The sequence below is a fragment of the Nyctereutes procyonoides genome, unplaced genomic scaffold (assembly GCF_905146905.1).
Source record: "Nyctereutes procyonoides isolate TBG_1078 unplaced genomic scaffold, NYPRO_anot_genome, whole genome shotgun sequence".
Taxonomy (NCBI): Eukaryota; Metazoa; Chordata; class Mammalia; order Carnivora; family Canidae; genus Nyctereutes; species Nyctereutes procyonoides.
This window is the reverse complement of record NW_026575134.1, coordinates 19585419-19729597: the sequence shown is the minus strand read 5'-3', so window position 1 is coordinate 19729597 and position 144179 is coordinate 19585419. Positions and strand designations below refer to the sequence as shown.

Genomic DNA, 144179 nt, shown 5'->3' with positions numbered 1-144179 from the left:
AAATACCAATGCCTAATGCAATTAAGAGAAAATCTATGTTCTGGCAAAGGAGTTCAAGCAAATATTAAAGTTTAGATCTATCAAAGTAAAGGCAATTAGCTTGTTGGTATGGCAACATTAATGGCACATCTCAGGTATCCCTCTAACCTCTCTTCTTCCCATGTGGAAGTTGCCCAAAATAACACTGACAGATTATTCTTCATAAATATCACTATTTGTGGATGATGTCTCTGTACAAGGACTTAAACTTTGTTCCCAAGTATTTTCAGCATCAAATCCATACTCTTATTCCTGGATTTTTGATCTACTTTTTAGTCTAATCTTATCTTGACAATAATCTAAACTTACTTCCCAAATTTACTGCTACCCTCAACAGTATCTACTTTTGTCAGAGTCTGAGCTTTGCCCTTTAATCTCTTTATGGCCTCTGGTTCAGGATAAGGCTGCTTTATCTCTCCAGAATGTTTTTCCTTCCTACCACTTAAATTTGTTACCATTATAAAAATTTCCCTTCTTAGTGTCTGCAGCCCCTTGGGGATAGTAGGGTAAATAAAAAGAAGGCAAAGATAGGCCCCACTTCCAGAATTTCAATAATTTAATTGATTCCATGATGACTGTCCCTATCAAGATATGGTATAATGCAGCTGGTGCTACAGCCCAACTGCAGCTTAAATGCACTCCTATAAAATATGTAAGATTAATTTTTTTTCCATGGCTATCACAGGTGAGCCCTCTTGAATTGCCTCTATAATGTCTCATCTATGATAAGCAGAGTCAGCCTTAGTCATTCAACACAGTTGAATAGACATGGACAGGTTCTATATGCCAAGTGATCTTCAAAATACTGGATATTTATTGGTGATCGAGATATACCCAACCCTAGTTCTTTTGGAGCTTGTATGTTAATGGAGAGAGAATTAACACATAAATAATTTCAAGGTGATGAATAGTATCAAACAGGATGATATGACAAATTGGACAAAGTGAGGCAACTGCAAACTAAGTCATCAGAGCAGGTTTTCTGATGTTGTACAATGTGAACCAGGGCTTGATAAAGAGACACAGCCTTTCCAAGGGCCAGGAAAGAGTATTCGAGGTAGTAGAATCAACAAGAACAGTCCTATGGTTGAAAGGACATTGGTATATCTCAGTAACTAGAGAGGATGCGGTGTGGTTGCAGCACAGTGAGAAAGGGAGAAAATGACACAAGATAATGTCGGAAAGAAGGCAGGGACAAATCATCCAGGACCTTGTGGACCAAAGTATGGAATTCGGATTTTATCATAAGTAAACTGGAGGGCCACTGGAGGGTTTTTGCAGGAGGTTGACATCAGTTTTTCCGTTAAGATTGCTCTTTTTCCTCCATGGAGATGGGGGAAGAAAGAAGATAGCATATCAGTTCCACTTCTGCTCCTTCTTCAGAGATAGGTTCTGGAAAAAGATGAGTTTTGGAATAAGGTAGCTTTTAGTGTCTACTTATGATCCCTAAAACTTTCCCAGGTAGACCCTGTTCTCTTGCCATCTTAGCCCTAAAGGTATTGCTTGCAGAGTATTCCACAGCCAACATCAGCAGAACGAATGACCACAAAACATTTCAAAGTTCTATATGCAAGCAGCTAGAGCTTTAGGATATATATTCTAAGATAACAGGAAGTTCCAGTTACTCCAGGCTAGCCTGGCTTATTAGATAAGGAAGGGATGAGGCTGAAACAATGCTTAATAACAAAGCCATTAAGCAAGGCAATTTTGTCGTCAAGTGGAGGACACAGAATAGATTGTCCAATTCTGATTTGGTCCCTTTCCACTATATAGATCCTCCTTGTTCTTCCAGGTTAAAGTTAAGTCTTACCTCCTATAGGAAGGTATTTACAAATACCATCATACAGTATATTCTTTTTTTTAATTGAGGTATTATTGATGTCCAACATTATATTAGTTTCAGGTATACAAGGTAATGATTAGATACATCTACACTGAAAAATTATCACCACATTAAGCCTAGCCACCATCCACCATCATAAAAGATCCATTCTTCTAGCAACTTTCAAGTATGGAGTGCAATGCTATTGACTAGCGTCACCATTTTTCACACCATGTCCCTATAACCTATTCGTTTCACAACTGGAAGTCTGTACCTTTTGACAACCTTCACCCATTTTGCCCACACCGCAAGCCCTGAGCTGCCCTCACTGGCAGCCACCAGTCTGTTCTCCATACTCATGGCTTTTGATTGTTTTAGATTCCAACTATGAGTGAGACCAAATGGTATATGTCTTTCTCTGTCTGACTTATTTCTCTTACCACCCCACCCTCAGTTCCGAAGTTCCATCCACAAGTGAAACTGCTGGATCTTGTGGTAGTTCTGTTAATTCTTTAAGGAATCTCCATACTGTTTTCAGTAGTGTCTGCACCAATTTACATTCTCACCCACAGTGCACAAGGATTTCCATATCTCCATTTTGCCAACAGTTGCTTTTTCTTGTCTTTTTAATAATAGCCATTCTGATGCATGTAAGAGGTAGCTCACTGAGATTTTGATTTGCATGTCCCTGATGTCTTCTTTGGAATAATATCTAGTCTGATCCTTTCCTGGTTTTTTAACCAGATTGTGTGTTGCTGTTGAGTTATATGAGTTTTTTGTGTATTTTAGATGTTAACCCCTTATTGGATATATGATTTGCAAATATATCCTTCCAGTTAGTAGGCTGCCTTTTTCATTTTGTTGATGGTTTCTCTGTTGTGCAGAAGCTTTTCAGTTTCATGTAGTCCAACTTGTTCGTTTTGGCTTTTGTTGCCTTTGCTTTTGGAATGAGATGCAAAAATATATCCCCAGGACCAATGTTGAGAATCTGACTGCCTATGCTTTCTTCCTGGAATTTTGTGGGTTTAGGTCATAATTTAAAGTTTTTAATCCATTTTGAGTTAATTTTCATATATGATATACAATAGGGGTTCAGTTTCTTTCTTACACATGTGGCTCTCCAGTTTTCCCAATAGCATTTGTTGAAGAGACTGTCCTTTTCCTATTGCATACTTTTGCTTCGTTTTTCATGAATTAATTGGCCACATATGCATTGATTTATTTCTGGGCTCTCTATTCTGTTTCATTAATCTATGTGTCTGTTTATATGTCAATACCATACTATTTTGATTACTATAGCTTTGTACAATAGTTTGAAAGTAAGAAGCATGATGTCTCCAGTTTTGTTCTTCTTCAAGATTTCTTTGGCTTGTTGGGGTCTTTTGTAGTTCCATATAAATTTTACAATTATTCTATGTGGAAAAAAATGCCATTGGAGTTTTGATAGGGATTGTACTGAAACTATAGTTTGTGTTGGGTAATATGAACATTTTAACAATATTAATTATTCTAATCTATGAGCATAGAATAACTTCCCATTTATTCATGTCTTCTTTAATGTCTTTTAGCTATACCTTATAGTTTTCAGGGTACAGATTTTTCACTTCCTTAGTTAAATTTATTCTGAGGTATTTTAATCATTTTGATGAAATTATAAATGGAACTGTTTTCTTAATATCTCTTTCTAATAGTTTATTGTCAATGTGTAGAAATGGAAGAGATTTTTATATGTTGATTTTATACCTTACAACTTTACTTAGTTCATTTATGAGGTCTACAGTTTTTTGGTGGAGTCTATAGGATATTCTATATATAAAAATATGTCATCCAGAAATGATGACAGTTTTACTTCTTCCGTTCCAGTTTTCTTTATTTCTTTGTCTTGTCTGGTTGCTCTGGCTAGGACTTCCAAAACTATGTTGAATAAAACTGGTGAGAGTGGGCATCCTTGTCTTGTTTGTTCCCTTAAAGGAAAGCTTTCAGTTTTTTGCCATTGAGTGTGATGTTAGCTGTGGTTTTGTTGTATATGGGGATATTATTATGTTGAGGTATGTTCCCTCTCTACCTGCTTTGCTGAGATTTTTTATTGTAAATGGGTGTTGAATTTTGTCAAATGTTTTCTCTGAATCTATTGACTTTATTTTGCTAATGTGGGGTGTCATGCTGATTGATTTGTGGATGCGGAAGCATCCTTGCGTCCCTCACATAAATCCCCCTTGATCAGGGTGTATGATTCTCTAAATGTTTTGCTGAATTCAGTTTGCTAATATTTTGTTGAGGATTTTTATACCTATGTTCATCAAGGATATTGGCCTTTATATTTATTTTTTCTGATGTTCTTGTTCGGTTTTCTTATCTGGGAAAAGCTGGCCTCATAAAATGAGTTTGGAAGTGTTTCTTCCCCTTTAATTTTTTAAGAATTCGAAAAGAATATGCATTAAATTTTCAAATATTTGGTGGTATTTACCAGTGACTCCATCTTGTCTTGGAAAGTTTTTTATTACTGATTCAATCTCCTTACTAGACATCAATATATTCAGTTCTTCTATGGCTTTGTGATTCAGCCTTAGAGAACTGTATATTCCTGGGAGTTTATCCATTTCTTTGAGGTTGTCCACTTTGTAGGCATATAATTGTTCACGGTAGTCTCTTATGAACCTTTGTATTACTGTGATGTCAGTTGTAACTTTTCTTTCATTTCTGATTTTATTTATTTGAGTGTCCTCTCTTTTTTTTTTTTCTCAGTGAGTCTAGCTAAAGGCTTATCACTTTTGTTTCTTTTCAAAGAACAAGCTTAGTTTCATTGAAATGTTCTACTGTCTTTTTAGTCTCTATTTCATGTATTTTGGCTCTGATCTTTGTTATTTCCTTTATCCTACTAACATGGCAGCTTAGTTCTTTTTCTACTTTTTATAAGTTTAAAGACAGATTGTTTGTTGGTGATTCCATCTTCATTTGTCTCAGGTATTTTTTTACTTCTCCTTTTATTTCTTCTTTAACCCAGAAGTTGTTCAGTAGCATGTTGTTTAATCTACAGGTATGTGTGATTTTTCCAATTTTCTTCTTGTAATTGATTTCTAGTTTCATACTGTTGTGGTGGGAAAAGATGCTTGATGTGTTTTCAATCTTCTCCAATTTCCTAAGACTTATTTTGGGGCCTAACATGTAATCTATCCTGGACAAGGTTCCATGTGCACTTGAAAGGAATGTGTATTCTGCTGCTTTTAGTTGGAACGTCCTTTAAATATCTAAGTTCATTTGGTATAATGTGTGGTTTAAGGCCAATGTTTCCATATTGATTATATGTCTCTATGATCTTCCGACTGATGTAAGTGGGGAATTAAAGTTCTCTACTACTATTGTATTACTGTCCGTTTCTCCTTTTATGTCTGTTGTAGTTGTTTTATATAGTTAGGTGCTCCTATGTTAGCTGCATAAATAATTATAAAAGTTATATTCTTTTGTTGAATTGACCCCTTCATCATGATTTAATGCCCTTCATTATCTTTTGTTAGTCTTTGTTGCAAAGTCTATTTTGACTGGTAGAAGTATGGCTACCGATTTTCTTTTCATCACCATTTGCATGGCCTATCTTCTTCCATCTCTTCGTTTTCAGTCTTTGTAACTCCTCACATCTGAATTGAGTTTCTTACGGGCAGCATATAGATGAGTCTCCTTTGTTTAATCCTTTCAGCTACTGTATGTCTTTTCATTGGAGCATTTAGTCCATTTATATTTAAAGTAATTATTACTGGGAAAGCGCTTTTTGCCCTTTTGTTAATTGCTTCTGGCTGTTTTGTATTTCTTTTCTGTTTTCTTTTTCTCTTGTTTCTTCCTTTGTGGTTTGATGATTTTCTTTTCTGTTGTGTTTAGGTTCCTTTGTTATTACATTCTGTGTATCTATTACACATTTTTCTTTGCTGTTACCATGAGCCTCACATAAACAGCGTGAGGCTATTTTAAGTTGATAGCAACTTAAGTTTGAACACATTCTAAAACTTCATTTTTACTCCCCTCCTCAAGTTTTGTTTTTGACATCTCATTTTACATCTTTTATTTTTTAAATTCAACTTGCCAACATAGAGTATAACACCCAGTGCTTAATCCCAGCAAGTGCCCTCCTTAGTGCCTGTCACCCAGTCACCCCATCTGCTACCCTCCTTCCCTTCTGTGACTCTTTGTTTACATCTTTTCATTTTGTCCATTTCTTATTATAATTATAGTTATTTTTATTATTTTTATCTTTTAACCTTCATATCGGCTTCATACATGATTAATCCACTATTTACCCTTATCACTGTGATTTATATGTTAACACGTTTTCATTAATGTCCTTTCTTCTTAGCTTAAAAAAGTCCCTTTAACATTTCTTGCAAGGTTGGTTTAGTGGTGATGAACTTTAGCTTCTCCTTGTCTGGGAAATTCTTTATCTCCCCTTCAATTATGAAACATAACTTTGTCAGGTAGAGTATTCTTGGCTGGAAGTTTTTCCCTTTCAGCACTTTGATTATATCATGCTACTCTTTTCTGGGTTGGAAATTTTCTGCTGAAAATCTGCTCATAGTCTTATGGGGGTTCCGTTATTTAGAGCACATTTTTCTCTTGCTGCTTCTAAGATACTCTGTCTTTAACTTTGATATTTTAATCAAAATGTGTCTTGGTGTGGATATATCTTTGTGTTCATCTTAGATGGAATTTTCTGAGATTCTTGGATCTGGATATGTTTCCTTTCCAAGATTAGGGAAGTTCTCAACCATTATTTTTGCAAATAAGTTTTCTGCTCTCTTCTACTTCTGGGGTTCTACAGCTGTAATGCAAATGTTAGTACACTGGATGTTGTGCCAAAAGTCCCTTAAGCTATCTTTACTTTTTAAAATTCTTTTTCTTTTTTCCCTTTTGCTGCTCTGTCTAGGTGAGTTCCACTGTCCTGTATTCTAGATAACTGATCATTTTCTGCTTCATCCAGTCAGCTTTTGGTATATTTTTGTGTATTTTTCAGTTCAGTTATTGTATTCTTGTGCTCTGTGCCTTCTGTTTGTCACTTTCTTATATTTTCTGTCTCCTTGTTGAAGTTCCCACTGCGTTCATTCTTCTCCCAAGGTCAGTGAGTATATTTGTGATTATTACCTTGAATTCTTTATCAGATAAATTACTATCTCTGTTTCATTAAAGTTGTTTTTGTTTTTGGTTTTTGAGGTTTTCTCTTTTTCTTTTGTTTGGAAAATATCCCCCTTTCTTCATTTATCTTGGCTCTTGGTGTTTTCTATATATTAGGGAAAACAGCTACCTCTTCCAGTTTTGAAGGAGTGGCCTTGTATAGGAGATAAACCGTATTTTTCAACCTTGTCCTAACTCCTGTTTTTCTCTTGAAACTTTGATTGTCTAAGCAGCCAGATTATTCTCAATAAGTCCCAGTTAATGAGGGTTTGCAAGACTTGTCGGTGTTCCAAAGGAGAAATCTCAGTCAGCACCTAGTTTCTAGCTGATCAGAAGCCAGAAACCTAGGTAGCAGCTTTTAAAGTATCTATATGTACACAGTCCTGTGGATCTGCAATAGTGAACTTGCTGGCCTCTATTCCAGGAGACCTGGAGGGTCTCCTAGGCAACAGTTGGAAAATGAGGATTTGGGATGAGAATATTAGCTCCTTTCTGAGAGGTATCGGTGAGCTGTGGTAAGGCGGAGTTAGAGGGTGAAGTTGGGGTCTCCTGGTATCATGTGCATAGCCTCCAGATGTGAGGAAATCCTGAAGTGTGTCCCAGAGGCTGAGGCTCCAGGCCTTGTGCAGATTGCATGGCCCCACCAGCTTTAGTGAGGCAGTAGGAGACTGCAGCACCAGGGCACAGCTGTCAGTGCTAACAAGGTAGAGGAGGAGCCAAAAAAAAAAAAGGCACCCATCAGTGCCTCTGTCCCCAGAGAGCATACCAATAGGACTGCCTTAAGATTAGCAAATGAATCTCCTTTACATATAGCCTAGGGGGTTTTCAAACTGCTGCTTTTGTGCTGGTCCCTGGGATGAGTGTATCTGTGCATAAGCCCTTTGGGAGAAGTATCTCAGTTCCCTACAGCTCTGTGGGTGTCCTGGATGTGAGCCTCATTTGATTTCAAGGCCAGACATTTGAGCTCATCTCTGTTGCAGGTCTATGAGTTGAGGTGCCTGATTTCGGATGATCCACTCATTCCTCAGGGAGAAGCTCCAGATTCCTGAGATCCCTCCCTGCTGTGGGTCACCACTTCAAGGGTGGAGTTTTGGGTGAGACCAGGTCTCTGCCTCTCCTACCTATCTAAAAGTAGCCCCTTTAACATTTGTGAAGAGCCGTTCCATTAGTTTTCAGGTCTTTTTCAGATAGAATTGTTTTTTATGTAGCTGTATACTTGGTGTGCCCATTGGAGTCGATGAGTTCGGAGTCGTTTCCCCATCTTGGATTGGAGTTCCCCTCCCCTATTATTCTTAAAGTGTGTGTAATATTTTATTCTTATCTCACTAATAAATTGGAATTTCATTTAGAATAAAAACTAGAGATCTTTTGGCAACCAAGGTGGAATTTGGTAAATATTTGATTGATCCATTTGACATGAGTTCATTAGCCATTCTTAAACTAATTTGACTTGCATTTAACAAACTATAAAAGTATTTTTGTATAAGCTTTATGTTAGTTACTTATGTATTGAAGCACTACTGTTAAAACTACCACTATTGCAATAATCCAAAAAATAAAATTGAGAATTTTGCAACTTATTTTTGTGCAGTATCTGTCCTTACAATATACTGCTTCCAAAATGGATAATATTCACTAAGAAGTGATAAATGTTGTACTCCATCTGTTCAAATATGGTTAGAAAATTACATAATCCTAATAGGTAATAAGAAAGAAATACTGAATGGCTATATTTCACAAGATATTGAACACAAGGAAAGAGAAATTTCTGATTAATAAAATATATCAGAAACATACATATCCTAAAGTGAATGAACTGGAGGTAAATTAGGAAGAGCTAGGATAACTATATTTACCATCAGTGGTTTTTAAGCTCAGTTGTATGGAATATAGGTAGATCCAATAATCACCCCAATAGAGCTCATAGTAGACATTTGACACTTTTATTTTTGTTACCTACCATAGAAGTTTCCAGTTCCTATTAGCACTTTATCTCCCTGTTGTCAAGCCTCCTTTTCCTGTCGCCCTGATGGAAGGTAGTGCCTAACCCCATAAATAATAACCAAGGGAATGGTTTTTCTCACTCCATACTGGCATAGCCAGAGGTGGCACATAATTTGGGATTGGACAATTTGAATTTGGGTCTCCTGAGACTGTGAATTTTGAAGATCTCATTCGCTAGTTAGAGTTTATATTCTCTCAAGTCTGAACCAGCCTCTTCTTGCTTCATGAACCTTGTCATACTTCCATTAACTAGCCTTCTAGAGTTCCTTGGTCTTTGCCCATTTCCCAAATCAAATTCTGCAGGTTGTCATGAATTTTGTGAGCCTCCAATGTTCTTATAATAAAATTCCTTTTTTTTTGCTTAGGATAACCCGGGCTTGGTTCTAATGCCTGAAAGCAAGAAATGTTATTAATACTGACCCGGGCAATATTTCATCTTTTTGGCCTCAGTGTCCTACCATACCCTCTAGGCCAATCCTACTCAAACCTGTTTATCCCTTAGGTGGAAGTCTCCTCTATGTCTCCATCGTGCACTGCTCCCCCAACAACAGCCCCAAGGACTTTTTTTTTTTTTTTCCAACTCAGAATCTACCCTTATGATACAAAAATTATTAGGAAAAGATTAAAGCCATAGTTAGAGGAGTTCTTCTTAAGTTTAGTACCCTCAGAATCTGATACAGTATGCGTTAGAAGTAGTTTTAGAGATCACACTTACTACAAAGTAAAACATGAGAGAAGCCCAGGAATTTGCCTTTTTTTTTTATACAGTAAACAGGATCCTACTAAACAGAGTCAAAGAATCACAGTTCTGCTTGATGAATGTATCTGTGTTCATTTGGCTTTGAAGAAAAAAGTCCCATTCGGGTGGTTCTCTGTTGCATTATGTATTTCATAGCTCTTTCATATTTACCTCACCCACTGATTTCTTAAGCAATATGTGATTTCTTTGGCCTTCAATGCAGTTTGCTCTAATTTGTCTGTGCTTTCTTGTGAATTTGTTATTATCATTTAAAGCTTGCTTATTTATTTATTCATTCATCCATTCACTCATTCATTCTTTCATCTATTTATTTATTTATATTGCTGAGGTGTCTAGCTTCTTAAAGTTAACTTTAGAGCATTTTGCAAAGGTCAGTATAGTCACTGCTCTACTAAGACAACTTTAATTCTGCTCCTCATGGGAGTCCTTCCTCTAAGCTTGGAGAATGATATGCATTCGTCATTAGCAACCACTTGCTGAGGGGCTTACAATAAGCTGAAAAATCTCATAGAACACATAAATATGTGTTTTCTTTTACTCTGTCAAAAATACTGACTACTGAAAATGAAATGGTTTCACAGCAAATTGAAATTAAATTATTGTTTTTCTTTTGAAAATAATTGTACATGCACCTTTCTGAATAGAATTTCTGTGTAGGCAATGAAAAACCCAAACTTTTTTTTTTCTAAGTTTCATATAGTTTTCATTATAGCTATATAATAAAAACAAACCTGGTTGGAAGTTGAAAAGAAAGTTTTAATCCCCTGCCTAACTTTTTTTTAATTTTATAATTTACAGTTCCCATTTTTTCATCTATTGAATGAATATGATTCTACACGCCTCATTATATGACTACAAGTCAGGATTAAGCTTTGTAAACTATAAAGCACTCCACAAACAGAAAATACTTGTAAATACTGTAAAAATAATGTCGCAGAATATGTCATTCAATTTAAATAGTGTTAAAAATATTAACAACAATAATAGTGTATATAGTTTTATATGTTTGTCACTATTCTAACCAATTGCTTGTGTGTGTGTATAGTGTGTAAAGACACACTCATTTAATATGCAAAGGTTCATATAAAGCTGATATTATTATCCATATTTTTGGATGAGAAGGCTGAAGCACAGAGAAGTTAGGTAATCTGTCAAGGATTCCATAGATATTTCACAGATATTTTGCATAAATGCAGCAAGAACAAAAAATTTTTCAATGAAGGCACCAGTCTCCACAAATATTTGGGAACTGACCCTGATATCTTTACAGTACCATGACATAAATATACATTTTTGGACTTACAGAACTCAACAAAATAAATACATTTTATTTAACTAGAAGGAGTTTGTGTTATTCTCACTTCCCTTCCAAATCCTCTGACTCTAAGATGATTGCCTGCCTTTACGCAGATAGCAAAAATAGCCAACTGGAATGCCATGTAATTGCTGGAATTTTAATTGGCTGGGAAAGAAGAGCATAAAATAGTATTACAGTCATAGCCAGCCTAGATTTAAAGTTAGTGACTAAGTTTGTGATTATGAGGCTCTTCTGCAATGCGTGCTGCTTCCTCAGAATCCTTCACCAGAGAACAATAGTCTTATGTCTCCTTTTTTTTAACCTGACCTAAAATTCCCACCACTAATATCGCTTCTATGTTATGTCATTTTTTAAATCAAATTTGTTCTGGTAAAAGACATAGAAATCATTACGGTCATTGTGTTGCACCATGAATTACTGATCAATTTTAACCATGAAATTACAAGACCAGGGGTGCGTGAGTGGTTCAGATGGTTAAGTGTCTGACTCGTGATTTTTGGCTCAGGTCATGATCTCATGGGTCAAGAGATTGAGCCTTGCCTCACATCAGGCTGTGTGCTCAACGTGGAGTCTGCTCAAGATTCTTTCTCTTCCTCTGCCCTACCCCCACTCATGCTCTCTCTTTCTCTCCCTCTCTCACGTGCGTTTGTACCCTTGCTCCCACTTTCACTCTGTCTCCAAAATCAATTAATCAATCTTTTAAAAAAAATTACAACACCAATGATTCGTTGCCAAATTAGGGAGCATTGCTCACTAGATTATTACATATACTTACCAAAGTTTTAAGAGTTAATGTATAAAGTTTGATTTACCAGTTTTATTTGCTTCTTAAACTTAGAAAAAGGTTGCCATTATTGGATTAATTCCAAAGAATACTCAGGTTCAATGGGAGATCTTTTGAGTTCTGAGTATATCTGGAATGGGGTGAGAAGACAGTCCTGTTATGTCTGCAGTGATTGCTTTGCATTTTGATGAGTTTCTGCTCACAAAAGCATGGAGAATCTGGCCCCAAGATCATTAGATTCAATAGGCCAGTAGAAAAGGATAGCAGAACAAAAGATGAAGGGAGCTGGTCAGTTTCATGAGGATACAAGCAAGAGATGTTAGCCTTAGCTGAGCACCCAAATGAAGACCTCTGACCTTGATTCAGGGTAGGGAGGTCGAGGTGAAGAGTAGGATTGGATTCTGGGGGGAAAAAAGCCATACTAGAATATAATATGTTAGAAAAGCCAAATGATTGCCTCTGTTTTATAACTATAAATGAGGCATTTATTGTATGCTAGATTCTTTGTTTAGGACCCTCATTCTCCCGAGAAATTTTTCAGTGTGGAGGAATTTCATTTGGAATGGTTCTCCTCATCTCTTTCTACCCATTGGACAAGAATGACCCATATGATTAGTGAGTGTGTGAAGAGGAGATAATCATACTTAAAATATATAGAGTCTCTGTCTTTTAGATGTACCTAGTTTTGGAGAGAGCTGCTATCTTATCTCTTCTCAACCATGAGATAAGTGGTCTACCGCCAGGAAGAGGGGCTAAGGTCATTTGACTCAGTTGATGACTAAACATGTGAATTTATCTCCTGAGTGAAATTTTGGAAAACTTGTGGTGGCCACACATTGAGGTCATATCATCCAATTCAGCCATCATCGGTAACCACATTTGTATTAACTTTCCATTTGTCCTTTGTGTCACACTTCTCAGAGGTTGGTTTTATATTTGAGAAATTAAAAGGATGTGATTTATTGACTCCCCAGAATCCCAATCCATATGTCAATTCCTTAAATCTTATAATATTATTAGGGTTAGTTTTCATTGCTACTATAACAAATTACCACAAATGCAGCACCTTTAACAACACAAATTTATTTTTTCATAGTTTCTGTAGGTCAGGTGTGATAGCACTATGTGGCTGGATTCTGCTCAGTGCCAAGGTGAGCTGAAATCAAAGTATTTGCTGGGACTCCTTTGCAAAGATAACTGATCCCGCTTTCCATGTGCCCCCCTTCACCTCCAAGCTAACACATCAGACCTTTCTCTTGCACTGACTCTCTACCTCAGACTTGCTCTTCTGCCTTTTTCTTTTGCTTTTAAGGCTTCATACAAGTACATTGGACCAACCTAGGTAATTTGGGATAATCTCCTGATCTCTAACTCAACATATTAGTAAATTTAATTACACCTACAAAGTATCCTTTGCCATGTAAAATGACATTCATAGAGAGCAAAAATCATGAGAGCAAAATTTCTTCTTACCACAGTTAGATAATAACATTTCCTTTTGTGAAGTGAGAAAGTTGAGATTGAGAAAAAATAAAGAACTTGCCATAAGTCACAGATAACAAATGGTAAAACTAGAGTGAGAGGCCAAGTATGTTTGAGTTCAGGCTCAGTGCTTCCCTTGACTGTGAAATTCCTCCCTTCCTGCCCAAAGTTCACCTTGGACAAATGATGCAATTTATTTCTAATGAAACACAGCTTGGGGAGTAGGGAGACATTTTATTCCAGAAAAGAGAAAGAGATGCTCATTATACTTCAAAACCCTTCTTCCCTTTATCTTGGTTTTTCGGTTATACGTCTCTCTCACAAATGTTCCCCCCTTCCTAACAAATGAGAAATGACTGGAGAGAAAATAACTGAAGGTAAATCTTTAAAAAGGAAAAGAAAAGAAAATACAAGAGGAATCGGTACAACCAGAGAGAGAGAGAGAGAGAGGGAGAGAGAGAGAAGAGATGAGAATGTCATGAAAAAGAAAATGAAACGCTAGAAACAACACTGAAGTACTCAGAATCAAATATACTCACTGTAATCTAAAATAGTTTATCTACTGAGAGATTAATGAAAATTTTTACCCATTATTCTTTTTGCATTCTTAAAAAAAGCCAGCACATTGCTAAGCCCCCCAAAACACACCATCTAGCATTAGCTCAAAAGAGTCTTTAACTGCTACTGTGTGGGAAAATATGAGGCCAGAATTCCAGCTTTAGGTCACTTCATTCCATTTTGATCCTCATCCTCCACCTACTTAAGGACAGTCCCCAAAGCAGAGCCATCTTCCTGTCTCTCCTACTTGTATTTTTGCTGTAGCTTTGCTCTGTCTTCCTTCCTCCACTCCGAAGCCCTGACAACTTACTTCTCTTATTACATCTTTTCCATTTTGTCTCCTGAAACCCCTATTTCACTGGAAATGTACCCTCAATCTTTCTTTTTTTAAAAACAGAATGTTCTCTTTGCAAGCAGATCTCCCAAAAGGTCAGTTCCTTTGAGCACTTACTGTGTGGAAGACACTGTTCTAGGACTGGGGAAACAAAAATATAGAAGGACGTGGTCATTGTCTTTGTAAATCGTACAGCCTGGCTATTAGGTAGATAAGGAGATAATGTTAGTGTGGTAAGGTTAAAGTCAGTAAGAGATGACACCATGCATTTTCTTGCCTTCCCTATTTTCAGATCATCTACCCTCCAACAAAATCTCTTTAAGATGCGTGCTATACCAATGTATTATATCTACCCTCAGTTCTACCCAGATATGGTCTTGTGTCCCAGTCGGCTCACTCCTCTTTCCCCTTCAGGAGACTTTCCAAATTTTTACGTTCTTCATGAATACCGTCACTCCACTACCGTCCATCTCATCCTCCCAGGTACTTAAACTTCCTATTCCCCAGGTAAGAACTCAAATGTGTACCCTTTCTCCTGTTTCCCTCTTGTCATAGTGGAATGAGTGTCTCTTCACTCCTTCTTCCCTCATTCAAGGCTAATTCTTCCTCCTATTCTTTAGATCATGTTGCTTTCTGCTCCTCAGAAACTATGATTCATCATCCATTGCCAGTTTCCTCTTTGTTCCACATTCAAACACTGACAAGTCCCACCCATCTTCATCAAAAAGCTTGCCCTTGGTCCCATGTTCCTGCTTAGCTAACTCTTACCTCTTTCCTATATTTTGTCATCCACCGTCTTGAAGAAATATTATTCACTATTATCATCCTTCCCTCCATTCCAAGTTAATTTAAACCCCAAGGTGAAGTAGCTAATAATTTGCTTCACTGAAGAGCTGCAACAGATGTGAGACATCTAGCGACAAACACATGGGGGAAAATAAGTAACATTTCTTATTTTCTTTCAACCCGATTAAACGCAGTTCTAAGTGTCCATCCAGCCAGGATGTTGACGAACCCAATCTCTGCTTCCAAAGAATCCTCTGCGACCCAGGCTCAGAGTGTGCTGCCCTGGGGTACCTGGTAACCAGGGCTCTGACTTGTGTAATCATCTGCTGACTACTGGTCACCGGCCTCATCTCCCACCACTTCCCTGATCGCCCCTTGCCCATGTCTTATCAGTTACTCTTCTAATCTCCTGTACTGCATCCAGGCCCTCACAAGTCCTGTCTTCTGCCCAGAGATTGCTTGCTCTTTTCTCTCCTCCCCCCTTGGACCTCTCCTGTTTATTCTTCAGCACTGAGCTCAAGTTTTCACACCTCCCTTCCCTTAACACTCCCTGACTCCTCAGGACGGTTTGGATGTCCTGAGAGCATTGCTGCTGCACTCTGTACAGACTTCGTATAATTATTATGAGATTCTGTGATTGGAAACGAGAATATATTAGGCTCCACAGGAATTTACAATCCTGGGAAGAATGTAATGGAAAAAATAGGAGATTGCAATACTGTATGTGAAGTTTAGCAGAAGTAGTTACAGAACTTGGAGACAGTTTTTAAATCGTTCACATTTATTCAGTCTTATGTATCTCACATATTATAAATATTTTAGACATGCCATCTTGTTTCATTCTTACCACAATAGTGTGAAGAACTCCTGTACTCATTTTACAGGAGACGAAACTGAACACAAAGAGATTTGTAACTTGTCCAAGGATTCACAGCCAGTCCAGAGTGAAGCCTTTGACCTAAGGCAGGCTGATTTCAGGACATATTCTATTAACCAACATCCTACATTATATCACTCTTGTTTGTTAGCATTTCTTCAACAGTGAGTATTAACGGAGACTTCAGAGCTGAGAGATCATTGCCTAGTTAAATACTGGTGTGCATAAAAAAAAAGGAACTTGATGAGTGATGAGAAATGAGCTTACAAAAGTAAGGAGTGGTGAGATAATAAAGAGACTGGTAAACTTTATTAGAATTTTGGAGAGCCAGAGAGTAGCAGACTCATAATTTCTTGGTAAGAGTAGGAAAATTTCTAATAGATTGAATTCTCAGCTCTGAAAGTTCATTCATACCATGGTGAGCTAAGAGGAAAAGAGTAAATGCTGCTGAGAGCCTTGAACTCCCACAGTCCCCTGAAACCACTGAGCCTGAAGATGTGGCTAATTTCCTGTTACTAGAAGATAGTGGCTGCCCCTTTGCTTGAAGATCACACAGAGGACACAAACAAGGCAGGTGCTCACGATGCAGTATTTTCCCTCTTCAGCTGCCACTCTGACTTCCCTGTAGGCCACCATGCAAAGGGCCAAATTCAAGCACAGCTCAATGATATACACTTGGCTGCCTAAGGGAAGAGAAGAACTAGGCACCGATGGAGCTGCAGGATGGGAACAATATGTCCTGGCAAAAAGGCCCATCTTCTCCAAAATAAACTTACTGCATCTTACATCTCCCACAACATATTAAAAAAAAATCACATCATTTGATAGATCCTCTAGAACTCTATAATAGCGAATATTGCTTAAATCCTTATCGGGTGACATGGAATATTACCATCTTTGAGTGGAGACAAGAACAAGAAAAGAGCTTTGCAAGAAAGAACAAGGCCAAGATATGATGCAAGCAGCACTGTCCCTTGGGCCATACAATCTGGGACACTCTAGCTCGTGTCATCTGTAGTGAATATGGACGCTGTGTGGATCTTACAAGTGCAGTAGGAGAGAGAGTCTGATCCTGGAGCATTAAGTGACTATGTGGCCAGTTTCCTTCATGGACTGTAATCATCAAGGCATAAGTAGGGGAAGTAAGATAGAAGTAGGACATGGGGAATTGAGCACAAACAGAGCCAGCAAGCACTAGTAAACAGGAGGAACATGAGGCTCAGATCCCTAGTCATTGGTCAACATTGTCTGGCACTTCTTGCTCATATCACTCCAGCTCCCTCAGGGAAAGTCTTTCCTGGCCTCCACAGAGCAGAAAAAGAGAGCAGGATTAATGGATGGTTCAGCTGGCCTGGTAGGTACAAGCTGAAAATGTTTATTTCTCTACTGCAAGTAACACAGTTGGCCCAACAAGAAATCAATGAGAAGAAATCCTCCCGAAGGGCAGACCTCCCATTGGTAGATCGGGTCCATCCTGTTGTAGGAAAGAGACGAGGCCAAGGCAAGTGCCCCTGCCCTGACCTTGAGCAGCTCCCTTAGATGCTGGACCCGAAGTTCCTCACTTGCCCCAGCTGGTCCCGGGCCCACACAAGGTCAAGGTGTTTGCTGGCCTTCGAGAAGGGTGGGATGTGCAGGGCGCAGGACTTGTGCATCCTCATCCTCAGCTGTTGGTGGAAGGGCCAGGAAGGGTTGAGCGTGCAGAGGAGGGCAAGGAGGAAGGCGAGGGCCTCACTCCGGGGCGCGGGGCCCACATCTGGGCCCTGCACCTGGCCCCACGCTCTGTAAATGGGCGGTGCTCATTCCAACGCTCTTCTTTTCCCATTTATATAAATTGCTACCTTTATCTCAAACTAAATTTCCATGTATTCATGAGCCTGTCTTTATACTCTTCTATTGCATGACCTCTTGATCCGCCATCCAATATTAAATTAATAAAATCACTCTAGTTTTATGAATCATTCTGATGACTGGTAGGAAAAAATCCTTCCTCCTCACTGCTCTTTATTTTTTTTAATTTCAACATTTACTTCATAAACACCATGGGCTTTCCTTTACTTTTTGGGTTGATTTCCAAGATGTTTGATCTTTTTTGTTGCTATTGTGAAATTTTTCATTATATATTTGTTTGTTGGGATGGGGAGGGCTGTAGATACTATTCTACTGATTTTGTATTGATCCCTTCATGGAATTTTTATGAGTTTTTGCATTTTTAAATTTTCTTTAGGGTTCTTCTGAAAGCAATGCTTCTCTTTTCAGTAATTTAGGTTTCATTTATTCTTTTTGACCTTATTAGCTAGAACATACTATACTGCTCTCCGAGGTGGAGATTTGAGTGTGGGAAGATTTGGAGGGGGGTGCTCGTGGATGAACACCTGTGGGAAACAAAAGAAGAAAACAGTTTGGGTGCATCAGGAGGGTGGGTTGTTATACAATCACAGTAAAGTCGAGGGGGCCCTGGGGAGCCCCTCATAGCATTCCCCGCACTCCTTACTGTGAACGGCGAGGTCATCTTTGCCTGTATGCGATCTCCCATTTCTAGTCTCCATTTCAAGAGAACACAGCAGAATTTTTGCTTTGGTCTTTTAGAAAAAAATTATTATCATGCAGCTTTTACTTCAAGAATTACAACTTTTGCATTCTTTTGTGTAATCATAGTCTACATTATTTTAGTATTAATATTGTGTTCCAATAGATTACATATTCATAACTGAACTTTTACACAGTGACTTCTGATTAATGAATTTATGTAAGTACTGAGGAGTACAGGAATTATATATTTCTCGGGTACTTGCTTATTGGAGAGCATCTTTCTGATGCCTTAAATTCATATCACATTTTTGTGAAATAAATTATCTTCCTTAGAACTCAGCAAATCTCACTCCATTGGTTTCTCATTTAAAATGCTGAGGAGCCACCTAAAGCAGGGGAGTCGTGAAATGCACAAGTAATCAACTTTGCTAAATCCAGTATTTTTATATTTAAATGATAAATCTTTTTTATGTTTATAAAGCAGAAGGCTCATATTACTTGAATGCAACTAAAGTCTGTAATCTAAACTGCAAGTACCTCCTTTCTGCTTGTCCTGTCTCACTTCATATACTAGTTTAATGTCTATCAGATATGCCCACTTATCTGTTTAATGTATTTATTTTTTAATTTTATTAGATGCAGCTATAGGAACACATATAGTGCTACATTTTCCTTTGTTCATTCAATAATCTATCATAGACACTCTTTCCTTCCAATGTACATTTTTACCCATAAAGAAGTCTTAAGTTTTAATATAAGTTAAATCACGTTTAACTTAATCTGTGTTGTGATCTCTTCCCTTGTGTACATGGAACCTAAAGTGTGTTTAGATATTGCAGTAATGTGGGGCATTTCACTTTCTGTGAGCAAAGAATATTACTTTTTCATCTTTGCAAAATATAACGTAATAAATATAAAAATAAGGATTCAAGAGAAAACTGAAGGGAACGTAGTGTTTGAAACTTCGGCTCTGTACTAATGTACTAATTACCTGATGATCTTGGGCTCCCCTAATCAATGACAGCTTCAGTGTCCCTGTCTAGGGTCCCCTCATCTCGCCCCTGTCCTCCCCATCCCCCCCGCGGCTGCACCCGCCCGCGGCTGTAACAGCTAGAAGCCTGGGAACTTAATTATCTACCTACCTAGGAAGCCTACCAGGAACTTCCACTTCATGTTCCACGAATCAGAAACACCTGCTTGAGGTTTGGAGGCAAGAAAAACAGCAGAGGCCGTATTATTTGCCCCTCAGTGGGCAGATGTCCAGGTTTCAGCAGAGACAGTAGCCTCTGGGCGTGTTCCTGTCTCACCTTGCACAGTTTTGATCCAGTCTGGTGGTTTTCACAGCATCATCAGCATCATTTGGGAACTGAATGCAACGGAAATTCTTGAACCACCCTCCAGTCCCACACACTCAGAAGCTGTGGAGGTAAGTGTTTTAGAAAGCCGTCTACTTGACTTCATTTACCTGTTGACTGATAAAAGAGGTTGGACTGAAATAAAACAAAAGCATATATTTGGCATCTTAGAACTATAATTCAGAGAGTACAGATTGGGTAGCAATGCAAATTATGTCCCACCAGGGGAGCAAAAGTCGTTTTTTTTTGTTTTTTTTTTTTTTTTGAAAAGGTTTTATTTATTTAAGAGAGAAAACATACATGAGTGGGATGGGGAGCAGCAGAGGGAGAGGGAGAAGCAGACTCCCCCACTGCACAGGGAGCCCAACTTGGGACTGGGATCATGACCTGAGCCAAAAGCAAACATTTAACCAACTGAGCCACCCAAGTGCCCCTAAAAGTCAATGGTTTTTAAAGACAAAAAAGGAATGCTAATGTGAATGGTTTACAGAGCATTTTGATTGGTGCTGGAGGCAGAAAATTGATCTCACCTTAACATAGCTGGCCATTAAGGGCACCACTACTAGAGCAAGCTGCAGGTCATCATGCAGAGTCCTTGGAATATTCGCAGCTTGGCCCAGTTCAAAAGTTCATGGTTTCACCCAGTGATACAAGCAGAAGGCTTGTACCTCCTTTATAGCCCTCTGGTTCATTTTTAAAAATCCTTACCATGCACAACTCCATTTATTTCACCTTCCACATGCCAAAGTTGAGAAGTGTTGAAGTCTATTTTAATTCAACAGATCCTTCCTGGGGCACCTGGGTGACTCAGTCGGTTGGGCATCTGCTTTCCCCTCAGGTTGTGATCCCTGGCTCTTGGGGTAAAGCCCATGTTGGGTTCCCTGCTCGGCAGGAAGTCTGCTCTCTCCCTCTCCCCTTGCTTATGTTCTCTCACATGCTTTCTCTCTCTCTCTCTCTCTCTCTCTCTCTCGTAAATAAATTAAAAATTAAAAAATAAAAAAATTAAAATTAAAATTAAAATTAAATAAAAATTAAAAATAAAATAAAAAATAAACAAAATTAAAAATAAACAATTAAAAATTAAAAATAAATAAAAATTAAAAATAAATAATTAAAAATTAAAAATAAAAATTTAAAAATAAGTAAAATAAATAAAAAAATAATAAATAAAAATAAAAAATTAAAATTAAAATAAATTAAAATAAATTAAAATGAATTAAAATAAATTTAAAAATAAATTAAAATAAATTAAAAAATAAAGAGATTGATTATCAGAATTTTCAGGAGTGATCATGAAAACTATAGATTCCTGGGTACCACCACATAGCTCTCCATAAATGAGATTCTCCAGAAAAAGGGCCTATGGATCTGTATGTTTCCAGCTATCTCCAGGTGAGTCGAATTGTCAGGTGTGAGAAGTTGATCACTATTGCTCCGTGGTCTTCACGGTGTCTTGTTTAAACAACATTTCCTTTTTCCTTGTTGTTTCAAAGGAAGGGAAAAGCCATTAAGTTTTGATGAGAAAGCTGTCACTTGCTTGGAAAAGTGTGTTCATTCAGCATAAATCCCCTTGTGGAAACTTTCCTTTCTATGCCTCTGCATTTCTCAGTGCCGAGGAAGGCTGGACGGCTTCGCAATCAGCAGTGATCTCCTCACCATCCCTGGTGAAACTGCAGCCACCTGGGCTCCGGTCCATAGTGAACTGCATCCCTGGGCCTGGGGCATGTTTAACAACAAACACAGCAGCCACCAAAAGCTTGAGAGCCACCGGGCAATTTTCCATCCACTATGCCAGAACGTACCACCAGAGGTGCCGTCTGTGCTACAAGGGCAAAGGTGACAGAGGGACAGCTACAAAGAGACCTAGTAGTGGCTCTGGGCTTTGGTTTCTTCATGGGTCGGTGAGGGTGTGGAAACAGACCACCTCTAATTTCTCATAAAGTGATAGGACTAGACTGTGTATCCTCAACCTATACACACAGCCACTTCGAAGAACCATAAATAACGTGATACGGTTTTCCATGGGCATCCTGCTTGACCACGTCATTTATTGCATTAGCTAGAGGAAAATATTTTAGTTTTATTGCCCTTACTTGCACCAAAGGGGGAAAAGAGGAATGGTCTCAATATTTGTTTATACTTTGATTCATCTCTTACAAATTTTTCTTTTTTCTCAAAATATTTAAAATAATCACATTCTTGGACAATCTTAAAAAAATGAATTAGATTATACTTCCAAATGAAAATATTACATACTTAAACACCAAAAAATTAATATCCAAAACATTCCATTTTATTTCTTATATAATATTAGTAGCTTCTTATTATAAAAATATAATCTATACTAGGGCAACTGGGTTGCTCAGTCAGTTAAGCATCCAACTCTTGATTTCAGCTCAGATCATGATCTCAAGATCCTGAGATGAAGTCCTGAGTTGGAATCTGTGATCAGCAGAGAGTCTGCTTGAGATTAGCTCTCCTTCTCTTTTGGCCTCTCCACCTGCTCACACACACACTCTAAATTAATTAATTAAAATAATAAATAATAATAATAATAAAATATTTTAAAATTATCAGGTTTGGTGACTTACTCTGAAATGATAAAAGTGTTGGTTTGAAATAAACATAAGGGAATAGAAAAACAAAAGAAAAGGACGTAAGGCTATTAATTAGAGAACAAACTGAGGGTTGCTGGTGGGGAGATGGGGAGTGGGATGTGCTGAATGTACAATGGGTAATAAGGAGGGCGCTTGTGATGAGCACCGGGTGTTGTATGCAAGTTGAGGAATCACTAAATTCTACCCCTGAAACCAATATTACACTGTATGTTACCTAACTAGAATTTAAATTAAAATTTGAAGGGGGGGAAAAAAAGGTGTTGCTTTGTTGGCTCTTCTTGTCAGTTGTTAAGATGTTCCCCAAAACTAACTTAATAGTCATTTTATTTCTGGAATAGTCCAGTCGTAGTAGTGGTAATGTGTTAAGCTGCAATGATAAGGAAAGGGCAAAGCCATGGCTAATGGTCATGGTCCTACAAAGCTAAGTCTATTCTCCTTCGGGGCTCAGTTAAGGATCCATCTGTTTAGTCAGATTTTTTCCTAATTGAGGAGAAGTCAGTCAGTCCCTTAATTTCAAAATTGCATCCTATTTCACTTTATTTTGATGGCTTTACTTTTATATACATAGTTCCTGTGATTTTTAATATAAGTACATTTTTAGAAATAAAAGTCTATAATGATGATTATGTTTTGGCCTTTGAGTAGATTTCATTTTGTTACCACTAAAAATATTGACGCAATAAGATATATAGTTTGTATAAAACATGCCAAATTTAATTTTAAAGTTTGTATTTTGTATAAATTACTCTGTGAAAATTCCTTGCCATGTGTAAGACTTTATTCTGAAACAAGATTCCACATACATAAATTAATAATAGAACAAAATAATAATACTTTTCCTCCAGGGGAAAAAAAATCATTTAAAAAAATCACATTTCCAAAATAATGGCCTAACACTAGTGGTCCTCAAAGTCTGGTGTCTGGACCAACACAGCATCCCCTTCATACTTGTTATAAATGCAGGTTCTCAGGTCCCACCCACACCTACTGAATCAGAAACTCAGAGTCGAGCCCATCTGTCTGAGTTTCAACAAGCTCCCCCATGAAATTCTGATGCCTAAGACAGTTTGAGAACAACTATCTTGGACTATGGAGTGTAAGTTAACAAAACTACAATAGATGCATCTGCGATTCTCAGTTCTCAATGAATCTCATTCCTGCCCCCTGACCCCAGTCAAAAATGTTTTCAAGATGCCATCCCAGATCACTTGAATCAGAATCTCTGGCTTAGTCTCAGCATTTAAAAAAATTTCTCTAATGAGCAGCAGGATTGAGAGACCCTGTTAGGAGTAATGGCTACTTGCTCTCTAGGTCAAACAAGGGCTGCATCTACTGCACAGACTACCATGTGGTTCTTCCGGTTGCCCTCTTCTGTTGACCCTCCTTCCTTGCTTTCCCTCATGACCTCATTAGCTGAAGCAACAGAGAGCCAAAGAGAGCATGGCTCAGCCGCCAGAGTAGCTTCTGTGAGTTGTTTAGTGGGGGAAGTTTTATGTTTAGCTTAAAAAGTAGTCATACATATATACGGACCACCTCTTCTCCATCCTTTCACCTATCAGTGGACACTTCAGCTGCTTCCACGATTTGGCTATTGTAAATGATGCTGCAATAAACATAAAGGTGCATATATCCCTTCGAATTAATGTTTTTGTATTTTGGGGGTGAATACCCAGTAGTGCAATTCCTGGATTTTAGAGTAGTTCTTTTTTGAGGGGGAAGCAAGTAGTTCTATTTTTAAGTTTCTGAGGAGACCCTTTCCATTTTCCAAAGTGGTAGTACCAGTTTTCATTCCCACCAATGGTGCAAGAGGGTTCCTTTTATCTCCACACCGTCAGCAATGCTTGGTCTTGTGTTTTTTATTTTAGCCGCTCTGACAGGTATGAAGTGATATCTCCTTGTAGTTTTGATTTCCATTTCCCTGATGATGAGTGATGTTAAACATGTTTTCACGTGCCTGTTGGCCCTCTGGATGTCGTCTTTGGAGAAATGTCTATTCATGTCTTCTGCCCATTTTTAATTGGAATATTTGTTTTTTGGGTGTTGAGTTATATAAATTCTTTATATATTTTGGATACTAGCTCTTTATCAGATATGTCCTCTGAAAATATTTTATCCCATCCTATAGGTTTCCTTTTAGTTTTATTGGTTATTTACTTCACTGTGCAGAAGCTTTTTATTTTGATGTAGTCCCAAAACTATTTTTTTGCTTTTATTTCTCTTGCCTCAGGAGACCTATAGAGAAAAAATGTTGCTAGGGCTGATGTCAGAGAAATTTCTGCCCATGCTCTCTGTAAGGATGTTTGTGGTTTCAGGTTTCACATTTAGTCATTTAATCCATTTTGAATTTATTTTTGTGTATGGTATGAGAAAGTGGTCCAGTTTTATTCATCTGCATGTTGCTATCCAATTTTCCCAGCAACACTTGTTGAAGGGACCATCTTTTCCCTATCACCTATTCTTTCCTGCTTTGCCTAAGATTAAATAACCATATAATTGTGGGATTATTTCTGGGTTTTCTATTCTGTTCTATTGACCTACGTGTTTATTTATGCCAGTGCCATATTGTTTTGATGACTACAGCTTTATAATATAACTTGATGTCAGAATTGTGATACCTCCAGTTTTGTCTTTTTCAAGATTGCTTTGGCTATTCTGGGTCTTTCGTGATTATCTGCTAATTTTAGGATTGTTTGTTCTAGTTCTGTGAAAAATGCTATTGGTATTTTGATAGGGATTGCATTAAATGTGTGGACTGCTTTGGGTAGTATATATGTTTTAACAATATTTGTTCTTCCATTCCATGAGTAGATCATGTCAGCTCTTAAAAATGGCTTGCTAGGCTGTGCCTAAATTCCTGCTTCCTCTATTTGCTTCTCTCCTCCCCATATTCCTCCTATGCTACAGCCATACTGTTTGGTCTGCTAGTTTGAACCCAGCACATTTTCTCCCTCCTCCTACCACCAGATCACACACTAGTCTCCCTACTTGGAATGCTTCTCCCTGATGGGTGGTAACCTCACCATCACCTGTTCATACAAGTCTTTGATATGATGTCTTCCAAGAAATCTTAACTGATCATTGAAGCTTGTGATAACACTGAGGTTCCTTAGAATCTGCTTTATGGTATTTTCTTACATAGCTCGCTTATCTCAAATCCCCAGTGGACTGGAAAATTTTTTTAAAAAGCATTGTTCATTTATTTATGATTAAATTTTTATTCCTACATCTAGCACAGAGCCTATACATGTTTTCAATAAACTTTCATTTAGTAAATGAAAAAATGAATTTAAAACAACCTAAAGGCAGGCAACACAACCAAATAGAATTAAAAATAAACAAGAAATGCACTAAAGGAAAAACAAAAAGGCAATATAGAGTCGAGAGTGAAAGTTGTGCATTAACTGTGCTGTGATAGATCTAGGGTCCAGATGGCTGAGCTCCCGGGTAAATGGCCTTGTTCCTACACCAGCCTGATACTTCCATTCTTTTCTCTCCATCTTGCATGAAAATAGTGTCTTTTGGCCAAACATTTCAAAGATGCCATTGCCCTCGAAAGGAAGTCCACATCTTTTTTTTTTTTTTTTAAGATTTTATTTATTCATGATAGAGGCAGACACAGGTGGAGGGAGAAACAGGCAAAGGGCGAAATAGGCTCCACGCGGGACACTGGACGCAGGACTCTATCCCAGGACTCCGGGATCACACCCTGGGCCAAAGGCAGGTGCCAAACTGCTGAGCCACCCAGGGATCCCCCAGTCCACATCTTTTTATTGGTCAGTATTTCCCATACTTTGTTCCTCAAGCTACTAGATTTACAAGATTTTAGTAACTCTTCATATAGAACTGTTCTCTGGCCAAAGAAGTTTGGGAGGCACTAAGTTAAACAGTTTTCTTTAGTGCTGGCACATTCAGAATCTTTATTATGCTAGCCTACTTTGTAAATCTCAAAATATTTTTTTGAGAGGCATCCTACAGAACGAATTGTCAATATATTGAAATAATTTGAGAAACATTGGCTTAAAAGAATCCGTAAACTTGTCATGCTAAGAAAGTCAAGAGAGAAAAGAGAGGGGGGTGTTGCAGAGAGATTCACTCCATTCCTCAAGAAACTAATTTTCAGTTATTTTCTGAACTATGTGAATATTGTGAGCTCAAAACAAAAATCTATATATAAAAATAACCCCAAAAATACAAAAACATTAATTCGAAGGGATATATGCACCTTTATGTTTATTGCAGCATCATTTACAATAGCCAAATCGTGGAAGTAGCTGAAGTGTCCCCTGATAGGTGAAAGGTTGGAGAAGAGGTGGTCCGTATATATGTATGACTACTTTTTAAGCTAAACATAAAAGTTCCCCCACTAAACAGCTCACAGAAGCTACTCTGGCGGCTGAGCCATGCTCTCTTTGGCTCTCTGTTGCTTCAGCTAATGAGGTCATGAGGGAAAGCAAGGAAGGAGGATCAACAGAAGAGGGCAACAGGAAGAACCACATGGTAGTCTGTGCAGTAGATGCAGCCCGTGGTTGACCTAGAGAGCAAGTAACCATTACATGTTTTGCCTGCATAAGACTATAAATATATAACAGTTCAGAGAAAAAACATAGCAAAATATAGCAAAACAAAGATTTAAGAGAGACCTTAACTGGCCCTGAGGGAAAATAGTAAGAGACCTTTTTGGAGTCTTGGAACATGGGGTTCAGTTTATACCGAACACAGTGGAGTGAGGCACCATTCAATTCCAAAGTTAGGCTTCGGGTGTCATTGGGTAGCTTTAGTGGGCACCTCTACTCTGTGTGCACATTTATCCACAGGAGCCTCCTAGGAGAAATCAGTATGACACTTTGGCGACTGGGATTTGAAGGCATGAAACCCTAACTGACTGACCAGAGTGGGACCGAGTGAATCTTGCTTTTCTCAGGCCTGAGTTCCTCAGAAAGAAATTCCTCTCAGTAAGGGAAGTTGGGCCAGGGAGCAACATTTGAGTGTGCCAAGGTCTAAGTTAACAGGTAAAAGTGTCTTTTCAGGCACATTGTATTCTTAATTCTATTACATTTCTAAGCAGCCATTCTGGTACTGAGGGGAAAATTAAAGTCATAATTTGTTGGGTTCATGCCAGAAGAACCATTTCAGGTTTCTGTTATACATGGAGACATGGAAGTCTCTAGCGTAGGATCCCTAACTGGGCTTATTTTAGAAAGGCCTACTGGACCATGTGTATATATATGTGTGTGTACATGCATACATGCACACACATGTTCACACTTCATCACTATGTCCACTGAGGAAATGTTCCTCTTCCTTTCATAGTGGCTCTGAGGGGGCCTGTCAATCACATAACCCCACCCTCTCCTAGCACAGGGTTTGGCCTGGCTCATCAGGATAACCCATCTAGTCAATGAGTATGGTAGTCTAATGGGTAGACATGTGCATCTGAGTCCTTCATGAGATTAGAAATCGGGAAAGAGAGAGGCTCTCTTTCTTTTAATACATAAACTATGGAGATAAGGAGCTGAGGGTGACAGCAGTCTTCTTTCCCATCATGGAGAAAAGCTTCCATAAGAATGAAGTCATTGTTCAGGCTTCCAGCAAAGCTAGCAGTGCTGTTCTATGTCCAGTTGCACCAGAAAGAACAAGTTCTTCCAGAAAGAACAGCCATCGGTCACTGTCAGTGTCACAGGGCCATGCTCAGCTAATGGCAGGAAGGGATTTGGAAATGGAGTTTGACCTCTGGGAGCCTTACTTGAGGTTTTGCTCCCTTGGAGTCTGAAGGGTAAGTCCAATGACAACATATTTCATAATCTACCACAAGCAAATGTTAGAAATCTCTAGAAAAATAGAAGTCTCTACAGATATTTTGATTTCTGTAAGCAAGAATGGTGGAGGCTCGTACCAATGGTGGTTTTAAGGTACAGTTTGAAGCATAATCTCAGATGACTTCTACAGAGAACAGAATGAGGATAGGTCATTCTAAAGAGAAGAAAAAACAATGAAGTCTTGACGTATCCCCACTACTCTGAGAATGTCAGACTGACAAGACAAGGTGACAGTTTTGGAGGGGGTTGAGAGAAATAAGGCTGGCTAACGGTAAGAAGGATGGGTTATGGTGCAGCTTGTCAGAAAAGTTTAAATCAGACAGTATAAAATAGGGGAGAAGGCAAGGGTTTTTTTTATATCCCCAAATGGTATAAATTTAGCCTCACCTGTTTCACTTGCTTGCAACATAAATACCATCCGACTCCTTATGTTCTAGTTAGTTGTTTGAGTTTTCAAGGCTCCTTCTATACATTTGTTCCTCTATTTCCCTTTTTAAGATGTCTTGCTACACTCTGACCCCAACCCCGCACTGAATTGTTGAAGAACCAAAGGGCTCACTCAATACAAAGGAAGTAGTTCTGCTTCCATGTACCACACAGGGAGAGAGGTCTGTAAGGAAGACTGACCCACAGCGACCACTGGTTTGGTCATGGGCATCTTACACTATCAGGTGACGCTCGTCTCCTCCTTCACAAGTACTCTTGCTGGTCCTGATACCTGCCCAGGATGGATTGCTGACCAGTTTCAGCTTCAAGGATATAGATCCTAGGTTAATAGTTATTTTCACAGACATTGTTTCCAAAAACAGGCCACCATACACCACAGTGGCTGGGTCTGAACTCCTGCTGCCTCCCAAGGAAGCTAGAGCACAGGGTTGTTCTTTGAGGGTAAACTCAAAATTCCACAAGCTCTGCCTCCCAGCAGCTGATCTGGGAGTACATTTACTACCCTGCTGCAAATTGGCTGCAAGTTGAACAATACCAAGTGTTCTTGGGGATGTGAATAAACTGCAAGTTTTATAAATGCTGGTAGGAGGACAAATTGCTACACCCACCTTGAAAAACAATTTCACATTTAGCAGAGTTCAAGATGTGGCTATGCTTATACTAGATAATTCTTCAAGCTGTGACTCTACTTGTATTCTATAATTCTACCTCCCAAGTATAAGCTCAAGATGAGCATTTTCATGGCAGTATTGATGAGAGAAGAGGAAATGATCAAACTGTTTAGCAATGAAGAATGACTACATAAATTATTATATGGTCATAGAATTAAAATTCTGTGAAGATGAACAAGGGTTGTATACACATGTCAACATGCATGAACCTCACAAACCACATTGAGCAACAACAACAAAAAGGAAGCCCTAAAGGAACACATGCAATTTGAGGCCCTATAACATATATTATTTCAAAAATATGAAAAACTGAGCAATGTATAAAGACTATGTACATGTGCGGTAAGTCAATAAAGTAACCCAACAATTGACAACTATAAACTTTAGGATCCAGGATAGCTCTGGAGAGGATGAGCTGTGATCAGGATTAGGTATATGGAGGCTCCAAAGACACTAACTTTAGATAATACAGACAACACAAGAATCCACTTTAGTCTTCTTAAGATGTTTTTTTTTTTAATTTTTATTTATTTATGATAGTCACAGAGAGAGAGAGAGAGGCAGAGACACAGGCAGAGGGAGAAGCAGGCTCCATGTACCAGGAGCCCAACGTGGGATTCGATCCCGGGTCTCCAGGATCGCGCCCTGGGCCAAAGGCAGGCGCCAAACCGCTGTGCCACCCAGGGATCCCCACTTTAGTCTTCTTTAAACCATACACATATATAATACATAGACTATATATTTTGCACGCACCTATTTACATGCAGACACATATAGAATCTCATAATAAAAACTCTTGAAGGATCATTTAAGTGGGCCCTGTAGTTCAATAAGTGCAAGTTTAATCAGGAAATCTTGGCCTCCTGTTGACTCCCTGGTTTGCAAAACTCTGTGGGCGTGAAGAGTCATTTGCTAAGAATCTCGGGGGCTTTCTGAGAGTGGAAAGCCCAAAATACCAACTAGCTGTTCTCTGCAAACAACCACATATACTTGTGACCAGATCACGAGACATTGTCTCCTTCCACAAAAGTCTCCCCGTGAACGATGACCACTCACATCTTCTTCCAGAAGTTATTACCTCCAGGTCTCTCCTGACCAAGCAACCATGGCTCAAGAGTGTAGCATCTTGTCTACCTATTTACTCTATATTTGTTCAACATTTGTCCTCTTCCTGTTTTTCTCCTCTTTCTTCGCCTCTTTTCCTGGTTTTTTTTTTTACCTTCTTTCTCTACTTAACCAAATTCTTAAAACACATAGTAAAAGAGAAATGAGGTGAGAAAAAGACAAAAAGAAAAAGAAATACTTCCCAAAATAATGTTCTTAATATACTTATTGTGTAGCAGTAGGTGTTTGAGAGGGACAGAGCCTCTCTTACTCAGTGAGTATAGCAAATGTTAAAAAAAAAAAAAAAAGCTTTGTTTTGCATCAGGACTTATAGGTATCTTTAAAATTCTAAGGGGAGGATCTAGTATGCCATTCATTTCCAAATTTGACCCCCCCAAAATTCCTTCTTTTCTACCTTTCTTTCATGAATATTACTTTCTTCTATGGAGAAATTATGGGAAATACTGAATTTGAATTATGGCCAGTACTGTTTTCATAGTAAAAGGAAAAGAAGTTAGATATTATACTTTTTCTATTGAAATAGTAGTAATAGGGATCCCTGGGTGGCGCAGCGGTTTAGCGCCTGCCTTTGGCCCAGGGCGCGATCCTGGAGACCCGGGATCGAATCCCACGTTGGGCTCCCGGTGCATGGAGCCTGCTTCTCCCTCTGCCTATGTCTCTGCCTCTCTCTCTCTCTGTGTGTGACTATCATAAATAAATAAATAAATAAATAAATAAATAAATAAATACTAGTAATAAAATATTTTAATTCTACTTCCTCAAGGGATTTTTGTTGATATCTGGTTAGCAAATTCTCTATGGTAAATATTGCAGTTTAGTTAATGTTTTCTCAACGGAATCACCCTTTAAAAAAACTCACACTGTAAAAACAAAAAAAACCTCACATCGTGCTTCCCCCCCACCCCCACCCCAGTACTGAATGAGTGCTCTTTATTAGGTACCATCTTAGTGCTGGGGACAAATCATGAAAAATCTAGACCTAATTACTGTCCTTAAGGAGCTTGTATAAATTCTAATAAAGTAAATTAATTCTAATAAAGTAAATTATTAGAAATGAATCCCTTCTCTTCTATATGCACTTAACAATAAAATAAGGAATACAATTTTAAGTCAAATTTAATGTGATTTTGAGATCCCAATATGTTTTTCAAATTATTACAACTCTATTAAAGTAAAAGCCTGGATTTTTTTTACCTTGGTTTTATTATTTGAAAAATATCGAAAGTATTGCATAGGGAAGAAAAAGTCATCCTGACACAGAAAATTTACTCAGAACTTTTTATTTAGTTAGTCCCTGCTCAAACATCCCTCTTCTGTTAATAGGAGCACATTGCATCACAGGACAGCAATACCTTCATCCATCCAGGCTTTTAATTATTGTCTTTGCCTTTTATTATCTGAAGTTCTACACAAATGTACTCAAATTAACTGTGAAGTCAAATTACCAATGTTATTGAGAATGAGAATTAACGCAATTGATGAAAATAATGAAGGAAAAATACTGTACTCAAACCTGATATAGAAATGATGTGTTCTGGTCGAATAAGAACTGTTAACAAATAAAGAAAAATAATTATAAGAATAATAACAAAATGAATTATTCAGGGATGAATTATTGAGAGAGATGCTTGGGAAATTTGGTAAGCTAATATATTTTCAAAATACCTCTTTAAGATCATTCTGTAAAAGCCTAACATGATGGCAATCAGACTCTATCACATTTACTTGTTTATTTGGAAAAATGCTCTACCCGAAGCATATATTGCTTTACTCTTTGTTCATCAAATTAAAGCACAATTGAAATGTAATCTAAATTTCGTTAAAGATAAGCTGTGCATTGTTTTTCAGAATCTTAAATTTCATCTATCATGAACGCATCTAGTTAACTTTATCATTATCTGTTATGCATTTTTCTCCCTATTTTAAAAGGACTCATTTTAAAAGCCTTTTCCAGGGGCAGCCTGGGTGGCTCAGCGGTTTAGCACCACCTTCAGTCCAGGGCGTGATCCCGGGGTCCCAGGATGGAGTCCTCCCTGCATGGAGCCTGCTTCTTTCTCTGCCTCTCTCTGTGTCTCAGATAATGACCATTTCCTACACTGGTATTCTCCTAGTTTAGAGATAAATCTAAAAGTCACACTGAAGTCCAGAGCCTTTTTATTCCTCAGTAAATGAGTTCCTAATTCTCGTTTTGGACATTGTAGTTAGCTGACTGAGCCATGTGCCTGAGGTTGCTAAAATACTGAACCTTTCATTTTTAATAGGCTGGTCCAAGTACTGTACTCTTGACACCAAAGCAATGAAAACAGTAAGTCTCTGTGGTAAGCAGAGTAACGGCTTCCCAAAGAGGTCTATGATCTAATCCCCGGGACCAGTGGATACATTGCACAGAATAGAAAACCTTGCAGATGTGATTGTAAGGATCTTAGCATGGGGGACAGCAGCCTAGCCTATCTGGCTGGGCCCAATGTAATCACAAAGGTCCTGAGGGAATCAGGAGGGCCAAAATATGTATAGAAACTGTAAAGATGAAAGTTGATGTCATAGAGGAGAGGTCAGGCTGCAGAGAGCAAAGGCCTGTGAGACAAGAAACGTAGGCAACCTCCAGAAACTTGAAAAGCAAGGAAATAGATTCTCCCCTAGAGCCTCCAGGTGACATGCAGTCCCAGGGACCCATCTTCTGACCCCAAAATTGTAGGAGAATAGTTGGTATTGCTTTGGGCCACTAATTTGGTGGCAATTTGCTGTAGCAAGAGGAAACCAATACAGTCTTGTTTCAATTTTCTTTTTTTCCATTTTCTGCTCTGCTGAAAATACAAGGAAAACTTAAATTTCCTCCATCCAGGTCCCTTTTAGGAGGAGCTTGGCAAGGAACAGAGAAATGGTTGCTGTTTTCTAACTGCTCCTTTTATTGAATCAGCTCAAATGTCTTCCCTTCACGAGGCCTTAAGTCCATCCCCTGGCCTCTCATACCAGGAGGCTTTTATCTACAGTGACCGTAGGTCAGTTCTGAAGGTGCAGTGGATAAAATTAATAAACTACTCTGGGAACACAGGGAAAAACTGGAACTGTCCTGGGATGGGTGGCCATCCTACTTATACCTCCACTGCAGTGCTCATTGCAGTTTGCTTTGGGATTACAATTAGACACTTACTGGTCTGTCTGCCCGCACCCCCACTCCCACCCCACCCCATCTCCTTTCTCCTGACAGAGATCAGGAAATTTTTCCTCCTTTTCTGTTCTCCATGACATGTTTATCTTCATCACTGCCATCAGTCTCATCATCATTATATTATTAAAACTCCCATCGTTTCCACTATGTGTTAGGCATAGTGTACACATCACATGTAATAACTCAGTCCTTGTGACAACTCTGCAGGATGGCCCTAATGTTCTCCTCAGTTTATCGAGGTAGGGACAGGCTGAGGGTAGGGACCATGCTCAAGGTCACACAGTGGGAGGTGGCAAAACCGGGATTCAGTTTGACGCTGGCTTCGTTATCACTGTCGCCAACCCAGGTAGGACTCTAACACTGACACCGTGTATGTAGTCATTTGAAAAGTAAAGGACACAGAATTTTGCACATTTACACCCCTAATTCTAAATGTTAATGGAAAAGGGGGTTTAGGAAACATAATTTTAGTATAATCATTTGTGTTCTATCTAGACATCTATGGCAAATTAAAACTATCCACACAAAATGTTGTCCCTGATGTTTTAAGAAGTGAATTGCAATTATTAGAATTAATTGAGGAAATAAGAGTTACTAGAAGGAAGATATGCATTTTTATTTTATTTTCCAGTTTATTAAGATATGTAAATGGCATACGGCCCTGTGAAAGTGGACAGCATGATTCAATTTACACGTACCGTGAAACGATGAACAGGAAGTTTAGTGGATATCCATCATTTCATATTTTTTAATTAAAATTCTTTTTCTTTGCGATAAGAAATCTTAGGATCTACTCTCTTAACAACAATCAAATACACCATATAGCAATATTGACTATAGTTATTAGGTTGCACGTTATATCCCCAGTATTTATTTATAACTGGACGTTTATACATTTTGACCACCTAAATCCAACCCCCCTTTCCTTCCCCACTCATCTCTAGTAGCCATAAGTCTGATGTCTTTTTCAAAGAGTTTGGTTGTTTTGTTTTGTTTTGTTTTTTCATTTTTTAAGGTTTTATATCTAAGCAAGATCACATAGTGTTTGTCTTTCTCTAACTTTTTTTTTTTTTTTTTTTGGCCTCTGACTTATTTCAGTAATCATAACCTCAAGACTATGTCACAAATGGCAGGATTTCTTTCTTTTTTGGGGCTGAAAAATATGCCATTGTGTGTGCGCATGTGCATGCATGCTTGCTTGCCCACCACTTCATCTATTCATCCATCAGTGAACATGTAGGTTGCTTCCATGTCTTGGGTATTATAAATAATACTACTATGAAAATGGGGATCCAGGTATTTCTTTTAGGTAGTGTTTTCATTTCCTTCAATATATTTCCAGCAGTGGAATTGCTAGATCATATATGGTAGTTCAATATTTAATTACTGAGAAAACTCCATATTGTTTTTTACGGTGTTTTTAAAATTTACAGTCCCACCAACAATGCACGAAGATTACCTTTTTGCCACATCCTTGTCAGAATTTATGTCTTCTTCACGAGGATAGCCATTCTGACTGGTATAAGAAGATATCTCAAAAAAAAAAAAAGATATCTCATTGTGGCTTTAATTTGTCTTTCTCTTATGATTAGTAATGTTAGCACCTTTTCATGTACTTGTTGATCATTTATGTATTTTTGAAAAAAAATGTTGATTCAGGTCCTTTGCCCATTTATTGGATTATTTGGAGGGGCATTGTTAATGAGTTTATGAGTTCTTGATATATTTTGGTTATTACCCCTTTATTAGTTATATGGTTTGCCAAATATGTTTTCCCATTATGTAGGTTGTATTTTCATTTTGTTGATGGATATTTTTGCTTTGCAGAAACTTTTTAGTTTGTTAACAAGCCTCACTTGTTAATTTTTTGTTGTTGTTGCTTGTGTATCAGGTGTCATATTTTAAAAAAATCATTGCTAATATTGATGTCAAGGAGCTTACTGCCTATGTTTTCTTCTAAAAGTTTTATGGTTTTAGATATTATAGTTAAGTCTTCAATCCATTTTGAGTTATTTTTTGTGACTAGTGTAGGGCAGTCTAGTCTCTTTTACGTAGGAATATTTATTTTTTTTACGACTATGTTTTTAATGGAGTATTCTTAGCTCCCTTGTCAAATACTAGTTGTCTTTATATACATGGCTTATTTCTGGGCTCCTGATTCTGTTCCTCAGATCTTTGTGTCTGTTTTTATGCCAGTACATATCATTTTGATTACTATAGCCTTATAATATACTTGAAATCAGGAAGTGTGATGCCTCCTGCTTTGTTCTTTATCAGGATTGCTGTGGCTCTTCAGGGTCTTTCAGATTCTAGAAAAATTTTAGGGTTGTTTTTTTTCTACTTTTGAAAAGAAAATGCCACTGTTTCCTTGAAAGGGACTGCATTAAATCTATAGATATCTTTGGGCACTATGAACATTTAACAATATTATTTATTCTGATCTATGAACATAGGATTCCTTTACATTTATTTGTGTCATCTTTGATTTTTTTTTCATCAATGTCATATAGTTTTCAGTGTAGCAATCTTTTTTCTCTGGTTAAATTTCTAAGTATTTTATTGCTTTTGATGGTAGTATAAATAGGACTATTTACTTTCTTTTCAAATTATTTGTTAGTATATAAAAATGCTACTACTTTTTGCATGTTAATTTTGTACCCTGCAACTTTATGAAATTTGTTGACTAAATCTAACAATTTTTTTGGTGCAGTTTTTCCAGAATTTTCTATATATAAAATCATGTCACCTGCAAATAGAGACAGTCTCACTTCCTCTTTTCCAATTCCAGTGCCTCTTATTTCTGTTTCTTGCCTAGTTGGTTTGGCTAGGATTTCTAGTACTATGTTGGATGGTAGCGGAGAAGGGGTATTCTTCTCTTGTTCCTAATCTTAGAGAAAAGCTTTTGGCCTTTCGCCATTAAGTATGATGTTAGCTGTGGGCTTGTCATATATGGCTTTTATTATGTTGAGACACATTTATTTTATACCTAATTTGTAAAAAGTTTTTGTCAGAAATGGATGTTGAATTTTATCAAATGCCTTTTCTGCATCTGAAATGATCCTCTGATTCTTTTACTCTGTTAATGGGATGTATTATGTTGATTTATGTGTATGTTGAACAATCTTTGCATCCCAGGGATAAATCCCATCTGATCATTATGAATAATCCTTTAATTGTGCTACTGAATTAGGTTTGCTAGTATTTTATTGATAATTTTACATCTATATTCATCAGGGATAGTAGACCATAGTTTGTTTTGTCTTCCTAATGATGTCATTTTATGGCTTTAGTATCAGGATCCCTCACTCTAAGTTTGTGGCCTTTCAGGCTTAAGTGGTCTCTTGCAGCATATAATTGGATCTTGCTTTTTATTCATTTAAACATTCTGTGTCTTGATTAGAGAATTTTATCCACTCATGTCTAAAATAAACATTGATGGTTAGGGACTTCCTATTGCCATTTTGCTAATAGTTTTCTGGCTTTTCTAGATTTGTTGTAGATATGTTGTTTCTTATTTCTTGTCCTGCTCTCTTTTTCTGTGCTTTCATGTCCCTTGGGTATCAATATGCTTTAACTACTGTGTCATGTTCTTTTGTGTAATTGCTATAGGTTTCTGCCTTGTGGTTATCATGATTGGTTATATGACATATATTTAAATTAGAACACTCTGTTTTGAACTGGTAATTTAATTTTGATAGCATTTATAAACTTTACATATTTACTCTTCCTCCCCCTTACATTTGAAGTTACTGACATTACTGTATTCATATTTTTATATTGTGAGTCCAATATCAGATTATTTTAGCTGTGACTATTTTTACATTTCTTTTTCAACTTTTAGAGGTTAAGTGTAAGTTTAGAGTTTAATTGTAAGTTTAGAGTTTAATTGTAAGTGAATTATGCACTACCATTACCATAATGCAGAATTTAATTCTGACTATATACTTAACTAATACCAGTGAGTTTATACTACCTTCTTATATTTTTATGAGGTTAAATAGTACTTCGCCTCAAAGAATTCCCTTTAGGATGTCTTGTAAGGCAGATTTAGTGGTGATGAACTCCCTTAGCTTTTGCTTATTCAATAGAGTCTTTCTCTCTCCTTCATTTCTAAAGAACATCTTTGCTAGTATAGAATGCTTGGTTGATAGGCTTTTTTTCCTTCAAAATTTTAAATATATAATCTCATTCTCTCCTGATCTAATAGTTTCTGTCGAGAAATCCATCAGTAGTCTTATGGGGGTTCCCTTATATGTAACTTGTCTCTTTCTCACAGCTTTCAAAATTCTTTCTTTGTCTTTTGACAATTCAGTTATATTGTGTCTTGGTGTAGCCCTATTAAGGTTCAACCTATTGGTAGTTCTTTGGGCCTCATGAATCTGGATGTCCATTTCTTTTCCCAGGTACAAGAGGTTTTCAGCCATTATTGCTTTAAGCATACTTTCTATCTCTTTCTCATGCTTTTTCCTTCCAGAATTCCCATAATGCAGATATAATTTCTTTGGATTTTGTCCTATAAATCCTCTAGGCTTTTTTTGCTCTGTTTCATTGTTTTCTTTTTTTTTTTATTTATGATAGTCACACACACACACACACACACAGAGAGAGAGAGAGAGAGAGAGAGAGAGAGGGGCAGAGACATAGGCAGAGGGGAAGCAGGCTCCATGCACCAGGAGCCCGACATGGGATTCGATCCCGGGTCTCCAGGATCACGCCCTGGGCCAAAGGCAGGCGCTAAACTGCTGCGTCACCCAGGGATCCCTGTTTCATTGTTTTCTTATTGACCTTCTAACTGGAGAATTTCAAATATTCTGTCTTTGAGGTCATCAGTTCTTTCTTCATGGTCAAGTCTCTTTTTGAAATTCTCTAATCGTTTCCTCAGTTAAGTCATTGTACTTTTTAGTTCTAGGATTTATGTTTGGCTTTTTTCTTCTTTGATAGCTCCTATTTTGTTAAACTTATTGTTTTGTTCATCCATTGTTTCCCTAATTTCATTTAGTTGTCTGTGTTCTTATAGTTTGTGAAACTTCTTTTTGAAGATTATTTTGAATTCCTTGTCAGATAGTTCATAGATTTCCATTTTTTAGGGTTAGTTACTAAAGATTTATTAAGTTCTTTGGTATTTTCATGTTTATGTGATTTTTCATGATCCTTGATTCCTTGTGTTGGTATCAGTACACTTGAGTAAGCCATATCTTCATTCAGACTTTACAGATTCACTATGGCAGAGACAGTTCTTCACCAGTCAGTTCAGTTTAGGCATCTGGATATGTCCACTTAAATTGTCCTTGGGACGTTGGAGCTTGCTGTCAGGGTTTATTTATGAGTGAGGCCCCTTCCCAAGCTCTAAGGTGGGGGAGGGGAGGCAACTGCTGGCTGAGAACAGTTGGATAAAACTCCTGGCTTTGTTTCCTGCCCAAGCAAGGCTGTAGGATGCTCTCCACAATTGCCTGGGTTCTCTAGTCAGGCTTACTAGCTGTTCAGGATTAGGAACTATACTGAATAATAGATGGGGATATAAATTAGCTTCCATGACCTAGTGGGGCAGAACAGCCCCACCGAGGGCCTGCACAGCTCATTGTTTGAGAATCTGAATTAGGCAAGACTATGTAACAAATTCCCTGATACTTGGGGCCACTGGTTTTGCTCTGCATATCAGAGAAAGCCCTGGTCTGTGCTTTCTGTTCAGGTTATCAGAGTACACATGGATGCTGGGGGGACTATGCAGCTTCTGTGTACAATATGGACATTCAATGGTTGAGTGGACTGAAGGCTATGCATTTGGATGTGAGTAGGGCCATGAATTACTTTACTTTTCTTGCCTGATCAGAGTGGGAAATATGGTTCCAAGGCCAGAAAGTTTCTTTGGTCTTAACTCATGTTGACCCATGCCCCAAGTTCTCTAGCTGAACAGGGTCCCTGGATTTGCTCTGTTGATAATCAGGTCTACCTGCTGGATTTTGCTGAAGTGTTGCTGAGCTAAATAACCTTCTAGATGTTTTTGGCCAGGCTTTCTGGTAAAACAGTTCCAGGAGCTACACTTAGCAGTGGGCTGGAACTATGACTCAGCTCTAGAGCCACAAGGTCTTTATTTGAAGACCTAAATCAGGCAGACCTACATCCTGTCAGGCTCTCTGTGAGATTGCACCACTGTCTTGGCACTGCAAATTAGCAAAGCTGCTGGTTGGGACTACAATTCAGGCCCTGCATGTATGAACTTAGTCTCTCAAGATCCAAATGCTGGTTATTGCAAGCCTCTCCCTCCCTTCTCCACCCCAATCAGATTTCCAGTGGTCAAGCCCTGAAGATTCCACCGCAGTTTCTATGGGATGAGACTGGAGTGGGAACTCCCAAAAACTGATCCCCAAGGCTGGGGATCTAGATGTCTAGCTGGGCTCTCTTTTCCCACTGGAAGGACGTAGGCACTGTGGAGACTCTCTGCATGCTTTTTAACCAGCATGGGAGAGGGGAAATTGATCACTGTGTAGCCATTCCTCTTACCCTTCTAATGTGGTCTCTGTTATAGAGTAGGGTGCTTCAGATTCAGCCCTGTGTTCTAGGATTCTCTCAGTTGTCTTGCACATGAATAGATATTAGTTGTTCTTGTGAGAAGGAGCAAAGTCAGGAACATATATGGCTTATTAGATAAACTCTTTGGCCAAATTTGAGAAAAATCATGTTGAGATACAACTCTGGGTTTGGGATTGCCAGACAGGTATGTGAAGTCTTCTGCTACTTAGTAAACAGAGTATCATGATTTTGCTTTTTCACACATTTAGGCAAAAACAAACAAAAACCTCCAAACAGTAACAACAACAAAAAAGAGGCCTAAAATATGAAGCTGGACTCTGAAAAACTAGGTCTCAGGATTTGATACTGCTGTTTCTCTATGGAAAAGTACTGCTTCCAATGTGAACCATAATGTATTTAAGTAAAGATTAGTTCATTCTACTGATTTAGTGATATGAGGGATGGAAACACATGGAATTACTAGAATGCAGATAAAACCTGCATTAGTGTAAACACGATGATTTGATTAAAAAATTCTCTCAAACATTATATTGTTTGATATAAAAAGTAGAAATATAAATTTGCTTGAATCTTAATGACTATTGGATATATAATTATTTAATCTATTATAATTAAGTTGATATGAAGCCAGTATTTTTTCTTCATAACTATTAGAGCAACTTAAATAGCTTTGATCATTTGGAATCTTCCAAACTTAAAAAATACACTGAGACATAGTTCTAAAATGCCTAGTGCTTTGATGATTTCAATTAAGTACAAATAACATTATTCACATATTCCAATATAGTTGACTTTTATTTGGTGAACATTGTGCCAAGTAGAAAATTGTGACATTTCTCAAGGAGTGACTTACACATGTATGTATATTCTAAAAAGGAGTATAGCTAAAGTATGCACATATATATAATAACCTTTCTCAGATTGATACTATTGAACTAATGAGCTCAAGTCCTGAGGGAAGTTTGAGAATCTAGAAAGCTTCAATTATATAGATAAACAGATGTGATTGTATTGAAACTTTGAGAACATATGTGATTTTATTGCTATCTTCTGTCTTTATCAAAACCCAAAATATTCATCGAAGGCACTGGAATATTTGATATACTATCATGATTTAAGTCCTGCAGAATATGAAATTCCTGTCCTCCTCCACAGCTCCAGGGAGCTACTCCTTCCGAAAAAAGTTCAGAAGCTTTTTTAATGCATGACTATGCTCAGCCCAGTCCTGTGGGAGGTGTGGAGGAAGAAAGGAATTTGGCTAAGGGAATTGAAACATATTAAAAAACACAACACAACACAATAACAACATTAAAAAAAAACAACTAATCTTGTGATTTGGCTAAAGAACACTAGAGAGATGGGTTTGTAAACCAGGGCTTAGTAATTTTCCAGTACCCTGATGGGTCTACTCCTACTCCATGTATCGGGACTAAAAATAATGACACAGCTAATCTAAAAATTCAGTTTTAGAGTATGGATTTTAAAATGTGTATTGCTCTCTTTTATTACAGCTGACATATTTGAAGTGAGAATGAGCCAGTCCCCTCTCCGCCCACAGCAAAAGGCCATATTACATCAAACAGTAGCATTTCAGAACTGGAATAGTCTTCACATCTAAGCTTTTTATCTATGGTATATGCTTCTCTAAAAACTTGGGAACTTTTCCATGGAATGCAAGTCAAGTTGTGGAAGAAAAAAAATGTTTTACTTTTCAAGTAGGAATATAATTCTAGATGCTTGTATGTTTTAGATATTCCAGTAACCACATTAACAATGTAAGAGGAGGTGGAATTTTAAAGATACATTTAATTTAACCCAATATATCCAAAATTTTAGTTTAACATGTGCACTCTTTTTTGTATAAGTGTTTGAACGCCCGTGTGCATGTTACTCTATAGTCACATCTGGGTCATAGCTGCCGCGTTAGTACAGCTCCAGTGTTTGTAACACAGCAGATTAACACAGACTTCTTTTCTGCAGGATTTTCCATAGCTATTGGCATGCTAGTGTGCACCATGCACACTTAGTAACACCTGCTTAGACAACATTTGGGATATGCTGCTCTATACTTGTGGCCCTCAGGAAAAATGGACTTAAGCCACTGGATTTTGAAAACATGGTTAACAAATGACCTGTAGCCCTGGATTTTATCCTGCCTCTGCAACCTTACTAGGTAGTCAACATTATACCAGATGCTTGAACTTTCTTAATTTATCAACTTATCTGAGAAATAAAACTTTTATCAGTGACTTTGCAGGACTATTTTAATGACCAAATGAGAGCATTACTAAAGCACTGTAAGTCTCTGGTACTATAGGTGCTGAGTAGATATGTATGCATTTTTTAAATATGTATTTATGATGTTAGAGGAGACAGATTATTTGTAATATATTTGAAACTATATACAGGATTATGGTCTTGAATGAGTTACTACAATAGTAAAATTTTTCAAGGGACTCAGGTTGGAGCTATGTTGTTATAAATCTGTACTGTAGAAGCCTTACTTAGGTGCAGGAGATTAAAGGTGGTGTCTTGGAGAGAAAAAAGGGCACTTTATACTGGCTCCAAGGTTTCCTCTCCACCTTCAGTCACTATATTTAGACTTTAGATTAGCTTCCTTTTGAAGAAAAGAGCCACAGTTAAAATTACATTATTCCACTATAATAGAGAATTTAAGAATAGAATAAAATGTATGCCCAAGGCTGCACAAATGTTCTGTTCACTAGATGTTAACTCTCTTGTGAAGTAATTGCTTGAGAAATGCTCACTTTATATTGAAAGATACTTAATTTTGTTTAAAAAAAAAAGGAAAGGAAATATATGTTATCCTCTAGTAGAGTGCTGAAAATGAGTCCAGTAGAAATTAGATGAATGAATTTGCTGCCAGGATGGTTCACATTCCACAGGCTACAGAATTGACCATTCACATTTTCTTTATCCATTTATCCTTGGTTGCTTTCATCCCATCAACACTTGTTATTTCTTTTTTTTTTTTTATATATAATAGCCATTGTTGTTTTGATTTCATCTCCCTGATGAGCACCTTTTCATTGGAAAAATGTCTATTCAGATCCTGTGAGCTTTGTTTGGATTGTGTGGCATTTTTTGCTATTGAGCTCGAGAAGCTCTTTACATATTTTGCATATTAATTCGTATCAGATAAATGGTTTGCAGATTTTTTTCTCCGATTCTGTAGATTGCCTTTTCACTTCGTTGATGGTTTCCTTTGCTCCGCAGTGCTTTTTAGTTTGATGTAGACCCACTTGTCCACTTCTACTTTTGTTGCTTTTGCTTTTGGTGTCAAGTCTAAAAAAGTCATTAAGGCCAAAGTCAAGTTGTTTGCTGCCTATGTTTTCTTCTAGGAGTCTCACAGTTTCAGTCTTAAATTCAGATCTTTAATTCATTTTCCGTTAATTTTTGTGTACAGTGTGAGATGTTTTATTCTTTTTGCAGGCAGCTATCCAGTTTTCTCAACATTATCTATTAAAGAGTCTGTCTTTTCTCCATTGTACATTCTTGCCTCCTTTATTGTATGTTAATCAACCTTATTTGTGTGGGTTTCTTTCTGGGCTCCCTATTCTGTTCCTCAGATCTATATGTCTATTTTCATGTTAATACCATACTGTAGCTTTGTCATATAGTTGGAAATTAGGGACTGTGATGCCTTCAGCTTTATTCTTCTTTATTAAGATTTCTTTGGCTATTTAGACTCTTTTTTGGTTCCCTGCAAATTTTAGGATGGTTCATTATATTTCTGTGAAAAATGCTACTGGTATTTTGATAGGGATTGCGTTGAATCTGTAGATTACTTTGGGTAGTATTTCTATTTATTTGTGTCTGCTTCAATTCTTTTCATCAGTGTCATGGTGACAGTGTCCTCTTTGATTAAATTTATTCCTAGGTATTTTATCCTTTTTGATTTTACATCCTGCAGCTTTACTAAGTTTATTAGTTCTCACAGGTGGCAGCTTTTAAAGTATGAAAATATGTACAGTTCTGTGGGACTGCAAGTCTAAAGTCTCACTGGTACCACAGCCAAGTGTCCTAGAGGTGTCCTCTATGTGGCAGCAGCAAAAGTTAGGATGTCAAATGTGGGTGTATAAGCTCCTCTCCAGGCAATGATGACCTGGAGTGATGCAGAAGGAGAACGCGAAGATGGCCCACTGGCCTCTCCCCCTAGAGAGCACTTTAGTAGACTCCTAGATCTGTGTCACATTAGAATCCTGCCCCAGGAAAAGCAAATAGGCCAGTTTCAAAGAAAGACTTGATGTATGTTGCAATCTGTTGTTGGTGCTGTGCCCTGCAGGTGCAATAGCCAAGAACTATTTCTCCATTTGTTACAGTCCCATGAAATCCATGAAAGCAAGCTCTCCTGGCCTACCAGAGACAAGCAATCAAGAGGCATCCCTGGGTGACAGTCACAGAAACTGGGACAGCAGACATACATACATGCGTGCGCCCTTCTGAAGACTGTCACTCAAGAGCACAGCAGACGGAGAGCACAAAGACTGAGCCAGCCCTCCAAGGTCTCTGGAGAGGATTACAGTTGGCCCTTAGATGTGTAGGTAATTAGCCTGACCCTCAGGCTACAGGAATGAAGAACTAGTAGGCTTCTTCCACAGAAATACTGGGTGCCTCAGTCTGTTGCCTCCTGCTGCGCTATGGCCAGTAGCCAGTTAAGAACACTCTTTCTGTTATAGTCCTGTGTGAACCCTGAGCAGAAGCCCTGTGGGCCACCAGAGCCAAGTATCCTGGAGGTCTTCCCTGGAAGCAGCCATACAAGTCAGGGTACCAGATGAGGGCACAGACTCCTTTGCAGGCATCAACAGCAAGCTGGTGTGAGGCAGAGGGAGAGCACAAAGATGGCGCCTGCTGGCCTCCATTCCCAGAGAGTATTACGGCAGGACTCTAGATGTGTGTTCAATTAGATGCCTGTCCTGAGGCTAATGCTTTAAGATAAGAAAATAAGCCTCTTTCATAAAAGTCTGGGCACTTTACAGTCAGCTGCCTCTGCACTGGATGTGGGGGTGGATGAGTCTGCACTTGAGCCCTTTAAGAAGTGTTTTCTCAGTTCACTGTAGTCTTGTAGGTTTCATGGACGCAAGCCCCTGTGGCTTTCAGAGCTAGATGCTTTGGGGGCTCATCTCAGGTGCAGGTGTTAGAAGCTGTGGTGTTCAATGCCAGGTTTAAACCCTTTGCTTTTCATAAAGAAGTGTGGGGTCCTGGGGTGCCTGGGTGGCTCAGTGTTGAGCCTCTGCCTTTGGCTCAGGTTGTGATCCTGGGGTCCTGGAATCAAGTCCTGCATTGGGCTCCCACAGGGATCCTGCTTCTCCTTCTGCCTATGTCTCTGCCTCTCTCTGTGTCTCTCATGAATAAATAAATAAAAATCTTAAGAAAAAAAAAAAAACAACAAACTTGATGTCTTGAGATTTTTTTTTTCCCATGCTGGAAATGAGTCTTATGGTGAGATTGTGACTTCATCTCTCCTGCCCACTTTAATACGGGCTTTTCTCCCCTCCCTCATTCATGCAATGTTTAGGAGTTTCTCAGCTAGTTTTTGAGGTTTTGGTTGTTTTGTTCTGTTTTTGTGGGATTTTTTGGAAGGAATTTTTCCATATGTAGGTGTAAATTCAGTGGGTCTGTGAAAGGAGATGAGCTCAAGGTTGTCTTATGCTGCCATCCTGAACTGGAACCCAGGACTATTTAATGTAATAAAAATTAAGGAGAGAGTTGTCTGGAAATGGCTTTGACTTCCCTCCTTTTTGATTTAAAACATAAGGAAAGGATTGAAGCTGTACTGTGAAGTTGCACACAAAATAATTAAAAATCAAGAATGCCAAACATAAAATTCCAGGTAATAGCTAATCTTCTAAATGGCTTACTTTTAAGACTAGCTTTATGATGAAATTATGCAAACATCTCTCAATTTAGTAAAAATGAACTCCCAAATCACAGATCTAAGTTAATTAAAAAAAAAAAAAGAAAATCCTGGTAAGATAGAGAAAACATACATAGCATGTGCAGGGATAAGATTAATTTTAAGAATTCCTTCATAGACACTGCAGTTGGAAAAGTAATTTCCTTGGCCTTCTCGGGTTATCAGCAGTCCTACTCTATGCCCTAGTCTCAGGAGGAAACAGCACCTCCTTTTATTAAAAGTGGCACTGTTTATTAAAAACAGCACATCACCTGCTAAAATAGTTGTTAACATCGGCACTGATCTTTTATACACACTTGGCTTCGATACTATTGTCTCCATTTTAATCCATAAAACAATGCATTCTTAATTTGAAGAACTGTCTCTTGGCAATGGCAGTGTTTCCACTCACTCTGTTGGTATGGAGCTCAGGAAAATGGCCAGTAAATCAAGGAAGCTGGAAATACCTGACCTTCTATATGGCGCTTAAGATTGACTGTCCCAGGGCAGGCTTCTTCAGCCCTGGTCTGCATGATGGCACATTTGGGTGTTTCTGCACTTGAAATGTGTTTCACAATTTTCTTTTTCTTTAAAGATTCATTTATTTATTCATGAAAGACACAGAGAGACAGAGACACAGGCAGAGGGAGAAGCAGGCTCCATGCAGGGAGCCTGATGTGGGACTCAATCCCAGATTCTGGATCCCTGGATCATGCCCTGAGCTGAAGGCAGACGCTCAACTGCTGAGCCACCCTGGTGTCCCTGTTTCACAACTTTTAATGTAACTAAAAATCCAAGTAAATAATAGCACAACAGACACCAAAGCAAGTTATTGGTTAAGGGAAAAATGCCTGGGAAACAGGCCAATGGAGTTGTGAAATCTAAAACTCGTGGTAGAAGGGCATTTTAAGTATTAAGATAGGGTTTTGAGAAGCAACTAACAGGAACAAAACTTCCCAATCAAATTTAAAATGACATAAATCTCTCATATTTTTGGTTATGTGAAACCAAGAGACATATCCTGAAGTTGAATTAAAAACAAAAAGATGCATTTTGGTCCTCCACATTTTCCATTTATCAATATCAGTGTGAGACACTCAGAATTTTTAACTATAAAGGTGAATCACAGTGGTTATTTTGTTCTGAGGCATTTCATCCAAGGCTCATAGCAACAACCCCTGGTCAAACACTGATGACGATTTTACAGTCGCCCCCAAATTAAACAGTCTTTATGATCAAGTAACAGTGACATTTATTGTTTGCCACACACCAGGCTCACTTCTCAGTGCTTAATATGCATTATCAACTTAGTAAATACTGATAACCTTTAAGATTAGTGTTCTGATTAGTTAATCCCCATTTTTTCAGATGATGAGGCAGAGGAAAGATTAAATTTCCCAAGGTTGCCCGATTAAAAAGACATAGAGTCAGGATTTGAACCCGGACCGATGCTAGGGTCTAGGCCACCACCACCACTCTCTACCTGCCTCTAAAATAGCACACTGAGCAGTGACAAGAGTAGCAATTTAACGCTGATGACGGCATTAAATTCATTTATAAGAGGCACCATGGTTGGTTCAGCAGACAATACACGATGTAAAACATCTAAAGCTTCATATAAAACATCTAATTTGTTCAAATTATATTAGCTTCAAATCTAATGGATGTTAAGAGAATATAGCTTGTGTATAAGACTTAATAAGTACATTTAAGTTTTCTTATTTTTATAGAGATATATTTGATGTAGGACATTAGTTTCAGGTATGCAACATGATAATTAGACATTTGTATATATTGTGAAATAATTGCCACACAGTTATCACCTCACATAGTCACAAATTTTTTTGTGGTGAAAACTTTCAAGATTCTCAGACTTTCAAATATGCAATATAGTATCAACGATCCTTGCCATGCTTTACGTTCTATCTCCGTGATGTATTTTATAGCTGTTAGTACCTATTAACTTCTTTCACTATTTTGCTGACCACCCTGCTTCTGGCAATCAGCAATCTGTTCTCTGTATCTATGAACTACTTTCTTTTTTTTTCTTTATTCACATGTGAGATCATAAAGTATTTGTCTTTCTCTCATTTTACTCACATAGTGCCCTGAAGATCCATCCATGTGGTTGCGAATGACAACGTTTTATTTTTATGGCTGAAAAATATTCTATATTTATGTACCACATTTTCTTGACCCATTCATCTATTACTTGGTGCTTAGATTGTCTCCATATCTTGGCTACTGTAAATGCTGCAATGAACATGAGGATGTATCCGTCTTTTTGAATAAATTTTTATTTTCTTCAGAAGTGAAATTGCTGGATATTACAGCTCTACTGCTTAATTTTTCAAGGAACTTCCATACTGTTTTCAGTAGTGGCTGCACCAATTTACATTCTCGCCAGGAGTGCACAAGCATTCCCTTTCTCCACGCTCTCACCAACTTATTTCATGTCTTTTGGATAATGGCCATTCTAACAGGTATGAGCATTTTTGTGATTTTTATTTGCATTTTTTTCTGATGATTAGTGATGCTGAAAACATTCATGGACTTGTCGGCCAATTGTATGTCTTCTTTGGAAAAATGTCTAGATCATCTTTTAAAAATCAGATTGTGGGGATCCCTGGGTGGTGCAGCAGTTTGGCGCCTGCCTTTGACCCAGGGCGCGATCCTGCAGACCCGGGATCGAATCCCACATCAGGCTCCCGGTGCATGGAGCCTGCTTCTCCCTCTGCCTGTGTCTCTGCCTCTCTCTCTCTCTGTGACTATCATTTAAAAAAAAATTAAAAATCAGATTGTGTGATTTTCACTATTGAGTTGTAAAAGTTCTTCACAGCTTTTCAATATTAACCCCTTATCAGATAGGATTTGTGAGTGTATTTTCCCATTCCATACGCTGCCTTTTCATTATTTCCTTTGCAATGCAGTAAGTAGCTTTTCAGTTTGTAGTCCTACTTCTGTTTTTTTGTTTTTGTTGCCTTAATTTTGGTATCAGATTAAAAAATTCATTGCCTAGACTGATGTTAAGGAGGTAGCTACATTTCTTCTAGGAGTTTTAGGGTTTCATATCTTATATTCAAGTCTTCAATCTGTTTATTTTTTGCATGTTTTAAAATAGTGGTCATTTCATTCTTTTGCATATGGCTGTCCAATTTTCCCAACACCATTTGAGGAATATCCTTTCCTCACTGTATATTATTGGTTTTGTAAACTAATTGACCATAAATGCATGAGTTTCTGAGTTCTGTAAGCTGTTCCTCAGATCCGTGTGTCTATTTTTATGGCAATATTATATTATTTTGATTACGCTTTGTAATATATTTTGGAATCGGGCAGTATGCCTCCAGCTTTGCTCTATCTTATGTATTTTTAATCTAAAAAACGTGTTGTGGTTCAGATAAACTCAGGTTAAGGATAAGCTACTTACAGGTTTTCTAGAAATAAGGTAGCATTAAGAGTTCTATAACAGACATGAAGTCAGAAATCCTAGGTTTGAAACGTTGATTTGATCTTGCTCGAGTTAATTAACCTCTCTGAGCCTTTTCTGATCTTACAGTTACTTTAACATTCAGTAAGAACATATGCATGTTATTCAGGACTTTTTCAGTGACTGAATTTGAATGAATTAGATCAAGCATCTAAGGAGTCTTTTAGAAGAGTACTGAAATGAAGGGAATGCTAGAAACCAGAACAGTTTTTAGAAACTTGGTGATAAGTGGGACTACAACTGGTTCATTCTGGGTCACTTGCCTAGTGATGGGAGACCAGGTCTGGTCAGGCTTGAGCCTATGCCAGGGAGGATTGGCAGCTTTACCAGAACCACGCAGTTCCCAAAAGGGCAGACTAAAGAAGATACCAGTTAAACCTAAAAATGGTATCAGAAAATCCTAATTAGTAAAAATAACTAGCAGATATCAATGAACACTTCCCATGTTCCAGGCATTGTTTTGAGCATGTTTCACATGGCACGTAGATAAACACTGAAGGAAAACCCCGGCTATGCACAAAGTACAATTACTATTAAGATGTAGTTTGGGAGTGGAGTGGAAATGTAATGACATGGGCTCAGATGATGGAAGAGCCCTGAATAGGAAGCTAAGTTAAATTTGATTTTATTGACCCATCAGAGTCACTGCAGGTCAACGCACAGAAGATAACACAACTGCAGTTCTATATTAGGATAACTGGCCTGGATTAGAGAAAGGGGGAATGGGAGGTGAATTTAATTAATGCGCCATTTCCTGTGGAAATTAAGCAAAAACCTGCATTCAGTAGGTGGTAGTAGGAATGGGAAGAAAAAAAAAAAATAAGGCACCAAAAAAGAATTGGGAGCAAAACGATGGCTTATCAGAAATGGAGACGAGGGTTAAAAAGAGTTCTAAGTGGCTCAAAAGCTTCCCACTGAGAGACTGAATAAATGACGGTACTAACTAGCTATACAAGGAGGGGAGAACTAGTTTAATGAGAGAACAATGATGAATATGGTTTGGGGCATATGGACTTGGAGCAGGCTGTACATTCTCAACAGGGGACATCAAGCAGGCAGTCCTAAATGTGGCACCACAGCTCATGAGGAAAACTTGAGGCAGAAAAATCTACTCAAGCTTCTGGAGTAGATGAAATTGCAAAAAGATAGCAAAGACAGAGAACAAATGGACATTCTAGATAGATAATTAAATCCTAATGCAAAACATGTATTTACTCAACAGGTTTGTAAAATTTTAAAAATTTAAATTTATTAGGATTTTTTAGTAACACAATTACACAGAATAAAGTTCAGGAATTCACCAACGATGGTCACCAAGATGTGCTTCTTTGTGGCTTTTTGAACAGTATTTCTCATGATTCAAATTTATTCATAGTATAGGTGAATTTCATACATAGCTTCACAATATGGATGTTACAGGTCTCCCATCGGTGAAATTAATGAAAACATATCTTTCATGGAAGGCACATAAAGAATCTAAACTAACACATTTAAGAAACTGTGATAACTGGGAGTTTCTTTACAAAGAAGAAAAACGAATCCCCAAAATAGAACAGGTGAAAATGTAGTCTGTGGTTACCCACACACACATACACATTACTTCAAGAAGTATACTGCAACAAAATGACAGCACATTAACTCAACTTAGAAATTACTTATCCACCAAGCTTACTGAAGGACTTCTCAAGATGAGGAGAAAAAACAGGAGGGTAGGGAATGCTGTTCATGTGGTTGAAACGAGGTCACAGAGACACATTGTGAATAATGAAAAGAAACGACTATCAAAATTCAATATCGAGCTAACACGTAAGACTTATTTCAGGACACATACAATCACTGACTTTACTTAACACTACTACTCAGTTTCTAAGTGTAATTGCCCATTTCATTCTCAGAAATAACAGCACAATTTAAAAAGATACTAACTCAAGCAAGTGGAGGAAATTTGAATAGTCTAAGGGAAAAAGAATTTTACTATAGTGTGATAATTAAATTTGAGACTAGTTACATATATGAATTTAAAGCTTGCATTTTATCAGCAGCAGAATATTCAAAGATCTTTCTTGTTATCTTCCAAATAAGGAACTATCATGTATGCTAGGTACAAGGGATTTCCCAAAGGAAATACACAAATGAATGTCTCAAAATTCATTATGCTGACATATTTTTTACCCACAAAATGCTCTCAATAATCCACCTAAGCTTAGTTATAAATAAAAATGTAGTTATTTAAAGTGTATAAAAATTAATCTGGCATCGCCTTTAAGGAAATGCATGAATACCATTCAAATATTAAAATTCAAAGTGAAAACAAACCAACTGAATAAAAATTAAGTGTTTATATTAAGTCAAAGAGTATATCCTCAAAAATCTGAAATTTTAGTTTTTCAAACCCAATTCAATGTAGAATCAAATCAGCATGCACTCTTTGAAGAAAAATTAAAATGCATACAGTGTTTACATAACTGATCCAAAGGCAGGTACAGTCATCCTCTTAAGAACATTTCAATAAAACACGTTAAATTTAAAGAACAAATCATGTTATTAAAATAGTCTGTGCAAGGTTTGTACAAATATTTTTAGGATAAGTATACATAGAATCAAGATAAAGACTGCAATGTTTCCTAATATTAATTACTGTACTTAAAAATTTACAGAACATGAACATAAATAAAGCTATTTAAAACTGGCAAACACAGTAATAGTCTGTCATTCAGTACAAAGTACTTAATATTTCTGTTATTACCAAAGCCATCACGCTTAGAATCTTAAGTTGCCACTCTTAAAGCCTAAAAGTAATGTGGAAAACTAAAGTCATAAATACATGTATACATACATTTGCATATTTACACTTACGCAGAAATCATCAATACACTAGAGCCGAGCGTTAACACTGCCCTTAGGTTCACACCGTAGGACCACCTTTCACGTTTAAGAAAGGTCCTTCTCTTGCTTTCCATTAAAAAAACACAACTTTCCTCAGGTCCCAGATGCATTTGCCGTATACTACATTCTGTGTTGCTGCAAGACTCTAGTTTAGAGAGATCCACATATAAGCACTCATTTGGTTTGAAAATACATTTTCCCATTAACTGCAAAACTTAGAAGAGACCACAATCTTTTAGATTATTTTTTATGATGACATCTGTTACAGCATCAAAAACAAACTGCACATTCTTAGTATCTGTAGCACATGTGAAGTGGGTGTATATTTCCTTTGTGTCCTTTCTCTTATTGAGGTCTTCGAACTGACACTGAATATATGCAGCTGCCTCTTCATATGTGTTTGAGCCTGGGATGGGAAAAGGCAAGACAGAAGGCGAAAAGTTAAAATGAGTACATGGCTAATAAGCAAAATGGACCTGGAAATACTGAAGTCCATTTCATACATACAAAATATGTGGGGTTTTTTCTGTTGTTGTTATTTTCTGTTCTGGAATGAGAAAAATGATTTCTTCTAAATGAAAAACACCCGACGTTAATCACCTTTTCATGACTCTAAGCCTTAAAAAAACAAACACACATGCTCCCCAGGGTATTTTTCCCTGCCCGATCTAAATGTCAGATCTCCTCATTTTCTTCTCCTTTATATTCTCCATCCCAACACTGAGCCAACTCCCTTCTCTGATGGTGGCACGCCATTTCATTTCTAGCCTAGTGGCTGACCAAGAAATGCTGGCTGACTGAATGCCCATCTGTACTTTTTATTCCCTTTTCTCTATACACATTAATTAGCATTTCTTTTTTTTTTTCATTTTTCTTTATTCAGAAACTGTACACAGGCCTACAATGTGGTTTATGGCCATGAGGTTGAAGACTTCTGAGTACAGACACTCCAGAAGTGGTCGGTATCTAAAGATAATCACAATGCATGCTCTGTGGGGCAGCAATACAGTGCCTCAGCTTGCCCTTGACAGAACTATACACACGTATGCACTGTGTGTTCATAGCGGAGGTAACCTCCATGTTAGGAAACCACCCCAAAGTTCATTAATTGCAGACTGGCAAATAAAGTTTGGTGTGTCCGTACGATGAGCTGCCATACAGTACTGAGAAATGAGAACGAAGTACTGTTCGATGTACAACCACATGAATGAGTTCCAGAAACATACTGTGGAACCAATGAAGCCAGACACAAAAAGAGCACAGAACTGTATGATTCAACTGATGTCTGGGAAGAGAAGGTGGAAAACAAAATCTATGAAGACAAAAGTCATTACTCTGTGTGTAGGGGGATGGTGGTGGTGGTGACTGCTTAAGACTGGGAGAGGTAGGGTGGGGTTTCAGGGGACCTGGAAATACTCAGTGCCTTGATCTGAGTGGCAAATATATCTGTATTTTCACTTCTTAAAATTCAATGTAGGCTAAGTGCACACATGTATTTTATAGATGTACATACATAACACCTCAAAAACTGTTCCATTTGGAAAAATATCATTAAATCTTTTGCGGGGACACTAAAAAATTATTTGCTTGGCTTTCAAGGTCCTCTGTTACCTAGCCTGATTAGTAAAGCTATTCTCTATTCCCACTGGTGGCTCACCCCATGTCAGACAGGATGTTATGCACCAACTCCCACCTGTGATACTCCAGTGCATTTCACCAGTTGTTTCCGTATCTTGGCTATAGTAAATAACGCAAAAAATATGGGGGTGTACATATCTTTTTAAGTATTTTCATTCTTTTTGGAAAAATTCCCCAAAGTGGAATTGCTGGATATTTCTACTTTTATTTTTTGGTTGGACTCTCTATACTGTTTACCATAGTGGCTGCACTAATTTGCATTCTCACCAGCAGTGCAAGAGGGTTTCCTTTTCTCTACATCCTCACCACACTTTTTGTTTTGATAATACCTATTCTAACAGATAAGGGTGCTAGCTCACTGTGGTTTTGATTTGCATTTCCCTGATGATTAGTGGTTTTGAGTACCTCTTCGTAGTCCTGGTGGCCACTTCTATGTCTTCTCTGGGCAACTATCAATTCAGATCTTCTGCCCAATTTTTTAGTGGACTGTGTTTTTTTTGCTATTGAGTTGGTGTTCTTCATATAATTTTCAATATTAATCCCTTATCAGATACATAATTTCCAAATATCTTCTCCCATTCCATATGTTCCCTTTTCATTTTGTTGGTTTCCTTTGCTGTGCAAAAACTTTACAGCTTGATGTGGTCCTACTTGTGTATTTTTGCTTTTGTTGTCTTTAATTTTGATGTCAGATCCAAAAAATCACCACCAAGACCAATGTCAAGGAGCTACTGCTTGTTTTCTTCTAGGAGTTTTATGGTTTGGAGTCTTGAATTTTTTTTTTTTTTAAGATTTATTTATTAGAGAGAGAAAGAGAAAGTAAGCATGAGCAGAGGGGAGGAGGAGGAGAAGCAGTGGAGTCTTAAGTTCATGTTGTGTATGGTAAAATATAGTGGTCCAGTTTACCCAGCATGATTTATTGAAGAGACTGTCTTTTCTGCATTGTATGTTCTTGGCTCATATGTTGTAAATTTTATCATATATGTCTGGGTTTTTTTTTTTTTCTGGGCTGTTTCCCAGATACATGAATCTATTTTTATGCCAATCCCATACTGTTTTGATTACTATAGCTTTGTAATACAGTTGAAAATCAGGGTACGTGCTGTCTTCAGCTCTGTTCTTTCTCAGGACTGCTTTGGTTATCTGGGTTCTTTTGTGGTTCCACACAAATTTTAGGGTTATTTATACTATTTCTGTGAAAAAATGCCATTGGAATTTCGATAGGGATTGCACTGTATCTGTAGATTGTGCTCTAGGTAGTATGGGCATTTTAACAATATTTTTCTAATCCATGAACATGGAACATCTTACCATTTATTTACATCTTCTTCTATTTGTTTCACCAATGTCTTGTAGTTTTCAGTGTAAAGGTCTTTCTCTCTTTAAATTTATTCCTAGCTATTTTTTCTTTCTAATGCAATTGTAAATGGTATTTTCTTAATTTCTTTCTGATACTTCATTACTAGTGTATGGAAATGCACACTATTTCTGCATATATACTGTGTATCCTGTTACATGACTGAACTGATTAGTTTAATAGTAGTTTGAAAGAGTGTGTGTATATGCACACATAACATGTACACATATATGTGTTATCTGCGAAGAGAGACAGTATTGCTTCTTCCTTTTCAATCTGGATGCATTTTATTTCTTTAATGGCTTAAGTGCTCTGGCTAGGATTTGTAATAATATGTTGAATAAAAGTGGCAAGGCAGGGATTCCTTGTTTTGTTTCTGATCTTAGTGGAAAAGCTTGCAGCTTTTCACTGTTGAAGTATGATGTTAAAGTATGAGCTTATAATGTATGGTCTTTGTTTTTTGTTTTTTTTTTTAATGTATGGTCTTTGTATGTTGAGGTATATTCCCTCTGTACCCACTTCGCTGAGTTTTTATCAGTCATTACTTAAGGTTGAATTATGTCAAGGATTTTTCTGTGTTTGAGAAAATCAAGATTTTTATCTTTAGTTTTGTTAAGGTCATAGAGCATGTTGATTTGCAAATGTTAAGCTACTCTTACGTCCCTGCAACAAACCCCACTACATCATGGTGTACGATCCTTCTAACAGACTGCTGGATTCTGTTTGCTAGGATTTTGTTGAGGATTTCTGCATTTACATTTATCAGGGAGTACTGCCTACAATTTTCTTAAGTCATCTTTGTCTGATTTTGGTATCAGGGTAATGCTGTCCTCATAAAATGAGTTTGGAAGTGTTCCCTTCTATATACATATAATTTTTACAAGAGTTTTAGAAGGACTGGTATTAATTCTTCTGTAGACGTTGGTAGAATTCATCAGTAGAGCCATCTGGTCATGGACTTATTTATTGGGAGGTTTTGATTACAAAGTAATTGGTTTGCTCAGATTTTCTATTTCTTCATGTTCCAGTCTTGTTAGGTTGTATGTTTCTAAGAATTTTTCTACTTTTTCTAGGTTGTCTAAATAACCTAGTTTGCTAGCAGATCACCACATACTTAATAAATCAAAATTTAGTATTATCAAATCATAAAAGAGTGGTGCTCTGAAATTCTTAAGCAATAAACTGTGTCCTATTTACAGAAATTAATGCAACTTGTCAATTAAAAATATGTTTTGGGGAAACAGCTTGCACTTAGTGGATAGCTCAACCTGCTGTATATATTATGCGTAGCTAGACTGCTAAGTGCCAAGAGCTACAAGATACACGAATAGATTCATGAGCACATTTCTTAATCTGATTTTAATTCTTAAGAATGGCAAAGATGTGGTGGGAGGGTGATAGATTTTTTTCTACATACACTAGAACTGTCAAGTTATCAAGGCAGGTATAGGGGATGACCTAGTTCACGAATGGAGACCTGAAAGCGGGGGTGGTGATATAATTGAAAGGAAGATAGAGGAGAGTTGAGAAAACAAACAACACGAGTTCAGTTTGAGTTTCAGGTGCTAAAAAAACAGACATGTTCAACAAGCAGTTGGAAATGCGAGCCTAAAGCTCTATAGAGAAATGAGTCGACCATGGAATTCAACATGGTGAGAATAAACAGGACTATGAAAGGAGAGTGCGCGAAAAGATCACAGGTTGCAGATGGAATGTGCTGAAATGCCAACATATGGATATTTAAGTGAAAGAGGAGGAAAGAGGAGGAAATAGGAGCAGGCAGTGGTAGAGAGAAACCGAGTGACTAGTTTAGAGGCTATAGAGGCTGCTTCTATACAGAGTCAACAGTCAGGAATTAAAAGGGAAGGTTGCAGCAAGAAGCAAGGGAATCAAAACGTAGGACACGCAATGAGGACTTGACATTATAATCCTAACACTGGGCATGTGAAAAAATTATGTAATACTCTCTGTGTTCAAAGACTGTGAGATCACGGATTCTTATTAACTTGACAACGGAAGAAATACTCGTTGCTGCTCTGAAATCTCTATAGGCATATGATATTTATGGATTCATTTGGGAACTCTGATAATATTAGCACAAATTGGTTACTTCATAATAGAAAATGACAAAAATAAACTGAAAGATGAAAGTAAAGGCAAAACTGAGGCACCTTGATTCTGGCTAGCTTCAAACTTGGACACAGGACTACAAATAATTTTATACCTAAAAAGCACTAAAATGTTTCTGGACAAGGTGACAGGAAACTATGACTTTCAGAGAGAAAACAAAGGTTAACAAGCAACTATGTCAAATTATTTTGAAATGAAGTATAACCCTGGAGGCCACAAAAAGACCTGGAAGACTGAACAATGTAATTAATTTATCAAAGAACTTTCCCCTTTAGTTCTAATGAGAATTTAATTCTGGTGGTCTGGTTGTTAATGGTCCAGGTGCAGAAGTGCCCCAGACGTGGGTCTGGACCTGGACTGTCACTAAAGCCCGAGCACTCCCACCTGCCTGAGCAGGATGAAAGAGGACTGGCCTCCCAGGGGGGTTTTATCAGTGCCTTTGGAAAAAGGCGGTAAATACATAATACAAGACTCAAATTTTGTTCATAATGAAATGAGTTCTTGAGAATTTTTTTTTTAAAGGATGGAGTGAGGGTAACTTGTATCATTAGCTAAATGAACCAAACTCTTCAGAATATTTAGGTTTAGAGATCCTATAGACCAGTGGTAGTTAAATTCTTTGAGGCACAGAGTTCTCCTCATTAAAATAAAATCTTACTCAGAAACCCAATATACAAAACAGATTAAAAACGAAGTCACTCTGCTTTAATAAGAGAGATGCTGTCTGTGTGCATGTCTGGTGGAGGAGAGAGGTGTCTCCCTTCCCGAAACCCACTTTTCAACAGCAGCCCAGGAGGTTCCAAGGAACTCAACTAGGACCAAGTTTTAGCTCACCTTCTGATTTTACAAATGGGGTACTGAAACCCAGGTAAATTAACTGCCTTGAAGATCAAAGAGCTAATCATGGAGAGGCCAGAACTGTACCTCAGGTCTCCTTTTGAAGTGTGAACCATTTCCCAGAGCTGGGAAATTACAGTACCATTAACAGTCTCATTACCAGTGCTGGGATTTCTTGTGAACCTTTGCCTGACTCCCCTGAAAATGACTCATGGATTCCTTCTTCATTTATCCCTCTATAATCACCATTCACACTCCTTTGTAGTAACATGTTGCACTACTTTATGAGTACATTTGTCTTTTTGAGATTAGACTGTGAGCACAGACATGTCTTACTGTGTATCACACCTACCTGACATGAGATCTGGTCACTGGATGAACAAATCAGTGTTTTAAATTTACGAAGACCTAAGATTCATCACAGAAAATTATCTAACACCTTTTCCATAGGCCTATGTTGATTTTCAATAATCTTAGCTATATCTCAAGGAAATATTTGTCCTTCAGTGTGTTTAATAATTTCCCATAAAAGTAAGAGTCATTAAAGCAAAAGATTCAAAAATCTGTTACTGAAATCTTGTGTTAGGGAGACTTTCACTATAACTACATAACCTGACCAGTTATCCACAGAGAGTAAAATACCTGCATATTCAGGATAGCAAATAGTGAGAGGGCTCTTTTTGATTTTTTCCTCGAAGAGATCCTTCTTGTTTAGAAAAAGTATAATAGACGTATCTGTAAACCATTTGTTGTTACAAATGCTGTCAAACAACTTCATGCTTTCATGCATTCGATTCTGTAACAGAAAATAACATAATCTGTTTGTCTCAATGGCAAGGATTTTGAGGACTATTACTTTTAAAAAAACAGTGTTAGAATAGAATAGAGCTTAGTCCGCTGAAAAGTAACATACCAGAGAAACACATTCCTGCCATTTAGGAACAAGTACACTTGATTACAGGTGAGGTGAATGTATACACCAATCATCACTTTTTGCATTCAACCAGTACTTGTGGAGCGCCCACTGTGTGTCACTGTGCCCGGGAACACCCTGCTGCAGGACCCTGCAACCTACAGATGCCAAGTGCGAACATCTGAAGAGAGACCTCACTGTTACAGAGTGAATCGAAGTTTCCATTAAAAGACAAAGAGGGTTTTTAAAGATTAATGTATTAAACTGAACAAGCTGAAACACGATTAGCCCAACGTTCTAAATATAATGATGTATCAGGGAAGGAAACCTCCAATGCCGTTTCCTGCCCTTCTAGTATCTGTGGTTTCTAAAAGGACACCGATGAATTTTATAGCATCGAAATGAGAAAAATGAACGAATGATGGTATAGAGTACCTGCTGCACTGTAACTGTATGTACTTGACTTTAAAAATACAAAAAGTGACATTTCGAACCCCCCCCCCCCAAAATCTGAACTAAAGTTAACTTAAAATGACAGAGTTCTGGGGCATGTGGGTGGCTCAGTGGTTGAGCGTCTGCCTTTGGCTCAGGTCATGATCCTGGGGTCCTAGGATCGAGTTCCATATCGGGCTCCCTGCAGGGAGCCTGCTTCTCCCTCTATGTCTCTGTCTCTCTCTCATCAATCAATAAATAAAATCTTCAAAAGAAAGAAAAAATGAACCTTAGATTATTATGAGAACTAACTTTACTTTCAGTTACTATGTAGATACTAGATATAGGAAGTGCACAGGTAAGTACATAGGGTTGAAGTGCGATTAACTCTGTCTTTTTCTTATTTTAGGGGTTCATCTGTGCTTCTTGAGTGAGTATACTTCTCTTATTATATAAACAGAAGAGCTAGAGAAAAAAAGCCAGCTGAACTTTCAAATAATTCACGCATTAGCAAGAATTACTCAATTTTTCTCAGAAAAATTCTTGGCAACATCTCCAGCCCTTTATATTTCATGCTTATTCTTTAACAGTGGTTCTACTTGCCATTTCTTCATCTTCAGCTAGAACCAGGTCATAGTCACTCAGGGCCACACAGAAGATGATGGCAGTCACCCCTTCGAAGCAATGAATCCATTTCTTCCGCTCTGATCTCTGTCCTCCCACATCAAACATTCTGTCAGAGAAACAGTGAGTTTGACATCACATTAAATGTTCAAAAGCTCTGAGGGGTTCTATAATATCATCCCCCCCCCCCAAAAAAAAAACAAAACTCCAAATTGCAGGGGATGTCGGATGAAAAGGGGAACATTATGGGAGGAAAATGATGTCACAAATTGGTGTTCGCAAAGGGGAAAAAAGTCTGGTTTTCAAATTTTTGATTGAAAACAAAGCCCAAAATACCCTCAAAAAAACAACACATTCATTAACATATGAGAACACTTAGATCAGAACATTAAAGCAGATACAAATGAGTGGACTGGACTATGAGTAAACATTGAGAAGTCACAGGAAGCAGCCAGGCAATGCAGAGATAATAGATTTTTTCAATTTGCCAAAGTCACAGAACATTACAGTCAGAGTACATGGTCCCCTTTGCCCACTTTAAAATGTTGCCCTTTCTCCCAGAGGCCGCAGGTAGGACTTTTACGTAGAGAAGAAACCTTATTCTAGGTAAGAAAAAGCTGAGCAAGCAAGTGATATTTACATGGGGCAAACAGATGACCTAAATTAAAACAGTAAAACCATATTAAAGGAACAAAAGAGATGAAACAGAACATAAAGGTGTTGCCCTACTGAACAGGTTCAATATTTAGAGTGAAAATACTCAATTTTTCTACACTATATGACAGCAGACCACTGTAGCTTAGTGCAGGGTAGGAAGACCAACCATATGAAAACAATGGCCTTTCCTCATCTCTTCCTTAGAAGACTTTTTTATTACGTTAAGCAAAAGTTGAAATTCACATGGATGTTATGCAACCTAGAAATAGCCAATTATATAATGGAAACACTATGCAAACTGGTACATTTTAAGAGGCTCCATTTATCTAGATGTCGCACTAATTAAAACAGTCCCTATTTAATTCTCAGGCAAAAAGAATTTCCCTGCAGAGTAGTATTGGCCTATAAACCAAATCTGAGTACCTCAACTGATATTGTTACTTTTATCATCATTCAAGTGCCCTTCATTCTTTTGGGTTAGAGAACTGTTTATTAAGTGTGCTATATCACAAAATGATTCTACCACACAATAAATTAAAATGGGTAAGACCCCCCCCCAAAAAAAGAGAGAGCTGATGGTAAAGATCAAATAAGGAAAATAGAAATTAAATGGTTACCATCTGTTAAACTGTCAAGGAAAACAGTTTGAAGATAACCTTCTCCAAAACACTTTAGTTTGGGTAACTTCTTTGATCCAATGGCACGTATATCCTGACCACTCAATATAAAGTAACAACCAAACCCATCTCACCCCCTCCCACAATTTCCTCCTGTGACGGTGGGTTTTAGGTGTCAATTTGGCTAAGCAGTTATTTAGTCCAACACTGACGTAGGTGCCGCTGTGAAGGGATATCACTGCTGTGGTTGACAACTATAATCAGTCGTCTTTCAGTAAAGAAGATTATCCCTGATAATGTGGGGAGACTTCCTCCAGTCAGCTGGAAGCCTTAAGAACAAAAACAGGTCTTCCTAGAGGGAAAAGAAATTCTACCTTAGGATGGCAACATCGGTTCCTGTCTGTGCCCTAGGAGCTTGCGCTGGCCAGCCCTCTGGTCACGTGAGTCAATTCCCTGAAATGGACCAGCCTGACTGATATAAATTTTAGGACCCACAGTGGGGAGCTGCTGTGACAAGTGGCTGTAGAGCGAACTGGGTAAGAAGCAGAGGCTGGAAGGATCCTGAATCACTCAAAAGAGAAGTCCAGACTACTCTGAAAATATGGTTGGTTAGAAATACAACATAGAAGGTAGCAATTTTGGAGATCTCGGGAGTGCAAAGGACGGTGGGGTCTTCTCCTACCTTAGAGGATACGTGAATGTTAAAGATGTTTTTGATGAGTTCTCAGAAGGAAATGAGTAACACGTTCTTGGACACTGGAGAAAAGGTAATCCTTGGTGTAGAGTCACAAAACCTCTGCTAGAAGGCTCTAGTACTGGATGTTAGGAGATGAACTTGAATAGTAGTTGAGGAAATTTCCTAGCAAAGTGTGCAGAGTATGGTTTTGTTTCTCCTTTTTTTTTTTGGTTTTGTTTCTCCTTGTTGCTATCGTAAAAAATATGAGGAAAGAGAGAGAAGCGGAGGAAAACCAGGGAAGAAGGCCATGTGACCAAGGCCAAGGAATGCAGAGCATTTCCAACCAGTACCAGAAGCAAGAGAAGATTCTTCTGTAAAACTTCTAGAAGGAACACAGTCCTGCTGACATGTGGATTTCAAACTTGGAGGCTCCAGAACTATCAAAGAATAAATTTCTGTTGCTTTATACCACTTCACTTGTGGAAACTTGCTACAGCTACCCTAGGAATGAATATATCCCTCTTGCTTTTATTTCTCACTCTAGCAATTTATTACCTCCTGATAATTATAATATTTACTTCATCTTGCCTCCTCCTGTCCCAACAATGTAAAGACAAGACTTTGTCATACTTCATAAATATTTGTTGAGTGAATGAACTACGTCTACAGAATATTTTAAAACGCCTTCAAATGATAATAGACAAATCTTACTTCCTTGTTCAAGATCTAGGTCTTCCAGTTATGCTGTGGGATGTTACGTGTAAGAGAGCTTTACCTTGATAATCCAGTAGTTTAACTACAGAAGAAATCTCAGCTTATTTTAGCAATGAACGAGGGTCATTCATAGATTTGTCATAAACAAAGAACCTTCCATCTAAACAAGCACTCCTCAAACATTAGTGTAGATCAGAATCACCAGGTGGGCAAAATTGATGCTGCTGATCTGGGGACCATACTTTGGGAATCAGTGGTCTTAACTCATTAAGCCAAGGAGCAAAAATGACTAAAATCTGATGTTACAAATAACTCTGCATAAGGCATTATTCCTTTTTCACACATTAGAATTATCTTAAAATTCTGAACTATTTTTTTTAAATTAACCAAAAACAGAACAAAATAATATGTTCTCCTTCAGATGAACAGATGAGAGTTTTTTTCTAGCATCAAATAGGGAATGAATTTGAGTCTTCTTAGGTTTCTTTTTTTTTTTTTTTTTTCCGGGGAGGGGACGGAAAAGGTACACAAGGATATTGAAGATTCTGAGATGTTCTGATATTCTCAGACTGTCCTATGAGACCAAGACTGGTACGAAGCCAGATGACCCTACAGGCATATCAACCCTATACATATAACGTACTCCAAAACCCATTTCACATTTATACGACTATAGAAAAGGAAGAGAAATCTATCTTACAATTTTATAAGAGAAGGGATGCTGTAATTCTCTATTTGGCAAAAAGTAAAGTGGTTGATTCCTTAAAGCAAAATGATCCATGCACTTTCCACAAACGCCTAGTCAGAGAGGTGAGAATATGTATTCTTAAATTACAATGCCTTATTGCCTCCTCTTGAATTTAATTCTGATCATAAAAAACTAAGTGAAACCGAAATTTTACATCAGCTGTTAAAATGAAAGAACGAATTACAATACAAAACACACGGAAACGAGAAACCCAGGAGGTCCTGCAGAATCATTCTAAATCTCCTTCTGCCCTTGTTCTCCCCAGCTCCGTGCGTTTTCTCCTCAGACTGTATTTGTTAAAACCATTAGCTGAACATAACAATTTAAGCTTGCTTTTAAAATAGGGTGTTTAAAAAAAAGAGTAAACAAAAAGCAAAAAAAAAAAAAAATCAGAATCTAAGTAAAAACAAACAAAAAAAACCCCAAAAACTTTGAAGCCTCATTCTGACAGCGAGTTTCCTTAAAATTATAACTTTAAGATAAATGTAATAATAATAGTTCCCAGATCAGACCTATCAGACTATTTAAATATTAATGTTTTACTATTCCTGACTTTGGTCATTTAATATCCTAGAAGTACTGAACAGATTAAAAGAAAGTAAATGATTTTGGTAAGAGCTACTGCCAGCAGCCAGAGACTGTCCACTGCCAGCTTACAAACTGGCGAAAACAGAAAGGAATTAAAAGGAGATGAAAAAGTTGGTCATGTTTGTAAGTACAAAGTTACATGGTCAGATAAACTATCAATCGTAACTCTTTTTTTTTTTTTTTAAAGCAGGCAATGTTTTTGGTGGGGTTTGGAGGGAAGCTGCCATGGAAAATTAAAATTCAATTTTGGTTTTCTGGAAAATCAATTACAGGAACCACTGATAAATTAGTGGGATAAATTAGTGACTAATGATAATAAACGTATTTAAAATACTTATAGAAGCGGGGCATCTGGGGGGCTCAGTCAGGTCAGCCTCTGACTTGATTTCAGCTTGGGTCATGATCTCAGGGTCGGGAGATCAAGACTGATGCCAGGCTCCATCCTGGGCATTGAGCCTACTTAAGACTCTCTCTCCCCCTCTCCTCCCTCCTCTCCCACGCCCTCAGGTGCACGCATGCTCTTGCTCTGTCTCTCTCTCTCCCAAAAAATAAGATACTTATAGAAGGAATCAGAAGTACATTTGCATCAGTACAGTTGCATATATGTAACTGTACTTCCCACGACTTGTAACAGTGACCTTCAAGAATATTTTTCATCTTTGACTAGGAATCTTTAGGTGCTTTCAGAAATCCTGCTTCATTAAAACTGTTTCAGAGCATTAGGGCTATCTGAAGCACAGTCCAATAACTTTTTTCATACTTTAAAAAAGAGGAACATAGGTCTGAAAATTAATGTTTCACTAAACTTCCTTGAGTCTCATTCATTATGAAATGAGTGTATTGGACAAAACAAGCTCTGAGATCCCTTGCATTTCTACAGGCTACAATTCAGTACTTCTCTGCTCAAACTTCATTAAGTTAGTATTTAGCATATTCTAAATGACATTTTTCATCATGAAAAAGTGCAAACATTTGAATGAATAAAAATTTTTAAAACGTACCCTTCATTTTTACCATTTCCATAAATAAGCATATGTACAATCAGTAAAATTCTAAGAATACATGTTAACACTTTCTCCAAATATGCAATATCAGAGCAATATTTTCTATTTAGAAATAAAAGCTAAAAATTATTTAAATCACTTTGAAAAATATAAACAAAAGAGATTTGCATGTCCATTTTTTCTTAAATAAAAATTAAATATTCATAAGAATGTTTCCTGTCCTTCTTCATCCAAAATATTGTCTGTCCAATTTTCTTTACTGAACAAGGTGTTTTATACCTAAATTTGTAAATGGTATGCTTTAAAGCTACTTACAATAAATAAATAAATAAATAAATAAATAAATAAATAAATAAATAAAGCTACTTACTTAAAATGGAGATCTTTGAAAGTAAAATGGGTTTCGACAATTCCTGTCGTTTTCACTCTGGTTCTGAGAACATCCTGCTGAGTTGGGATATAATTTGGTTGTGCTATTCTGTCCAAGTCATTCAAATAGCTGAAGAAATAAATAAAATAATATAATAGTTAATATAGCCCTTAAAGATCATCTGCATCAAGAAGTAAAACATTTTGATGCATGCAATATCATAAATCAATGGAAATTTTTATATTTCTGTGTAATGATGTAAAAATACAACCAATTTAAGTTTATATGTTATACAATTCCCACTGAAATGAAAATGTATACTTCTCCAGCCACAAAGCCCTTTTAACATTTTCTAAGTACTGTGTACTTTGTTTCCCAAGGACACGAATTAGTAATTCTCCTTGTTAGAAACAAAACAGAATAATTTCTTAAAAACCACACACAACCAATTGTACACTAGGAGTCAGCTTCTTAAAAGTCTTTATTACACTTTTTTTATGTAGCATATGTTTCTTTTCTGGACATTACTCTTGTTGAGGAGTAACAAAGTCTGAAGTTTTTGAGAAAGTAATGAGTAGATCTCCAGCCAAAGGCTGAATTCAATACTATTCTTTTTCAGCCAGCTCTAAGTTACAAATAGGAAAACACTATGCACGCTCTTTTACTCTGCATTTTACTGGTTCTCTAAATAAATATTCATATTTGGGGATCCCTGGGTGGCTCAGTGGTTTAGTGCCTGCCTTTGGCCCAGGGCGCGATCCTGGAGTCCCGGGATCGAGTCCCGCGTCAGGCTCCTGGCATAGAGCCTGCTTCTCCCTCCTCCTGTGTCTCTGCCTCTCTCTCTATCATAAATAAATAAATAAATATTCAAAAAAATAAATATTCATATTTTACTTCTCACTAATTTTAGCCACCCACCCTTTAGTAGTTCAATACTCTTTGCCAACAATGTCAAATATGTTGTGCTACTAAAATGCACTGGTGTCATACCATGCGATTATTTTGTGTAAATTATTCTGTGTCATTTTATATAGTAAATAATGTTATAGAAAGTCCAGGTATGAAGAGAGTAATGTGAACCTGAGTGGTGAAAGCCTTCATGGGTGGGGAGGGTTGTAAACAGAAATCTGAATGATGAGGGATGTGAACAGAAAAAAAGAATGCAATCCACGTCAGGAGAGTAGTCAAACAGTATGGGGAGGCAGGAATTGTCAGATCTTGCTTCTCACAAAGTAAGGCCCCTAGGAGGTTGTGCATAAACTCAAATGAGAAGTCTGGAATTGATCCTAAGTGGGAAGCATCCCAACAGTGTTTTCTGATACTAGAGTGGAGCGGTCAAAGATAATTTAGAAGATTCACATCTGTGTTTATTACAGAGGCACCAACTACTACAACTTTAATGGACGTTATCTTCTGAAAATGTTCCTTAGCCATTTAGAACAGATCTTACAAACAAAAGGAGCTCAATAAATATTTGATTTGTAGAGATGGAGTTGAAAAGCTATCGAAACACTGAATTAGTAATCAACAGTGTTTTAGACAGTTAAGTATATGTATGTGATATTGATACCAGAATTCATAGAGCATACCTGGAGTTATCTGCATTGTGTTTATTGAACTTAAAATGATCTTATTATCACATTGCTGATAATCCCCTAGTACTTTAATTTGTGTTTTTAATTCCACATATATAATGGTATACAGTATTGTAAAAAAAAAATCTAATAAACACATGGCAATATTTTACTAATTGTCCCTCTGAAATAGTGTGTTAATCTTATTTAAAATGCACTTTCATTACTCCCATACATTTGCTTAAAAATGCTACTCAATAGTCTCTAAAAATAATGCACATTCATATTTCAAATTAATCCAGCATTGTGAAAAACTCCAATTATTTTAAATGATCATGAATTTCAAGTAAATTGGTAGTTAGATAGTCCCAGTGGGCAACTTGGCAACATCTCCCATCTCCAGCCCAAAACTCAGAAATCAAGAGGCTCTGTGACCACTATGGAGAAAAAGATTTCTAGGACTTCCTTCATTCTTGAAAAGTGACTCCCTTATTGCCATCGTGAAGTCAGAACTACTAGTAATGAAATACTGGGGAACCAAAATGACTTATTTTTCCAGTGCATACCCCAATACTTTAGCACACGGGACAAGTCTTGGTCATTAGACTGCAGTGGTCCAGGAAGTCCCATCATACAGGGAAAGTGACTTCAACCGATCATCTCTGAGAAGGACCCCTTAATTACTGCAAAAGCTCCCCTAGCTGGGCTCTACTCAGAGCAATCTTCTCAACATGAGTGATCCCCATTTAGCTCTTTCTGCAGGAGCTGGTGGTGCCAAAGCAAATAATATGGTCTAAGAGTCGTGTTCTTCCTGTAAATCATTTTCTTTTAATTTCTCTTCGAGCTTCTGTAAAGTTTGGTTTATTCATTCAACTCATTATTAAACAAGAACATAGCAAATGACAACTGTGTGTCATGGAGAAAGCACACAGGGTGAAAACAGACCGCACTGAATTTACAGTGTAGTGGCAGAGACAGATAATCATTTCAACACAAATAAAAATTACCTCAAATGTAAATCTGTGAGTGCTCTGAAAGAAATATTTTGTATTTTAAGTATGTAAAACAGGGAGGCAAAGACCTAATCTGTGAGTCAAGGCATATATCCTAAGAAAAGATGACACCAGTTGGAGAGGGGAGCTACATATTCAGTAACATGTTACATATACATATAGAAAATACATACAAAATAATATGTATATATTATATAGCTTACATAGCCATAAAGCATTAGAAATACAGATTAGGGGTCGCCTGGGTGGCTCAGTGGTTGAGCGTCTGCCTTCGGCTCAGGGCGTGATCCCAGGGTCCTAGGATCAAGTTCCACATCGGGCTCCCCACAGGGAGCCTGCTTCTAACCTCTGCCTCTGCCTCTGTCTCTCCAATGAATAAATAAACGAAATCTTAAAAAAAATACAGAATAGGAAATACTGCTAATAAAAATTGGTATGGGTTACACAGTAAGGTGTATTCACTCCCTCACACTAAATCACAGACCAGAAACTGAGTATTCTTATGTGTAGCCAATGACCTGCTGCGTGATAATTGGGGAGAGCCGTAACCTATTTGTCACTGTGGTGAAATGGGTGTATTTACCTAGTCCTCTCTAGTAACCATCATCTTCTCTCTCACCCTCATTTGTGTCCCTGAACACCAGTAGCTGTCAAAAAAATGGAATAAAGTAAAAGGAGCACAGAGCACATGTATTAAGACCAGTTAATGCTACTCATATCTGACATTTTTGACTGCGTCTGCTAGATTATAGAAACACTTGATTTTTTAATTTTTATTTATTTTTTTTACTGTAGCTAGATCACCAAGCAGAAAGCTCCCTGACCAGGTTTTGCTTTACGAACTTTCAGTGGCTACCGCTTAGAAAATCAGGGCAGGTTTTTCTTACAAAATACTGTACTTAGCTATCTGCAAACGATATCTAATGCAACAGGGCACATACAATTGACAATTTTCAAGCATAGAGCTATTTTACTCAATGAGGAAACATCTTGGGATCACCATACACCCCTCTAAAAGAGGTACATCTCATGCAGGGTGCCTGTCACTGGACAAATAACTCTTCTCAGGCACTTTTAAGTTTAGTGAAAAGAACCAAATCAGTTCCCCTCCCCTTGGGCTGGCCCCACGCAAACTTGAGATACGCTCAAATTCAGGGTGAACTTTGCAAAGTTCCAGTTTACTTTCTTGGAAATATGCTGCCAACAGTCTATTCTGAATGTTTCAATTAGAGTTACATAAGGGTGAGTCTCTTGAGACACCTCTGAACACAAAGGAAATAACAGCAATGCTATCTACAAACACACCAAAAAATCCAGAAAAGTTTTCAAATACTGTCATCCTGAATATCCTGAGTTTTACAAGAAATGTGTCAGCCACTTCTGCAATAGCACTGACTTGGAGGTATATTTGACTTGCAAGAAATTATTCATGATAGTTTAGTTCTGAAGTCATGATTACTTACTATGCTGCAGAGTCATTAAGCTGGTACTCTCGGGATCTGTTGAAACAGGCTTGCACGCCACTATCTTTCCACAATCTCTTTATAACTCCAGCAAGTTCCGCAGTCATAAAACCTTCTTCAGCAGCTCCAGCAAGCACAAAGAGTTGGCGGGCATCATCCTGAACATTCAAAGACCATTTTTTTTTTTTAAGTAAAAAAGGGAGACATTACAGATTAAAAGTACAGAGGGAGGCATTCTAGATTACAAAAAGTGCAATCGTGCATTTCCTTTGTTTTTCATTGGGGTCATGGCTTATAGTTTTCTGAAGCACCGCTTAAAAAAAAAAATGGCTTAACCAAAAGAGCATAACCTTAAATCGCAGGTCTATGTTTTGGAATATTAGTAATAAGCGGTCAAGGCTCCAGGAAACAAGAAGAATGACTTACACCTACAGGTCATGAGGGGACACATTAACCAGCTATTTGCTATCACTGACGGTTTATTGTGCACTCATCAGTTTTACAAACAGAGAACTAATGTATGCCTTACCCCTCCCACCCAAAATGTTTCTAAGAAACACACTAACACTGCTAGAGATTATTTTAAGGGAGAATCTCATTAAATGTTGGCTTTCTGATATTCTCTATGGAAGCAAAAGAAATTCAGACAGGGAGAAATCAATGTGGAATAAACAATAATAGCTTTACAGAATGATCTGAAATTTTCAGGAGACCTTAAGATGTGTATACATTAAAGCCAAGGGGCAGGGGGTGGGAGCAGGTGTTTGTTAATGCAGGCATAGGAAACAAACACAGCTATGAAGTAGAAATGCGATGCATACTGAAGACAGCATGCAAAATATTTTAAATGAAGGAATGATGTCTATAAAGTTATTAAATTTTCCTTAAGTTTTGAGACTACAAATACTTATTCTGATCCATAGGTAACCAACCACAGTAGGTGAGTGCTTCCAAAGGAGTTGTGACAAGGACGCAATTCTAAATTTTCTACTAGCCATGTTTTTTTAAAAAGATGAAATTAATATAAAAAGACTTTATTTAACCTGTACCTAAGATAGCCTTTTAATATGAAATCAAGATAAAATTATTGAAACATTTCATATTTCTATTCATATTCAGTCTTCAAAATCTGGCATTTATTTTATATAGATAACACACCTCAATTCAGATTAGACACATTTCCAATACTCAATAACTGTATGTGGGGAGTAGTTATAGTGCTGCATAACACAATTCCAGTTTTCAGGTAAAAATACAGTTAATCAAAAAATAGGGGAGATGTGAAGTTGCTAACTTCACAGAGATTCTCTATAGCCAGAGACTTGTAGCTTTATGTTAACTGGGCAGACAATCCCTAATTTCTCTCAAGGGCATTTCCCCAAAGTATTAGAGTACATTTTTATAAAGTGATGGCAAACACAAGGATAAGGTACACAGTAGAGAAGCACTTGGTGACACAGGATAGCAGAGTACTTGCTGACAGTATAAATTCATTCTGCTGCCAATTTGTGAATTTTTTTTTCCTCCCATAGAACCCACGGTGAAAAATAATTAAGTAACTCAGCATGGGAACATTTTATTCAAGCATGTTTCCCTTTTTAGTAAATTACAAGATAAATGCAATGTATGCAAGCAAGCAACGCATGTACAACAAGCCTTAATAAAAGCTAACATAATAGAGTTTTAAGTCATTCTTAGCATCATTTACCTAATTGCAGTAAACAACTATTCACTTTTCCAAATAACTACCTATATATGAGAAATTTCTAAATTTGGTCATTTTTATTAATTGAACATCAAACATAATTTTCTCCATCCATTTCAGATAAATATTTTTCAGAACACCTGGGTGGCTCAGTGGTTGAGCATTTGCCTTCAGCTCAGGTCACGGTCCGGGGGGGGGGGGGGTCCTGGAATCGAGTCCTGCATCAGGCTCCCTGCATGGAGCCTGCTTCTCCCTCTATGTCTCTGCCTCTCTCTCTGTCATGAATAAATAAATAAAATCTTAAAAAAAGAAAAAAAAAGTCTACTAAGTGAAAAATACTTTTCTAAGATTTTCTAGGATTTATTTGAGAGAGAAAGAGAAAGATACAGCATGAGTGGGATAGGCAGGAGAGGGGAGAGAGAGAATCTCAAGCAGACTCCATGCTGAGCGCAGAGCCCCATGTGTGGCTTGGTCCCAGGACCCTGAGATCATGACCATCATCTGAAACCGATAGTCAACTGCAATCTGACTGTGCTACCCAGGCATCCCTTACTTAGGAGGTTTAATGAGCTTTCCTCATATTTATTCAATTTCAATAAAATTTCTTGGTAGAAAACACTAATGCCCTGTGGTATGGGTCATAAGATCACATTCTCTTCAAACTTTCTACAAAGAAGCCTGAAGAAAAAACACGAGAGACTTTGGAAAGTATATTTATAAACTATATTCTGTTGCATTCAAAAATGTCTTCCTCACAAAATGTAGTCTCTTTTTCTTTCTTTTTTTTTTTTTTTGTCTCTTTTTCTTAAGAGGCTAATTAAAATATTCACTTCCATGTCATTAGGAGGACATTCAGATGTCTGTAGATGAACTTTAAGGTAATAAATCTAAGCAGGAGTGTACTTTAGAAATTATTCTACCTATATTATTGTTTTGTATAAAAAGACCCTGGGGCACAGAGAGATGAGGCAACTCATTTAAAGTTTCACAGCTAACTGCTCACCCAATCACACAAATCAGCAAGGAGTCAGTAAACAGCCATTGCCCAAGACAAGACAAATGTTAAAACTGCGGAATGATAACAATGATCCTACCTGACCATGGAACGAGATCTTTTCAAAGTTTATGTAAAATAATGTTTCTTAAAACATTTAGAAAGCTAAACATAAGTGCATCAAAACAGTGTGACATGGGGTAGAAAAAAGATTGGCATCACCAAAGACAATACTGAAGTTTAATCAGAAGGGACACAGCTTAGTAAAGCAGAACAGGTCGTCATTTACGATGCTGAAAGAAGGGTTTGCCAGGCAATTTGTGAGTAGCAAGGAAAAATCCAGGAGTGGCCAAGTTAGTATGTTTTCAAACTACTACAAAAAAAAATCAGATGATGGAGAAAATGTAAGCTCCAGTTCACATAACTATGTGCTCTGGGAACTCAGAAAGGAATTATGAAATGCTTCGGTGTCAAGAGACATGTAATAGGGCCCCTTTTCCCACTGATGGTCAGGGAACACTTGGCATGCTTTATTTAGTGATTGCGCATTTTATTCAAAGTTGTCACCCACTCTATGAGAATTAGGAAGAGTCCTTCTGGGCTGGGGAAGGGAAGACAAAGGAACTGTGACAGCTGTCCTGACATAATAAGTAAGGATCATTAAAGGTAAGATAGGTATTTAGATGTAAGGCTTTTATGAATTTTTAGGGCAAAAAATACCAGATTTCAATTCCATATGAACAACACTTTTTAAGAATTAAAGCCATCAAAAAAAGGGGGGGGGGGAGCGAATCAAAGATTGAAGTGTTTAAGCAAAGGCCAGATGATTATTTATGGTAATACAGCAAACAGAATTCATGAATGAGATTAGAGATTTAAACAGAAAATATCAGAAAGTCCTCTATAATAGAAACTAAACAATATGATATAGGAGTCTTAAAAATAGGGACAACTCTAAATTTATGGCCGCAAGGATAATGTATTGATGTCATGATTGATACTTGTATGGAAATCTTTTGTTCCAGTGACTTAGCTCAATTTTTCCAGCAATAACATTAGTCAACAATACTGAATACCACATATGAGAAGTACTCATATACTTAATGTACCACATTTCTATAGGATACAATCACCCCTATAAATTTAAGATAGCTATATTGCTTTTATCAAAGTTAGTATATCTTTGGGATGCAGGGTAGCTCAGCAGTTAATCATCTGCCTTCGGCCCAGGGCGTGATCCCAGGATCCAGGATCAAGTCCCGCATCGGGCTCCCTACGAGGAGCCTGCTTCTCCCTCTGCCTCTCTGTCTCTGCCTCTCTCTGGGTCTCTCCTGAATAAATAAGTAAATCTTAAAAAAAAAAGAAAAAGTTAGTATATCTTTAAGGAAATCCTAAGAATAGTGGAGTCACTACTCCATGGCTCATGGTGCCAATCCCAGATATTTCAAGAACTGCCTTGGGGGGCACGCTGGAGTGGCTCTCAGGTCAGGATCTCAGAGTTGTGACATCAAGCCCCATAGGGGTCTCTGTTCAGCAGGGAGTCTACTTGAGATTCTCTCTCTTCCTTTCCCTCTACTCCTCCCCACCCACCCTCCGCTCTTGCTCACACTCTCTCAAAAAATAAAGATCTTAAAAAAAAAAAAAAAAGACACTGCTTTCAGAAATACATAAATGTAAAACATTTTTCCCCCTCAAAACACAAATGTAATCAAAGTTAAAATGACTGAGGCAAGAAAAGAGGAAGTCATTTTTCTTTTTTCCCATAGCAGTGCTTAACAGGGTTGGGGGGAACCTAAAAATAAAATAATCTAAGTTAATTTTAACTAAATTGCAGACAGCAAAATTTCTGACTAAATTGCAGTGAGCATGAGCTTCTCTGTATAAAGAAAGGAGATTACAATAAATACATTAGACAAATATAAGTTTTATACATATATTTATGACTCATAAATATGTTTTTTTATTTTTAAGCTAATAGAATAAATGTTTCAGGGTTTTTTGGATAGATAATAGAACCTATGGTCAAAAGAGATATAAAAATATGTGCTACCTGATATATGAATTAAGGAAAATTAAAAAAAATACTATGCTGGAGAGGTTAATTACATTTCAAATGAAGGCTAGTACCTACCACTTTGCCACATACATCAATCAGTATTTCTCAGAATCAAAAATAACATAATCCTATAACAATCTCTTAGTTCTCAAACATAAGCCAGAATACAAAACTAATTCAAATATTCATCTGGAAAAATAACAAGTAGAAATAAACTAGGAAGATTTTGACCAAGGATACTGGGGAAGGAGAGCTAAAATTCTCTGGTATTAAAAACCTAAATATGTAGAACCCTCTGGTATTAATGCAGATCAACAGGGGAAAAATTCCAAATCTGAACTTATATGATAAAGGTGGCAAGGTAAATTAGTAGGAAAAGATATGAATATTTTAAAAAAATAACCCTACTAAATAATTAGATAGCCATCTGAAGAGGAAAAAAAATAATGTATAGCTCTACTCCATGCATAACACAGTTTTGGAGTGATTAAAGAACAAATACAAGAATAATATTAAAATTCACTCCCTTAAAAAAACATTTAAAATGAATATTTAGTAAATCTTTGAGAGATTTTCTAAATTTAAACATAATAGAAGAAAGAACAGAGGAAGATTTAAAAAACAAAAACTGTAAGAATAAAGGCAGTAGGGGATCCTTGGGTGGCTCAGTGGTTTAGTGCCTGCCTTTGGCCCGGGGCGTGATCCTGGAGCCCCAGGATCTAGTCCCACATTGGGCTCCCGGCATGGAGCCTGCCTCTCCTTCCACCTGTGTCTCTGCCCCTCTCTCTTTCTATGTCTATCATGAATAAATAAATAAATAAATAAATAAATAAATAAATAAATAAATAAATAAATAAATAAATAAATAAATAAATAAATAAATAAATCTTTAAAAAAAATAATGGCAGTATGCAAAATATGAAAGAACATTTCTATTAGTGGACAAAGGGTTAATGTATTATGTACAAACAAGCAAATAGATCATTAAAACACCAAGACTCCAAGAGGTAAATGAATCAGGCATAAAATTGGCCACAGACACAGAGTAAGAAAAATACAGTTATTAAAGATATGGAAAAGGTGCAATTATACTAAAATTGAAAATGCAAATTAAATTGAGATAAGATCTACTAATAAATTATCCAGTATTTTTTAATGTTCATCAGACTTCTAAAGTTCGCTACTCAGAGTGCTAAGAAAAGGCACTGAAGTAAACAGGACAGGAAGATAAATTGATGCAACTTTTCTCAAAGGCAATCTGGCAGTTCAGGCAGACAGACAGAAACTAACGAAATAAACTACAAAATTAGAGAAACAGAAAAGTGGCCTTTATGCAGGCTCATGCTGAGGCATGGGGAGAAAGGGAACTCGTTTCAAGACAAGGTTTTCTGCACCTTCTATCTTAAATTATTCCAAGTAAGTGCTTCCTAAAGTTACAAAGTATCAGTCCTGTTTTTTATTTTATTTACAATCTATTACAAAACTACTACTATTAGAAAAATTAAAAATTTATGTCACATTAAATATCAACCCATTTTCCTAAACTCTTAAGGTTAACATATAAATTAGTCTGCCAATTGTTATAAATCTAAATGTTTACCCTTAATTTAATCTTAGGTGCATGCTGTGCAAAGACATGGATCCATGAACCACACTTAGAGCAGCACCGTTTTAAATGATGCAGTGCCTAAGACATGCTAATGGGCCTCTACATAATGTTTCCCTAACTTTACATTATGAGAAACAATAATTTATCATCCACAGATTGAGTACACTCATTCTGAGAGGGTATTGAAAGGATATTCAGCACAAAATTTGGTTGCTTTATGCCATCCTTGAAAACAATTTTGTTTCCTGATTTTAAATAACTAATGGATAATCTGCTTTGCAAATCTGGTAACTGTCAAATATGAAGCATTCCATAGCGAATTAGTCACCATCTCTAAGACTTTTACAGCTTTTTAGTTAATTCTCATTCAATTAACCTACATACTCAGGTGTAATTCCAGTCAAGATAACAACAGACTTTTTTTTGTTTTGTTTCTACAGGGATGTGGGGCATTAAGTTGATTCTCAAATTCACCTGGAAGAGAAAATGCATAATCACCTTCACACTTTGGTAAAAGAACAATGGGATGAGTGTTCTTTCCCTACCAAATGCCAATTAACCCTATGAGGCAATAGGAACTAAAATGATTCTGACAAGAATAGTCGTATAATAATTATAAATGGCAACAATCCTAGCAACGAACTTTAATGAGCATCTATTATGACCAAAACATGTGAAAAGTGTTCAGTGTTCATTATGTCCTTATTCCTCATAACCCTCCTGGGGAAACATTATTTCCATATTATTATAATGAAAGAAACTTATAAAGGTTAAGTAATTCAATAAGTGATCTGGGAAAAAAACACATCAATGAGGGAAAAATGGAGCTCAGAAATACATTTGATTTGATGCTAAAGGCAGTGTTTCCATGTCACTGAGGTATGTAGTATTTAACAAATGTCCGTAAGGCAGGGGATGATCAGTTCATAAAATATACTTAGATCCCATCTACCAGGAGACACAAATAACATTTCCAGGGGGGTGAAGTGATAAATCTTAACAATAACCCTATAAACATTCTAGAAAATTAAAAGTAGATTTAAAAATAATTATAAGCTGAGGAAAATCTAATAGGATACAAACTGAAGTCAGAATTGATTGCAAAAAGTTTAAGAATTCTAAAACAACACAGCTATTTCAAAAAAGTAAAAAATAAAAGAAATATACTGAGTAAAAACATTTGCAAAATTTAAAGAAGGGTTAATACGCCTATTTAAAGAGAATCAATGTGAAAAGAACAAGTAAATGAACAGAACTGAGTCAAGAATACTAGGAGCAATTGACAGAGGCAAAACAGAAAGACACAGATTTCCCACCTCAGTAACAATCAGGAAAATAAAAACTAAAAAAAGAAAAGACGACAGTATCTCTCAGGCATGAGATATTAAAAATTAAAGTGTTGATAATAATATCTAAGTTGGCGAGACTCTGGTGAACACCGATGCAGTTGTTAGAAATGATTATTCATGCCTCTTTCTGAAAGCACATCTGTGGTTCCTATCAAAATTATACTTGGTTATCCTTCAACTCAGGGATAATATTTCCAAGAACTGGTACTTTAGGAATAGAAATATTTTCAGCCTTTGAATATACTGTCTCTTATTCGTGGAATGTTTTTTCCTTTTTTTTTTTTTTTTTTGGTCTAGAAAACTCTTCCATGCATTTCAGTATCAAGTTCCAATGTCCCTTCGTCAGGTCCAGGTCATGTTTAGTTCACCTTTGTATTTCTCAGGACAATTCCAAAAGCCTGCAAGTATTTTAAAGCTTAAGTGGAGGCAACGCAACCCAAGACATGGGGCAGACCAACGAAAGCCAGGGGGAGTGCACAGAGACACCTGTGTGAAGGAGTTAGCAATGATGGCCAAGGCACACGGAAGGAAGGGTCGAAGGCGGGAGGCCAACAGTTACGAGGCTACAGCTAGACAGTCTATGAAGAGGGACTCAAACAAGCACTGAGTGAAACCCAGAGGAAAAGGAGGTCCCACGTGTAGACTTCAAAGCCTCAGAACACCAGTAAAAAGCAAATAAAAATGTCTACAAAAGTTTCTGGCAACAGAGCAGTTACTGCCACTCAATCCTGTCCTTCAGTCCTTGAGAGGAAAACAGAAAATAGATCCATAAAATACTGCCTGCACTGACCTTTAGCTGCCACCAAAAATAGGAAGCCACGTATGGAACCTTTCTAATAATCACATAAAACATCTAAATGCAGGATGGCATCCATGTGTGAGAGGGTGAACGATCTAAACCACTGTAGCGGGGAATGGCCAAAAGTACAATCCGTATCAACTTCCTCTCCTCTAAGGGTGGTAGTCCACTGTGTACGATTAAGAGCTCAAAAGCATTTGTTGAATGAATCAAAGATACATGAATCAATTAAAGATGAAAAAGATTAAGGGCACAGCAGATAAGGCAGAAATGTCTGAATACGATCAAATCTCGTTCCAGAAAAGACGGTTCAGAAGGATGTAATGAATTATTGAAAATAATCTATTATTTCCCCAATATATATTTTCTAATAATGCCTTCATTCATCCATTTTTCTCCTATTAAATCTCAAAGTTAAAAAAACATTCTACTATACACCAAGAAGACAAAAACAAAAAGGTACAGTCTCAATACAGAAAATCCTCATAGTATTACCATAGAGCACACACCTGCAGGCATACGCACACATACTGAATATATAAAATACTAATAGACCACTATTAAAAAACTAGTAGTAGGGGGATCCCTGGGTGGCTCAGTGGTTTGGCGCCTGCCTTTGGCCCAGGGCATGATCCTGGAGTCCCGGGATCGAGTTCCGCCTCGGGCTCCCGGCATGGAGCCTGCTTCTCCCTCTGCCTGTGTCTCTGCCTCTCTCCCTCTCTGTGTGTGTCTATCATAAATAAATAAGTAAATCTAAAAAAAAAAAAAAAACAAAAACAAAAACAAAACCCAAAAAACTAGCAGTAGTAGTAATAGTAATAACACACCTACTCTACACAAAAAAAAATCAAAATTTAAGCTAGAGATTTAGTTAAACGTTTGTGGGAGGGTTAAACCTTATACCAGTCATTAGAGATAATTCAGTGAAGGAAAAAACCCACATATAAATAATAAAACTTTAAATAAACAGATTAAGCAAGCAAACAGGGGCAGGGCAAAATAAAGAAAAAAAGTGTTATGGGGACTAGAGCAGGGAAGCTGCCATCGAACGCAAAATGAGTTACTAGGCCAAATTAGGAAGTGCCAGCCCAGTGCCCAGTGCCCAGTTCCCACTAACCACATGGCCATCTTTTTGTCATGTCATGTCTTGGGTTCCAGTTTTCTCTACTGACAATAAAGTGGTGCAATTGACTTGTCTCCTAAGGTCCGCATCCCTGTAGCTCCAACATTTGGATACGTGTTTTCTAACAACACATTATTTTCCAATTCAAAAGACAGGCAAGATGTTATATCATTTTCATTCCAGGAGATTAAACTGCTTTTTAGGCTGGGCAGCAATACAAGTAATTAGATCACTGCAGCATTCCAAATTATAAAAACGTGATATTCTGAAGAGTCGGCATTAAACTCAGTAGTAAGTACTAGAAATAGTTATGAGATGGAGGAGTACCCAGTATCACATGTTGACATAGAAAATATTGCAATAGTTACTGAGGCATCCAAATCAGCTGATGGATAAGGAAACAGCCGTAGGTATGAAGACAGGATGACCCAGTCCTCCGTATGCTTAGGTCATCACTTCTGAAGCTTCTGACTCACCTCACTATCATCCTTTTGACTCCTTTTACAAAATGGTCTTAAGACCGCAGAGAAATCTCTGTTCTGTAGTCCGGCACTCCCGCACCAGTTATTCTACTACTCATCAGGCCTATTCTAACGCACGTAACAACTCACCGCCCGAGCTGAGTCACCGAAATCTATCTTCAATCTCCCCATGGCCCTAATGATGGCGATGATGGACTGGATGGTGTTACTGTAGACCACTGCTTTGTACTGTTTACATTCCTCCTCCGAATAACCGGCTTCGTGGATAATTCTAATGAGACAAAAAGAAAAAAAAAATAGCCAAAAAAACACCACCACGTACTTCCTTTGATGGAAAGGTCCACTTAAACATAAAAAATAAACTTAATGTTTTCAATCTACTTACTTCATTTGCTTCACAATTGTACTTTTCCCAGATTCACCAGCACCTAAAAAACAACAACAAAAAAGTAAAATAAAGGATTTCTAACTTCATCACTTAGGTATATCCAACTCCCCAAAATAGGTACACTCATTGAGTGTGCACACACACACACACACATTTTCTCTGTCTTGTCTTTTTAAATTTTTATTTATCTATTTATCTATTTATTTATTTTTAAGAGTTATTTATTTATGATAGACATAGAGAGAGAGAGAGAGAGAGAATGAGAGAGAGAGAGGCAGAGACACAGGAGGAGGGAGAAGCAGGCTCCATGCTAGGAGCCCGAAGTGCGACTTGATCCCGGGACTCCAGGATCATGCCCTGGGCCAAAGGCAGGCGCTAAACCGCCGAGCCACCCAGGGATCCCCTAAATTTTGTTTTAATCAAAACAATCTTTTTTAAAAAGGATTTATTTATTCATCTTAAGAGAGAAAGATGGAGTGTGAGTAGGGGGGCGGGGCGGGAGAGAATTCTCAAGCAGACTCTCCGCTGAGTGTGGAGCCTGACAGAAGGGCTCAATCCTAAAACCCAGGAGATCATTATCTGCACAAAAACCAAGAGCCAGATGCCCAACCGACTAAAGCACCCAGGTGTCCCTTTATGAAAACAATCTTTAATGGTTTCCAAACATATAGAAAATTGTCAAAAATAAGGCCCATCTGTTTATTCACAATACTTAAATTCAATAAACTTTACTGAAAAAAATGCTTTTATGGTTGTGTATTTTCTCTAAAGCATTAAAAAATTCAACCTTCTGTAACTTAAAGCACTATATAGAAGTTTTAGTCAAAATTTTGCTCCGCCTTGGAAGATATTCTGGTTGGTCAGTTATTCTAATTTTAATCTTTGCTTCTTCAGCTGAACAAAGTAGAGAGCAGTGGTGCCAAGCAGCCATCTAGCAATTAAAAAATAGTATACAACAGCTGGGTCTCCTGCGATGTATGCTCAATCACCATTATTAAACGTGACACACAGCCAGCATAATTTGCTAGCACTGGGGATGCAATGGTGTGCAGGACAGAAATGTCTCCCCCATGTTCTTTTAGCTTCCCTGTCACTCGAGTCATAAACCCATTTTCAAAACCGTCCTTCACTCTCTCCATATGCAAGGTCTCTTCACAATCTGGGTCCCTAGCATTATCCCACCACAGCATAAAATATTACTAATCCTATGGCCCTTTATAAAGGTAGAGCCCTCCTATTCTTCACATTTAACAGTAGCTGATATCTTTACATCACATTAATGTCAACTACTTGTCAGGCTCCTTCTGACTGTTAGATGCGGAGAACATCTGCGGGTAGGACACAAAATAAAGAAAATGTGACAAGTCTATCATTTGCCTTCATGTTATCTTTCTCCGGGGCTACAGAGCATAGAGGTGTTTAGCATGGTTTGAGAGGCTCAGCTAGGATTTTTTATTACCCAGGCGCCGTATTCCCATTTTCCCAGGGCCCTTCTTACAGTACTATGTGATCCAGCATTACTGAAGAACTTACCGTTACAAGAACACCTACTGCGACCACACCACAAATCTTCAAACATACTGTTTCCCCCGACAAAATCTAATTTACTCTGCTGCTTCTTACCAATCTGGTTATTCTCCATCAACCATAAACTTAGCTCCTCATCAACCTCTCCTGACCCACTCACCCAAGGGATTCTTGCTGCCCCACACTTTGCACATGTTTCTATGAATATTTCTTGAATTCTCAGCAGCTAACTTGTGCTAGACACACAATCAACCAGAAATGTACCTATATTTATTTAAGGTACTTGTGTCTATTACACATTAGATGGCAAACTTCTGGGCTTCATTCCCTTTGCCCCATCCCTCTCCCGCTACACACATAGACATACACACATGCACACTCACGCATGCACATTCCCAAATCGTCAGAAGCTTCTGAGAACAGATCATAGTTAAAACCGCCTATCTGAAAATCTGGGGGGGAAAAGACTGCTTAAATTTACTTGTGATTTGATACTCAAGAAATTTTCCCAAGATACCAGCACATTAAGTAGAAAAGCCAGAGCTGAATAAACAATGAGGGCATTCTTCATTTACAGACAGCCTTTGAATGTTTCAGGCATCTGCCAATAAAAACAATTCCAAGATAACCCATTATTTATTAATCAACAACAGTGTATTTGGCTCTGTGAAAAGCTCCACTGTAGCTGTAATGGCTCACACATTTATTTCTCTCATTGAAGAGAGATCCACCCAACTAACGTACCCTAGGTAGTTTCCAGGGGGCTCTCTTCAAGAAAGCCCTCTGGGTTTCTACACCACTGCAAACTGAGTCAGCAGCAGCCATGCTGTGATGACGAAACCTTCTAGATCCCTTTAATCATACACAGAAGTGGTGATTCCATTGGCACAGTGACCTCTGATGAACAGCCACCTAAGGACCATTCTCTTACTGAAATAACTCAACAACTAGAAGGACCAGAAAGGTTCACATGATATAAGCCAGTAAGGTCTGAGAGACAAGTGGGGTAAAATCAGAGATAGTTAAAAAAAAAAAAAAAAAGGAAGAAAAGAAAAAAAAATTAAGATTACCAGTTAAACTATATATATACACATATATATGAGAGTTTTATAATCTTAATAAGAAAAAAATTTTCCTGACATTATCTTTAAGTTCTAATTCATTTCACATCTCTTCAAATAATTGATAGCATGGGACACTTAGCTTACTTTGCAGTGAGCATCTTAAATTAATGGATTGTGGTTCAAAATATCCTGAGATTTATTTAACATTAAAGATTGAGGATGGGAGTGTTATTAATTGTATTTCTACCCAATTTCTTTGCAAGTCACAAGGTGTTCTTTGAGGAATAGATATTCTAGACACAGAAATGCTGAAAATAGTCTTTCAAAGCTTAGCAATTTATGTAATTAGTTTTCAATTCTCACTTCCATGTAGACAGACTCCTAATAGGAAAATCAGAAATGCTACCTGGTTAGGGTTCCAACATACTAAATACTGGTATTTATGCTTTCCACACAGCATACAGGAAAGAGTTAAATGTTGTTCTCTACAAATCTCAGCACAATTATGTTTGAGAGACTGACAGGAAACAATATTGAAAAAAAAAAAAAATCCCAGGGCTAGTGGAGAGGCAGGGGAAGGGAGAAAAGGTAAATTTTACTAGCAGTACTCAACTAAACAGCTATTTTTTCCTTAAGTCCAGGGGCAGCACTTAAAAGGGTCGGAAGCATCTTGCTTTCAAGGAGAACTAAGGAATATGAATATGTACGAAAAGTTCAAAGTGTATGACCATTGTGGTCACAAGGTCAGGTTGGTCAAGGTGACTAAGTGATCAACAAAGTAACTGTCAACAAGCTGGTCACTGTCAAATGAGAGAGACTTCAGAGTACTAGGAAGGGAGACTTTAACTCCCAGAAGACCAAGAATGTGTGCAATATGGTCATGGTAGCCTATGGCAACCATGGTAAGCCAATGGCTATAAAGCCAAAGGAGTGATCATTAAGGGAGTCCTTCAGTCTCTCTCTTTTTTAAGATTTATTTCAGAGATAGAGCGCGAGCAAGCATAAGCAAGAGGGACAGAGAGACAGGCGGAGAGAATCTCAAGCAGACTCTGCTGAACATGGAGCCCAACACAGGGCTCAATCTTATGACCATGAGATCGTGACCTGAGCCTAAATAAAGAGTAGGATGCCCAGCTAACTGCACCATCTGGGCAGTGGGGAAAGGGAGCTCAGCATATGATGGTAACTCACCATACAGATGGTGCAAGGGCAAAGAGCATCGTCACAGTAACACCGAGGAAACTCATTGGCAGTTCAGGGTCACATGTGCCCAACCACCTACTGACAAGGAGATTTGGGGAAGGAAAACGCAGCAAGCAAGGAGTAAGCAGGAGGAAGGAACCACAAATTATGACCTTAGTAAAGTAACCCTTGGCTAGATTCTAATTCTTTGCCTAGAATCATATAATTTGCCATTTAAAAAATAATAATCAAATGATGTCTGCCCCTGATTTTGTGGAGTACAGGAAATCTGAAGTTTTAACTGTAAGCAGTTTAAAAACAAGGACCCTCTGAACTCAGAAAACAAATTTTTTCCTCTAAGAAAACTTTTTTCCTCTAAGAAGATTCTTTGTCCAATTCTCTGCTTAAGGTCACAGTTGGAACATTTATTTCCTGGCTTCAGGATTTCAGTTGCCTGATGTCAGAGGCCATTTAGCTATTAACATGGTGATTTCGTTATCTTCTTCTGAATTCCTGACACTACCACTCTACTTTTAAGGAATCCTAATTTTTATTTATTTTTTTTATTTTTTTTAATTTATGATAGTCACACAGAGAGAGAGAGACAGAGAGGCAGAGACATAGGCAGAGGGAGAAGCAGGCTCCATGTACCAGGAGCCTGACGTGGGACTCGATCCCGGGTCTCCAGGATCACGCCCTGGGCCAAAGGCAGGCGCCAAACCGCTGCACCACCCAGGGATCCCAGGAATCCTAATTTTTAAATAGAATTTAATAATTTCACATTTTCACACTGAATAAAGCTATAGTATAATTTAGTTTAAATTAGAGTAAGACCAAATTACAAGTGCATATAAAGTCACTTTTATCATAGTGCTTTCTGTCTCTGAACCAGGAATTTCCCATCTTCTGGAGACAGGAGTTAGCATAAAACCAGAGTAAGCTAAGTTGTTAGCTTGTAAGTAGGGTAAAGCCTCAGATACTGAAGAGTTCTTGACACGCTGTTCTGCTTCATTTTCAGTTAACTCCCAAATTCTGGCAACTAAAGGCAGTTACAGCCATTATTTCTACATCTGTACTGCTTTACTTTTAAAAATTCTAAATTTTTGCTTTTTCTTCCCACACATGGCAGCTCAAACAGGTTTGCCCAATAAATCCAAAGGAATAGATCAGTGGTTCCCAAACTATGGACCCCAAACTCAAGTCCAAACTACTATCCTCAAAATCAGGACCAACAGTATAAGCAACGTGTATGGTAACAGTAACACTTATGAAATGTTCCTTCCCAGGCCCCACCCAGAACTTACTGAATCACGAACTTTGGGAGTAGGCCCAGCAATCTGTGTTTTAACAAACCCTCCAAGTGATTCTGATGGAAGCTAAACACTATGAGCAAGTGAGGCAGAAGAAATGAAGGTCACCTTTTTTCCCTTGATTAGTGATCAGAATAACTGACATCATTTAATTGTTGACTACCTATAAAAAATATGAAGTAACTGTATTTCCCTCCTCCCCCTAAGAATGATACAAGTAATATTGTTTACATTTCTGCAAATAGCTTATTAAAAGGCAGCTGGCTTCTCAATTCTCATATCTACTTCTGCATTTAATATGGTACAGTTACTTCGATTGAAGGATATAAAGAAAATCTATTTTCACATAATTATTTGTAGTTAGAAAATGGAAAAGCAATTTAATAGCATTTATAGATAACTGTGGATTGTCTTCTTTGATTCTATATCCACATTTGAAAAGAGCAGCTTAAAGATTGGTTATAATACATTTCTATGAACTTTTCACACCTTGATACTTTAAAGTTCATTGGTCTATCTTGTACTTGGAGGAGTATTTTACCCACGTCAGATCTGGAAATTATTTCACTGAGCTGTGCAGAATTCAATATTGATATATTTTCAATACAAAATAATAGCATAATGATATAAACATATTATACATATTATATGTATTTTCATCTTTTTAATATTACCTGTAATTTCTTCAGAAAAGACTAGGTCTTGGGAAGGTATCAGACTCTCAGTGCTAGGCATACATTTTTTTAAATTTCAAAAAAAGTTTTTTTTTTTTTTTTTTTTTGCTTAAAATCTCTAACTTTATTATTGGAAACAGTTGTTTTCCTTGAAGTGACAGACTAACTCTGCCAAATTCCCGAGTAGGACTAACCATAATTTCTTTCAAGTATAAATGGTATTTCAAGAAAAGAGCAACTAGTTCAATTCACTACTCAATCACACAACTGCTTTTCATCCAGATAATCAACATGCTTTGGAATATGCAGAGTCCTTTGGATATACTTCATTTTTGGTTACACAGTAAAGAGGTATGTACCTAATGGTCAAGATTTAATAAAAATAATGATTTTTTACAACTTCAGCATTTTTTTTAAATCACAAATGCATAGCAGTGAAGACTATAATGATTACTGGCACAATTCAGTGCCATTGACCTGACTCAGTAGTTCGACCAATTATTTTTTTTGTACTCTCATAACAAATGACAACACGATAACAAAGGCAAACAAACAACAACCTAGTATTATTATGAAAATGGTCTTAGAGATCTCAGAGTCCATGGATCACTCCTAGAATTACTGATTTAATGTCTTTCTCAAGCACTGAACTATAAGCTATGATGGAGGAGAGCCTGTTTTATTTTCAAGATTAAGAGAGAGAGGGAGAGAGGGGGAGAGGGAGAGAGAGCAAGCACACAAACATGAGCAGGGGGAGTGGTGGGGAAGGGAGAAGCAAGCAGACTCCCTGCTGGGGAGGCAGCCCTCCCAAAGCAGGCTCAATTCCGGGAGCCTGAGATCATGACCTGAGCCAAGTCAGATGCTTAACCAACTGAGCAACCCAGGCGCCCCCAGAGCCTTGGTTTTTTTCACCATGATATCCCCAAAGTTTTCTCCTATATTTAGCAGATGGTAGAAATGCAGTAAACATATTTGCTGGCAGGCAGGCAGGAAATACACCATGAAGAAAGTATGAGAAAATGTAGCAATATTTCCATGAACTGTAGAAAGGGAGAATTCTGTTAGAAGACCAGAAAAAAATAAAGGAAATGTGGGAACTCGTGATTGCCCCTTAAAACAGATTGTCTTCTACCGTAATAGGAGTAGTGGCTGGGAACATGGCAGCTAAAGCCCATATTTTCCATCCTCACTTGCTGCTAGGTGTAATATCACATTTCCCATAAAAGCCTATGATGTATAAAAGGAAAATGCAGCCCTGGATTCTTTCTCCTGGTCCTTCGTATGAACCAGAAATTAGGTGTGCCTGTGGTCTTGCTCCAAATGTGGATTCAGACAATGCCCAGGGGATGCTGGGGCAATGAGAAGGCTGAATGGTCACTGAATGCCCATGTGAGGAGAGCATCTCAACACTACTTAACCTAAGATCTGTTACAGGGAAGAATAAGCATCCATCTTCATTAGGCCAAATTAGGTATCTCTGGTACAGAGCTTGGACTTTAGGTTGACAAATTTTTTAAAAGCTGTCTAGGTTTAAATATAAGCAAATATATAAACATATAGATATATAAGCCAAACTAGTAAGTCCCCAAACCTAGAAACATTTTTAAAAATCACCCTAAATGAAGTGGAAAGGCAAAGTACAGAATAGGGGAAATATTAGTAATTAATGAGTATCGAAACACAGATTTAATGCATAATGAATTAACATTAATTGACCAAAAAGATAACAATTTAAAGAGAAAAAACAAACATTTTAAGGCTATATCTATATATACATTAAAAATACATTAAAAGAAGTATATCAATAAGTGTTTATATCTGAGTTAGGTAATTTTATTCTTCAAATATTTCTATAATTTTCAAATTTTTATGTTGTACATAGCATGGACTCAAAATTATGCAATTCATTTAGAAAAACTTGGTCATATCTCTCCTGTGATCAAATTTGAATAAAATTATCTTCTAAAATCTCATTTGCTTCAAACTCAACATTTCCATATCATCACTCATGCATATAAATCTCTCATTCTAATCACAGCAAATTACTTTTACTGCCAAAACTTTCATGATCATTCCCACCTCCCCTTACTCTATCCTAAGTGGAGCACCTTCCTTATCAACATGGACACTAAAAATGACCACACCATGTTAAGGGAGGGGAGTATCTGGGGTTGAGCCTTCCCAACCAAAGCATTTCTAATTTTTAGGGAGTGTGGAAACTAAGATGACAGACCCTGGGTCTACTACATGGTCCATTATGGCAGGCAGGGTGACCATAGCCTTACAGAGACTCAGGTAACAGACTGTGAAGCTGCACTCAGAGGCAGTGCAAGCAGGCAGGCTCTATGCAAGCCATGATTTATCGCATGAGACACTTCTAATGTGATGCCAGGACCACCTAGGCAAGAGCCATCATGTTCAAGATAAGAAGAGGCAAAGCATAGGAATCCTAAAGGACTAAACTTTGTCCCTGCTATAATGAGTTGGGAGTAAGTCACTCTGCCCTTTCTTCCCACTCACATACTAACCCCCCACACCAATTAGGGATAATAACCAGGAGGGGAATATGCTAAATGATAAAACCTCCTCATCTGAACACTTACATAAATGGACTGTTTACTCAGCCATAAAGCAAAAAAAAGACAGAATTTTGCCATTTGCAACATGGATGGACCCTAGAGTGTATTATGCTAAGTGAAATAAGTCAGAGAGAGAAAGGCTAATCCCATATGATTTCACTTATATGTGAAATCTAAAAAAAATTAAAAAATAAAAACACAACCAAACAACAACAACAAATAGACACTTGAATACAGAGAACAAACCAGGGGTTGCCAGAGGCGAGGTAGGGGGGGCAGGCAAGGATGAAGTATGTGAAGGGGATTAAGAGGTACAAACTTCTAGTTATAAAATGTGTAAGTCATGGAAATGAAAAGTACAGCATAAGAAATATAGTCAATAATACTGCAAAAACATTGTATGGTGACCATACTTATTGTGGTGAGGATTCAGTAATGTACAGATTTCTTGGATCAATGTTGTAGATCTGAAACTAACAGAACACTGCATGTTAATCATAATTCAATTAAAAAATAAATGGGCTGTTTAAAGAATCAGACTGGACTAAGGCTTAAGCAACACTGAACATTTTGTAATTTTCTCTACTAATCAGCAGGTAGGCGTTCAGCAGAAGGTAGGCTGATTTTAAAGTAAATTAAAACAAAAATGGTATGCATTAACTCCTGTAACCCTCATTATTAATACATAAGTAATGATTTCTAAGCTATTTAGGAGGAGACATGGATATTATACTTTCCCCTGAGAAACACCCCAAATTTTACCTACTATACACAACCTGCTCTGAAGAATTATCAAAAGGGATGTGGATGACCATGTGTTACACACTGATGTGAACTAACATCGTTCTCTAACCACTTTAAACTTTTCCCTCAAGTAATCCGATACATATACTACCATTCTATTTTTCTATTTTCACCAACCCAGATTAAATCATTTCTGTGTGACACCACGCTTTTGGTGGAATGGAACAGAAAAAAAAAAAAAAAAACAGAAATAAGCCCACAATTATATGGTCAATTAACCTTTGACAAAGGAAAATGACCATACAATGAGAAATTACCATACAATGAAAAATTTGTCCCTTCATCAAATGGTGTTGGGAAAAATGGCAACCACATGTAAAAGAATGAAACTAGACTACTTTCTTCCACCATACATATATTAACTCATAATGGGTTGAAGATAAATGAGATCTGAAAACAAATCCTTGAAGAGAACACCAGCAGTATTCTCTGATATAGACTGTAGCAACATATTTCTAGAGAAGTCTCCTGAGGCAAAGAAAATAAAAGCAAAAATAAACTATTGGGACTACATCAAAATAAAAATTTCTTCTGCAGAGTGAAGAAAACAATAAATGAAACTGAAAGGCAACCTACTGACTGGGAGAAGATATTTGCAAATGACATATCCAATAAAGAATCAGTATCCAAAATATACAAAGAACTGATCCAACTCAATATCCAAAAAACAAGTAATTCAATTAAAAAAGGGAAGAAGACATGGACAGACATTTCTCCAAAGAAGACATCCAGAGGGCCAACAGACACATGAAAAGACGTTCAACATCACTCATCATCAGATAAATGCAAATCAACACTACAATGAGCTATCACCTCACACCTCTCAGAATGGCTGAACTTGAAAACACAATAAACAAGCAAGTGTTGATGAGGATGTGGAGAACAAGGAACCTTCATGCACTCATGGTGGGAACACAACTGGTGCAGCTCTTATGGAAAAGAGTGTGGAGATTTTCCCCCAAAATTAAAACTACTCTATGATCCATGAATTACACTAAGTTTTTCGCCAAAAAAACATCAAGACAAGAGATACATGCACCCCTATGTTTACTGTAACATTATTTACAACAACCGAACTATAGACACAGCCCAAAAGTCCATCAACAGATGAATGGATAAAGAGGTAGTATACCAGAAAGCAATAAAATACTATTTGATGGAGTATTATTTGGTCATTGAAAAGAACGCAATCTTGTTATCTGCAGCATAATGGATAGATCCAGAGAGTATAGTGCTAAGGAAAATTAAGTCAGTGAGAGAAAGACAAATACCATATGACTTCACTCATATGAGGAATTTAAGAAATAAGAAACAACACATATAAACCAAGATAGACTTTTAACCACAGAGAACAAACTGATGTGGGAGGGAGGTGAGTGGGGAGTTAGGGGATATAGATGTGGATTAAAGAGTACACTTATCATGATGAAAAAAATAAAGCAAAAAAATCATTTCTATGTGACCCCATGCTTTTGGCATGTAAACATGTAGCTTAAAGTGTTCAATAAAATTTTGATTCAAGCAAAGAAGTGGTTTATAAACAAGAGAAAGAATGGCACCTCTCTTTCACTCAGTGGTCCAAGTGTAAGCTTGTTCAGAGCTCACGGTCAGCGTGACAACGTCAGGGATCCATCTTCACAACATGGCTCCCGACTCAGGTGTAGATATCTGATTGTGATCTCACCTGTACATGAGCCTTGCAGGCAGTAAGAGGGAGAACAAGTAAGGCAAGTGGAGGAAATGCTCTTTCCTTTAAAGTGTGTAATCCAAAAAGTGTAACCATCATTTCCACTCACATCTCCATGAGCACAACCTAGCCTCCTGGCCCCACTTGGCTCCTAGCTGTGCGGCTATGTGTCTAGCAAATAAATACTGAGAGACAGTGGATATTGGGGATAACCAGAAGTCCCTGATATATTTAAGTCTATTCTTTTCCTTCCTTTGCTGCTTATCTTTTAAGAAATAAAAATTAAACATTATGCCAGTTGACATATACAAAATAAAACAATTGGTGGGTTGTTTTTTTTTTTTTTTTTTTAATTTGTTTTGGTTTTCCTTTTGAAAACTCAATTGGATGCCTTGGAAAGACCCAATAAAGCAAGGTCTAATCAAGGCTATTGAATCAGCTGAGAGAGATACTGTTAACTAGAGGGGAAAACATTTTTAAACTCTACTAGGATTCTTCATTCGAATTTCTTTGCAGGTATCTTTAAATTCTCACTTGAAAGAAACAGAAACTGGAAATAAGATCTCTATTTTGGATATGCAAAAAAGACAACTCTGAACTGTAATGAGTGAAGCATATTCAAAAAAGGCCATAATCCCTCAGTTTTTCACCACTGAGCATGATGTTATTAGCTGTGGCTTTTTCATACAATCCTACATCAAAAAAATGAAATAAAAGTATACTTACATATTTTTAACTAAAAGAAAATATTCAAGGTATGTTTGCATTTTTTAGGACTTTCCCTAAGAAGGGTATTTGTTTGTTTTTTTTTGGTTTTTTAAAGATTTTATTTATTTACTTGAGAGAGAGTGCATCCATGGTGGGGGCAGAGGAAGAGGGAGAAGCAGACTCCCTGCTGAGCTGGAAGGGGTGGGGGCTAAATCCCAGGACCTCAGAATCCTGACTTGAGTTCTGAGCTGAAGGCAGATACTTAACCAGCAGAGCCACCCAGGTGCCCCAAGATGGGTAGCTTTTGACAAATTCTAATCCCATCGGTACAGAGGAAACTTCCCTGCATATTAACATATTCAAAACTTAATTACTTCAATCTCCCAATTTTGATACTCCTCCCAAAACTACTTTTCTCAAACTATTTTGTTCAACTCTTCAATGCAAATTCCAAGGATCCTAGGATTTGAACGCAAATGCCTTTTAGTCTCCCCTCTTTCACATGCCTGCAACCATTCTCCAGCCATGGAAATCTTCAGAAGAATCCATCTAATCCACACAACCAGAATTCCAGCATCTCGGTGTCAACAACTATGTTAGGCAATCAAGTCAAAGTTAAATAAGACAAGGGTTCTGATTCTAGGGAGGTGTATCCAGAATCTAAGTCAAGGGAATGAACAATCACAGTGTTTTTCTTTCATATATGAGGTACCCTCTATATGGCAGGCTCAATACCAGACACTGAAGACAGAGTGAGTGGAAGTAAGAGCTGTGGTCCCTGGTCTCATGAGGGGGAGAAATCAGTGTCAAGAAACGCTATAGAGGGGGATCCCTGGGTGGCGCAGCGGTTTGGCGCCTGCCTTTGGCCCAGGGCGCGATCCTGGAGACCCGGGATCGAATCCCACGTTGGGCTCACAGTGCATAGAGCCTGCTTCTCCCTCTGCCTGTGTCTCTGACTCTCTCTCTCTCTCTGTGACTATCATAAATTAAAAAAAAAAAAAAGAAAGAAAGAAACGCTATAGATTGTGCAGTAAGGAAAGGCACTCGGAGCAAGTGATTAACACATGCAGACAGTTGACTTAAAATATCAACACCTGCTAAAAATGCATCTGAACAAATTAATGCATCTAGTAATTCACTAGAAGAACTAAATTAATAAGAAAATGACAGTAAAAAGTTACAGTAAATACAAACATGTAATTCCAAAATATAAGAACTATACCCTGTTAGACTTTTCCATTGCTCCACTCACATCTGAAATACTTTACTCTTCTAGAAAGGACATTGATAAATGGGATTATGTCCCGGAGGTGGCATACAGGTCTATGAACTGCTTGGTTCCGAGAAGGGCTGAAGATGTTAACAGAAGAAAAACATCAGGGAAAATAGGCTGTCTGATAAATGGCTAAAGAGCCCTCATGCAGAAAGAGAAGTTATTTATTCTGTGTGACACTCAAGAAGGCTGAATTAAGATCAATAACAGAAATTACAGAGAAGAAAATTTGGCTCAGTAAAAGCAATAATCTATTAATAATCTGTTGCCAGATCTATTAAACAATATCATCTGTCAATGGGATTGCTATTCTTCCCAGTTCTTTACTATAGAAGGCATATATATATATGTATATATATATATGTATATATATACTTTTTTTTTGCTAGATGTCATTTTACATAAGATATGAATTAAAATGAAATGGGGCAACTCCACATTTTCCATAGTTAACAATACTGTATGGTACACTTAATATTTTGTTAAGAGTATCAATCCCTTGTTAGGAATTCCTATCACAATAATAAGATGACGTGCAAGGAGGGAGGAAATGGGGCACAAGAGAGCTCTGGATTACATTGCTGGAAATCATCAAAATTATTTTTACCATTCTGACTCATGCAGTTGTGTTAAAATGTAGATTTCACAATAAATAACAATATTAAAAGACTCGGTTGAGTTAATATGTTCTGGTCATACCCAGGTTTCTGTTCAGGGTTAAAGTTCCACAGAGATCAATAAAAGACAAGGCTTCTCTGCTTTTTCTCAGCAGCTGTCTCCATGGAATGAGAGTGAATCTAAGAATGATAAATGATGGGGCAGCTTTAACCAAATCCCTGCACTTCCTCCTGCACATGGACACATAGAGATCTAAAGTTTAAGAAGAAGAAAACAGGAAAAAGCCTTTGAGTAATATCCAAAAAACAAAAAAGTTTTACAAGGAAATAGGGAATCATTTTTTTTATTCAAAAATGAGGATAAATAATGTACCAAATCACTGGCTAGGACATGACATAGTAAGTTCACAAGCACTGGCAACTAATCAGAAGGTTTATAAAAGCAAAAAGATTCACTGATAGCAGAGACATTAAAAGCAAAAAATGTGTATCTCTGAATTAATGAGATATAATGTGTCCCCTTGTTTCATCCTCACTAACGGATCTAAATACTAGGTTCAGGCCTCTACTGGGGATTTATCAGACTTAAGTTTGAAGAGTTAATAAACATAAAAACATACTCAACATCAATAGTCATCTAGGAAATGCAAATCAAATCCACAAGAAGATGCCACTTGTCACCCAGCTGAATGGCTAGAGTCAGAGTGAGATAGTAACAAGTATGGAGGAAGATGTGGAGAAACTACAACACTCATACACTAATGGTGGAGCAGTCATTTTGAAAAACACTCTGACAGTTCTTCAAAATATTAAACAAAGAGATATCATTTGACCCAACATTTCTACTCCTAAATACATACCAAAGAGAAATGAAACATAAGCCCAGGTAAAAATCTGAACTTGAATGTTCATAGCAGCATTATTCTTAATAGTCCAAAGACAGAAATAACCTAAATATCAACTGATGAATAGATAAACAGGATGTGGCATATCCATATATGCAAACAATAGACATTACTCTGCCATAAAAAGAAATGAAGTACTGAGAGATGCTATGACATGAATGAACCTTATAAACATTATTCTGAGGAAAGTGGTCACACACAGAGACCACATGTTATATGATTCCATTTATATAAAGTGTTTAGAAATGTCAAATCTAGAGACAAAAAGTAGATTCATGGTTGCTTAGGGTTGGGGTAGGGTTTAGGGGAAATGGAAGGTTACAGACAAAGGCTATGGGGTTTCTTTTAGGGTAATAGAAACGTTCTAAAATAGACAGTAGCAATGGCTATATTACATTGTGAATATACTAAAAATCATTGACTCATATAACACTTCAAATGGGCAACTTATATGGTTGGTGTCTCAATGAAGATGTTTTTATAAGTTAATAAAAAGTTTGGTGAAAATAATCAACAGGTCATTTAAGAATATTTTAAAAACCTGCTTATAGATATTTCATTTACCTCATTTCCATGAAATCATTCCCAAACATTCAATAACATTTTGTACCTTGTTCAGGAAGACTAAACCTTTTCTAAGTGGAACATCTATTCCACTCACCCCCCTTCCACTGTGTAGCATGTCTGACAACACAGTTTACTGAAAGACTAGTGATTTTATCTAAAGCAGAAGTCCAAAGATTTTATACCTAAGCATATAGGTGGTGTTTGATATGAGAAAACAATGTATTTCCACCACTTTAGTATGATTCCAATACTAGCAAAATTTCCTTCAGGAGGAAATTTTAGCCTGTATGTCTGTAGACTTGCAAAAGTTAAAAGCTTTTAAGATAGTATTTCAAACACAGTCATCTTAAAACTTTATTAAAGAGAGCCCGGAGGGTTCCTACAGAACCAAGTGGGTGGAAAGTCACTCCAAGTGCCAAATGTATTGCAGAGGATCTTCCTAAAATTGTCATCTCTCAATTCACAATTCTTGCTCCCTATTTTTTTCTTGCTATTTTAAATCCAAGAAAAAAAATACTTTAAAATATTTGACAAATAATGAAAATAATTAGGGAATGCAGCACAGAAAGAGGGCAATGAAAAAAATATTATTTAAAACAGGTAAGATGAAACCAATAAACACTGAATAAGGACAGAATAAGTACCAATAAAGAAATAAAAGGCAAAACACAAGAACTGACAAGAGGAAATATACAAGCTCTGTAAACATAAAAGAGTCTATTTCAATGATCATCCAAAGAGGAGAATAAAATATTTTCAGCCAAATCAGTATGGTGACTTTTAAGAAATGGTGTGGGAGTCTGCATATGCTCACATACTATTACTGAGAATAGAACTGTTAACAACCTTTCAGAGGGCAACAGACAATATATCTTTTAAAAGCATTAAAAACAGCCTAAATCCAAACACGATGATCCTTCCTGGATATTTGTCCTTAACACTTTTATGCGTTTTAACAACACAACAAGAATACGGTTAGCCTAAATGTCCAGGAAGAGGGAGTTTATTAAACAAGTTATGATAGAACCATATGAGTATGTTTTTATATAAGCATTAAAAAGGTGATGATTCTACAGGAATCAACATCGAAAATGTACAGGATGAATTACGTGAAAAAAAAAAAAGCAGGCTACCAAAGTGTGTAACTAGAATATAAATACATACATACATATATAATCAATCACTATCTGAAAGGATATGCACTAAATTGTTAATCTTTTGAGGCTAAGATTTTAAGTGGTTTTCACTTTCTGATTTACATCTCTTTTTGTAAATTATTTTTATAATGATCACATATCTTATGATAAAAACAATAAGCTTACAAGGGAAAACATTGAAACAAAGTCTATAAAAGTATCTAGAGGGCAATAACAAAAGGTAAGAGATAAAAATATGATGGTTAAAGAGAAAGTTGAAAAAGAGACAAAGTTAGTTTCATCAACACAAAAAAAATGTGCACATCTTTAAGAATGAAAATGACCTCATAACAAATTAGAAAAATAAGAATATTTTAAAACTTAAATAGAAAAAAAGTAACCTGTGATAAAGATATTAAGACATTAAAATGGCAACATCATTAAAACTATAATTCTGAAAAAGTGAAAAATCTAGTTAGATATCACATGACAAAAAAATTGGATCATTATCTTATACCTATACTAAGATTACCTCAAAAATGGATCAATGGGATGCCTGGGTGGCTCAGTGGTTGGGCATCTGCTTTCAGCCTAGGGCATGATCCTGGAGTCCTGGGATCAAGTCCCACATTGTGCTCCCTCCGTGGAGCCTGCTTCTCCCTCTGCCTGTGTCTCTGCCTCTCTGTTATCTCTCATGAATAAATAAAATCTTAAAAACAAAAGGATCAAAGGCCTAAGTGTAAGGGAAAAAAACTATAAGACAAAAGAAAACACAAGAAAAGCTTCGAGACTTTGCATTTTGCAATGGTTTCTTTGATATGACACGAAAATGAGAAGCAACAAAAAAAATAGTTAAGTAGGATTTCATAAAAATTACAAACTTGTGCATCAAAAAATACTAAAAGGAAAATGAAAAGACAGCCCACAAATGGAGACAATGTTTTCAAATTATATACCTGACATGGGATTAATATGCAGAATACCTATGTATACACACACACACACACACACACACGCACACGTATATAAAATCCACAACTTAAAACAAGAAGACAAATAACCCAACTAAAAAATGGACAAAGAACTTGATTAGACATTTCTCTAAAGAAGACATACAAATAGCCAAGAAACACATGAAAAGATCCTTAGCATCACTCATTATTAATAGGGAAGGCAAATCAAAACCATACTCAGATAGATCTCACACCCATAAGGATGGTTACTATCAGAAAAAAAATGGAAAATAACAAATGTTGAGAAGGATGTGGAAAAAGCAGAACTCCTGTGCCCTGTTGGGGGTAATGTGAAACAATATAGTCGCTATGGAAAACAATCTGGCCACTTAAAATAAGAAAAATAGAAATTTTTATTCTAAAAAATAAAAATAAAAATAAAATTACTCTGAGATCTAACAATTTCACTTCTGGGTACATAACCCGCAAGAATCGAAAACAGAAGAAATACCCGTATCTGTACCACCCACATTCACAGCAGCATTAGTCACCATAGCCAATGTCTATCAATACACAAATGAATAAACAAAATACGGTAAATGTGTACAATGGAATATCAGCCTTAAAAAGGAAGGAAATTCTGACACATGCAACATGGGTGAACTCTGAAGACATTATGCTAAGTGAAATAAACCAGACACAAAAGGACAATTACTGTATGATTCCACTTCTATGAGGTATACAGAGCGGTTACACTAACAGACAGAAAGGAGGGCAGTAGTTGTCAAGGGCTGGGGGGTGGGGGTGGGGTGGGGATGTTTAATAGGTAGAGACTTTCAGTTTGGGATGATGTAAAAGTTCCAAAGATGGACAGTGGTGGTGCCTGAACACCAGTGTAATTATTCCTTTTTTTTTAAGAGAAAGAGAGAGGGGAGAGGTAGGGCAGGCTCCATGCCTAGCACAGTCTGACAAGGACTAGACGGATCTCACAACCCCGAGGATGATGACCGGAGTCAAATTGCCAAAATCAAAAGTTGGGATGCTTAACCAACTGAGCCACCCAGGCATTCCTAATGCCACCGAACTCTACACTTAAAAATGGTTAGAATGGTGAATTTTATGTTATGTACATTTTATCATAATAGAAAAAAATGTTAAGTGTATTGAGTGCTGTAGGTATGGACTTTGTGTGCATGGGGGCTTGATTCTAATAAATTTCACAGTAATTAATATCTAGTAAATTAGTAAAAAGGGGTCAAATAGATACCTAGAGATTTCTAGAGCACCTTTCATACATATAGATCCATGTTAAGTTTTTTGACCTAAGGTAGCCCCTAGGGCTTCAGGTTGCTACATGATGTCCTACTGAAGTCAACACAGGGCAACGATCCTCAAAAAGAAAAGTGGTGCCCCATGGGCAGTATAATGGAAATTTAGGAGAGATCTGTGGTTTTAAAAGTGGCTATGTGCGGGATCCCTGGTGGCGCAGCGGTTTAGCGCCTGCCTTTGGCCCAGGGCGCGATCCTGGAGACCCGGAATCGAATCCCTCATCAGGCTCCCGGTGCATGGAGCCTGCTTCTCCCTCTGCCTGTGTCTCTGCCTCTCTCTCTCTCTCTCTCTCTGTGACTATCATAAATAAATAAAAAAATTAAAAAAAAAAGAGTGGCTATGTGCAATACACAGAATAATCCTCCCAGTGAAACATTGCCCTCGGTGCTGCAAAATTTTCAAACATCCCTCTGGGACATCCCTGTTAGTAAAAAATAAAAATAAAAGCAGGGTCATAATCTGAGTCTAGGACCCCACTTTGCATACAGACACAAGAACTTTTTTGCTTGCCTTAAATCTATACCAAATTTTTCCAAGAATGCAACTATTTCACAAACGGAGAAAAGGCTATATATCCTTATCACTTAGAAATATCACAACAGGGGCACTTGGGTGGCTCAGTCGGTTAAGAATCCGTCTTCCACGAGGATCGTGATCCCAGAGTGCTGGGATGGAGCCCCTGGTCCAGCTCCTTGCTCAGTGAGGAGCCTGCTTCTCCCTCACTTTCTGCCCCTCCCCCAGCTCATGCTCCCTCTCTCTCTCTCTCTCTCTGTCAAATAAAGAAATTTCACAACACTTGAGCACCGTTTTTGACAATGACATTCTCAGAGGTACACCTATTGCAGTTCGCATATGTAGCAAACTACAAATGATTCTACATATGAAAAAAGTCCTTGAGTTTTCTAATGACTTGTGGTTGCAGCTGATCATCCACATATTAAAAAATGTATTATAAATTACTTTCTTTTATTTCTTCAATACATTAGTTATGTGTTATACTTTTTTTTTTTAGTAAGTATACATAGATAGGTTACAATTATCTATACATTTTATCTCAGGGTATTACAGGTGGCATTGAAATTATTCCAGATACTGTACATATCTGTTTTCCACAGAATGTGAAGCAATGCAAGGAAAAAAAAATTTTTTTTCTCTTCCATCTAGCCATATGCAGTGCTCAGGGTCAGGATGAGATGTAGAATGATAAAGGTCATTCTTACATTCACTCTAAGGCTGGACAAAGATCAATTGCAAGTTTTGTTCCAAATCCAAGAGTTCTATAAAACTACCGATGGTTCTCAGGTGATTCTGGGTTGTGGAACACTGCCAGAAAACAACAATCCATTAATCTATTCATTCCCACTGGTCATCGTTTAGAATGATTCCATCCACCTCATCAATTCTCACAACCAACATGATGCCCCAGGTGATATACATGAGTGGTGACAGATAAACTTGTCATAAAACCTCTAAAGAGTATATGAACTTATAAACCTGAAGACTTAAAAGAGGATCTGAAGCCTGCTTGGGGAACTGTAGCAAATCACTTAAGAATCATAGGTATATACTTTTATGGAGCATTATGTGTAAGAGAGGATCCATATCCATCACCAACCAATGACGTCAGGAATAATGCAGGGAAATGAAGCTGAATATAAACATATTATTTTTATAAATATGTATTATTCTCAGAACTCCCATAGTTTGAAAGCAATAAAATTATAATATGTAGACTTAAAATTAGAATGAACTCAATATGAGGAATCATAAAGACAATCTAGAATACTAAATTACAGCAATATGCAAATATTCACAATGGTATTATCTGTGAGACTCTTCACTTCCAATAGTGCTCCACAGTCATTATAGCCAAGCAAATACAAAATGCATTTCTACTACTAATTCTATGATTATTGATGTTTACCAGAATAATTTATCAATCTACTCTGCACAAAGAAAAGCAATCTAAATAGCACCTTTAAAAAAAATAATTTGGAGTTTTTGTTGTTCCCAAAGAGCAGGTTAAGTTGGATATTATCCAACTTCATTTTCTGAAAACTGCATTCTGCGATCAGTCTCGTATCACAATTACTACTTTCTACCTATGTTTCCCATGGAAGTAGGAGAGCTCCCCCAGAAAAAGGGCTGATTTTCTCTTGTTTATGTGCTCAATGCCTAGTACAATGCCTAGTAGATGGCGGTGAGCAAATCGTATCTGTTTTTGTTAATGTATGAAAATGGCTCCCTTTACAGTTCTTACTGTGTGACAAGCAGTATGCTGAGCATTGTGCATTCATTTTACCACCAATCTTAATAAGCACTGTGACATTGCTATGTTCTATCATAAATAGTAAAACTGAGGCCTAATAAAAGTTAAATTACCCAAGATTACACCACTTGTAAACAGAGATCAGGAATCAAAGATTTCATATTAATTTATCTTCTCTGGGGCACCTGAGTGGCTCAGTGGTTGAGCATCTGCCTTCGGCTCAGGCCATGATCCTGGGGTCCTGGGATCGAGTGCCACATCGGGCTCCTTGCAGGGAGCTTGCTTCTCCCTCTGCCTGTGTCTCTGCCTCTCCTGTGTCTAATGAATAAATAAAATCTTTAAAAAAAATTTACCTTCTCTGTCTTTAATAATCAATGAAATAAAATACAATGAAGGTCAATGAGGTGACACTGTCCTAATGATGCAGTAACAGTAACAGGATTATTTTGTGTATTTAATATTTTGATTATATCTATGCCTATTTAATTTCTAAATAAAAAAAATTCAAGATGATATTCCCAAATAGCATCTGTTCTTTGGGGATAGATAATATGACATACTTAAGAATAATCTAGTTTTCAAAAAGTACTACAGTAAGCAATACCTCCTGTTATAGAATAATTTAGCTAAAAGAACACACTAGTAATGACATATTTGGAGAAAATAAAAATAAATGAATGGTATATTCAATTTCACAACAGACACAAAAAAATACTGTGCCAAATTTCTGAAGATAGATTGAAAAATAAAGATTGTCACTAACAAGTATTTTGTGCCACTTAAATTAGTGGAATATTACATGAGGTCTTTCTACTTCATATAAACATATAGTTTTATTTTTATCCTAAGAAAAGCACACTAACTGCACAGTCACTTTTCCATTAGCAGATACATGATGGAATGTTAACAGCACTTTAAATGACAGAAAAAAAGAATAAAAGTGACTAATGCAACAGATCTCTAGATGTGAGGGGAGATTGTGAAAAGACAAAATCACTGAGCAAGAAAGGACTTGTAGAGGTCATGCAGCATCTCTGCTAGCCTCTGGGAGCATAATAAGACTGCAGCATTACTGAGAAATGAAAACTCTCATTTCTGGAGACTGAGGGAGAAAAAAACCCAACTTCCTCTAAAAAGTCACTCTAGAGATCAACAATATTTAGAATCATAAAATTCCTAAGAATACTCCACATAAATCCCTGAACAGCTTAAATCCATTTCCTTCTGTTTGGTCTTTGTGGAATGTGCAAAACACAACACAGCCTCACAAAGTCTTCAGCTTCCTCTTTTGAGGGGACAAATATGCCAACTTCAGCTTTTTCACATGGGCTGTATGTCCTAACTTGTTCTAAATCCTTTTCTCTGATGCCCCTCCATTACTCTTTTTCTTAAATATTTCATTTATTTATTCATGAGAGACCCAAAGAGAGATGCAGAGACACAGGCAGAGGGAGAAGCAGGCGCCATGCAGGGAGCCCAACGTGGGACTTGATCCCGGGTCTCCAGGATCAAGCCCTGGGCCAATGGCAGGAGCTAAACCGCTGAGCCACCCAGGGACTCCCCCCTTACTCTTAAAAGGGGGGAGGAAGAAGCAGGTGGTACTCTAATGCTCTGAAACATCAATCAGCTATTATTCAGCCATCACTTTAGCTCCTCCAATCGCCAGTACCTTTGTAAAGTCATCAAATCAAAGCTAGGAAATCATGGACAATGTTTGAGAAGAGGTGGGCAGGGAGGGATGAGAAAACGAGGTAAGTCTGGAATCAATTTCTGACAATTGTGAAACCACTTGTAAAAAGGTAAACTGTGAGCACTCAGGAAAGCCCCTGGCATAAGGAAGTGGCCCAGGTTCACTAAAAAAAAGCCAGTCCTGTCTTGTTAAGATTATTAGAGAAAAAGGCATGAGTATACCTGCGTCCTAGGGTAACTTCATTTCAGCAAAGCTTTAACAATGTTCCATAATATACTCGTGCTTCAGTGCAAGAATCCAGGGCTAGACCTTAGTTCATTTAGGTGGGTTTGTATCTAGCAACTATTTAAAGAATATTGAGTAATTATTTTCAGCGTATTAATCATGTGCTACAAAATCCATACCTTAATCATGAGGTGGGTAAAAGATAAAAGGAAAACTTCTATCTCTAAATATCTTAAAATTCAGAAATATTTTCACATATGCTAAAATGGATTTAAGATACAGAAGTTAGATGCAAAATGACCCATTTCTCAGATGTGTTAATGGTTTTGAGCTAAGTAGTTACAACATGAATTTCAGAAGAATAGAATTAATCTGCCAATGGTGAAGTTTACTAAACACAAAATAGAATGATGAATCTACCCTAAAGAGACCACATTATGAGTACATCTGGAGATCACACAAGGGCTAAGTACCTGCTGTTGTTCAAATATACCTGGTTTTACAAATAGTATGCTCCCCCCCCCCCCAAAGAAGGGCCACTAGGATGCTAAGGTATCTGAGGGTGATAAGTACATGTGATAAAGATAATTACAGAGCTAAAATTATTTATCTTAAATAAAAAAATGAGGGTTCTAGGGTAGGGACACTTTTGTACTTCAAAAATCTAAAACCCGTCCAGATGCTATAAAAAAGGGAAGTGACACAAACATTGCCACAGGGAAATGAATACAAGGACTACAGACACAAGGAGACCTAGATGTGTCAGCCTCCCTTAGGTAGTCTCAAGCCAGCTCTGACTCCCTCAAGGCTGTAGTCAGTACATGGCCACATTCCTTAAAGTAAGTCCAGCTTCACAAACTATTTTTTTTTTAAGTCTAACAAAAATTTTATGGGGAGACAAGGAATAAGATTTCTATCACACTGTGCACAACAGAAACCTAACAATATTCCCTCCACACATCCATTCTTCCTTCCCTGCTTCTCTTCACCGAAAGCCACTCCAACTCTCTTCCATTCTCATCTCAGCTGTTGTCTCAACAACCATCCACCACACTCAGCCACACCAAATCCAAGTACGTGCTTGAACAATGACCACTTATTTCTCTCCACCAACCTTAAGGAGCTCTTCGAAGCATTCATTCAACCCAAGAAGAGTTTCTTTCTAGGCAGACACATTTCCCTGAACTAAGGGATTACTGAAACGACACTTCCAAGAGCAAAACCTCTTTGAAAATATGAAACTGAAAAAAAGAGAATTCTAATGATTTTGCTCGTGCATCAACAAACCCAGCTCTAGAAGATGTAGCATAGTTCTCTTCCTGCAGTTTATGGCATGCAGGGGTCTACCCTCCATTTGAGAAGATTGTTTCCTGATCTATCTCACCCGGAGAAGAGTATCAGTTTCTTGATCTATGAGTACACACAACTTCCTCAGCAAGTTGCTGTAGGATTTAATAAAATAACGTAAAGATCCAGGCAAACCACCTGGCACATTAGCAGGCACTCAACGAGTACTAATGAAATACACTGGTATTTTCACAGATCCCTTAGGAGACCACCTGGCCAATGGTGAGCACTGTAGAAGTACCTGTTAACAAATACAACAATTGAGCACCTTTCCAGTGACTTTCAATCATGCCATACAATTCCATGGTCTACTAGAAATGTTGCAGGGATAATTTCAGCTTTCTAGAAAAGAGGATGGACTAAGCAAGGGACAAAAAAATCCCTCTGGACTCCCTATCATTCTATGATTCAGCATGCAGCTCTCACTTGATAAAACAAACATAGCCCACCTTAACAAACAGAAACATTACAGATTAACTTATATTTTTACATTAAATTTTGTAAGGACCCAGAGAGGTTATAATGCAGAGCCACGCGGTGCATTTCTAAAAACATATGTCATGTAAAAATATTCTTTCTTGTTGACACAAACATAATTAAGGAGTGGAGAATTTCACTAGTATGCCAGTGATAAATAGTTGACATTCTTAAGCTCTCATTCTCTAAATCAATGTCTTCTAACAGATTTCTCTTTAATCACCAAAGCCATACTCAATTAACTTCTCAAATGCTTTTCAAAACAACATGCTGATGCTGATTTAGGATCTAATTTCCTTCTCAGTATAAAATCATCTCCAACTACATTAATATGTGCCTTTATAATGTAGCCAGTTTCCCCAATGCTCATGTACCTGCACCAGTAAAACACCACCTAACAGGGTTGAGAGAATCAAATGAGGGGATAATGCAACAGCACTTTATAAACTGCAAAGTACTATATATGAATGAGCTTCTCATGACCTGTATCCTTGGAATACTAACATTAGGAAGCACGCCAAGAAGTGTTCTGTGAATACCAGGCTACAGAGTACAATAAAGTGTGTACTTTCTGAGAATTCACAATGCACATTAGCATATTAAAGATTCAAAATGACCTACAGTATAAAGTCTGTTACCTTTAACTTAGTACTTCTTAGATGTGGGAAGCAAGTTTACTTGATTTACGGAAATTCAGTGTTCTGGAGAAAAGTGTTTGGAAGATATCATACAGCATCAACTATTATGCTAGCTATCAAAACATTTTTTGGAAAATAATATTACTAAATGGAAAGCATATTAAAAATGTGCTCCCTGCCTTTCTCAGGAAATACTCAAATGGTTCTACCAAAACATCTTTAATGGATTTTCACATTGCTTTCAAGAATATAATGTACTGTAACAGTTCAGGGTAATATTATTCTTCTTTAAAGTTTTAACTGGTACAATCGCTCCAGATAACACATTGGCGAATAACTTGAAATGAAACCTTTGATCTTCAAATGAACGTCACAGTATTCATCTTAAAATAAAAATCTTTGAAGGCCACAACCACAAGGGGCTGGAAGCTGTCTAACCAATTTCCAAACTCTGACTAGTTCTACTGAGTTTCTCCTGGACACTTAATTACTCCAGGATGGGATTACCAGAATGTCTCCTCCCTAAACCACCTTCCTAAAACACAAAGTTGAGCATAGCAGAACTTTTAGAATAACAGATTTTTTTAAAGATTTATTCATGAGAGAGAGGCAGAGACAAAGGTGGAGGGAGAAGCGGGCTCCACGCAGGGAGCCCGATGTGGGGCTCAATCCCGGGGTTGAAGGCAGGCACTAAACCACTGAGCCACCTGGGTTGCCCAACAGATTTTTTTTAAAACAAATACATGTTCTTAAAAGATCACCTGGTTCATTGCTGCCATTTTTCTTAATCACTACATTGAGGTCCAGAGAACTAGAGAGAAACTGGGCTTCGTAAGCGCCTGTGTTTTACTCTACCCTCTGCAACAGTCACATGCTCACATCTTGGACAAACAGTTCTAAAATTAACTCCCCCATTTTCAAGGAAAACTGCGTGAGCTAACCTAAAAGAAAGGCTACCTATACTGTGTAAAAGTTACTTGTGGGGGATCCCTGGGTGGCTCAGTGGTTTAGTGCCTGCCTTCAGCCCAGGGTGTGATCCTGGGGTCCTGGGATCGAGTCCTGCTTCTTCCTCTGCCTGTGTCTCTCATGAATAAATAAATAAAATCTTAAAAAAAAAAAGTTACTTGTGAAGTACTGGCAGAATCATTTAAAAGAGAAACTCATCTTCCAGAGAGGCCTGCCAGGAGCCAATACATAAAAAGCTGTCTCCTAGCAGAGATCGGGGGGGGGGGGGGGTTACCGATGGTTAATGAGTGATCTAACCAGCCAGGAAGGTCTGTATTAACTAGCAGGTAATGAGGACCTGGCGAGTGCCCAGCCCCGACACATGTCCACCCTCTTTACAATCCCTGACTGAGGTTTTCTGCCAATGTCACAGATGAGGAGATGGAGTTCCCCAGGAATTGAGGAATGTGTCCTGGTCACCGCCCCGCCGGCTGAGGTGCTGAGGTGCAGATTCAGACAGGATTCCCCCTGCCGGAGACCGGGATAGTTTCCTACAGGAAACTGGGCCGGAGGGAGTCTACCTGCATTCAGCCTCGAGTAGAGACTCCTGGCCTCCCACACAGGAAACCAGGACATCCCCAAATCCCAACAGTCTGCTGAAAAGGAAAACAATAAACAGAAATGAGTCAAGTGTCTGTGAGGAGCCTCCTAGTGAGTGTATTACGTGAACCTGAGCTGTGGTCATCGAGGATTTTAGGTTTTTCTAGACACTTCACAGCCACTATTTCTAAAGAGACAGAAGAGTGGGGAGGAATCAAGTCACACAGTCTGGCTCAAAAGCAAAGGAGCCCAGACTCCGAGCCATGGTTCTCGGCACAGCGTCACTGGGCCGAGAGAGCCCCTGGGCTGGTGCAGGGGCACCAGGGCGAGGGCAGCGCCATCAGCAGGCAAGGGAGGCCTCAGGGGCTGCTGCATAGACGTCTGCAGGACTGAGCACAAGGCCCCAGCAGGCCAGTCCCGCACTGTACTGTTGCTGGGCCTCCCATGTCCCCAGCTGGGGACGACCTCCCCACCAGGAGGCCCCCCCAGGAGCCGAGGCCCCCCCAGGAGCTGAGGCCCCTCAGGAGCTAAGGTCCACCTGGGTGGGAAGATGGGACAGGTCTGTGGGGGAGCCAAAGTCCCTCTGACCAATCCCAGGAGGGGCTGGCAGGGATGTGGAGGGGATGGAGGCTGAGGCTGGGAAGGCGAGCTGGTGCACGCTGAGATCAGCCTCCCCACTGGCAATGGGACTTTTTATTTAAAGGTCACTGTCTGGGAAAAAAACAAAACAAAACTAGAAATGCTGTTAAACATTAGCAGATGATTAAGCATATAAACCCCTCATTAAGAGTTCTGGAATTAGAAAGAATGGTTTGGTTTCAGTACTCAAAAGTTTAGAATAAGTGTTCTCTTTTTTTTTTTTGTTTTGTTTTTTGTTTAATGATTTCAGTAGGTACATGACATTTACTCACAAAGTATGACAGTGTAGGTTCACCCTACAACTTGAGAGTTTCTCTTCAGGGAATTCTATATGCTTTCAACTTTCTTTTCTTTTTTTTTTTTTTTTAATTTTTTTTTTATTTTTTTATTTTTTTATGATAGTCACAGAGAGAGAGAGAGAGAGAGGCAGAGACATAGGCAGAGGGAGAAGCAGGCTCCATGCACCGGGAGCCTGATGTGGGATTCGATCCCGGGTCTCCAGGATCGTGCCCTGGGCCAAAGGCAGGCGCCAAACCCCTGCGCCACCCAGGGATCCCCTGCTTTCAACTTTCAAATGAAACAGCTCTTTAGTTTTGAGGAAGGGGAAAGTGCCACAGCACGTGGTCATTCAGATGTTCCAATACCTTCTAAGAAATTTCAATTTGATTGATGCTCAAGAAGTTCTCCAGAGTTAGCTGTACTTGCTTTGGCATTTACCCACTGGCCCTTATAACCTATGATGACTTCATTCGGGGACCTGAGATGGACACACACAGCTGCGGAAATACAAAAACAACGTATATTGGAGTTTCTAAAACAAACTGCCATGGATTAATAGACTTCCAGAAAGCCTAATTAGATACTATTGCTCAGGTTATCCATTTTATTGGCCCCTAAAATAAGATAGTTGAGTTTCCACAAAAGTATTAAGAAGCACTTCTTGGATAAACATATAATCCCTAAGGAGTGATATTAGTTGGGGGGGGGGGGAGTTAACAGCATTGAATGAAGGCTGACTATGTACTCTAAGAAGGAATCTTAGAATTTTAATGCTTCTCAGGAGCTCAGAGGGAAATTCAGATGAACAGTTTTCAGTCTTTATTTAAATATAAACTTTTTCTTCTAATGTGGACTTTCTCTGAAGTCCAATTTCCTATTTCCCCCTGGTTGGGTCCATTCAAACCACAGTGGTCTCCTCACTATTCCTAAATCGGGCATATTTCCATATTAGGGCCGTTGCACTCGCTGTTTCTAATCCTTGGAACTTTTATTCCAGTTATTAGTGTAATTGACTCCATCATCTCTTTTGAAGTATTTGCTCAAATGTTAACCTTCTCACCGAAGCAATCCATGAACAACTATTTACAATTTCAACTCCCAGACCCAATACTTTTTGCAATTGCTGCTTCATTTTTCTTCCAGAGAATCTAATGCCATATCACATAATATATATTTAACTTAAAGATCTTGTTTATAGTCAATCCCTTTTTTATCCTTTTTCAGTTTTACCCGTTGTCTTTTTTTTTTTTTTTTAATTCAGTTTAAACTTAGAACAAGAACAAAAACAAAAACGGTTCACTCATTTCTCTTCCTCCCTCTGTGGATAATAGCCACCAATCTGCTGTCTTTATCTAGGTGTCTATTGGGTGGGCTGGTTGGTTGACCGATTTTTAGATTCTACATATAACAGATCATTAGGCATTTGTCTTTCTTGGACTTATCTCACTTAGCATAATACCCTCAAAGTCCAACAACGTTGTCCAAATGGCAAGATTTCACTCTTTTTTATGTCTTAATAATATTCTAGTGTGCATTTGTGTGTATCATAGTTTATCCATGCATCCATTGATGGACACTTAAATTGTTTCCATATCTCGGATACTATAATGCTTTGGAACTATTAGCTACTATAACTAATGCTGCAATTAACATGGGATTGCAAGATCATACAGTTCTATTTTTGATATCCTGAAGAACCTCCATACTATTTTCTGAGGTAGCTGCACCAATTTACATTCCTACCAACAATGCACAAGGTTCCCTTTTCTCCACACCCTTGCCAACGGTTTGTTATCTCTACTCTTTTTGAGACTAGCCATTCTGATCAGTGTGAGGTGTTATCTTTTGGTTGCGATTTATATTTCCCTAGTGGTTCTTTTCAAGTACCGAATGACCACCCACATGTCTTCTTTGGGAAAATGTCTATTTAAATCCTTTGCCCATTTTTAAATCATACTGTTTTCTGCTGTTGAATTGTAACCGTTCCTTATCTATTTTGGATATTAGCACTTTATTAGATATTTGGTTTGCATATATTTTCTACCATTTGGTAAAGTGCCTTTCATTTTATTGATGTTTTCCTTTGCTATGCAGAAGCTTTTTAGTTTGATGTAGTCTCATTTGCTTATTTTTGCTTTTGGTATCAGATTCAAACAATTGCAAAAAGTTTTCTTCTAGGTGTTTTACAGCTTCCAGTCTTAAATTCAAGCCTTTAATGTTTTATTTTTCTAGAGAGAGAGAGAGAGAGAGAGAGAGCAAGCGCACACACACATGCACATGCACTGTAGAGTGGGAGGTGGGTGTGCAGAGGGAGAGAGAGAATCTTAAGCATGCAGCCCACATGGGGCTCGATCTCATGAGATCATGACCTGAGCTGAAATCAAGAGGTGATGCTTAACTGAGCCACCCAGGTGCCCTGTCTTTAATCCATTTTGAATTAATTTTTTAAAAGATGTATTTGGTTTTTAGAGAAAGCGAGCAGGGAGATGGAAAAGAAAAGAAGAGCGAGAATCCAAGGCAGATTCCAGGTGGAGCATGGAGCCTGATGCGTGGCTTGACTCCCTGACCCTGACATCATGACCTGAGCTAAACCAAGAGACAGACACTGAACAGTCGGGTCCATCCAGGCGTCCCATTTTGAATTAATTTTTAGGTACAGTTTAAGAGAGTAGCCAAGTTTCACTCTTTTGCATGTCGCTGTCCAATATTCCCAACACAATTTACTGAAGACACTGGCCATTTTCCATTGTATATTTTCAACTCCTTTATCATAAATTAATCATATACGTGTGGGTTTATTTCTGGGTTCTCTCTCCTGTTCCACTGATTTAGGTGTCTTTTTTCTTTTTTATAACAATACAATATTGCTTTGAGAACTATTGCTTTGTAACATAGTTAGAAATCAGAGAACATGATATCTCTGTTTTTCTTTTTCCACAGTGCTGTGGCTATTTGGAGTCTCTTGTGCTTCCATATACATATTTTTTCTAGTTTTGTGAAAAATGCCATTGGAGTTTTGATAGGGATGGCACTGAATCTGTAGACTGCTTTGGGTAGCACGGACATTTTAACAATATTAATTCTGACAATCCGTAAGGACAGAATATCTATCTGTGTCTTCTTCAATTTGTTTCATTAATGTCTGATAGTCTTCAATACACAGGTCTTTCACTTCTTTGGTTAAAGTTATTCCTAGTTATTTTATTCTTTTTGATGCAACTGCAAATGAGACTGTTTTATTAGTTTACCTTTCTGATAGTTATTAGTGTACAGAAAAGCAATAGATTTTAAGAGTTCACTTAATTAGTTATAACAGTTACATAATGGACTCACTAGAGTTTTCTATATATAATATCATGTAATCTGTAATCTGTAAATAGTTTTACTTCTTCCTTTCCAATTTGATCCTTTTTATTTCTTTTTCTTGCCTACTTGCTATGGCTAGGACCTTCAATACCATGTTGTAGAAAAGTAGAAGAATGGGCATCCTTGTCTTACTTCTGATCTTAGAAAAAACCTTTCAGCTTTTCACCATAGTATGAGGCTAGCTCCATAGAGGCCTTTATTATGTTGAAGAGGAAGAAGTGTACTTATAATATGAGACTTGGGGATTTATTTCACCCTACAAAGGATACCTTAAATCCCTCATTCACTACTAGACCTAAAGTACAACCACCTTCTCTTTTCTTGTTTTCTTCCACTTTTTACAATAGGATACATGACACATGATAAGCACACAATATGTGCTTACAGACTACAACTTCTGTATTTAAGACAGGAGAAAAGCGTCTAGGAAAATTATGCCAATGAACATGGCATTCTCAACAACCACGTCCTGCTCCAACAGTCCTTCGTTAAGAGACTAAGGATAAGCTCCAACAGACCTGCCTGCTCGTACGTACATTAGCTTTCTAATAGTCTACTCAGTGACAGTGAATTTTTTTTTTCTTAAACATCTAACTACATAACTCTGTTATCATTCTTTCTGGAATGCCACTGCTACTTAAAATTTCAAAACCTCAATTATAATCACTGATCTTTAATAATAAAGACACCAGCCTACTCACTGACTTTGACACCTTAATGACTAAGAGTGCAAAGTCTTAAAAACTAGACTACATAAAATATATTTAAAGAATATAAGCACATAGGAGTTTTTGTTTAACCTTGACGAAATCATGTGATCTCAAAATAAAAACAACACTCCTAACAATCCAATTCTGAAATCACTAAAACATTTATTGTAACCTGGCGTGCACGCATGCACACACGCACGCACACCCAAAATTCATTTTTACACTTTCTATATTGTCATAGAAATAAAGAATTAGAAATTATTTAAATTGGGAATACTATAAAAAAAATTGTTTCGTTTTCTATGCAAGAAAAAAATAATTCAGTTACGATTAAAATGTCCAAAAAGCAAAATAATTTATGTTTGATTAATAGCAACTCTAATGGTTTGTTCTTAATCATGTAAGGAGACTCAAAGCATTAAATTTCCTTTTCACCAAGGAGAGCTCAATAATTCGTAAGTTTCATAATCCTACTTACTGAGTCAATGATTTTGAAAAATCTCTGTACTTTGGTTAGAAATACAACATTCAGAGACAACCCATATATAAATGAATTTTCAAAAGCATACTAAAATGGAATAAAAAACTGACCTATTTCATTTTTATAATATGTAATAGGTATTTTTGCTGCACTAATATGTCTCACTAAAGATTCAACTATATTTTATAAAAATCACTTACTTTAAAAAATACTGTATTTGTAACTTAATAAACTGTACATCCCCATCTTTCACAACTAGATCCCACAAATAATTCTGGAACACAGTCCAGAAAGCTATTGCTGACGTCAAAGCTCTAGTTAAAATAATTGAAATCTTTCTAAGTTCTTGCAACTGAGAGAAAATACCACTGCAAAGGATATTTTATAGTTTTCTCTCAAATGTAAAATGTACCCATCATTTGCTTTACTATAAAGACAACAACCCTAAACAATTATGTAACAATTGGACTATTACTTGTCAACCATAAACCTAAACAGAGTTACTCTAGTAAAGAATATAAATTATGATAGAAGCTTATTTATCTAAGAAGTACCCAAATAAAGAATGAAAGCACCAGATAATTTCGGTCTGGAAATTAACATACACACTAGAGTTCACAGAATCAAGTTCTATCATCCTATCCCCCGACCCCACCCCTACCCCCCCCCCCACTCCTTCCAGAGCAAACTCCCAAGACTTTGGAAAAGATTAAAGCTTTATTTCTAAAGTCACTGGTTCAATGAGTTCAATCCTAGTTTACCGTAACTGTACCAAACACAAAATTTGCAAATTTCACAGGGACTTAAAAACACACCCTTAACAAAACATTTACAGTCCAGAACTCAAACACAAGACATGAGAAGCATAAAAACAAAATAAAGGTGTGCCTCTTTATTGCTTTCTTTAAAAAAATCAGTTTAGTGAGTATACAAACCTAATTTCCATAAAGCTTACATAAGCTGGCTGCATGAAATGTTTCTAAGAATTACAGTGTAGGAAACAGAAGAGATGGCACAAAAGAAGGTTAAGAAAACTAGACAATTTTTCTAAACGCAAGGAAAAAAAGCATCTTCAGTTCAAGAAAAAGTTTTTCCTCTCCTTCTTGCCCATGGCGCAAAAGACAGATTTCTTTTGTAGTTTCTGAAGTACCCAGGGCCCTGTTCCAGGATGGTAAGGCCATTAACTAATATGACCTCTCAGAATAAACTGACCAGAAGCACTCCTTTGTATATTTAAGGTATTTTAGCATTTTGGATGGAATAAGCAGTCTATGCAAGACACCTAGGAGTTGTTTATTAATCATCTCACTCTTTTTCTTCAATTGTAACAAAGCAAGAGTACCACCAACATATACCTGGCTAACTGGCAGAAAGGGAAATGGTCTTATCTTCAATTTGATAATCAGACCTATCAGTGTTTAAACAGACTTCCCAAATTATTAGACAGATACTGTACAAGCATAACTACAGCTTCCCAATTTTGAAGATACACACATTATAATCAAAACCTTAAACTGGGAATGTAAAGCTGTGTATTATGCCTTTGTCAAAGAAAACAAGGATACTAAATTAAAATGAATACTTGGTTCTTTTTGAAGAGTACATCTGACATGACAAGCTTGATTAATTTAATCGGCCCTCTTAGAGTCTGTCATCATCATGCTGGGGCCAGTTTGTGAATGATAGAGACATTTTTACATTGTGGCACACCTTGAAAAAATATTTTAGTTACTTTGGTTAATGGGGAAGTCATTAACACAGAAAAAAAATCTAAAATATAACAATCCACATTTATTCTTTGGTAAATATAGTTTGAACTCTTTCTTCAAAGATTTAGGATATTTTTAAAATATATTCCATTTTACATTTGAAATATTTCAGCCCTAGATAAAGATATAAGAGATGAGACTGACTCTATACTAATCCCAGATTATATCATGTAGTTGGTTTCTCTCATTTTTAAAAAACAAAACACTGACACTATTTTAATGTACAGTAGGAGTTAAGAAAAATTCAGTTAAAACACTTGATTATGTATATCGGTTAGTACTGGTATTTTAAGTTATAGTTACTAACTCTTCCAACATAAGATATAACTAATTCATTCAACCGGCATTTACTGAAAGTCTACTCTTTACCAGACTCTGTTCCCCTAATGGAGGAAAAATACCTTTAATTTAACAAATGCAAAAGCCCATTTACTGCAAGGATAGAAGCTTACTTTAGATCTAACCGTAATAAATACTTGACAAGCAATATATGAAGAGGGTTAAGAACCTGGAATTTGATGAGGAGATAGGACGGAGCCTGGTCACTTACTAGTAGTATAACCTTGGGCAAATTACTTATCTATCTAAGCCTCAATTTCGATTTCCTACTTTGCAACAAGAGATTATTATTACCTACCCCAGTTCTAACAATTGAAGAAACAGGGTTTATGAAAGAGAAATGAGGAGAGGCAATAAAAGAATGAAGAACATAAATATAAAAGTAGAGAAATCAACTCAATATAAACATTTCAATCTAATATTGTTTGTGCCCTTTAGTAGTGAAAGTACTGAATAGTTAACATCTCTGAACTTGAAATTCAAGTGCCTGCCGCTCCTTGTTAAGTTCAAAGCCCACCCCCAGCATTTACTGCCCCCATAACTAATGTTTCCTTTTGCTTTATTTTGCCACTACACTCCTTGAGGGCAGGACCCATGTTTGACACAACTGGGTCCACACGCTTGACATAGTGCACAGGAGACAGTAGCTGATTTAACATTTATTGAATGATACTGCATTAAGGTCCAGAGAGATTTTCCTCATGTATAAAATCAGGGTACATGGTAGGAACATCACTGAGCCTTATGATTCATGATACTCACAGATGATTCCTCAATGAGGCACTTATTCCAAAGAAGGTGGGAGCACCACGGGAATGAGGGTTTTACAACAGCTCACTTACAGAAAGTGGAGGACAGAATTGAGACATCTTGTGGCATTTGGTAGTACAGGCAGGCCAAATGCAAAAACAGTCTCTACTGGATTCATATCACAATCAGCACAGAACAAGTAATGTTCATAACAACTGTATAGTTTTGTAGATTTTTAATTTGTCTTTATGACTGCTTAGAATTTTGAAATGTATGATTTTTACACTTATTTACGTGCTGAGTAATTGTAATACAGTTAAATGATATCATAGTATATGTAAGTCAATATGAGGAATCTGTAAGAATTGTTTCCTCCTTATTAAAGGCATAGATATTACTCAACTTTGACAAACACTGGGCCAAACTCAGCTCATAAATACATGTGGGCAGGACTGGAAATTGCTAAGGATGAAAAGGTATTCCTAGAAAGAAGAACAGCATGATTAAGAGTATCACAGATAAGAAAGCATGGAACATACCCAGAGTTTGCCAAGGGATGGTCATGGGAAATATGGAAAGGCTAGGTGGGAGCCAAACCACAAAACTCTTGAATACCATACTAATAAACAGGTGATATTCTGTAAATAATCGGAGCTACTAAAGACTTCTGAGAAATTACTGATAAGATCAAAGCTGTCATTTAGGAGGATTAATTTAGAATGAAGGGCGGAAAGTGTGTAGGTGGGAAGACCAGGTAGGAGGGTATTACAGCAGATTAATTTATGTGAAAATGGAAGGAAGAGGAGGATGGACAAGGCAATGGAAATGAGAGTAAACATGGCTTGGGAAATAACCAGATGTGGGAGCACGGAAAACAAAGATGCCAAAATTGCTACGAATTAGCCTATAATAACAAAACTTGTTTACTTATGAAATATTTCAGTCATACAAAAGTATCCAGAAAATAATAGAACATCTGTCTATTCAGGATCCTGTTTAAGATTAAAACATTATAGTGTCCTGGACAGCCCTCCCTCATCTACTTCCCTTTTTACCCCCCAAAATGGCCAGCACTCTGATTCTGATGTTTAGCCTCCCCATGCACTTCCTCATACTTCTGCTAGTATGTTCTACCTATAAACATATGATACAGTTTTGGATATTTTTTAACTTTATATGGAAGTGTCAGAGTATATCATCTTGCAAACTGCATATTTAACATTGGCACTGAGATTTATCACACAATTTCTCAATCACAATATTTCATTTGCATAATTGTATAGAGTAGTTCATTTTTTGTTGTTTTAAAGATTTATGTATTTATTCCTGAGACGCACAAACCGAGAGAGAGGCAGAGACATAGGCAGAGGGTGAAGCAGGCTCCTCGCAGGGAGCTGGATGTGGGACTCAATCCTGGATCCAGGGATCATGACCTGAGCCCAAGGCAGGCATCCAACCGCTGAGCCACCCAGGTGCCCCGAGTATGTCATTTTTAACATACACCCTATTCATTCTCTCACATTTATTCATACATGATGGCGAATAATTAGGCTATTTTAAGTTCTGCTACTACTAGCAATATTGCAGGGAACTTTTTTTTTTTTTTGGTACAACTACAATACTTTCCCTGGAGTCTATACATGGGAAGGGGGGGAGGGGATTACTACATGGTCATTGTATCGTTACCCAAAATCCTGTAGCAATTGATGTTCCCACTGAAAAGGATATTAAAGATGTCCAGGTCAGCGTTTGGTTTTGTCTGATTCTGATAGGCGTGAAATGGTATCTCATTTTATTTTGCATTTCCATCATAACAGGTGTACATAGTATGCTTTTTGCCCCACTTTGTTTATGGTGCATACGTCATCAATATTAACATGAATGAAATAATCAATTTTGTCTACGAAAGTTTACATTTTTTTCCTTGTTGAGGAAAGTCTTCTCTATTGCCGACGAAAAGGTTCTCAGGTCATATATTCTAAATGCATATATAATTAAATTAATACAATAATATCATTTGTCAAAATCATTTAAGGCATATTTAAGCAATTCTAAATCTTCCTACTGAACTTGAAGAAAAGCAAGCAATTTCTGTCCAAAGTAACAAAATCGAGAAGCACACACAAGAGGGGACGTTATATGGAACAAATATGCAAAGTTTTACAGGGCAGGTTCTGATGAATCTCAAAATGGACCAGACTCACTTCTTTAGAAGAGACAGTCCTTCCACCACCCCTCTGCAAATTACATTGCAGATTAAAGTAACAATGTGAAGTCATTTTTACTCATCAGTTTAGTACAGATAATTACAAGAACCCTCAATGCTAATGAAGGTGAGGTGAAAACAGCAGCCTCACATGCCACCTGCAGGGGTAGAAACCAGAACGTGCGGGAAAAGCAATGTAGCTGTACACATCGTTAAGTCCTAACTTTTAACTCAATAACTTAAGGAAATAATCAGGAATATAGGTGATGATATATGCATAAAATACAGTCATCATGGTATAATATCCGATTATAAAACTAAAAGACCTCAATTTTCAACATCAGTGTGATTCAATAAATTATGGAAGATCTGTAAGATGATCACTACGTAGGCACTAAACTTGAGATATGTTGAAAATACTTAATGATGGGTAAATATATAAGCCACAGAAGTACATGGTTCTATCAATATACAGTACCATGTCAACTATTCAAGATGCACAGAGGAAAGAAACTTACTCAAAGGTTTATTTTCCCAAATGTTCAAAGAACACATGCAATACTCAATAACTAGACAATCGGCCTTTGAAAATAATTAGATATTGGAACAAACGAGAGCAATGCCTAGATACTCTTCCCACAATAAAATAATGCCACATATAATCACAGATATTCAAGTTACTTTGAGATATCAGTAACATCTCAGGTAAGGCTCAAGACTACACGACACAAAACATGTAGGACAATGAACATAAACGCCACCGCCGATGGAACAGTCTGATAGAAAAAGCCACTTCTTTGTTGTTTAGGTGTAACGAACTATTTTTTGATACTAGATGTAACACAGGCTGGGAGGCAGCACCAAACGTTTCTGTTTAACGGAGTCTGGTAGCCCTTTCCTCCCTTGGCTTCCTGAGGAGCAGGTGCCAGGGCCCCGCATTTTTCTCCCACCAGAGCTGCCCAGACCACAGGGGAGCGAGGATTTGACCAAAAGGTAGCTCGATCTCCACCTGCCAAAGGTTGAGGACTGTACATGCAGGGACAAAAAGGTGAGATGGGCAGATCAGAGTTGTCTGATTTTGGAAAACCAGGTAAGAGTTTGAGGCAGTGAGTGATATAACCTGGGCATAAGACTTACAGAGTTGGAAATCAGAAGCCAGGAAGGAAACCGCCACAGCAAGGCCGTTAGCTCCAGAGCCAAAGGCATCATCTGGTTCCCAACCCATCAGCTTTAATGGTTGTCTTCTTTGGGTTTCCCTTGAGCTGTGTCATAAAACACTCTCTGATGGAGCGAGTTCAAGGGGTGTCTCTTCCTAACACAGAAAAAGCCTTATCTATAAACAGAGACACCCCTCACACACTTTCCATGCCAAATGTTTACCATACCTACCAGCACATATGCCATTATTATCAGAGAATAATATGTAAATGTTAAATAGAAAAATAGAAGAGGACGAAAAACTTTGTGAATATTTTCTGTGCAAGAAAGTTGCAGAATGTATGTTTTATGAAGTCTCTAAACTGAAGTTATCACACTACTGCTGTATTAAAGTATGAAACAATCTTAGATCTGCACCATATAATCCATTGTTACAAGAGACATATTTGGAATAACAGAATCACAATATAAGAACAGAAATGCTCCAGCTGAATGCTTCCATTTAAGGCACACACATATCAAGTTTTAGAATCTCAAACTAATCCCTGAAAATGCTGCAAAGATAAATGACATATATGTTATTAAAAGACCACCTTTCTTAAATCACAGACTACGTAAGAGGGAAATAAATGACAAGTAAGTGCCATCTCTATATTCTCACTCAAAACGTCGTATCAGATGCGCTGGATATCTTCATTGCAAACGTATCCATATGATATTTAATGATTAAAATGATAATAAATCTAAATAATCTTAACTTTCAGAAACCCAGACAAACCATTATGCCAAACAATTTCTAGATACCACACAACTCTGAAAATGTTAAAGTTGATTTCTTAACCTAGTCCCCCAGGTGTATGGATCCATTTTTAAAAATGTTATAGCATTTTCTACTTTTATTCAGGAAAAAAAAAGTGAGTTATCTAAAAGACTTATTCTGATGCTTGAATATTCTAACATTTTTGGTTTTTTTTTAAAACAACATTTGTTCACTGATGAAGACGAAACATCCACATACACCCAAATATAATTTACACAAGTCTATGGATTATAGAGCTTAAGTTCTGCTGACTGGCTCTCCAAACATAGCCACTACTCAGATTCTGTTAGAGTTTTCTATTCCTCAGAACTACTCTTTTTATATTGGCCACATTTTATAGTAGAGTTTAAGTCATCTCAAATGTGACTGCTAGGGACCCCTGGGTGGCTCAGTGGTTAGGCGTCTGCCTTCAGCCCAGGGTGTGATCCTGGAGACCGCATCGGGCTTCCTGCATGGAGCCTGCTTCTCTCTCTGTCTCTGTCTATGTCTCTGCCTCTCTCTGTGTCTCTCATTAATAAATTCTTTAAAAAAAAAATGTGACTGCTAAAAATCCCTTGGGCTGCAGTGTTGGTTGATAACTTTTCAAGAAATTAGTCCTAAAATTCTAAGTATCTCCATGCACACAGTATAAGTTACTTTGGAATTCCTTACTTATTCCTTGCTCTGAAAGCTTTTGAATAGCTTTCGGCAAAAAGCAATAAAATTCAGCCTGATGTATAAAATGCAATCATCCAAAACAAAGTTAAAATGATTTACTACGAAGCTACAGTAAGACAAAAAGAGAGAAGAAACCCAGAGGTCATTTTCTTAAACTTATTAGTAAACAAGCCAAAATAACCATATTGCTTTAATCCTATAGTAGAACACTTAAAGAATGTTTCCTCTATTTTAATTAATAACAGCTTCCCAAAGACTGTTCCATTTCCAGATACCTAGATAATGCAGGCCATACAGTTGGCCTCTATAAATATTTGTTGAATGAATTTACACATTTCGTAAGAACCAGGTGTCATAACTAACTTGAAGTTAGGCCTAACCAGCAAACGAAAGCAGAAATGATAGATCATTTACGAGATATTTAATCACAAAATGTTTCATATTTTGTAGTACTTGTCAGTAAATATGAGTGTAAAGGATCGTTTTCTAGGATCAGAAATGCCTTTTAAAGGCAATGGAAATCACCTCGTATGTAAGGTCAGATTAGGAGAGATGAGGTTACATAACAACAGTACAATCAATTATTTCAAGACCAATGACTGTAAACTTTCTGAGTTTGCAACCGCCCTTTATTTACTTCTGAGAAAAGAATGTCATCATGAACATTACCAGCTGAAAATGTTCATAAAAACATATTTATAAGGTCACACTCAACCTGACCTTGAATAATCATATCATCAAAAGAAGAAGTCCACTTTAAAAATTCTTGCTAAGTACACAGAAGATTCATTATGACTAATTATAGTTTTTGATCACTCTCCAGGAAGTGCATGTTTCCATGTAAGATAATATCAAGAAGTTTTTCTCAAAATGTGCTACTAAAAAACCATTTCAGGTTAACTTTAAGAGCTTAACTATATAAGTCTGATAGGCTTTGCATATGCATGTGCACACAGGCATGTGTATAAATTACAGTGAGCTCTTACTTTGTGCAAAGCACTGTTTTTAATACCTTATAGATGAGGTTATAGGAGATTTCGTGAATGTGGCAAAGAGAGGATAAGTCTTGAAAAACGTTTATCCAATGGATAAATGGAAAAGATCCAGGAGGATCACCTACTTTAGGACTCTGTGGCCCAAAATATGGACCAGCCCGGTGATCAGCTGCAAAGGCAGCCCGAGGGCCTGTGCGAAATGCGGGATCTCAGGCTCCATCCCAGACCCAGAATGAAAATCTACATTTTAAAATACTCCAGCTTATTTCCACGCTTACTGAAGTTTGAATTTAAGAAGAGCTACTCTGGGATAATAAGGTGAGCACACCTGGACCAGCAAAAGCATATGATAAGGACAGTGTGAAAAAAAAATCTAACCTCAGAGCAGGGATGCAAAGAATAATAGAGGATATAAGATGAGGAATTTTTTAAAACTACGGATGTGTTTTTCTTTCTTCTCCTCTGCTCTTACATGCATAATGGGAGAAGAGGTCGACAGGATTTATTAGTGCCATCAGATGAAAATGAGGAGCACAGGTGGCTTACTTTCCAGGCATCGCAGGGCAGAGACCCTGGCAGCCATAGGGCAGCTGGTGGCCTAATGGCAACTGCAGAAGGCAGCTAGGGATGAGAGAGGCGGGGAGTCCCCTCTACCTTGCTCTCCTCTCTTTGAGCCACAGCTTCAGAGGTGAACAGTATGTCAGAAAAGATGAAGAGATTGCTCAAGGCAGAGGGGCCCGTGTGAGGTCCTGGGAGAAGAGTCACCTCGGCATGAACACCCCCCCAAGCAGCCTGGCGGAAAAGGCTGGCTAAGCAGAAGAACACCTGAAGTCATCTCTTGGTGGCACACTGGCACCACTGCAAGATGGACAGGATATGGAATTTACCATATGCTTGATGGGACCAAGAAGACAGGTGCTCAAGGCAGCCAAGAGCCTGGCTACTAATACTGGCTCTGCAGCCAAGGGCTGCCCAGGAAACACAGGGATCAAGAGGTCCACAGCATCCAGGAGACACAAAGGAGGGCCAAGACAGTAAGAGGGACGGTCCTGGCTGTGAACAGAATGAGACGTAAGAGACCAATAAGCAGTGCATGCTGGCAGGCAAGCAAAAAACTGGCTGGCAGGACCAGGGGCACCAGGGCAGTACTGGGAGAGCCAAACCCCCCCCCCCACTCACACACATTTGCACCCACGTGTGCATGCACACACACACTCACATACGCCTCAGAAGCACAGACCACATGAGCAAAGGGTGGCAGGAGGCAAAAAGCCTGCACAGCAATGAAGGGAAACCTTACATTCAACGTTGCTGGATGAGAAAAAAAAGTGAAACAGGAAAATAAGCAAAAGATTCAGAAAACAAAGTTGATGGAGCTTTTGACTGAGTGTGAAAGCAAATAAGAAATCAAGGATCAGTGGGGCCACCAATAAAACAGAGGCAACCGGGAGAAGGAGGAAGCAGCTGAGTAAGTGGGTGAGAGAGAATGCCTTCTGCTTTGGAACACTGTGTTAATAAGGTAAGTGAAGGACATCTGCCCTCTACTCTAACCCTGAGAGATGAAGAAGAAAATTATAGCCAACGTGGGGTGCACGTGATTCACAGAGACGATGTGCTGGTTAATATGTGCTAGCAATAAAAAAAATTACTAGAGGACACAATCTACCAACCGTGAAATACAGTCAAGACCCTACAACTATCTGAACCCTAAGAATTTTATAAAGATTTCATAAAGAAAAAAAAAAAGATTTCATAAAGAGACTATGAATTAAGTACGGTAGGATGAAAGTGACTTTTTTAAAAACCTAGAAAAACAAGTATCACTAATAAAATTAAAAACTCGATTTATTAAAAGGCAGATCAGTTTAGTGCTAGATAGAGAAGGTGAACTAAAGGACATACAAGTAACACAAAAAGATAAGGAGATTTGAAAAAATTGCAGAGGCACTTGGGTGGCTCAGTTGGTTTAAGCATCTGCCTTTGGCTCGGGTCATGATCCCAGAGTCCTGGGATGGAGCCCCCCACACCCCAAGTCGGTCCTTGGGCCCCTGGCTCCTCCCTCTGCCTCTGCACCTCCCCCACTCCTGCACACGTGCTCACTCACTCTCTCAAATATATAAATAAAACCTTAACAAAAATGAGAAAGACAGGAAGTTAGAATGAGAAGCCTGACCTAATTATAAAAGAAAATCCAGAAGACAGAGACCAACCATAAAATAATCTCTAAAAAAATATATTCCTGTGGGTTATAGGAGTGCCTGTTTTATTTCTCAATACTCCTATATAATTGAAAAAATAAATATTTTAAAGAAAAAGCAATTTAAAGAGTGAATAGAAAAAGTGGGCACGAGGTGACTCAGTGCTTGAGCATCTGCTTTTTGCTCAGGTCTTGATCCCAGGATCCTGGGATCGAGTCCCACATTGGGCTCCCCACGGGGAGGCTGCTTCTCCCTCTGCCTGTGTCTCTGCCTCTCTGCGTCCCTCGTGAATAAATAAATAAAATCTTTTTAAAAAGTGACAAAGTAAATTGGGAATGCAGCCTCAAATTTTAAAAAATTTAGATGAAAAATGAGAGGTTAAAAATGATTTAAGGAGAGTATGAACAGTTTTGCTTGTATTTTATTATTTTTAATGCTGGACTGACTTGAGAATTTTACGGACCAGGGCGCTGCAGTTTTTAGATAAATGTGAAGATGGCAGAGACAATCAGGGTACATGAAAGGTTCTGGGAGGCAAGAGAGGATGAGTGAGAGGGAGGGAGGCGGTACGCAGCACTGGCCCCGATGAGCACCAACTCATCAGTTCCAGCAACTTAACTGACCAGAGTGACGACTGGTTACAGTCACAGCACATCCCTTGCGTATAATTCTTGATCCTGTTGCTGATTACATGGACTGCTCAGGTTGTGAAAACTCAATAGATCGATTTTAAATTGCACTGAAATAAATGTAAATGTTACTCTTGAAATTAGATTAACTTCAGAACTACCAATAAAAATGCAGTTTTCTTCTAATTCCCATTATATTATATTGATCTTAGGTGCGATTTCATTACAGATCCCATGTTTAGCTGTCAAATAAAAGCTATGTGCCCAAACAAAAAAAAAAAACATACGATATAGATAAGTAAATAATTAGAAAAAAATTTAGACTGTGCCTTAGAAAATCACAGTAAACAAAAGGAACTGCCAGGTAATTTAAGCCTAAGTGTTAAAAGACTTCACTGCAATAGTGAAGTAAAAGAGACAAAAACTATCAGAGTCAATGCTTCGTTGTTTCTATATCAAGGCTAAGACCACTTTTCAAGAGGAGCTCCTTCTCTCTCAAAAGTAAATTCATGGTAATTTTGGAGTCTTATTAGGAATCTGTTTGAGTCATCAGTACAGAAAGTTTCAAAAAGGTTTTTAAATTTGTGGGAAGTAATCATAAATTCCCCAGAGAGATGGCACATTCATTTCAGTCAACTCAAGTGATATTTCATGACTTAACACTAACAGCCTTGTTTTATTTTCAAGGAAGATAAAAGGAAAGTTTGCAGGAAATTATTACATTTATTCTAAAAATGGGTAATAAAAGAGAGAAAAAATTACCTTTAACTCTTTTGTAAAGTTTTCCAATTACTTAAAATCCACTCTCTCTAGAATTCCTAACACAGCACAGTTATTTACCTGGTCTTTTCCCAATGGGGATACTGTTAACAGAAAGCCAAGTCCTACAAGGGTGCCATGGTTGAATCAGAAACTAGTAATTAAGACTGATTTTATACTTTTTGATATCTTTGCTATGTACATACATACCCTTTGCTAAGAAGAGCCAACAAAAGGATTCATTGGCCATAAATGGATCAAACTGGAAGGAGACAGAGAAGGCTGACTCCAAAGAGTCTCTGAAATATTTATCGTAACAGCTTATATTTATTAAGAACTTCTGTGCCATGTATTATTCTCAGCACTCTGGAGGTATTGGCTTACTTTGTCCCCCAGTCCTACAAGGTAGGTACATTTATTATCTGGAATTTATGGAAAAGAAAATTAAAGCTTAAAGAATTGGGATAACTTGCCCAAGTTCTCAAGGAAAACATTTTCCTGCCAGAGTTCTAGGTCAACCATCTTTTCCTGTGCAGCAAGTCTCTGGACAGAGCTAAACAAACCCTGGAGGGCTAAAATTCCTTATATGTGGAAAATGTAAGAAAACGAAGCTATAGAGAGCAAAGTCTCTTCTAGATTACAGGTTTCTATATAATACAGAGTGTACAGCCAGCCAGGATCAAAAAATAAGCTCAGAAATGCACGGAAATAGACAGATTTATGACCACAGTAATTTCTGAAAGGTATGTGACGTCCACCCTCATCTCTGATCAACAATGAAGACCCCAATGTTAAAGCTTACCTCCCTAGCTCCCCTCACAGCTATTACTATACCATGTCTTCCCTATGTCGCCATTATGAGGAATTATTTTTAGGTACATATTTTATTTCCCTATGTAAATCATAAAGTCTCCTAGGGATTTGGTAAACCTAAGGTGTAACTCAAAACAAAAAAATATACAACAAATATACAATTTGCCCTTTGCAAATGCCATCAATGATAATTCTTGCCACTTAAGGATAGGCAAGACAAAAAGAATACACTGTGGTCAGTTTCTGAGCATCCTACTGGCTCCAGAAAGCCAAAGTTACAATCTTACTGTCCCGCTGTGATAGATGTGATGGTGAGCATACATGCAATGCCACCTTGTATGACTGTATATAGTTTAAGAAAGCACTCAAATAACATGGGAAATAGCGGTACAACAATCCTGTTGAAAACAAAGTGTCTGGAATACACAAATATAGAAATCACGTTTCACTCTACACCTAACATACCCACAGTCATATCTTTCTGACCATATGCAACAATAATTAAGTCCCTAAATTAATTTCAGTTTATAGAAGATAGTAATAATATAGTAGGTATTACTTACTCTAACCAAGATATAAAAGAAATAAATGAGAATACACTGGGCCAAAACTCATTAAAATTATTCAAGTCACAAGAAAAAATGGACCAACTTTTTCACTTTAAAAGACTATTAGTTAAAATTAATGTTCAATAATTTACCTAGTCAGTCATTTAAACAACATTTATGGAAGGACTACTCTGTGCCTTTAGATGATAAACAAGTCGAACTGGATTCCTGCTCTGAGGAAGCCAGCCCCACAGAGAGGCACAACAGACAATAAAAAAGTAAATGCACAAGATGATTTCAAAATGGTATAATTAGGAAGGGAGAGGAAGGAAGACAAATTTAGACTGGAAGGTCAGGAAAAACTTCACTGAGGCGGAGGCAAACAAAAATAAAAGTCTTATTTTTTAACACTTATGTCTGGAATGAAATACCATGGGTTCAACATGAAGCACTAGAAACTGGTGATTTTGCTTTTACCACGAGAGTCACAGGCAAAGGACTGAAGAAAATGAAATTATAATCATTCTGCATGCTCTAAAGTTATACATGAGATATCAAGGAGGATATCAGGAAGTGGGGTGCTGCAGCAAAAAAAAAAAAAAAAAAACACTAAAAATGCAGAAATGGGTTTGGAATCAGGTACCAGGCAGAGGCTGAAGTCTTGAGGAGCGTGGTAGCAAGAGCCTGTACTGCCCCAATGTGCTATTGGAACTATAGATGCCAACACCCATGTGAATATGTATTAGAGAAAACCTACGTGGAGATCCCAGGAAACCTACGTGGAGATCCCAGGAAACCTACATGGAGATCCCAGGAAACCTACGTGGAGATCCCAGGAAACCTACATGGAGATCCCAGGAAACAGGCTGCCCGGACACATGGACTCTAACTGTGTTGCCGGCGAGGACGTGGCTGCAAAGGAGAACGTGATGTGCTCAACTAGCAGAAAGGGATCCTTGCTGCCTAGCGGCAGAGAGCCCAAGTGAATTTCGTCCCACAGGTGGGAGAACAGAGCGTGAGCTCAGGACTGGGATATCAGAGGAGAAGACTCCCAAGCAAACCCCTGGAAGGTCCAGGCTGTTTCCTTCCTCGCGGGTTACAGTAAAACGGGACAGGAAGCAAAGATAAATTAAGAGACTCCAAAATGACAGAATGCTGTTAGGTCACAATAATTCTAGAGGCAAGAAACCAGCTGATAGAATTACTCAGCTGCAAACGTGCTACCTTCCCTGACGAAGGAAGGGCGGAGCGTAGCACCCAGAAGGCAGAGCCGGGTCACAGGCTTACCCCCAGGCCTTGAAACCTAAGTTTGCAAAGTGCAGAGGACGGGACAACACCCTTTTTTTTTTTTTTCTTTTTTTTTGTTCTACTTTCTTTTTGAACAGGCGTATCTATCTTATTAGAGGAGCAGAGGACAGATTCTCAAGTTTCACTGGTTCACAGGTAGAGACGCGTTTTGGCCCAGGCTGGCCCAGCCCCAGAAGCCCACGCAAACTGAGGTACAGGAGATCCTGGGCACTGCTGATGCTGTACTGGGTGGAGACTGTGGGAGATGCTGGGATTCGGTAAATGCATTTTACATAAATCTTTGGCAGCCAGAGGGCAGACTGTGGGAGGCAGAATAATAGCTCCCAACGATGCCCATGTCCCAATCCCTGGAACCTGCGAACACGTCACCCTACGTGGCAAAAAGAACTGCGGAGATGTGATTAAGACAAGTTCTCCCGAGGCGAGGTAGGTAGGTAGGTAGGTGGCCGGAATCATCCAGGGGGACCCAATGTAATCACAGGGTCCTTGTAAGTAAAAGGAGGCAACACAGGAGCAATGCATTGGGAGAAAGCCTCTACCAGCCATGGCTAGTTCTGCAGATGGAGAAAGATCCCCATGAGCCAATGAAAGCAGACAGTGTCTAGCCAGAGGATGGGAAAGGCAAAGAAAAAGATTCTCCTGTGAGCTCTCCGAGCAAATGAGTCCTGCGGACATCCTGATCCTAGCTTGATGAAACCTGGCCTTCTGACCTCCAGGAATGTACACTTAATACGTTATACTTTGTTTTAAGCCACTAAATTTATGGAATGGACGTTCACTTTAAAACTAATTTTGCCCTATTTCTGCTAAGATTTTTAATTAGCATTTAACACGTCATAACAGGAGCCAGTCTACGCACTACAAGATTAGGCACTGTTGACCTTAGTTCATTCGGCTCAAATGCCATCTGGGATCTCAGCTTCACCAATGTCACGCTGTGGGAAGTCACACATTGGGTAACTGGATGCCAGAACATGTGACCAAGAAATATGTGACCTAGAAGTGCAACAAATACATCCAGGTCCTCCCATGGGAATTTGTGGTCGCTTAAACTTTCCGAGGCTGAGGCACACATAACAAAAACATTAAGATAGTGGTTGGATGTTCACCTTTTGTTTAAAAAATTACAGCAATCTTTCTGAGGTTTAAATAGCATCTCCCACTAAATCCTGTAAGGCAGGCATTATATTTCCAAACATCTTCAACTAAATTCTCTAACACAGGCATTATGCTTCCTATCATGGATACATTTAACAAGACTCATGCTCTTTACTTATGGCTAAAAGAGGCCAAAAATAAAGGTCACAAAATGAGAGCTGTACAAAAGAAAAATTTTAAGGAATGACATTACAACTGCAACTTAGCAGACTTTCCCCCAATGAATATCCACTGTCATCTTCTCTAACAAATAATACAACTCGTAAAAAGTTCTCACAAAAATCGGAAACAATTCTTAAACCAATATGCTTTTAGATACCATGTGCTTCTTTTGGTCATCACATACTGTTAACATTCCTTTTTGGTTTACTTTGTTTGGCTGGGTAATTATTTATTCCCATCAATACTGAAAATGGCAAAATATATGGTTTATATTCTAGGGGATGTCCTAATTCTATACAAGGTATTAACATAATTAGGAATTAATTAAGCAAAAAAATAAAAAATAAAAAATAAAAAATAAAAAATAAAAAATAAAAAAAAAGGAATTAAGCAAAAAAAAAAAATTTAAAAAAAAGGAATTAATTAAGCACATGACAAAGTAGATGGCTGTTAGGGATGGATACAAATCCAACTTAGAATGATCCTGCCCCTGAAGTGCTCACACCAGTCAGAGAAACAGGCAGGGCACAGGGCTAAACAACACTAGAAACCAGAGTGCAATATGCTTCGCCATATGCCAACCGCTCCTATCTGGAGGAGGAGGGTACCCTGAGGAAAAGAGCATAAGGATGCAGGGAAACGAGGCCTGGAAGAAAGTTTTTATTGTGCAGGCAATGGAGAAGTCAACAAAGGTTTCTGAGCAAGGAATGAGGATGATAGGGTAGGCTAGATGCAAAAGACAGAAGCAGGGACGTCTTCTGGAATTAGCCTGTTTGAGACATCGGAGAATTTGAAACTGCAAATTTTAAGAATGAGAAACAGAAGATACAGAAAAATCAGCCCTTTCAAAAGACACTGTAACACCACCTGTAGTGCCCATCATTGTAATTGTTAATATTAAGGTAGGGGAGTGAGAGAGAAGCATAGAACCAAATACCAGGTCCATTTATTCAAGGAAATAGACTTTCTGACATCTAAGATCCTGAGCCAATGCTAAGGAAATAGCTAAAGCAATGCGAAATCCAAACTCCTGCAATGCCAGAATTTCCCAACTAAGGAAGTCACAGGGCAAGTTTAAAGGAAACAAAAAAGATTAATGATGTAGCTTCTCGAAGAGCTGGTTGCTGGCTCCAATGGAAAAATAATCACCAAGCAGAAGAGATCTTATCCCTCACCTAATTTTCACTCAACCTACAATATTTAAAACAAACCACAGAAAGAGATAAGGTGTGGGCTTTGTGAGGATAGCGGAGTACAGAGGACAGTGAGGTGGACTAAAGGAGATTTAAAACAATTTTAGAGTAGAATGATTTATGAAGAATGAATGAATGTTTTATTTCTGTATAATCTAACCCTTTACATCTTTGAAAATCATACCAATATTTAAGAAATACCCCTATGTGCAATATAGTCCCACTGAAAACACAGCCAAAACCTAATGATGTAGCCCTTAAAACAACGAGAGACCATAACATCCTCAAAGGTATGACAATAAGAAATGTGTTCCCCTCAGGCAATAGGCCATCTCTAATGGAAAGAAACAGTCATTATAAAAATAAGTTTTTCTATTTAGGATTATCATTCCCATACCAATGCCTGAAAACTAAACCTAAAGACTTGAACCACTCAAACCCTGACCTAATTTCCTTTAGGTCAATGATTAGACTAAGTCCCTCTTTTTGAAGGCCTAATTCACTGCTCCTAACATGGATAGTAAAATATATGATTTAAAAAAATTAATTATAATAGACAGCCAGTACCTTTTTTTTTTTTTTACTAATAATGTGCATCTCATACCTGAATCTCTCAACCCAGATGTCTAAAAGACGATACATATATGCCTTAAGAAAAAAAAAAATGCAGGGACCCCTGAGAGGATCAGTGGTTACAGCGTGATCCCAGGGTCCTGGGCTCAGGACCTTTGGCTCAGGGCGTGATCCCGGGGTCCTGGGATGAGTCCCACATTGGGCTCCCTGCAGGGAGGAGCCTGCTTCTCCCTCTGCCTCTGCCTCTGCCTCTCTGTGTCTCTCATGAATAAATAAATGAAATCTTTTCTAAAAATGCAATATAATGAACTATTTACTGTACTATCTTAAATATACTTTGGATGCTTTTTGCCTTAAATGGAATTCATGTAATGAAAAAAACTAAAATAATTAAGAGGAAGATGACCTGATAAAAATGGAAGTGACAATGGTTATAGATCACCTAGAAAACCATTTTCTATTTCTATTTGATCCACTTGTGTTTTATATGGGACGATTTCACCGAGCTTACACATTTTTGACTTTAAACATCCAAAAAAGAACCGAAGGTCAAAACTTCACTGCTAAAGACAAATCAGGAAAAAAAAAAAAATGTTTTGAAACATTCCAAGAATAACATTTACGAAATAAGCCAGCATTTTGTTTATAGGAACTAGAGTGCTGGGACCCTGGGCAAAAGGGTAGAGTAGGAGTAAAATAAGGAGTAAGGAGGAGAGCTGGGCCAACAAGACAGGGGTGCAAAGGATTTCTACGGAGAGAGGAGATGCAAGGGGAAAAGCAAAACACTAGAGAAAACATAGCTGATGGAATCCAGTTACCTAAAAGAGTCTTAAAAATCATTCTGAAATCTAACATTGCTGGTATAGAAAAACAAAAATCTCATCATGTCTTCTGAACATCATGACTCTTCTACACCCTCCTCCTCACTCTCACTATAGCCGGTTGTAGAGGTGCAACTTTTACTTCCACCTCACCCATTGAGCTATTCTTGTCAATGTAGGTGCTCATCAGAGGTTAGTTTTTACCCCCAGGGGACCCTCCCGACTATCCGGAGACATTTTCAAGGATCAAGGGTGGAGGGAGGGCGCTGCTACTGCTACTGGAATCCCGGGGGCAGATGCCAGAGAACACCATGGATGCTACACATCCCACAACCTACAAGACAGCCTGCCCAACAAAGAACCACCCAGCCTAAGACGCCCATAGAGCTAAGGTTGAGAAACACCGACGTCTTCCAAACAGAAGCAAACACCAACTCCTCTGACTTTGAGCCCAGCCCACCTCTTTCCGACAGACATCTAATGAAAGCATCACAGGGCAGCAGAGGGCTCCTTTTCCAATGGCTCTAAACATGGTGGCTGGCTGGCTCAAAACTGGACCCACGGGGAAATCCATGGAAAGAATGCATCAGAGCAGGAGTACAGAATCTGCAGGGAAAGAACTTTGGGATCTTCCTTTTGTTTCCTTTATGTCTCAAGCACATTCCCAGCACAAGGGGACCACCTACCTGTTCCCCTGTCAAGGTGTGTTTCTTCTATGCTCCATACACTGAAAATACACTGACCTCCGCCAAATGTGGTATTTCTTGTTAACGTAAGAACTTAGGTAAACGGCGCTAACTGAGAAAGATCTATACTGGGGACAAGGGTGAAGAAAACCAAGCAGGTCTTTAAGATGCAAAGTTATTTCACAGCTTGCTAGCAGAATGACTCAGATCATTATTACTTTTAGTCATGCCAAGTTTGCTGCTTCTAAGCCTACTAGTAATGGAGAGAAAAAAAAAAAAACCACCATTTTTTCCTGCAGTCATTAAACCAATGAGACAGGAGCTTACTGAAAACAGGTTTGTGCGATATTTTCTTTTATTATGGCTGGTGTAAAGCAGAAGCAGTCGCTGCTGGGGCAAATGAAGGTTCTGAGAAACCTTGCACCTGCCTGAGTAGCCACAGGGTGCATGTGAGCTGGGGGGGGGGGGGGCAGCGAACAAAAGAAACCCCAAGTCAGATCCACAAATCCTACGCTGTGGGCATTTTCCTAGTGCATCCTCCCGTCAGAACCCTGGCTTACTCTTTTTTTGTTTTTTTGGCTCTTTCCGAAAGCTGGAGCAGAGCTCCGCAGCGCGCGTCTCCGGGACGCCAGCCCCGAGCACCCGCAGCAGCCCGGCCCGGGGAGGGCGCTCGGGCGCCGCAGGACGCGCCCCGGGCCCGCGGAGCGCAGGTCGGGGTCGGGGCCGGGGCCGGGGTCGGGGTCGGGGGCCGGGCGGGGGCCGGGGTCGCGGGGTCCCGAGGTCCCGGGGCCCCGGGGCGGGTCCCGCCCGCCGCGCTCACCGAGCAGCAGCAGCTTGACCTCGCGCGCCGCCTTCTCGCCGTCCTCCCGCAGGTTGCGGTCGATCATCTTGCTGCGCTCCACCGCCGCCTTGTCCTCGGCGCTCAGCGTGCAGCCCATGGTGCCGCCGCCGCTCCTCCGGCTCCCGGGCCGGCGCCCCAGCGAGCTGCCCCCGCCCCGCCGCCCGCCGCCCGCCGCCCGCTCCCGCAGCGCCGCGCCAACTCCCGCTGCCCCGCGCGAGCCCCGCCGCCCGCCGCCGCCGCCGCCAGCGCCCGAGCCCTGCCCGAGCCCAGCCCGAGCCCAGCCCGGCGTCCGCGCCGCCGCGGCCCCGCCCCGCCCCGCCCCCCGCGCCCCCGCCCCGCCCCCCGCGACCACTCCCGGGCGCGCTCCCGCGCACGTGCCCCGGACAGCGCCCCTCGCACGGGCGCGCCCCCCACCCCCCCCCACCCCCCGGGCCGGAGCCGACCTGCCCCCCGGCGGCGCCCAACTTGGGAGCCGGGGAAAGGCCGCCCGGGCGTGGGAGCCTGCGCCGCCGCCGCGCGGGGCCCGGGGTAAGGGGCTGCCGGCCTGGGGGATGTGGGCGACGGGGGCAGCTGGGGGGGGCGGGGGGGCAGAAAGGAGGGGGAAGCGGGGGGGAGCAGGGGAGGGGGAAGAGGGAGGAGCGGGGGGAGCAGGGGAGGAGGAGCGGGGAGCAGGGGGAGGGGGCAGCGGGGGGGGGAGCAGGGGAGGGGGAGGGAAGAGCGGGGGGGGAGCGGGAGAGCGAGAAGTGGGGAGGGGGGAGCAGGGGAGGAGGAGCGGGGAGCAGGGGGAGGGGGCAGCGGGGGGGGGAGCAGGGGAGGAGGAGGGAAGAGCGCGGGGGGGAGCGGGAGAGTGAGAAGTGGGGAGGGGGGAGCAAGGGAGGAGGAGCGGGGAGCAGGGGGGAGCTGGCAGGGGGGGGGAGCAGGGGAGGGGGCATGGCAGGGAGAAGGAGGGGCGGGGGAGCAGGGGGTGAGGGCTAGGCGGGGGGAACAGGGGAGCAGGGGAAGGAGAGGCAGTGGGGGGGAGGAGGGACCAGGGAGGAGGGGGGAGGGGGGAGCAGGGGAGGAGGAGCAGGGGGAGGGGGCAGCGGGGGGGAGCAGGGGAGGGGCAGCGGGGGGAGCAGGGGAGGGGCAGGGGGAGCAGGGGGGAGGGCGAAGCAAGGGGGGGTCAGGGGACCAGGGGAAGAGGAGGCAGTAGGGGGGAGCGGGGAGCAGGGGAGGGGAGAGCAGGGAGTGGGGGGAGGAAGCAGGGAAGCAGGGGAGGAGGAAGCGGGGAGTAGGGGACAGGAGAGCAGGGAGCAGGGGGAGAGTGGGAAGCAGGGGAGGGGGAGTGGGGGGAATGGGGAGCAGGGGAGGGAGCGGGGGAGTGAGGAGCAGGGAAGGGTGGGGGAGGAGGGAGTGGGAGCAGGGGAGGGGAGAGCAGGGGAGGGGGGAGTGGGAAGCAAGGAGGGAGAGAGCAGGTAGCAGGGGAGGGCGGGCAGGGGGGGACCAGGAAGCAGAGGAGGGGGGAGCGGGGAGCAGGAGAGGGGGAGTGGGGAGCGGGGGAGGAGGAGGGGGTGGCCAGGGACACGCCGAAGGTACCTCCCCGTCCCCTCCCCTCCCCCCTCCTGTGCATTCCCACAGTTCTTTCTCCAAGCACCGACCATCTGCGTGGATTTTCTGGTAACTTGGCTGTTCAGCCCGCAGTTTGAAAGGCCGGAGCCTCGAACCCCCAGCGCCTCCCCAGCCGGGCCTGCCCCCGCCCGAACCCACCCCCCGCACAGATTCTGACCCCGGATTTCTGGCACCTGGTGACCCTCTGGCACCTGGGTGAGCCGGAGCCGCGGCAGGACCCCTTCTCAGGCCTTCCTCAGGCTCCTGGCCCCCGAGTGGGCCTCGGGCTTCTAGGGCTGGCGGCCCGGGAGCTGGGGAGCTGCGGGGGCCTGAGCCCGTCACCCCCAAAGGCGCGCAGGTTTAGGGGCTGGACCCTTGAGGCCCCGACACCACACTTTGCAGGCCTTGCGGGAAAGGATCATTGGTTACAGGAGGGCGCCGGTGGCACAGAGCAAAACAGCCGCTCTGGTGTATTAAAAATCAGGCAATTGCTCCTTGGTTTCCACCTGGAAGTCTGACTTTGTTAAAAGTTTTTTGTAAAAAAGACCGACCGGCTTGAGTGTTCCATGAAGGGAAGGCCGAGCCGCCGCCAAGGGCAGAGTAGCTGCTGAGCGCTGGGCGCCAGGCCTGCGGGCCAGCAGGGCCCCGGTGTCCTCCTGGTTGGACCGGCCCCATGCCCCGCGCTGGCCCAACCTGCTGAGCTCCAGACCTGTAACTTCAAGAACTGCCTCAACTTTTCCTGTGACCTTTTGTGACCTAACAGCAAAAAGGAGCAACCTTTAACCTGTAATCACCTTCTACCCTCTTTGTATTTCTTGGTACTTGAGATGTTGGTCAGAAACCCTCGAGTTAAACTTGACGGAGTGAACTTTCAACGTAGTGTCTGTGAATTAGCCACTTTGGGTTATTGGCTATTAGGCCTGGCCCTACAGGCTTCAGGCCATACTGAGTGCAGGGCCAACTACAGCAAAAGACCAAGCCGCCATGACTTGATACTGGTGGAAGTGCCTATAAAATTCATATTTTGGAGAAAAGAGGGTACAACAAAATTATATACATGACTGCTCAGAGCTCTAGTCTCTCCTTCCCTCCTTATAAGGACTAATCTCACCATAGAATCCCAGGCTCATTACCACAATTAAGCCTAATTACCTCCCAAAGGCTCACCTCCACATACCATCATATTGGAGTTAGGGCTTCAACATGGGAATTTGGGGGAGAGGGGGAAGGGAAGATACTCAATCTGCAACATAGTATACTTTGTTTGAGAGGCACAACCAGCTAAAAGGCTTACTATGTGTTGGAGAAAGCCATTGTTTTATAATTGGGATGTCGTTTGGCTGTGAAAAAATGATAGAAGGTGTGGAACAATGTTAGAAGAAAGCTTTAAATATTAAGGTGAAGTGTTAGACTTTGTGCAACGAGTGCTAATTGTTCCTTACATTCCCCAAGTTGCATAATAGGCATTAAAAAAAAAAAATCATCTCTTACCCCACAAAACAAATGAGTTACCAGTAAGTGGATTGTGTTAGTAATGTAGATATGAGGTGGTGAGAGTCACTCAAACTAATAACTTACGTAATTATCATGTTGCAAAGTGTGAGTCAACAACCCTGTCAATGAGGTGGAGCAGATATTATTAACTCATCTATTTGATAGAGTGAAACTGAACTACAGAGGTTAAAGCAATCTTCTTCAGAGGACTGGGTTTTCCTTCTGGACATCGTATTTTTAAACAACTATATTGAGATATAATTCACACACCATATAATTTACCCATTTAAAGTATACAGTTTGATTGCTTTTAGCATATACACAGTTTTACAACCATTATGGCAATCAATGAGATTATTTTCATCACCCCAAAAAGAAACCCCATAACCCATAGCCATTATCCCCAATTTTTCTATCGCTGACCCCCTGGTCCTAGGCAACTACTAATATATTTTCTGTCTCTATAGATTTACCCGTTCTAGAGATTTTCTAGAAAAGAAACCATATAACATCTGGTCTCTTGGGACTGGCTTCTCTCCACTTGGCATAAGTTTTTTGAGGTTCATCCATGTTGTAGCATGGATCAGGACTTCATTTCTTTTTACTGCTGAGCACTAATAAGCATCATATGCTAAGAGAGTTCTTTGTACACTTGAGACTAATATAACACTGTATGTTGATTATACTAGAATTAAATTTCTTAAAAAGTTAAAGACCTATAAAGACCAGTTGGGACACTTTCAGCTGAGAGCATCTAGGTCATAAAGTATCTCAAAACTGTGTCATAACTCAAGACTGCCTGACCTCAAGGTGGTATATTTAGAAGTATTGGAAGAAAGCTGTAGCAAACAGATTTTACTTTGACGTAGAGAAAAACGGTGTACGATTCCCCCAAAGGAAATAGGCAACCTTAGAAACTTACTCATTCTTGACTAAGATATGTACACCTAGACTGGATGAATGCATTTTGGGAGAGATCTAGAAATAAACGTTTAAGATCCCTTCCAACCTTGAGATTCTATATTATTCAGAAGTCAGATGGACTTAGTGTCAGAACTAAAATTAAAATTCTGCAACTCCTGGCCTCCAACCTTTTCCCTACTTATCCTACCATATGAAAAACAAGCAAAATGGGAAAAGGGAGCTATCTAAGATGTGTTGGCTTGGTGTGTTGATGGATTAGTGTATAGCGATAAGGAGGAATCCGAATAGAAGGCAGAGTCAGGACAACCTGACATGTACAAACACACAAAGGGAGAGAGAAAGGGCAGTGTGTATCTTTGGTTGGCAGAGTAGAACAGCCGTGGCACGTGGACACTTTTCCATTGCCTAGATTGAGTTTTTGCTTTCTTTGTGAGAAGGAAAGAGTTTGGTTTGGGGAGAAGCTAAAAAAAAAAAAAAGAAGAAAGAAAGAAGAAAGAAAGAAAGAAAGAAAGAAAGAAAGAAAGAAAGAAAGAAAGAAAGAAAGAAAGAGAAAAACAGAAGGGATATTAGAGAAGTGGAATTCCAAGCAAAGATTGAAAAAGAAAAGCCCATTGAATTATTACTGAGACTTTATAGGACAAGCAGCACTCTGGGTGTGCAAGTTACATATGTGGGGCAGAGATAATGTGGACTCTATCATCTCTGCATGGACACATACCACCTCTCAGGCACCCGGCACTGATGGACTGAAACCTCTAGACACAGTGCTTTGGGTATGGAGATGCACCTTCTCCTGCTGGACACTGCACCATTGGCTATACTCAGTTTCCCTCAAGTAGCTTCGTGGACTGTGGCTGTGACAAAAGTGACCTGGACAAGAAGAGAAAAACATGCAGGATGTTAAAAAATGACCAACCAACAGACTGGCCCGTGAGCCCATGTGAATATGAGGCCACGTTGGGGGACTCTCAGACATATTCAGGGAATGCTTTCAGGAGGCTTAAGTTCCTGCTAAGGCAGGTAAGGCCTGAAGTCATTGTTGATGAGCCAGGGGAAATTGATTATAATAGGACACAGTGAAGGAGGAGAGGTTTAGGGGAAAAAAGGGTAATCTATGATTTCAAATACATCAAAAAATATCCCGAGGGACAAGTATAAAGGAAAAGAATTGGCAATAGTGGTAGTGGCAGAGGCAGCTCCAGGCAGTTCATAACCTTAGAGCAGTTCAAAGCTCTGTTTTCAACTGCATATTTGTCTTTGAAAGTCCCTTCACCTCTCTAAACAGCAGTATTCCTACCTGTAAAAATGAGTTCGTTGAATGAGATCACCTGCAAGGTCCCAATAAGTCTGAGTTCCTACGAGTCTATCATTTCATCAGGAGGTGGGTGGCAGGGATACAAAAGCACTTTGATGTACTGTTGCAAATGGAATCCATACCATGCAAAGTTCCGGGTTAGGTAAGTGCTGTGGACGCAGAGCTTAATAAGGAAACTTTTAAGAATTTTAATCATGAAGGGTGGTGGACACATGGGATGATGGATGGAGAAGTTGTTTGGAGGTTTACATTTTCGTTTTAGCCATGAATCTTCTCAAGTGTTACGCAGGGGAAGGAATGGAAGAGCTTATGGTACAAAGGAAGCAACACAGCTGCGCCACTTTTGGACCTCAGCCTCTGATTTTTCCATCTCACTCCCAGTGATACCTTCTCGCCACCAGTTCTTCAGTGCCATCGAGGCCTTCCATCCATTGAGCACCTACCTTTCCCCTGCCACGTGCTAATTTCTCCCGTTATGCAAAGTCAGCTTTGCTTCCTCCCATTCCCCCAACCCCTATATATCCAATGTGTCAGGAAATCCTGTTAACTGCCTTCAGATGAATCCGGAAAATGGCCAAATATCAACGTCCACTGATCCACCGTAGTTCACATTATCTATGGGATATTGCAATAGCCTGCTCCTACTGCCTCTGCTTCTACCACTGCCTCTTACTGTTGTCTAGCTAGCAACCAGAACCATCTTTTAAAAATGTCAATCAGAGGGACATCTGGGTGGCTCAGCGGTTGAGCGTCTGCCTTCAGCTCAGGGCGTGATCCCGGAGTCTGGGATTGAGTCCTGCATCGGGCTTCCTGAGAAGAACCCGCTTCCCTCTCTGCCTCTCTCTCTCTCTCTCTCTCTTTCTCTCTCTCTCTCTCTCTCTCTCTCTCTCTCTCATTCTCTCTCTCTGTGTGTGTGTCTCATGAATAAATAAATAAAATCTTAAAAAAAAAACGTCAATCAGATATCTTAATTCCTCTACTCAGAACCATCCATTCACTTCTCATCTTACTCAGAGAAAAATCCCATCGAAAGTTCTTAGGATGATAACATACAAGGAGTCACATGATTTGTCAAGTTTACCTCTTTCACCCCTGATATTATTTTCTGCCACGCTCCTCCTTGTGCTCTGTGGTTCAGCCTCACTACCTCCAGGCTGTTCCTTGAACGTGCCAAACACAGTCCATCATTGGGCCTTTGCACTTCTGCTCTCCCTGACTGGAACAGTCTCCTGCCAGATATCTGCATGGTTCACTCCCTTATTGCTTTCAAATCTCTGTTCAAATGTCACCTTACTGGGGAAATAGACTCCCTAACTACCCACCTGTCACTCTTCATTCCCTTCCTGTGCACTACCCCTTCTTTGTAACTCTTAGCACATAACACACGTATTTTTGATTGTGTATTGCCTGCCATCCCTCACTTGAATATAAACTCAAAAAAGCAGTCTTTGTCTCTTTGTTTCTGTTTTATCTGCAATAGCTAGAACAGTAAACACACACTGTAAATGGATAAAGGGAAGAAGCTGGATTTTCTCCTAAACCATTTGTTAATTCATTGGACAAAATTAATCTAGGGCCATCGTGAGCCAGGCAATGTTCTTAGCCCTGGGAATAAGTAAATAGGATGTATTACCTCGAGGTATGAATGGGGCAGTGGTTCGAAAGAGATGTTAAGTAAATAGGTAAGCTGACCAATTAAACGGGATACATTCAAAAGTACTTATGAGTATTGTGAAGATAACAAAACAGAGTGTTTTATAAGGGAGCACACCAGTTTAAGTCTTTTGAGAAGAAGAGGCCAAGATGGAATTAGTTGTGCAAGAGATTTAAGGAAGAGGATTCTAATCTCCCTCACTGGTAAAGTCCGAATGCAAAGTCCCTGGGGTAGAACTAAGGTCGGCACACTCAAGGAGTTCAAAGGGCAGTTTGAAGTATAAAAGTGAAAATGAGGGGGTAGGAGATGAGAAGGATGAGGGCTGCAAGGTAGGCAGGGGCCAGGGCCTACAGGGTCGTAGAGACCATTCAAATATGGGCAGAATTTATTACGACTTTATTCTAAATTAGAATTTGGAAGCCTCACGTATGTAAGCAGAAGTGCTGCGATGATTAAATACCATAATGTATAACCTAATTCCTGGCACATCGTGTGCTTGGAGTTACAGTACTTCCTTTTTGCTTTGTCAGATCCAAGAGTTTAAGTATTTCACTCTTTAGCCGACTTGGAAAGAGAAGAGATTAAGGTGGAGAAGACAACTTCGGGCTTTGAGGGCCAAAACAAGGGATTTGCATAAAATCCAAAGAGGAGAGATTAGGTTACCGTCAAATTTGTGATACAGTATCCATTTGTATCTTGATGGACAATGCTAAATTTTTTAATGTATTTTTGTGATTCTTATCTGCCTTGTTTTTCCGTCAGTGTCAAGTTTTCTACTTTTCTTTTTGAGAATAAGCCTATGAGTGAGGACCCATCTTTTTCTTTCTCCCCTATTTGTGTGGCTTTGCCAAAATTCCTAAAATGCTGTTCTGATAATAAACTGAAACTTGGGCCAGGCTTGAAGCAAAGGCGAGCATATCCAGGAAAGAGCTACCTGGCTTTATTAAAGTCTATGTGTTTATTTACTACATTGGATTAAAACAGAGCTCCAATGACACCTCCCCCTCAGTTTATGTTTCCTGCTGGCTCAGTTGTTTTTCTAGCTCTCTGTTGAAGCTGTGGAACTGACATGTGTGTCTCTTGTTCAGCTCAGCAGGAAATGCAACAGAAGGACTGATCAGGACTAGGAGTAGGAGCCAGGCCAAAGGGATCCAGGGAATCACGGAGTGCCTTTTTGTCCTGATTACATTTATTGGCAATATTATTCCAAATAATGGTAGTAAGGAGTTTTACAAGCATTTGTCCCATATCAATCAGTACCATATTAGGTTATGTACAGATTAGGGACTAAATGGGACAAAATAAGTTTTATATTAAGTTATTAAGAATTGAGCTCTTGGTAAGACTTCAAGGTCAGTGAATAAGGAAAAAAATCACACGAGGGAGTTTAAGACATGAAACTCTCCACATGTTCCATGTACCCAATTAGAGCAGCAGGCAAAATGGAGAGAGTTAATTAGTCAGATGCTGAAGATCAAATCCTAAGTGTCCTGTGAAAAGATGGGGGTAAAATATACATGTTGTTTTAAGGCCTGCCTAGGGTACACTGTTTTTCACAAGTAAGTCCGAGCATACTGGCCTATAGTTTTTTTCCCCTTTTTTCCATATAAGCGGACTCCACAGCCAGTGTGGATAAACCGAAACTTAGGCCAAGCTTGAAGCAAAGGCTAGCATATGAAGGAAAGAGCTACCTGGCTTTAATTTGAGGCTTGAACTCACAACCCTAGTTTAAAGAACTGAGATGAAATAAAGAGTCAGATGCTTAACTCACTGAGCTACCCCCGCCCCCCCAAAAAAAGAAACCCACAAACATTTTTAATATATGCTGACTGGGAGGTGCTGCTGGCCCTCACCTTTCATCCCGGGTTCAAGCACATCCTTCTACAAAGCTCTGCTTGCAACATCCAGAGCTGCACAGCTTCTGACCGTGAGGGGCTCTGATTTATAAGTGCTCCTACTCCTTCTCAAAACAGCTCTTTGGGAACTCCTAGAAGAAGAAGAGTGTTTATATTGCCAGGGGACTTTCAAGCATTTTCTTGGTCCTAGAGAGTAAAACTTCAAATAATTTCAAAGCCTTACCCTAATCTCTAGCACTCTCAAAGCAGAGATGGACAAGTGACCTATACTATGTTGAACCATTAACGATTGCTTTTTCACTAACAAAAAGTTTATTCAGAGATAGAGCCAGAATGCTGAAAAAGGTAAAGTAGGGCATTGGCTCCTTTTTAGAAGTGTGGCTTCCATAACATTATTGAGACTTTTTTTTTTAAGATTTTATTTATTTATTCATGAGAGACCCAGAGAGAGAGAGGCAGAGACACAGGTAGAGGGAGAATCAGGCTCCATGCAGGGAGCCCGATGTGGGATTTGACCCCGGGACCCTGGGATCATGCCCTGGGCTGAAGGGAGATGCTCAACCACTGAGCCACCCAGGCATCCCACGTTATTGAGACTTTTAACAGAAAGCGACTCACTGAAGGGCATTTTGGATAGCACAGGAAAACAATGAGAAGACAAATGTAACAAAAGTGCTGCCATTACAGTGTGGTTCATTTTGAAAGTAATTTTATTTGGCCAGAATTTGTACACATGTAGAACTGTGATGTGATTAGTTTTTAAATTGAGAGATCATCTGTGTATAGCATTCACCATTTCCAAGTATAAAATGCAACGTTTTTTTAATGCACTCACAGGATTGTATAATCATTACCGCTAATTCCAGGACATTTTCATCACTCCAAAAAAGAAACCCTCCCCCCTTTAGCAGCCATTCCCAATTCCCTACTCACTCCCGCCCTCGGCAACAGCTACTCTGCACTCTGTCTCTGTGGATTTGCCCACTCTAGACATTTCATGTAAATGGAATCATATGATGTGCATTTTGTATGGGGCCTCATTCACTTAGCATAATGTTTCCAACTCTCATCCATGCTGTACCAGTACTTCACGTCCTTTTATTGTTCAATAATATTATTCCATTGTATAGATATGCCGCATTTTGTTTTACGTTCCATCAGTTGGTAGATATGTGCGTTATTTCCACTTTGGGGCTATTGCAAAATGTGCTGTTAAGTACATTCATGTGCAGGTATTGGTTCACATACCCGGTTTTTCTTTCCCTGGGGCGTATACCTAGAGGTAGGATTGCTGGACCTTATGGTAATTCTATAGTATAAACTTTTTGAGAAACTGCCAAGCTGTATTCCAAAGAGGCTGCACCATCATAGTCCCAGCAGTTAGTATATGAGGGTTGATGTGGTTAGTTTGGGATCGTAACTTTAGTTCTGCTGCTGAAACCAGATCAGACTTCTAGTGACACTGCAATTTCAAAGAGTACTGAAAGGAAGGAAGAGAGAAAAGAAAGAGAAAGAAAAGAAAGAAAAAAGAAAAGAAAAGGAAAGAAAAGAAAAGAAAAGAAAGAAAAGAAAAAAAGAAAATTGTGAATTGCATGGTCTTCTGTTACTCATTTGGTCATTTTCTTTTTCAGTTTTATGATTCACTTTGGTCAAACTATTTTTATTTATAATAAAGAATTATCCCACATCATGGTGCTGGTCAGAGTAGGAATTCAACCAACACCTATTAGATGAGTGGATGAATGGACAAGAGGTAATCTTAGTGGTTTCATTAAAAGCATTAAAAAGCATTGAAAGCATTTCATTAAAAGCAATGTCTTCGCATCCTGCCGGTAACGTAACGTGTGCCACCACTGACTGTTCCGTTGCTGTCACACCATTTGAAGGAAGCAAAGTAAATCCAATGCAGTAACGTGAGCCCGGGAGTGAGAGACACATAGGCTTCAGTTCTACCCTGAAACTACTTTGCTGTAAGCCATTGGGCAAATAAGTATCTCCAGTTTCCTCATCTGTCACACGGTAATGAGATCTGTTTTAATTAGTTGACAAGTCTTTGGGCGGATCATAGGAAATAATGCATTTATAACCCTGAGTCAGCTGCTCCCTCTCTGCCCCTGAGTGCCTCTGCTTCTGCTTTTCTGCATGTTTCCTCTGTTTCTTACTGATTTGGTCCAGACATACTTAATTTACTTACACACACACACACACACACACACACACACACACACACCCTCATTCATGTGATGTCTACAGAAACAAAAATTCATATGGGTTATTTCTCTTAAAGGGTGTTTGGCACAGTGGGTGGCAGGTGAGAGGGCTGGGGGTATCCTAGGAGTAGGGAGCTTTTTACAAGTTCTTTGTCCCCTACAGCTTTGTTGCCCAGCCTTTCTTGGTTTCTTTGCTCCCCACCTCCTCTTTTGTCCTCTCCACTCCTCCTAGGAGAAAAATCTAATGGCTTTCGTTTTGTGAAGCAGAGGACCCTTCAGCACTCTTTTGTTCTTGGGACTCAGCTGGCACCCACACCCTCAGGATCTCACTTCTCTTTCAAAGAGCTTGCCAAGGTATTTTTCCCCCTTTACAAAAATAGTTCTATCCCTCGGAGAAATTCTGTTTCTACCTGTTCAGATAATACATTTTTTTTTCATTT

At 38.6% G+C, this 144179-nt stretch overlaps 1 protein-coding gene across 1 annotated transcript; it reads right to left on the bottom strand.

Annotated features, from left to right (window-relative positions):
* Positions 1 to 50818: 50818 nt before the first annotated feature.
* On the bottom strand, positions 50819 to 132859 carry GNAI1 (G protein subunit alpha i1). Its single transcript, XM_055301105.1, has 8 exons — positions 132679 to 132859; positions 80333 to 80375; positions 80077 to 80218; positions 69831 to 69988; positions 65781 to 65909; positions 60386 to 60515; positions 59080 to 59233; positions 50819 to 52881 (listed from the first exon to the last, which is right to left on the bottom strand). The coding sequence occupies exons 1-8, from the start codon at positions 132794 to 132796 to the stop codon at positions 52691 to 52693; spliced, it is 1065 nt and encodes a 354-aa protein (XP_055157080.1). The 5' UTR covers positions 132797 to 132859; the 3' UTR covers positions 50819 to 52690.
* Between the last annotated feature and the right edge of the window lie 11320 nt (positions 132860 to 144179).

Coding starts and splice junctions, on each gene's coding strand:
- GNAI1 (XM_055301105.1), bottom strand. CDS start 132,796: ATGGGCTGCACGCTGAGCGCCGAGGACAAGGCGGCGGTGGAGCGCAGC. Junction 80,219..80,332: donor ACAATTGTGAAGCAAATGAA/GTAAGTAGATTG, acceptor TTGTCTCATTAG/AATTATCCACGAAGCCGGTT. Junction 59,234..60,385: donor TAGCTGAAGATGAAGAAATG/GCAAGTAGAACC, acceptor TTTCTGTTACAG/AATCGAATGCATGAAAGCAT.